The 123198-nt window shown below is 45.7% G+C and overlaps 1 protein-coding gene across 1 annotated transcript; it reads left to right on the forward strand.

The window, feature by feature from the left end:
• The first annotated feature begins 26980 nt into the window (after window positions 1-26980).
• On the forward strand, window positions 26981-102703 carry LYL1 (LYL1 basic helix-loop-helix family member). The gene is made up of 4 exons (XM_073587472.1): window positions 26981-27145; window positions 72063-72412; window positions 88332-88423; window positions 99958-102703. The coding sequence occupies exons 2-4, from the start codon at window positions 72078-72080 to the stop codon at window positions 100440-100442; spliced, it is 912 nt and encodes a 303-aa protein (XP_073443573.1). The 5' UTR covers window positions 26981-27145; window positions 72063-72077; the 3' UTR covers window positions 100443-102703.
• Window positions 102704-123198: the final 20495 nt, after the last annotated feature.

The raw sequence follows: 123198 nt of genomic DNA on the forward strand, positions 1-123198 counted from the left end.
GTACTGGTGAGGTTGCTGGTACTGGGCAGGTTGCTGGTATGTAGTAGGAGGGGGAGGATGAAAAGTGGCTGGAGGGGGTGCAGATGTAATAGGAGGGGGAGGATGGAAAGTGGCTGGAGGGGGTGCAGGTGGAGGAACTACAGTGGTGGGAGGTGGAGGTTGGGAGGTAACCTGCTGTAGAGCACCGTGGCACGAATGCATTACATGCATCTGCTGGGCAGGAGAGAGCGTTTCCATGCGCTCCACAACAGACCTGAAAAAGGTGTGGTTTGGCGAAGATCTTGCTTCTGAATGCATGGTTTGCAGAAGTGTCTTCACCTCCAGAATGCTGGAGTTGATCTGCTGAAAGCCTGCGGAGATTTGCTCTGACAAGACTTTGAGACAGTTCTGGAAAGATGCATTCAGATGCAATAACTCTTGCGCATAACTCTTTTCCTGACCCCTCTGCCGCTGCCGCCCAGTACCCGCAGGTGTACTAGAGGCGGCAGGGGCAGAAGGGTGGGGTAAAGGGAAAGCGATCTCCTCACCAGCAGCTTCATGTAATGTAGGCGGCCACGATGCTCCTGTGCTGGTGGATGGGACAGATGGGTCGAATGTGTGGGAAGGCAGGGAAGGTGCAGATGTACCGGGGCGGTCGAAGTGTCCCTCGGTGCCGGTCTCCTCAGGGATCGCCTCAGAAGGGTCCAATCGTGCAGGCTCCCGAGTGCTGCTCACCGTGCTGTGGAATAAAGAGAAAAAAAAACAATTAAAATACTGACATGGTATGGCCCTGGCTGAAAAAAAAAAGTTACATCTTTTTCACATGTGGTGTGTAATATTTACCTTCTAGTGACCATTGTTTCCCGGAGGAACGACAGGGCTTCTGCGTACTTGTACTTGCTCCTGCGTCCTCCAGATCCACTCGGGGCCCGCATCTCTTTATTGAACTCCTTCTTGAAACGATCCCTCACAGACCGCCACCGATTCACAATTCTGTTCCCTGAAACGAGAAAGGAGTGGTTAGTATACAACATCAGTGTTTCACAAACTCCAGTCCTCATGGTCCCCAGGGGTCATGTTTTCAGGATTTCAATAGTAAATAGAAATCCTGAACACATGATCCGTGGGGACCACGAGGACTGGAGTTCGGGAAACACTGGTTTACATCAAGCAACCGTTACTGTATATACTTACGCTCTTTAATCTGGGCCCGAGCTTCGAGGTCCTCCCAGCGGCCCACAAGGAGAGAACAGATTTCCTCCCAGAGTCGTCGGGTAATGATCAGGTCAGCGTGGCGGCGGTCAGCCATATTCCAGAGCGGCTCCCTTTCTCTGACGAGATCGATGAGGCGGTCCACATCAATCCCTCCATCCTCACCGTCAGAGTCGGGAGCACGCTGTGAAGGCTGTTAAAGAAAAAGACAAAAATAACATAATTAGCCTCCACAAAAGAAATGAAATAAAAAGTGCAAAAAAACAAAGCAAAAATATTTATACTTACACGCTGGTGACCGCCGCGTTGCTGTCGCCGACGACCCTGGGAGGCACTGCGAGGACCTCTTGGCCGAGCACCAGATTGGGAAGACTAGAGAAGAAAACAAAAAATGTTATGAGTTTGGATGTAGGCATTTGTTTGCTGTGTGTGGTCTGCAGAACATTGTTTTCTATGTGTTGTGTGTAGTGTGATGTTGTGTTTCTGCGTTTGATGCAAAAAACTTACGAATTGTGAGCCCACTCCAAGTGTCTGTCCACCCCTTCCTTCTTCTTCTGGGAGCTCCTCTTCATCTTGTGATTCCTGTTTTGAAATAAAAGGCAATGAATAGACATATATTACAGAGATGATGGATTTTGGAAATAAAAACTTACCGTCAAACGCTGACGATGCGAGGGAGGGCTCCCAGAAGAAGATGTGCTGTCCTGTTGATGGCCAGACTCCATGGCTGTGGGTATTGCTGCTGCCAGTGATGCCATTTCTGCTGCTGCTGCTGCTGCTGCTGCATCTCTTTGGCGGCTGTTGAATAAAGAGAAACAAAGGGCCAATGAATATCTTGATATTCCATGGCCCTAGTTTGGAGGAATGGGGGATTTGATAATTACCGTCTCTCATCTGCTTCTGGACTCCCCTCCCGTTCAGCATGCTGCTCCATTTGAGGTGGTGCTGATGGTGCTGCTGCTGCATCTCTTTGGCGGCTGTTGAATAAAGAGAAACAAAGGGCCAATGAATATCTTGATATTCCATGGCCCTAGTTTGGAGGAATGGGGGATTTGATAATTACCGTCTCTCATCTGCTTCTGGACTCCCCTCCCGTTCAGCATGCTGCTCCATTTGGGGTGTTGCTGATGGTGCTGCTGCTGCAGATGTCTGCTGCCTTCTCCTGCGCCTGGTTGCTGTCTTGGGTGGCATGTTGGGTGTGGCTGAGGGTCCCATTGTCTTGCTTTTATATATCTCCTGTGGGCAGAGCTACTGAGCATGCTCAGACCAAAAAAACCGGATCCGGCCACCGGATCCGGCTTTCGCCGGATCCGGCGCATTGCGGCGCTCATAGGCTTTCATTGTGTGAAAAAGCCGGACGCGCCGGATCCGGCGTGTCCGGCTTTTTCGCCGGAGACAAAAAACGTTACAGTAGACGTTTTTTCCAGACGCCGGATCGCGACACATTGCGACACATTGCCGGATCCGGCGAAAACCGGATGAAACGCATGGCCATCCGGCGCGATCCGGCGCAAATGCAAGTCAATGGGGGGGAAAACGGATCCGGCATTGCATTTCGCCGGATCCGGTTTCTGTCAAAAGCGACGGATCGCGCCTGACGGCGAAAACCTGATGTGTGAAAGAGGCCTAAGTCATTATCTGTCAGGTCTTGGAGGAAATATGATCAAGCCTGGGCGGCGTGGCAGGCTTGGAGGGCGTCATTAGGCGCTGACATGGAGGATGAGAGTCTACTATTGTTGCTTGTAGGTCATTATTGGGAGGCGGGTTGGTCAGTGTCTAAGATCAGTAAGTTTCTAGCGGGTTTATCCTTCGGTTTTAAGGTTAGCGGGATTCCGGATGCGACAAAATCATTTTTGGTACTTCAAACGGTTAAGGGTTGGAAAAATGGGTAGAGGTCAATGGATGGTAGGAGGCCGGTATCTTATGAAGTTTTATTGGTCATAGGAGAGCAATTATCTAGTTTTTGTTCTTCCGCTTGGGAGGTGGACTTATTTCGCTCAGCTTTTGCTTTGGCGTTCTTCGGGGCATTTTGTTTAGGAGAATTGGTCAGCCCTTCCAGGGTAAAAAAGGGGGGATTATTACTGGAAGATGTAGATGTTTCTGATGATAGGGTGGTAGTGTTCACCCGTTCTTCCAAGACGGATGTGACTGGTAAAGGTTGTAAAGTGGTGTTATTTCAGGTTCAAGGTTCCCCCTTATGTCCAGTGGTTTCTGTAGATAATTTCATGAAACGTGGGGGCAGTTTGGGTGACCCGTTGTTAGTTTATGCGGATGGGTCTTTTCTGTCACGTTTCCAGTTTATTGCTGTTAACAGGCACTGTTTGGATTTGGGGGGCATTTCGTTGTCTGATTACAGTGGACATTCTTTTCGGATCGGGGCTGCTACGGAAGCTGCCAGGATGGGTTTATGTGAAGAAGTGGTGAAGAGGATTGGGCGTTGGGAATCAGAGAGATTCCGGTCGTATGTTCGCCCGTCTTTGATTTGAGTTGGGTCCTTATATGCTTGTAAGTTCTTAACGGTGTTGTTGTTTTTTCTTTTCCATTGCAGAAAACGATCGTCGGCTGGTGTGGATTATGGGACACTCATTCGTTTTCTGGGCCGCATTGAGGGCAGCAGTTCATCCGGATGGGCGACAGTTAGGTTTTCCGAGGAACTCGGTAACCCTGCACTGGATTGGTAAAAGGGGGATGGTTTGGAGCAATTGTTGCCTGAATTTCATCGCTTTGTGCTCCTGGATCGGGTCCCTGATATAGTTGTAATACATTTGGGAGGTAACGATTTGGGGAAGAGGCCTTGTAGGGAGTTAATAAAGGACATAAAATTTAACATGTTGCGTTTATGGGCAATGTTCCCAAAGGTTCTGATTGTTTGGTCGGACATTGTTTTCCGAAAAGTGTGGAGGGGAGCACGGTCGGTAGATGGGGTGAACAAGGCACGGATCAAACTGAACAAGGCTGTTTCTCGCTTCATGGCAAGGAATGGGGCGGTTGTTGTGAGACACATGGATTTGGAGTCTGGTGTAGGTGCTTTGTGGAGGACCGACGGTGTGCATTTGAATGCAGTTGGTATAGACATGTGGTGCTTGGCTATACAAGAGGGTATCGAAACAGCTTTGAGAGTTTGGGGGGACATAAATGTTTGAGGGGGTCAGAACATTTATGTTCTTGGCATTTGGGGAGGTCCTCGAAGTTGGTGGAATTGGAAAATTGTGGATTTGTGGGTTGGATCTTACAAGGTCCTGGTCTCCCCTCGGTGAATTCAAGTGGACTGGGTATTTACAATCCTGTGGAAGGGATAATTAGTGGGCCCATCAATGGGTTTTGGTTTTGGCCAGGTTGGTTGCTATCTATCCTTGAGCTGGTGCCTAGCGGCTGGGGGTGAGACTTAACCTGGGGCCAAGGTAAAAGTTGTGGTTACTTACGGTATTCAGGGGTTCGGGCTTTGAGGACCATCCACTCCTTTTGGGAAAACTGTTTGTAAATTATTGTACTTTAAATGTTAATAAATGGCTGCTGTGGCTAATTAATCCAACTTTGGCTTTGTCCTTTATTGGGATCTGGGGTTCGGTTACGGGAGGGAATTATGGGGTGTGGGATGGTACTGGATCATTTATGTGAAGCTCACATGGGTCACGGATACCCATTGTCATGAAAGTGACTCGGCGGCCAAATGTCTCCTGATCTGACACAAGTTGTCATCACTCTCAGTTGAGCTTGTCCTTGAAGAATGGAAAAAGATAGATGTAATATGTCGCCACCTTGCTCATTCCAAATCTAGAAGACTCGGTGCTGACCTTAATAATCATGGAGGTCATACACAATACTAGATGTAGTAGTGTTTGATGTGGGGTGTACTCATTTGTGCATCAACTAATTTGAGTAAGACTGGTGATTTTGTAATTAAATTATATTATTAACCTTATCTTCAAGTTATGGGTTAAAAAAATGTTGTATGAAACTCAGAATTGTCAGAATGTTGGAAATTGTTCTTGTGTTCAGTGAGATAATGATTAAAATCTTACTTTTCAAAGGGGGTGTACTCATTTATGCTGAGCACTGTATATTATGTAGTGTATAACCCTAGATTTGGCCCTTCAGGGTAGTTTTCTTGGTGCCTATAGTCCTTGGACTTTTTCTCGTGGACATGTCACAAGTAAAATTTGCACAAAACATTGAATAATTTAGCACCAACATCGCACGATGTTTTCTTCTCCATTCCAGTATATCGGAATGACAGAGACAATCCTATGCATGAAATATACTGTCAGAATATTGTGAGATAAAAGCTAAACGTTTTTCCTTCGGGGTCCTGAAGGAGTTAAAGGAAAATTCTACCAAGCCATAAAATTAAAAAAAAAAAATTGATTTGTCCTGGTAAAATCTGATCATGAAGAAGCCATGTTTGGAGAGGTTGCCTGTTGGTCCCTCAGCACGGCTGACCTGCTCTCCTCCAGTCCTGTCTGTGACAACCCAGTACTCCATGACCACACCACAGATGATCCCAGTGGTTTTTTTTATGGGAAATTGTACTTTGCGGTATCTATCGCCCTCTTCTGGAAACACAGGGAATTATGGAGAATAGTAACGTAGTTATTGAAGATTTGTTCAACTTTCCATGGTTTTATTTTTTTTTTTTTAATTTCACAGTCTTCTTTGCAGGTAAATAATTCTAGAACATTTCTGTATAAATCCAATAAAATTACCAGTTTAGAATAAATTAATATTCACTGTAATAAATCCATTGATTAAAGATAACTCTGCTTTTATCAATTAACAATTTTGCATAAAAAGTTGATATATTTTTCACGATTTGCCTATGTTTCACTGATTTCACAACTTTTTAAGTCTTCTCCATCAGTTTGTCCTCAACCCCTTTATGACTGAGCCAATTTTTACCTTATTGACCGGGCCAGACTTCACAATTCTGACCACAGTCACTCTATGAGGTAATAACTCTGAAACGCTTCAATGGATCCCGCTGATTCTGAATGTGTTTTCGTGACATATTGTACTTCATGATAACGGTAAAATTTCTTCGATATAACTTGCGTTTATTTGTGAAAAAAAAGGAAATTTGGCAAAAATTTGGTAAAATTTTGCAATTTTCAAAATTTTAATTTTTGTGCCCTTAAATCAGAGATTGGTGTCACCCAAAATAGATAATAAATAACATTTCCCACATGTCTACTTTACATCCGTACAATTTTGGAAGCATAATTTTTTTTTTGTTAGGACGTTATAAGCATTGAAAGTTGACCAGTGATTTCTCATTTTTCCAACAATATTTACAAAACCATTTTTTTTAGGGACCACCTCACAATTGAAGTGAGTTTGAGGGGTCAGTATAACAGAAAATACCAAAAAGTGACACCGTTCTAAATACTGAACCCCTCAAGGTGCTCAAAACCACATTCAAGAAGTTTATTAACCCTTCAGGTGCTTCACAAGAACTGAAGGAAAAAATGAACATTTAACTTTTTCACAAAAAAATTATTTTAGACCCAAACTTTTTTATTTTCACAAGGGTATCAGGAGAAAATGGATCACAAAATTTGTTGTGCAAGTTCTCCTGAGTACACCCATACACCATATGTGGGGGATATCTACGGTTTGGGCACATGGCAGGGCTCAGAAGGGATGGAGCACCGTTTGACTTTTTGAACACAAAATTTGCTGGAATCGACGTCGGGCACCATGTTATGTTTGGAGGACCCCTTATGTTCCTAAACAGTGGAATCTCTCCACAAGTGACCCCATTTTGGAAACTGCACCCTTCAAGGATTTTATCCAGGGGTATAGTGAGCATTTTGAACCCACAGGTACATCACAGAATTTTGTCATAGTGGATATGCCGTCATTAGTGTTGAGTCAAATGCTCTCTACTCCTGTTTTCATCATGCGCTCGGATAAATTTTGCGGGTATTTGAGTGTGATATGCTCGAGTCCCCACCATGTATGTTTCGTGGCTGTTACAAACACAAAAAAACATGCGGAGAGCTACGATACTCCGTGCAAACCAGAGCACCCAATGCAAGTTTGAGTAGAGAGCATTTGCGCACAACACTAGCCGTCATATTGTCATTTCTTTTACTTTTGAAACCCCCCAATTCTAACCCCAACCCTAACCAAACCCTAACCCTAACCAAAACTGCAGAGAATGGAAAAAAATATTGTTTTCATTTTATTATTTTTATAAGGGGGTGATAAAGGGGGGGTTTGATTTACTATTTTTTTTTATTTTGATCACTGTGATAGGGTCTATCACAGTGACCAAAAGGAACCAATATGAAAAATGTACTATTGTTGCTGGGCACCAGCCGGCAGATCTCTACCATTTTTTTTTCCAGGAAGTTGACACCGGGCCAGGGGACGGATCAGGAGGGCCCGGGGATGGTGGAAGTACTGGGGGTTCTCAGGGGACATGATCTCTCCTCTGAGAAGAGAGAGAAATCATTGAAACAGCGGGCACACTTTTTTTTTCTGATCACCGTTATTCACTGAATAACGGCGATCAAGTGATCAGGCACTGGAAAATCTGGTCCTGATCATGTTCTCCGAGGTCTCAGCTACCCCTGGTAACCGAGAGCCTGGAGAGTTTCTGAGTCTGGGGGGCACTTCAGGCTTATTCCCGATTGCCGTTTTAAAACGTCAATGAGGAAATAAGTACCTTAGCGGCCGCCGTTTTAATGTGTATGGGCGTTCGCTAAGGGATTAATGGGGATCTGGCACCAAGGTTTTGCCACCTAATCTGAGAGCAGCATAATGTAGTGGACAATGGAATAACTAGAGTCCAATGGGCCCCGATGCAAAATTTGGACCTGCTCCCCGCACCCCCTGCATGTTGGTCAGATGTAATGGCCCTTGTATCATTTTAAATCCTATAAGGACATACCCTCCCCTCTTCCATGTACTAGTGTATACTAATGCCTCCCATCCTGAGTCCCTTCCTGCTATATCTATTTCTCACATTTTGGGCCCCTTCTTGATATATGTCCCCCATCCTGGGCCCCTTCCTGATATACATATCCCCTATCATGGTATACATATCCCCCATCCTTTTTGACAAATCACAGCTATCTTCAACCCAAACTACCATTACCCCGATTGGCACCGCACCAGGGTAATCAGAAAGAGCCGGCCAAAGCACCAAAATTGGCACTTTATAATAAAAACATGCCTAAAAAGAGTATTGGATATTTTAATACAAGTTAAATGGGTTAGAGTAGAGTAGGGCTCGGCCAAAAGTGTCTACCTTGTCATGGTGGTGGCGGCTTAAAAAATCTTTTGGCCAAAGCAAAAGCTGCTGGCTATGTATGTGATCTGGTATTCAATGGGATCTGTTAATGTGTGATTGTGAGGACGTGATGCAGAAGTGAAGTTTTTCTGAAAGTGGGCTGTGGGACATTGGATGGTTCGAGGGGTGGAGCCTGGTCTCAAGGGGGCCCAAAAATTTGCCAGTATGGGGCCCCATAAATTCCCTGAATATCACTGCTGAGCATTGTATAACGGTTTTAGAACAACATCTGCCCAATGCAGACAATTTTTCAGGGTAGGCCTTGCATATTTCAGCATGACAGTGCTAAACTACATACTTCATCCATCGCAACAGCATGGCTTCTCAGAAGAAGAGTTCAAGTGAAGAGTTCAAGTGATGAAGTGAAAACATTTGGTCCATTATGAAACTAAAAATCATACAAAGACCCTGGACTGAGGAGCAGCGAGAATCCTAAATCAGACAAGAAGGGGAAAACATTCCTCTCCCAAATCCCCAACAATTGTCTCTTCACTTCCCAGACGTTTACAGACTGTTGTAAGAAAGAGAGGGGACGCTCCGCAATGGTGGACACGACCCGGCCACAACTTACATCTAAATGAGTAAATTCTTTTCAAATGGAATGGAAAAATGTCCAACGTTCAACTTCTGATCTGTGATCTATGTTCTGCTGTGAATTAAGTATGGAGATAAGAGATTTTCACATCATTGCATTTTACTTTCTTTAAATTATAGACAACGTCACAACTTTTTTGAAAATGGGGTTGTAGATCTAGTATACATTTTGGAGGTGTAGTAAGTCATAGTTAGGTCTGGTAAAGGCTGGGTGCATGGGTCTGGTGACATGTAATTTCCTAGACGGTGGTGAAGTTTGGGTACTTTGGTGTGGTAAAGGCTGGATACTTAGGTCTATATAAGTACGGGTGCTGTGTTCTGGTGCAGTCTAGTTTACAAGGACTTTCTGACATCTTGTGAATGCTGCTTACTGATGAGAGATCGGAGTTTTGGTGTCTGTTGAAGTCTAGATTTAGAAGATCTTGTAAAATATGGATGTTGGTGTCTGGTGCCAGGTCAGCATTAGTGAACACTAAACACTAAGGGGCCTTCACAAGAAAGTGAAATCAATGGTGTCATTCAAAAGTACAACTTGTCCCACCATAAAAAAGCCCTTATTTAGCCAAATTGGCAGAATAATGAAAAAGTTATTGCTCTTAGAAGAAGGGGAGCAAAAAACAAAGGAGCAAAAAATGGAAAATCGCTTGGTCATGAAGTGGTTAAAGATATTTCTCAAAGTAGATAAGCTTAGTTTACCTTCAAAGGGCTAGTCCAAGGCTTTGATATTGATGGCCTATTCTTGAGCCATTCCTCAACGTTAACCCCAACCAGGAGCGGACACAGGCAGAAGAGGGCTCCTGTGCAATAACAGTATATGGGCCCTTTGCAGTCCAGTAGCTCCTCATAACGCACAATCTCATCTGCTTTGGAGGCAGCAGAGGCCCCTTTATCCCTTGTGCCCCTGTTACACCAATGGTTTGTCCACCCCTGAACCATAACCCATAGTAGTAGTAAACATACACTACATATGTAAATTCAACTAAATTCAACTAAAATAGCAAAAAATTAAAATACATTGATGCTTCCTGCAATATAGCGCTAACACCTGAATAAAGGAAGTAGTAAAGGAACGGGAAGTGGGAATTAAAGAGGACCTCTCGGGATTGATAATTTTCCTGCTGCTTCATTGCATTATTTATGTGATACAAGAAGGAAATCTAAGTCACTTTTGTCATGATACTTCAAATGATTAGCTGACCACGTAATATTATATAGACGGTGTCAGTTCTCTAGATTGACAGTTGTCCACTCTTTCTAACATTACATAGGATAAAAGGTCGCTTTCATGTTGTCAGCTGGAAGTTGCAGTAAGCATCTGGTATAGCTGGGGTGGGGAATCTTTTTCCTTCCAAGTGCCAATTGGTTATTTTGAACCATCCTTCGGAGGCCGTCAAATTGTGCATTAACTCTGCGCACAAAGTATGTCCTGACCCTGACACGGGTGTTAGGACGTAATTTTTCTTTGCTCAGTGGTGAACATTGTGTGCACGTGCTGACAGAGCAAGGAGAAATTCATGGGCTGGTGGCTGGCAAAATACAGCGGTAGGCCTAAGCACTGTGGTCCCCGGGAATCTGCCCAGGGGGCCGGATAAAAGGTCACTAAGAGCCATAAAAAGCTTGCAGGCCTGAGGTTCTCCCTCCACCTGTCTACTAGAGAACCAACAGTACTGTAGAAAATCCTCCTCAGCTAAACAAGGCAGCAAAACAAGACTCTCTTCCTTACTGAACTGAATCCTAATGTTAAGAGATGGCGTAACTAAATGTAGGCCCGGGTTTGGAGGAGGGTAGACAATTTAGTTGTTAGTTAGTGTATTAAGGATAGATGGGGGGAGTGTAGAATCAGTCTCTTTGGTAGCCGCAGCAGATACGCAGGTAATCAGGTCGGGTCCAACAGGTGAAGTTTACTGTATTCATAAACCTCTAAAGAGCTCCAAACAGAAACACAACCTTGACTCGGCATAAAGGAGCAACAGAAAATAAACACTTCAAACGATAGTAAGGACTCACCCGCTTAGATACAAGTCCATATAACTGGTTGATACACAGCAAAAATCAAAAGTTATTCAGGCCTCTGACAGAGGTTGACCAGTCCACAAACAAGTCTTTTCACCTTCATACACACAGACCCTTAAGGAGCAGCTCTGCTACCCTTTTATATCAGTTGCATCTCATGGATTGGAAGATGGAATGGCCAGTCCCACCCAGCTCTACCAGTCGTTCCCAAATCCCGGACCCAAAAATCCAAACACATTAGCAAACCTCTCAGTGTCTATCTGTGCTGTAGCCTTCTTCTCTGGCTTTCACATCACCAAGTCTAGGCACCTCAGTGACACATACACTAAATTCCAGTACCTGCCGAGCTGCAAGCATGCAGGGAATATAAGGGAAGCTAGCTTTATCACATGGGTTATATGAGTGGTTTTGACTGGCCAGAATGGCCTTTTAGAAAGATGTTGGGGTTTATCACTTTTTTTTAAGGAAAAGGAGGAGCCGAAGAAATCTACATTCAAGCTGTTTCCCAGGAGCTGTGAACAGCCTGCCATTATATTTCTCAGAACTCGTTCAGTGGAGTTACGGTTTTAGAGTAGTTAGTTTAGGTCACAGCAGTAGGTGGTGAGGAGGTCCAGGATGGCCTTAACTAAGGTGGTTGGGGCCCCATTGGAGATATAGTTACCACTATTTATGAGTGATGGTTTTTGTTCCTGCTGAGACAGCTATCTGGGAACAGGATAAAATGAAATAGAAGTCAGAGCCCGAATTGGTACTGTGTGACTGAGGACTTAGAAGTTGATTGATGTTGGTTTGGGCCATTCAGGACCTCCTGAGTTGACAGTGTTGAATCACTGAATTAATGACCAGAGTCCGCTACAATATCCTAGTCTTGCATTTTGCTCTTAGGCCCTATACCAGGCAAACCACTGTTTCTCAATTTTACCCAGATTTCACCATCTGATATAATATGGCACATCCATTTATTGTAGCCCTTGCGGCCCCCTTGTCTATCTGTTAACAGATTTCACAATACACATTGGGTAGAAGATAGACTGATGGCCGCCATACACATTAGATGGTTCGTCCAGCAGACTTTTCGGCTGACTCTCCCATATACAGAAGTGCTCATTCTGTGAGCGCTCCTGTGCTGTCTATGAGAGAGTCATCACCAGACATGTCTTGTAGCGTCTTATCTCAGGGAGACGATATGGCTGGCAGTCTAAAGTCAGAGACAATGCCTCTATATTTCTCCGACAATTCATTGTCCATGGTTCCAATACACGTTAGACTCTCAGCCAAAACCACTGATGCGGGCAGGTGCAGAAGACATTAGCTGAATGTGTATGGGGTTCTGTTTTGGCGCTTTTATGCCATGAAAACAATTTTATATAAAAAAATAATTATTTTTGCATCGCTTTATTCTGTGAGCTATAACTTTTTTAATTTTTCGCCAATGATGCTGTATGGCGGCTCATTTTTTGCGGGACAAGATGATGTTTTCAGCGGTACCATGGTTATTTATATCCGTCTTTTTGATTGCGCGTTATTCCACTTTTTATTCGGCGGTATGATGACAAACCATTGTTTTATGCTTCGTTTTTTATTTTTATTTTTAAAGGGGTTCACTAAAGGGGTTAGCTAGTGGGACAGCTTTATAGGGCGGGTCGTTACGGACGCGGCGATACTAAATGTGTTCTTTTATTGTTTTTTTTATTTCCAAAAAATGAATTTATTAGGGAATTTTTTTTTTAAATTATAAGCGATTTTTTTTTTATAAATTATTTTTACACTTTTTTTTTAACTTTATTACATTGTCCCGGGGGGGGAATCACTGTCTAGTGTCAGATTGCTGATCTGACAATTTGGACAGCACTCTGTCAGATCAGCGATCTGACAGGAGCTGCAGAGGCTTCTTCACTGCCTGCTCTCAGCAGCACTGAGGAAGCCGCCTACCTGCAGGCCCCCGAAGGCCCCCGTGGCCATATTGGATCCGGAGGCCTGCAGGGAAGGAGGCCCCCAGAGCAGCGCAGCACATAGGGCTGCTGTGGGGGTCTCAGGGAAGCACGGAGGGAGCCCCCTCCCTGCCGATGCTTCGCTAATCCCCTGGTACACTGTGATCTTGTTTGATCTCAGTGTGCCAAGGGTAAATGTGCCGGGGGCGGTCCATGACCGCCCCTGACACATAGTGCCGGGTGTCAGCTATGATAATCAACTGACACCCGGCTGCGATCAGCGGCGCCCCCCGCCGGAAGCGCCTCTGATCGCTGAGACGTACTATCCCGTCCCCGATCTGAGGGGCCCGGGTACCATGGACAGGATAGTATGTCTGATGTCAGAAAGGGGTTAATAATGTATACGTAAGGCGACCAGAGTGGTAGTCGTGGCAATGAGCTGTAGTGTTCCCACACCCTGGCGCCCTACAGATGAAATACACAGTCCCATCTGTTGTGTGTGTGATGTGTGCAGCAGAGTACTCACTTCAGTTGCTGGAGTCCCCTCGGTCTCTGTCACTCCAGCTTCAGGTCTCCAGGTTCCATAAAACACTGCAGAGTCACAGTCCTTTTCAAACAGTTCAACTTTACTGATAACATGGGTACTCATCACTTTAGCAGCACAATTCACACAGAGCCAAATATCCTGCACTTTCCCTGCCTTCCGGGCAGACTCCATTCCTTCTATATCCTCTCCTTCTGTTCTCTCAGCAATTCCTGCCGTCTTCATGGACAACCAATGTCCCATCTGTACATCCTTCATCACCATCTCCCTGTCAGCCCCTCGTCTGGTTCCAATCAGGAAAGGTGCCAGGAGTGCCATCCTAACAACTCCCACCCTGGTCTCAGACCCTGGATCCTTCCTGAGGATGGTCCTGCTGAGCTGGTGCCCATCTGCACTATTCTCCAGCCTGGGGCCCCTTACTGCCTTCCGCTGCCTTATCCCCATGGCCTGCAACTGTCTCCACCACTGCATGTGTCCTACCCTTGGGCAGGCTGCCCGGGCTTTTCCCTCTAATCAGGAAGAATCCTGACTATAATTCCTTGCTCTGTGCAGTTCCTCCCATTTAGTTAACCCCTGTGCTGCCTGTCCTCTTTTATCACTCTATGCTATTCTATGATCCTATCTTAACCCTAATTCTGTGCAGTACACATTACATACAGAATACAGCAACACATAGTACATTGCATTACAATACATGACATCACAGAATATAAACATTAATAAACCAGGAGGTGCCGCATGCGATCTTGCGAATAGCGACCAAAAGAGAGAAGGCACGTGAGGTTCCCCGCCACCTCCTTACATATACAGTCATCAATATGAAATATGGAGACAGATCAGCTTTAGGGTAGTAAAACACGCTGTGATCTAGTTTATTTTGCACCAGAAATCTTTTCTTGAAATCCATGACCTGGATGGGCAGTGACAGCTGATGTACGGCCGCCCATATTTGTGAGTTTGTTTAGGTGGCTCTTTGGTGGTCAGGATAAAGTATTATGGTACAATGGAAAAATTTAGAAAAATTTAACCTAGATAGATCCACTTTAAACCCCTTTGTACAAAATAAATAGGGGAGAACAATTGTTCGGCCCACAGTCATCTCTCCCAGGTCCCCATACACAGAAATGCTTGGCTCTGACAACCTTTGTGTGTCTATGGCAGAACCACTACAAGACTCCTCTGGATCATCCAGAGTCCTCTGGCGGCAGCTTATTTAGTGGAGAACAAAAGGATCTATAGTTGGAAATGGGACATGCCGGATCCTTGTTGGGATATCTACCATGGAAGAGTTGGGAGGCCCCCATACACAATGGATTACCACCAGATCGGTTATTTCTGACAACAGAGCCTAATTTTTACACATCAGTCCTGGGTATACTGGGCTCCGCTCCCTTCTCCTGGGCCCATTGCCTTATGTTGTGCTCTACATCGTGTTGCAGGTTGTCCAGTGTGGATGAGTGATATTATCTTCCTAGACCTATTTAAGGCCCACTGACGCACATGTAAAGGGTTGGTGGTTTTACCCCTTTAAACCCTCATGTTATTATACATGTATATTACAGGGACAGTGCATTCTGGGTCGTGACCACTAGATGGGGGCATAAAGGTCACTACTGTAGAGTTAGTAATATAAGAGTTAACTATAGGAGGAGTTAGTTGGGGAATAGTTGGGGAATAGCCGGGAAGGTATTCGTGTATCTAGTCAGTCCTGGGCCTGACCCATGTGTGCTCAGGTGGGCTATATGCCCAAGCTGCCTAACTACCCCGTAACGTTAAAGGGTATTCCCAGCCATCCACGGGGGGAGCTTCGAGAAGAACAAGGTACAGCAGAGCCAGCAGTAGAGAGGAAACAGAATGCGGCGGATAGCCTCATGGGCTGGATCTCTGATGTCCAGGGCGAAACAGACAAGAGAACGCTTCAACGTGGTAGCGCTTGACAGGGAGAGCACTGAGGGGTCGCCTGAGACGCTCCGTCTCACGGAAACACTTAGTGACGCAAGGAACAGTGAAGGGAAAGATGAAGTAATGTGCCGTCTTTACTGTGATGGAAATGCTGGATACTTCGTGGCTGTGTTGTGTCCTGAAGTAAATAAATATGTTCAGTTAAGAGTTGCGCTGGACTGTGTCTCTACTCTTTGGAAGCCAATACCAGCTTCAAGTCAGCGCAGCAAAGAAGACGCTGACAACACCGTGAGTACCGATTGTAACATGAAAGAGAAAAGGTACCGTTTTCCTGTAGAGGGAGGCCAGGGTGTACAATGCCTGACAACCTCAGCCACGACTACCGCCCTGGCCGACCTTTACACACACACCTGTGACTTGAGATTGAGACTCTAGTGTTCCTTGTTCTGCAGTCTCCAGTATCTGCACTACTGTGTTTTCAACTGTTCAGTTCCTCTACATCTATCTGTCTGCTCCTGGGTTTCCAGTTAGTCCTAGTCCCCATGTTCCCATGCGTCCTCTGGAAGCTGCACCAATGCCATGTGTCCACCTGGATGATTGATTTAGTGGATTCATCTCACCTATTAAACCCTTACGCTAACCATATGTACAAATTATAAAAAGTGTATAATAATAATAATAATAATAAATTTTATTTTTATAGCGCCGACATATTCCGCAGCACTCTACATTTCAGAGGGGATTTGTACAGACAATAGACATTACAGCATAACAATAATCACATAGATTATAACAAATACCAAGAGGAATGAGGGCCCTGCTCGCAAGCTTACAGTCTATGAGGAAAGAGGTAGACACGAAAGGTGGGTGGTAACAGTTGCCCTGATTGTTCGGACCAGCCATAATGTTAAGTGTGTAACAGTACAGACACAGAGGGCTAATGGAGGCATAAAGCATGTGGGAACATGATGCTGGGAACCTGGTTATGGTAAAACTTTTGGCTCTGCCACACAGGGATAGATTAGGTTAATGTGTTGAGGCGATAGGCCAGTCTGAATAAATGCGTTTTCAGGGCACGCTTAAAATTGTGGGGTCTATGTATAGGTCTATGTATATATTTACCAAAATGGTTCATACGCCAATGTGCAAAATTTACACCGATTTTCTAAAAACAAAAATTTGTTTGGTGTACAATGGAAGCCTTTTTTTTTTTTAAACGAGCTGCAGGTCTGCGCCATTTCTGGATTCACCAACCGGATATTAATGTGCCGTTAAAGAGTGATTGACCCAGTAAATGAATAAATTCACGTACCCAAAGGGGCGTAAAATGCCACAAACCCCAATTTGATCAGGGCCATTTAGTGGAAATTATGTTTTTTTCTGAAGTTTTTTCTGAAGGCCAATTCCTTAGCCTCATCCCAGAGATATGACATGGAGAAGATGTAAGCACTGCAGGGTGCTAAGGCACTACAATGGGGTACACTGGGGTACACGGCGGTGTGTGTGTCTTCCTTTTACTCGTAGGATGCACCTGGCCCCAGTAATAGTAGTGAAAGCTGCTACATCTGTTTCCTCCATGTCTTCCTGCATACTGCAAACAGGAAGCGTAGACCCGGGCAGGTGGTGTGGAGAGATCGGTCCGTGACATTTCAGGATCCGTGCAGGAATAGCAGTTACATAGAGTGGAAAGGAGAATTGGAGAGGGTCTACCAGACGAGTGGTGTAGATGAGAGGGTCAGTGTACGGGCGGGCTCACACAACGCCATCCACTCAGGTTCTGCACTTGTTTTCACAGAGAAGCCGGAATAAATCTGAAAAGAGGAGGATGAAGTTTTCCTCTAACGTTTTTCCTCTTGGTGAGATCTATGGCCCATTTATCCTTAAAAATAAAAACAAGTGAACCCAGCCTAAGGACAGAGAAGAAGTCAGGGAAAGAATGTATGATATCCATGTAGGAAAAACGGTGACGTCGAAGGTCTAGTAACGTAAGATCACATAGTAGTTTCGTAGATTGAGCCAAATCAGTTCTGGAACAGCAGAGATCGGAAGGTTGGTGTGAATGTTCAGCCATGAACACCGAGTAATCTAAACAAGTTCAACAATTTGATTATTAGACCATGGTGGTCTTAAAATAAAAAAACAAACAAGACAGATAACTACCAGACCCGTTCCTCCGCACTGGTCACCCTGTCCTCTGCCAGCATCATCTGGAGATGTTCCATCTCAACCTGAAGAACCACCTCCTAGCTCTCATTCCATGGTTAGATGTAAAATCAAGGGTGCAGTCAATTGGTGGCCATGTGACAGCCCTCACTGGAAGACCGGTGGGGAACACCGGCTGCAAAAGAATAGTCAAGGTCCTATGGGTATTATTTCTTTCTTCTATTTTTCTTACGAACACCCTGGACTCATTTGTAAAAAACAAAATATTGTGGTGGACAACTCCTTTAACAAATCTTCGCAGTCAGAGCTTAGTTTTTGTCACATAGAACTCCAAAGTCACCTAGAACTAGTGATTAGTGATGAGCGAACATGCTGGGATAAGGTGTTATCTGCTTGGGGTTAACCGACTGTCTTCCGCGTACTCGTAAAAATATGTTCAAGTCCCCGCAGCTGAATGTCCCGTGGCTTTTCAACAGCCGCAACGCATGTAGGGATTGCCTAACAAACAGGAAATCCTGCAAGTGTTGCAGCTGTCTAACAGCGAGACATGCAGCCATGGGGACCCGAACATATTTTTCGACCACGCCGAAGACACTCGGTTAGCACATGAGCATTCTGATATAACACCTTATCGGAGCACTCTCGCTCATCACTGCTACTGATACAAATCTGCCTACCTGCAGTCACCACTAGAGGGAGCCTACTGCATACCATATATACATTTACCTATCCTATGGAAATCTACTACTACTAGCAAACGACCCGGTCTTCATAGGTTATAGGAATAAATAAAAAGTAAATGTGTTTAGAATAAAGGTTACAAATAAAAAGGGATAGCTAAAGATAAGAGGTAAAAGAAGAAAAAAGAAATACGTGCACGGAGACACAATACCATGTTAAAGGGAAGCTTTTAGTATCAATTGACTTGTATTAAATGTATTCTTTAAAACATTTTGGCCACTTCACTTTTTTTTTTAATTAATAAAAAGATAGAAATCATGCAGTTTTCACCCTCACCACTGGGGCTCTTTTAGACTCTAACTTCCTGCAGCTTCAGGAGACCACTCTACAATGGTCAGACCCCGACCCTATCATTTGTATTGAAGAGTCTAATGTGTGAGAGCAGAAGTTGTTGTGAAGAGCTTCCTTTTAAGGTCTAGTCTATTTTTCTGCAGATCTTCCGAAAGATCTGCAAGTTACTCAGATATTTGTAGACAGCTATTAAGTCTCCTCTTTGCCTTCTTTTTCGCAAGCTAAACATTCCCAGATTCTTTAACCGTTCCTCATAGGACATACTTTGCATTCCGTTCACCATCCTGGTCACTCTCTTTGACCTTGCTCCAGTTTTTCAATGTCTTTTTTAAGATGCGGTGCCCAGAACTGAAGTCAGTTTTCCCGATAAGGTCTGACCAAGGAGGAGTAGAGGGAATAATTACTGCACGTGATCTAAACTCTATACTTCTCTTAATACATCCTAGAACTGTGTTCGCCTTTTTTGCTGCTGCATCACACTGTTGACTCATGTGCAGTTTGTGATCTATTTGTATACCCAAGTCTTTTTCACACGTGCTGTTGCTTATTGTAGTGATAATCTCTGCGACTATTTGAAGGAATGAATTGACATGCTGGTTTTGATTTTTCAGGATGATTAATAGCAAAGGGAAAACCATTCTCATTGCTGCAAATATCATTCATATGTTACATAGGTTGAAAAAAGACCTAGATGTCACGAGTGTGTCAGAGGCTGCAGACTGTCACTCTGCATCTGACTGCAGAAGGTCTCAGCAGTTTACTTTACAGACTTCTTCCCGGGACTTCTGACTCTAGGACCCAGTGATATCCTTCCCCAGGCTCTAGTTGGCACACCTGGACCGGGGTGTATATAACCCCCAACTTGCTGCTGCCTTTCCTACACGTTGCGTGACACTAGGTCCATCAAAGGTGCGGGTGATATTTCTAATTCCAGTTCACTTTTGCGGCTTGGAGATATAGCAGTCGGCTATCTTCCTCTTTGGTGTTTGGAGGACGTTTGTGTTTCTCTCTGAGTCTACTCAAGCTAAGTGTTTTCCTTGATTGTTTATCCCATCTGTCTTTAGTGGGAGTGGGAATTGACTACCTTCATCCTGTCCTTCCCTGTGTAGGGTTTTATCGCCAAGGCCAGGTAAGGATTAGGTATCCAGCTCGGCGATAGGTGCGGAACCTATATAGGGATGATAGGGCAGATAAGGTGATGTTAGATCCGTCTAGGTGTCTCCACTCCCCCCTTCTCTAGTGTTTGGTTCCCTTTCCTTATCCCTTTGTGTTGCACTTAGCCTTTCCTACACATTGCATGACACTAGGTCCATCAAGTTCTCACTTTATGCACCAATTATACATTCTTTGTCACTAAATTATCTATAACCCACAATGTTATGTGTATTGAGGAAATCATCCGGCCCTTGTATAAAAGCTGTTATTGTGTTGGCCATTACTACCTCTTGTGGTCGGCTTTCCACAGTCTAACTGCTCTAACTGTAAAGAACCCTTTCTTGTTTAGCTGCCCAAATCTTTCTTCTTCTACTTGTAATGAGTGCCCCCTGGTCTTTAGTATGGTCTTTGGAAGGTATATGTCATGTGTCAGTCCTTTGTACTGACCGCACATGTATTTATACAGATAAATGAGACACCTCCTCTGAGGTGTCTTATTCTAAGATAAACAAGCCAAACTGTATCAACTTCCCATCATAAGAAACTTAAGCGAAAAAAATGTACTGGAGGAAAAGTTGGTATGCATGCAAAATATAGGAGAATGTTATATAGACAGGAAGCTGTTAATCAGTGGTGTGGGTGGGGTTATACAGAACAATTGACTAGAAGGCACGAGACACCTAGTCCTGTAGTGATAATCTCCTGCTGATAAAACACTGATTGTATCAGGGTCTCTACCATTAAAAATCTGCTGACTGATTCCCTTTTATCTTTGAAATTTACTAGAAACCAGAGTAACAAAATTGTGGCGTGTAGGTTTTCTAAGAACAGCTGAAGTCAGTGCAGGAAAATTAAGAGATTGCACACTGGAATCTAGGTTTTATAAGGGTTAAATAAAGGGCAACAAAAGGTTTCAGGCGAAGATTGGACGGACTTCTGTCTGAGATGGTTTGGTGACTCCTGCATTGAGCAGGGGGTTGGACACGATGACCCTGGAGGTCCCTTCCAACTCTAACATTCTACGATTCTATGGTTCCATGGTTCTATGGTTATAACATTCTATGAGTCCAGAGCTAGTCAGTAATAAAACACTGTTTTATAGTAGAGCAGGATGATCTACTTCAGTCAGGGCCACAGTCATAGATTGCTCAAGCGCGCCCTGGTCTCCCGCCACATGCATCAGATGTCCCCTTTGTGGCATACCTTTTATTATACCTTCTGCACCATCAGGGTCCCATCTGGTGTGCTGAAGTTCTGCTGCTGGTGTTGTTATACAAAAAAAGACGGATTCCATTTCCAACTCAACAATAAAGAATTTATTTGCATTAGTATGCAGTATGTCCATTTCAGTTACTGCCATATCATAAGGTTCCACACAGTATGCATCCTTCACTTTCCTTGTGTCTTCCCTCTGTCCTCCCAGTGTGTCCCTGGGATGTACCAACCTGTTCGGTACCGCAGCATCTCTCTTGTGCAGCTTTAGGAGTTCCCCTGTCCGTTTTGCCCCAGACATAAGGGCATCTTCCATGTAGTTAGCTACCATATCCCGATGCTGCCCTGCATTGTTTTCCTGCTGCAATCTTTGGCCACTGTCAGGCCCTGGACAAACTGGGCTCCTAACTTGTGAATGTTGTGGGGTCACTGTGCTGTCCCGGGCTCTAAAGCCCTACAGGACTGTCTGGGCTCCTTAGCCCTACTGACTATAATCAGGAAATGCTCCTGGCTTACCCACAGTTGACTCCTCCTAAGTTAACTATGTACACTAACGTACCCCCATCTAGTGTCCACATTGAGGTACTGCACTTACCCTAAGCAACAGCATAATATCACAGCAATAAGTACAAAACACTGCAACGAAAAACTGCAACAGATCTTCACTGAACTGACCTTAAAAGAGAAGCAGAGGGAATATATATGTGAGGGAATTGAGTGGACGGATATTGAATACTTCAACAATGCCATTATATGTGATCTGACTGAGAATAACCAGAATGGGATCCTGGCCATGTTGGATGAAGAATGCTTACGGCCAGGCACAGTTACTGACGAGACATTCTTGGAGAAGCTGAATCAGATTTGTGCCGCTCATCAGCATTTTGAGAGCCGAATGAGGATACAATTCAGATACCAGAACTGAACTTTGGAATACAGTTTGGGTCGGATACCAGAACCGGAACTTCTACGGGTCCGCTCATCCCTAATCAGCAGCAATTTGTGGAAAGAGGGGACCCAGTAACAATGGTTTAGTTCCCCTGCCGTGCTGTGTAGTTGCGGTCAGTTGATGGAGATTACAAATGTGGGACCTTTTATAACTGAGCGCATCCATAATAGAAACAGACAATTTATATACATTGAGCACAACTATTGTAATGTCAGGGCGTCAGGTCTGGATCACATACTGGTGGAGGCCATAAATAATAACTGCATCCTCAGATTATATTATAATAGCTCATGGTGTAATATAACTTTCAATGGCTAATTTCCTCTTTGTGTCTCTGTTGTCACGTTGCTTCCCGTATCAGCGCAGTAACAGTCCTCCCCCCTCCGGCTGCAAACAAGACATCAAGGAATCACCAGTGGCTGAGAATTTGGCTTATTTCCAACACTCTCTTAGACCATTTTCCAAAAAGGTGTCTTCACGATTCTGCACAAAGGCTAGAAATATGGATGATTGTATGAAAGCGTAAAACATGTAGTACACATCAACTTTGGAAGATACATCATTAACATGGGAAAGCGTGATCCTGACATTAATATAGGAAAGGATTCTTTTCGGTGAAAGTATTATTAATCACAAGATTTAGCAATAACGAAGAAAACATAAATATATTTCCATTGAATGTTTTTTTTATTATTATGTATTTCAAGGCATTGAGACAAGTTTTAAAACAAACAAAACAACCCTCCCAACAAGAAGGGCTTAAAGGAAATCTGTCACCCCATTTTTTCCCCTATCAGCTGCCGGCACCGCCATCAGGGGCTTATCTACAGCATTCTGTATTGCTGTAGGTAAGCCCCGATGTAACCTGAAAGATAAGAAAAAAGTTAGATTAGACTCACCCGGGGATCCGGTCCGGTCCGATGGGTGTTGCCATCCGGTCTGGCGCCTCCCATCTTCATACAATGATGTCCTCCTCCTTGCTTCTCCCTCGGCTCCTGCGCAGGCGTACTTTATCAGCCCTGTTGAGTACAGAGCAGAACACTGCAGTGCGCAGGCGCCGGACCTCTCTGACCTTTCCCGATGCCTGCGCACTGCAGTACTTTACTCTGCCCTCAACAGGGCTGATAAAGTACGCCTGCGCAGGAGCTGAGGAAGAAGCAAGGAGGACATCATCGTATGAAGATGGGAGGACCCGGACCGGACCGTGACACCCACCACACCTGCTCTTGCCCCCCGGGTGAGTATAGTCTATCGTGTTTTTCTTATCTTTCAAGTTTCATCGGGGGCTTATCTACAGCATTACAGAATACTGTAGATAAGCCCGTAGATAAGCCTGTAGATAAGCCAGCAGCTTATGGGGAGACAGATGGGGAGACAGATTCCCTTTAAGGGTTCATAGTTATACTGCTTTTACAGCAAAGAACCCTATCCTCAATCTCCTTTTAGGGTATGTGCACACGCTGCGGATTCTGCTGCGGATCCGCAGCGGTTTTGGCTCTGTGGGTCCGCAGCAGATTCTGATGCATTGTACAGTACCTTTATTTCCTATGAAAAAAAAAACGCAGTGCACATGCTACGGATTTTTCCGCGCGGTTTTCAATCTGCAGCATGTCAATTCTTTGTGCGGTTTCACACCTTATCATTATGAGGTGATAAACCGCAACCAAAAAACTACGTGTGCACTTACCCTTAAGCCTAAATATTTGACTTGAGCTTTCATAGTTCCATGTTTGCAAATTTTATAGGCTGAAAAAAGCGCAAAAATGCTTTATTACTGGCACACTTGGGAAAAAAATTACAACTTATAAGTCAAGGTTCTTTTCTCCCCAAAAATGTCCTCTTGGCCTTAGGAAAGGGTAGCAGAGTGAGTATTCGGATATAGTGGACAACTGTAAAAAAACATCTAAAAAACTGCTTCTAGGCGTCAGTTGTTTGTTCCCGCACCCGGCTCCATGAGTCCATGATACAAATGTGATTTATGTGTCTGAATGGCACCAGTGCGGCGTCTAAAGGGTTACTGAGCTTCAATATATTCAACCTATTTATTTCACGCACTCGGCAGTATTGGTCTTGCCTCGGTGGCATCACGTCCTACCAGCGGGGGATCAGTGAGAGGTTCAAGGAGAGGGGTCGTTACGTGCCAAAGTCTAATGACCCCATTTGGCTATTCTTGCTTCAGTGACAAAAGAGAGAGAAGGGCAGAGGCAGATGATCACACTGATCGCACGAGATTATAATTATGTGGGTTTTGGTTTTTTTAGCAGAATTTTGATTAATCTATACAGAAATTATACTACACATAGGCAACGCCAAAAAAGAGTTGTGCAGAGCAGTGTAGGCAGTGGAGGACCCTGCAAACAACTGGTGGGTGGGGGTTCCAGAATCCGACACTGATATATATGTATATATTCTGTATATAGGCATAAAAAATATACAATAAAATAAAAATATAAACATCGAGTCAACTCACAAAATTTAATCCCCATCGATTGAAAAATAAAAATGTTACGGTTTTGGAACATAGCAACTCGAGCAAATTTTTTTTTCACAAAATGTTTGAATTTTTAGCTCTTCAATAAGAAAAAAAAATACGAACGTTCGGTATGGTTGGAATCATACCGACCTGGAGAATCATATTTCCAGGTAATTGTTTTAGTGCAAGAATGAAAGGTGAAAAAGCGAAACCCGAAAAAAACAATTATGGAACTGTGTTTTGATGGGTTTTTTTTCCACAATTTCAAACTTTTCCTCCTTTTTTTCCAGTAAACTGTACGATAATGTGAATGGCGTCATTCAAAAGTAACACTAGTCACATAAACAGAAACAAGCCCACGTATGGCTTTGTCAGCTGGAAAATAGAAAAAAAAAGTTATGGTTATTGGAGGAAGGGGAGGGAAATAAGAAAACACAAAAATGAAAAATCACTCGGTTCTTAAAGGGAACCTGTCACCCCCACAGGGCGTTTTTAAGTAAAAGAGCCACCTTCAGCAGCACTAAGGCTGGTTTCACATTTGCGCTTTAGAGCGCAGCGACGGCCTGCGCACGGCCGCCGCTAAGCCCCGCGCCCTGCCGCACCTCTGCCGGTAGCTCCGCCTACCGGCGCATGACGCTGCATGCGTCCTGCGTCCCATATCTTTATCACTGGGGGAGCAGGCCATGCGCAGTATGCGTTTGGCGACGCATGCGTACTTTTGACGGTGCGCCGAGCGCAACCAAACTGCAGCAGGTTGCGTTTGGCGCTGGTCGGCGCACCGTCAAAAGGACGCATACTGCGCACGGCCTGCGCCCCCAGTAATAAAGATAGAGGACGCAGGACGCATGCAGCGTCATGCGCCGCTACCGGAGGAGGCGCGGCAGGGGGCAGGGCTTAGCGGCGGCCGTCGCTGCGCTCAAAAGCGCAAATGTGAAACCGGCCTAAGGCTGCATTCTGTGAAGGTGGCTCTTCCGTTTCTGACCCTGAGTAATGCCGAAATATTAACTTTTATAAATAAGTCCTCATACCTGTAATGCGTCCCATAGGTATGGTGGGTCCCCCTGAAGCAGCCGCCTTCCCGCCGTCAATCATGACTCTGCAGCGTCTGTGCCCCGCCTCCCATAGATGTCCATCATGCCCCTGTGCTGCCATCTGTGCCCCGCCTCCTTCTGTCTCCTATACCGGCGCCTGCTCTGTGAAAACATGTCTCGGGCATGCGCAGTGTGCGCAGTGTGAACTGACATCTGCATGTTGTGGAGGCCCCAGATCCTGCCCCGCAGTGTGAATACATCATAACACACACCCTGTTATTTGGCCATTCCAGGGCCAGGTTTTACGAGCAGTCATAAGAGATGGGTGGGAATGACTGCCCACATATCCCGACCCCAGGGGCGTGGTTTGGCAGATAAAATGGAGGCCGAGTGTCTCATTCAGGGTCTGGAGCTGGAGACGTGTGGATCTCCTGTGTGTTGGTCTATGCTAACGCCTAAAGATCCGGATACTATCCTGAGCGGGTGTGTGTTGTATGGACTTTTTTCTTTATGTTTTCACTTTGTGCCAGAAAAAGTGATTGATGGATATCAAGGGAGTTGTCGAAATTGAACATGATGATGGTGGGAATGTCAGCAGAGGGAAATTGTAATAGCCAGGTGGAGAAGTGGTCAATAAAGACAGTGGCCGGACGCGGTGAGAGGTTGGGGGTAAATGTCAGCCACTTGGAGGTTAGAGGGAGACGTCAAACAGACAAGAGAACGGGGGGTAGAGGTGGGATGCCGTTAAAGGTACAGTGTAAAAACAGGAGAAGACTTACTCCTCCACCATGTCTATTGCCTGGGTGAAGTGAAGGCCACAGCTCAGCTAGCTTCTGCCACAGGGTGTCAGCCACGTTTCGATGAAGCCCAGGAAGGATAGATTACGAGAAGTAAAGAGGTCATTACAGGTGGAATACATTGGTTTGAATAGGAAGAGTCTAATACTTCATTTCCCTGCCGTAGAGGACTTGAACACTTACTATCTGATTTCCCTTCCGATTACTGTTGATCACTGGAGGTCTCCTCCTGGTGACACATTGCGATTTGTTTATCATCATGGATTGTACAATACGGAGAACTCCTTCATGACACAATGGTTTCCAATGCACAGGGCTGATGTAACCGGGTCTTGTCCTTTCCATGGAATCTTCAGTCAGTGATACAGAGATATTGAATATGAATATAACATGATATTTATGAGCTTGGCATAGAATCCAATACGGTGACAGCGCAATAACAACCTTTCTAAAGAAAAAAGTGAAAACACAAATACGACACATATATATAAAATTTTCCTGAGTTGTTATGGAATGGAGGGAGGGATTTGAAGGATCATTCTTATCAGTCTGGACAGACCGGACCCCTGTCTCTTATCTATAGACCCAGACTTCCTCTGACCAAGGAGATCAGGAAACCCCCCTGCCCATGTACTGGTCGCCCTGGTCTTCCCTCCCCTTACTGTAGAGTAACTCCACCTTTCCAGTTGCAAAGTGGATTGTACACTTACATAGACCAAGAGCAAATATTCAGCTGGACCCCCATAACCTCGCTATCGAAGACACCCAACCCACCCAATTACCTGGACATGACTTCTCACTCCCACCTCTAAGAGAAAGGAGGTTGATGTCATTTCTGCCTGGTTTGTGTGCGCCGTGACACGGGTAAGTCCGACTATCTGTCCGCGTGTTATAGTGTCTGGATATGTTCTGCAGCTTTATCTGCCAGCAAAATTATCTAATCTATAAATCTGTCTATCTATTATCTATCTATCTATCTATCTATCTATCTATCTATCAATCATCTATTGAAGACAAGAAATAGAGCAGCACAAAAATACAAAAGAGGGTCCAGGTGCAAAGCTCCCAAAGTCATGTACCAAACCTTTATGATGCAAAACATCCAAAAAGCAGGAACAGCACACCGGTTTTTCAGGGTTAAATGAGAGCTGTTTATTTAGCCCATAAGTGCAACGTTTCGGTTCAAGTGGCGAATAGATATCTATTATCTATTATCTATCTGTTATCTATCTGTCTATTATCTATCTATCTATTATCTATCTATTTTCTATCATCTATCTATCTATTATCTGTCTATTATCTATCTATCTATTATCTATATATAATCTATCTATGTATTATCTATATATTATCTATATATCATCTATCTCTCTATCTATATATTATCTATCTGTTATCTATCTGTCTATCTATCTGTCTATTATCTATGTATCTATTATCTATCTATCTATCTATCTATCTATCTTCTATCTGAATATTATCTATCTGCCTATCTATCTATCTATCTATCATCTATATATCTATCTACCTATTATCTATCTATATATCTATATATCTATTATTTATCTATTATCTATCATCTATCATCTATCATCTACAGTATCTATCTATGTAGATAGTGAATCCTGCTTTGAGCAGGGGGTTGGACCAGATGGCCCAGGAGGTCCCTTCCAACTCTACGATTCTATGTTCTATCTATCTATCTATCTATCTATCTATCTATCTATCTATCTATCTATCTATCTATCTATCTCTCATTATATTTGTGCCTGTAATCTCTGAGCCTGTCACCGCTTCTCTGTATATCACTGTCTATTCTCGGGGTGCAGTTTCTCCTCTTTGCTGTGTGCCCCTCCGCACATGGCTGCCGCCTACATGCTACATGTATGTGCGTGTGTGACGGATATACTTAGAGTTTAGTGAAATCAAAATATCAGTAAGATTGCCGCATCCGTCACCGTCCCCAAATCTATTCATGGTGGAAAGGAGAACCGTAAGAGAGGAAGTTAGATGTGCCGAGAATTAACCCCTTCACAGCCGTCCGCTGGCCAGCAGCGCTGTACGTACATGTATACCTCTCCGGCACTGACACGTCACATCTGTACACCGGGCTGCAGCCTATATAACAGCTACAGAATGCACAAAGCAGTATAATAAAGAGGGAAGAAGTGCCGGCACGTTAGCCGTCCAATAGTCCAGAACCCAGGAATCTGTTAATCTGGGATTTCTAGCATATTAACTCTGACCGATGTTATATAGGACGGTAATACACATACAGGGCACAGGCTCTGGCTTATTGGAGGAGATGAAGGAAGGAGACAATAGGGGGAAGTGGTGGTCACCAGCCCACGTGGCCACTAATGCGAAGGGCTGAGCCATGAGGACAAGCGCTGCCCATGTGCTTCTGTAATACATAGATAAATAGTCGCCTGGTTAATTAAGATACAATGCTGTGTCTTCACACCTGTGATTTTTGGAGAACCACTTGGTTTTTCAAAAATTACACGGACCCATGAACAGTCATATAGACTAGAATGCTCTATCGGCAAAAAGACATAGACAGAATATGTAAGTGACTCACGGATGTCTGAATGAGGCCTCAACATCAATAATGGTTAAAAATCACAATACTTGTGAAAACAAGCAATTTAGCAATTTTAATCTTACTAAAAATCCTCTCTGTTTTCAAGACTTGAAGGATTTTTAAACTTATTTCATAATGCTCATCATCAGGGTTACCGACCACCTCTGCAGTCTTGAAGCATGGACAAACAAGGGTATTGTCTACAGGCTCCTTTCTTTAGAGTCCTGTAAGCTTTGATTTACAGTGGGGTGGACTGGACCAGCTTTAGTTTACCTATGCTCCTGTGATGCCGCTGCAGCATCAGAGGGAGCATGTTATGATTAGGTAACCGAGGAGGATAGCAGGGGAATAGACTAGGCAACCAGATAGCCAGAGAGGTCGTGTGGCCTCAGTATTTTTGCATATCAGACGTGTTGGATTTTTCTTAGGGTTTTTTGCGTGATTGCAGAAAGTATCCTTTCCTGTCCTGTTCTATCTAGACAGTTTGAGCCCCATCAATTGCTTACTCTATTTTCTGCCTGTGTTTTGTGCTTCATCTTGTCTCACCGGCAATATATGTTCGGGGGGTTATCTTTTCCTTTGGGGTTCTACTCTGGGGCAGTTTAGCTTTCCCATTTCTCTCTTTAGGCTTAGTTAATTCTGTGGCTGTGCCGAGGTGTCTAGGGCATCGTAGGTACGTCCCACGGCTAATTCTAGATGTGTCAGTTTCGGGGTCTGCAATCCGCTAAGCTACCAACCTCTCTGGCTATCTGGTTGCCTAGTCTATTCCCCTATCCTCCTCGGTTACCTAATCATAACAGGAGCACAGGTTTAGCCTGTGGTCCGAACTGTCAATCTTAGGGAGAGCATACGGAAGCTTGAAGACAAAGGAGCAGCATGCTCCCAAAATTAAACAGGATGCCTGGAGGCAGAGGAATGGAAAACTCCTGAAGATTAAATAGGAAGCCTGGAGGCGGAAGAGCGGCATGCTGCCCAAGATTAAACAGGAACCCTGGAGGCAGAGGAATGGCAAACTCCTGATGATTAAATAGGAAGCCTGGAGGTGGAGGAGCGGCATTCTGCCCAAGATTAAACAGGAACCCTGGAGGCAGAGGAATGGCATAATCCTGAAGATTAAACAGGCAGCCTGGAGGCAGAGGAGCGGCGTACTTCTGAAGTTTAAAAAGGTAGTCTGGAGGCAGAGGAGCTGCGTACTCCTGAAGATTAAACAGGAAGCCTGGAGATGTAGGAGCTTCATACTCCTGAAGATTATGCAGGAAGCCTGAAGGCGGAGGAGCGGCGTACTCCTGAAGATTAAACAGGAAGCCTGGAGGCAGAGGAGTGGTGTACTCCTGAAGATTAAACAGGAAGCCTGGAGGCAGAGGAGCGGTGTACTCCTGAAGATTAAACAAGAAGCCTGAAGGCGGAGGAATGGTGTACTCCTGAAGATTAAACAAGATGCCTGGAGGCAGAGGAGTGGCGTACTCCTGAAGATTACACAGGAAGCCTGGAGGCAGAGGAACTGCGTACTCCTGAAGATTAAACAGGAAGCCTGGAGGCAGAGGAGTGGCGTACTCCTGAAGATTAAACAGGAAGCCTGGAGGCAGAGGAACTGCGTACTCCTGAAGATTAAACAAGAAGCCTGGAGGCAGAGGAGCGGTGTACTCCCAAAGATTAAATAGGAAGCCTGGAGGCAGAGGAGCGGCGTACTCCTGAAGATTAAACAAGAAGCCTGGAGGCAGAGGAGCGGTGTACTCCCAAAGATTAAACAAGAAGCCTGGAGGCAGAGGAGCGGCGTACTCCTGAAGATTAAACAGGAAGCCTGGAGATGTAGGAGCTTCATACTCCTGAAGATTATGCAGGAAGCCTGGAGATGTAGGAGCTTCATACTCCTGAAGATTATGCAGGAAGCCTGAAGGCGGAGGAATGGTGTACTCCTGAAGATTAAACAAGATGCCTGGAGGCAGAGGAGTGGCGTACTCCTGAAGATTAAACAGGAAGCCTGGAGGCAGAGGAACTGCGTACTCCTGAAGATTAAATAGGAAGCCTGGAGGCAGAGGAGCGGTGTACTCCTGAAGATTAAACAGGAAGCCTGGAGATGGAGGAACTGCGTACTCCTGAAGATTAAACAAGAAGCCTGGAGATGGAGGAACTGCGTACTCCTGAAGATTAAACAAGAAGCCTGGAGGCAGAGGAGTGGCGTACTTCTGAAGTTTAAAAAGGTAGTCTGGAGGCAGAGGAGCTGCGTACTCCTGAAGATTAAACAGGAAGCCTGGAGATGTAGGAGCTTCATACTCCTGAAGATTAAACAGGCAGCCTGGAGGCAGAGGAGCGGCGTACTTCTGAAGTTTAAAAAGGTAGTCTGGAGGCAGAGGAGCTGCGTACTCCTGAAGATTAAACAGGAAGCCTGGAGATGTAGGAGCTTCATACTCCTGAAGATTATGCAGGAAGCCTGAAGGCGGAGGAGCGGCGTACTCCTGAAGATTAAACAGGAAGCCTGGAGGCAGAGGAGTGGTGTACTCCTGAAGATTAAACAGGAAGCCTGGAGGCAGAAGAGCGGTGTACTCCTTAAGATTAAACAAGAAGCCTGAAGGCGGAGGAATGGTGTACTCCTGAAGATTAAACAAGATGCCTGGAGGCAGAGGAGTGGCGTACTCCTGAAGATTACACAGGAAGCCTGGAGGCAGAGGAACTGCGTACTCCTGAAGATTAAACAGGAAGCCTGGAGGCAGAGGAGTGGCGTACTCCTGAAGATTAAACAGGAAGCCTGGAGGCAGAGGAACTGCGTACTCCTGAAGATTAAACAAGAAGCCTGGAGGCAGAGGAGCGGTGTACTCCCAAAGATTAAATAGGAAGCCTGGAGGCAGAGGAGCGGCGTACTCCTGAAGATTAAACAAGAAGCCTGGAGGCAGAGGAGCGGTGTACTCCCAAAGATTAAACAAGAAGCCTGGAGGCAGAGGAGCGGCGTACTCCTGAAGATTAAACAGGAAGCCTGGAGATGTAGGAGCTTCATACTCCTGAAGATTATGCAGGAAGCCTGGAGATGTAGGAGCTTCATACTCCTGAAGATTATGCAGGAAGCCTGAAGGCGGAGGAATGGTGTACTCCTGAAGATTAAACAAGATGCCTGGAGGCAGAGGAGTGGCGTACTCCTGAAGATTAAACAGGAAGCCTGGAGGCAGAGGAACTGCGTACTCCTGAAGATTAAATAGGAAGCCTGGAGGCAGAGGAGCGGTGTACTCCTGAAGATTAAACAGGAAGCCTGGAGATGGAGGAACTGCGTACTCCTGAAGATTAAACAAGAAGCCTGGAGATGGAGGAACTGCGTACTCCTGAAGATTAAACAAGAAGCCTGGAGGCAGAGGAACTGCGTACTCCTGAAGATTAAACAGGAAGCCTGGAGGCAGAGGAGCGGTGTACTCCCAAAGATTTAATAGGAAGCCTGGAGGCAGAGGAGCGGCGTACTCCTGAAGATTAAACAAGAAGCCTGGAGGCAGAGGAGCGGCGTACTCCTGAAATTAAACAAGAAGCCTGGAGGCAGAGGAGCAGCGCACTCCTGAAGATTAAACCGTAAGTCTGGAGGCAGAGGAGCGGTGTACTCCCAAAGATTAAATAGGAAGCCTGGAGGCTTGCAAATGCAAAATGTGCGTGTGACAGATGCAAATCTTACAGTGGATTTGCAGCAAAATCATCAGCGGAAAATATCCGCCACATTGGGCTTTATATGAAAGGGTTAATAGCATTAATGGGGGAGTTGAGTAGGTCACCACTATTCCAAAAATTGTAAAAGAAACAGAAGTAAAAAAATGCAAATCTTTTTTGCTATTCCTTTTTGTTTCCCCTCTTTTTTTTTATTCCAATCAAAATCAATAGGGGAAAAAATAAGCATGGAGAGTCGGCTACGATTTCATCAGAGCTGACCTCCTCTAGAATGAAATCACATTTTCCGATTCTATCACAAGTAACATCTGGACGATGAGCGTCTTCTCATTAAAAATTCAGAAAAATAGCACCCAATTGTGGAGAAACGGGGTCAGTGGGTGCTCTCGTCCGCTGGCCTGGCTGCCTTTAGAAAGAGTGCATGGACCAGGGCTCATACCACTGCACGCCTGCTCTATCTCCTTGTGGGCAGAACACTACACAGACAACACAGGGTTAGGGTAAAACAGTGTGGCCAAGCTTTATTGAACCACAACACCCATTAGCAAACAGAACAATTTCAGCAATAACCCAAAATGGTGCACAGCACAGGCTCTCACCCCTCCACTGACTCACCGAGATGCTAGTGGATGTTATGTCAGAGCTCCCAGGGTCGTTATTCCACCTGTGATAACACACAGAGAGGAGGTCACGACAAGCGTAGGGAGACGACCGAGAGCAGTCCAGTGTTCTTTCAGCCGGGTCTGACGTACCCTCCGCTGGGATCCTGAAGAGTTTCTTGTCCGTTGGGTGCTTAGCAGGAGGTCCGGCTAGTAGCTCCATGTGGTGAGATGAGACACCGTCTCTCTGTCTCAGGGTCTTTTATACCCAAGGCAGGTAAGCTATTGTTAGAATTACCCAGTGTCCTTCAGTCCACCCTCACCCTTTCCCTATCTACAATCAAGTCAACCAACTGATTCCAGAATATAAACATCAGATAAGCGCACACTATGTTACATGGTATATCAGTGTGCAAGTCAGCCTTCTTGACCCACCGGAATCCACACTTAATTCCACAAGCCAAATATACAGACAAAAAGTCAATTCCTCCAGGCCTGGTAAAACATAGCCGTCTGGGCAATTAAGATATACTCTGGTTTCTTCACACCAATATCTACCAAATTCCCAATGAGATTCTGTCCTTAAAGGGCCAGTGCAGAATCATCGAATGCAGCTCATTTGTTGGAGCAGTGAAGATGATCACATTTCCCAGCAGACTTGCCTTATTGGGCTCATTTTTCCTCATTTTCCTTTGACGTAATTGATATTTATTATTTACGTAGATAAATATATAAAAAATTTTTCCCGCAAAAAAACGCATGGAAAAAACGCATACAAACGCATACAAATGCTGCGTTTTTTTCAAGCCTTTTTATGAGCATGCATGAAAAAAACGCAGCGTTTTTATGCGTTTGTATGCGTTTTTAGTGCGTTTTTACCGCGTTTGTGTTTTTTCCAACATTAGTTGGCCCCTCACACTAACCCAAACCATGACTTTACTAACCCTAACCCTTAACCAAACCATACCCTAACCCTAACCCTAACCCTGACCCTAACCCTTAACCAAACCATACTAACCCTAACCCTAACCCTGACCCTAACCCTTAACCAAACCATACTAACCCTAACCCTAACCCTTAACCAAACCCTACTAACCCTAACCCAAACCCTAACCCTAAACCCTAACTAACCCTAAACCCTAACCCTTAACCAAACCATACTAACCCTAACCCTAACCCTAACCGTAACCCTAAACCCCCTTATCTAACTCTAACCCAAACCCCTAATTTCCATTGTCTAACCAATGGTCAACAAAAAAACGCATGCGCAAAAAAACGCATACATGAGCATGCCAATGCACACATATGCACACCCATAGACTTATAATGGGTGTCTTGCTGTAAAAAAACGCATTGTGCGCGCCTGCGTTTTTTTGAGGCAAGTCGGACGCCCCAAAAATGCAACAGGATGCATTTTGTGCGCCCGAGCGCACACCACAAAAAAAACGCATGCGCGTAAAAACGCATACAAACGCATGTGTATGTGCACATAAGCGCATCCCATGCAAAATGTAGGGAAAAAAAGCGCATGCGTTTTTTAGCGCTAAAATACAGCGCAAAAAAACGCAAGTGTGAAACCAGCCTTACAACATACAGTCATGAGAAAAGTTCATCCTCTCTGAATTCTATGGTGTTACATATCAAGACTAGTGATGAGTGAGCGAACTTGGATAAGGTGTTATCCGAGCACGTAGCCGAGTGTCTTCAGCGTGCTCAAAAAATATGCTCGAGTCCCCGCAGCTGCTTATCAGCCGTAACGCATGTAGGGATTGCTTAACAAACAGGAAATCCCTGCTTGCGTTGCGGCTGTTGAAGAGCCCCGAGACAAGCAGCCGCGGGCACTTGAGCATATTTTTCGAGCACACTGAAGACACTCGGTTAAGACACGAGCATGCTCAGTTAACACCTTATCCCAGCTTGCTCGCTCATCACTAATCAGGACATAATGAAAAAAAAATCTGCTCCGTAGAAAGTCTTACAATTTGGTAAAATACAACCTCAGACGAACAACAGAACATAACAGAATACCACGGTGTCATTATTTATTTCTTAAAAATTAGGCCAAAATGCAGGAGCAGGGTGTGAAAAATTGTGCACACCCTATGAATAAAGGACTTGTCTTGCCACATTTTGCAGAAATCATTTGCAGCAATGGATTTCTTTCCCACGTTATCAGTGTCTGGCGTCGTTCCGGAGGAATTATGGCCGCTCTTCTTTACAACGTTGCTTACATTCGCTGAGTGTTCTGGACATTCATTTCCGCCCGGCCCTGATAGTCACGTCACTGCACTTCAAGCGGGTTGTGGAATGGACTTTGCGCCATTGAAGAAACGCAGTTATTTTCTTTTCAGCCTTTCTGATGTAGATTTGCTGTGGTGCTTGGGATCACTGTCTTGTCGTATGATGCAGGTTCAGCCACGCTTTACGTTTTTTTATAAATGGCCTCACGTTTGATTCTAGAATATTTTGGCATACATAGGTACCCAGGACGTATGGCTGCGAAACATGCCCAAATCATCACCTCTCCACACCGGCGTGAGGTGTTTGTGCTGATGGGCTGTTTTCATGAAGCACAATGCAGGACAGGGGTGGACATACCATTGGTGCAAGCTGCACAGCCGCACATGGGCCCAAGACGTACGGGGGTCACATCTACCTCCAAAGCAGCGTATGTCACAGGCATCTTATTAGACTGAAAAGGGCCTATATGTTGTTCTTGCACAGGGGCCTTCTTCTCTCTGCAGGACCTTATGGACAAAGGTCTCCATTTTGGTCTTGTTTGTCCAAATGACATTGTTACAGAAGTCTTATTATTTGTTCAGATGCAACTTTGCAAAGAAGAGGCTTTTTTCCTGATAACCTTCCTAAATAAACCATACTTGTTCATTCTTTCCCCAATTGTACTGTCATGAACTTCAACATTTCACATGCTAACTAAAGCCTTTAGAGTCTGAGCTATAACTCTTGGGGTATTTTTTGCAATATTTTTGAGCATTGCACGATCTGACCTCAGGATGAATTTATTGGGACATCCACTCCAGAGAAGACTAACTGTCTTGAATATTTGCCTCTTCTGTAGTGACCTTGCCCTTTGTCTCCTCTGTTGTTCGCAATTGCAATAGAGCCTTTGGCGGTGGCAATATGGAGGGATAAGGGGATATAAATATGGAAGCCATGAGGAGAAGGTAGCCCTTTATGCGGATGATGTGCTGTTGTTCCTTGGAGATGCACAGGAGTATTTGAGGGTTGTTATCCATAGCATTACTAGAGTTGGGTCTATTTATGGACTGTCCTTTAACTGGGACAAGTCCGTGTTGCTCCCCTTGGACTTGGTGGCTCCCCTGACACTGGATTCTGCGATTCTCTTAAGGGTGGTTGCTGAGTTTAAATATTTGGGCACTGTGATTTCGGCTAGGATAGAGGACTATGAGCAGCTCAATATAAATCCTTGCTTGGGAAATTTCAGCAGAAGATTGGGGCTTGGAAGAAGTTATTTCTGTTGTTCGCAGGTAGAGTTAACCTGATTAAAATGATACTTATGCCTCAGCTCCTCTACATACTCCATAATGCTCCGGTGTGGTTGGCACAAAATAAATTCCATAGGATCAACTCTTTATTTAGGGATCTTATTTGAAGGGGTGGACCGGCACACATTAAACTGGAACATTTACAAAGACCGAAAGATGAGGGAGGTTTGGCGGTCCCTAATCCATGGATCTACTACATAGCATCCCAATGTCAACATATGGTGGGTGGGGGAGAGTCTAGTCAAGGCACATCAGCTGGGTTAATTACTGAATATATGGTAGGGAAAGGCCCATTATTAGCTAATTTAGAAGTGGGAAGATTTAGACTAAACCCAAGAAAATTCCCAACCATAGTTATGATGGGGAAAGTCTGGCAGAAAATCAAGCAGTGGAGAGGCATAACGGGTTTCACGCACGACGCGCCGATTTGGTTTGATCCTAGAATGGAGGAGCTGATGCGATTGAGAGGGTTTGGTCAGTGCAGGCGCGTTGGCCTTTGGTTCGTGTCTCAGTTGATTGATGGTGGCATTCTTAAGATGTTTGAGATGCTTAAGAAGGAGTTCCCCTTGAGCCTGAACTTATTCTTCCAGTATTTACAGTTGAGGCACACTCTAAATAAACTAATTGAAAAGTCGTGGGTGGTTGTACAAGTAAGATAGTCTGCTGAATCTCGTGGTCCTCAGAGAAGCACGAGGGGATTCATCACTTTAACGTACAGGGGTCTGTTGAACACTTTTCTACTAAGACATCCGTTAAGGTTGAGAGAAAGGTGGATGGCAGACCTGGGTTCGTTCTCGGAATCTCAGTGGGAGTCTGTATTACAATATATCCCTAAAGTGTCTATGAGTGAGGCTAGAAGGGTGTCGCAGGTATACCTAGTGTACAGAGTGTACAGGACTCCAGCGCAGACGATAAAGACGGGACTGAGAAGTGATTCCAGATGCCCAAGATGCTCTGAGGAGGGAGCCGACCTTCTACATATAACGTGGTCGTGTTCTCGTCTTTAGCCCTTCTGGGTGAGGGTTCTTAATTTGATTCAAGGGGTGATGGGGGTGAATGTCTCACGTACTCCGCTGGCTTGCCTGCTGGGATGTGTGGATGATATTGCTGCCGATGAATGGGGGAGATTGGCTATTGCCAGGTTGCTGTATATTGGCTGGATGAGAGACCGCCAGATAAACGAGAATTTGTCAATAAAGTAAACTTTATTGCTCTAATGGAAAAAAATATAAACATGAAGAGAGGTCAATAGACACAATTTGAAAATGTGTGGGGAGGTTGGATGGATCATCCAGGTGTGGCATCTGCTGAACTACTGCAAAATAGGTTGGGGGGTGACCTAATTGTTTTTGGCAGAATTTTTGTTTTGAACAGAGAAGCAATGTAAAGTTATATGTAACCATGCCGAATTGTGATGAATTTGGGAGATAATAAGGGATATGGGCATATTGTTTGGGTGTGGGTAGGGCGGGGTTGATGAGTAGAGTTTAATGGTTGTTACTTAAAGGAAAAAGCAAAATCACTCTGAATATCCTGTGTATGTTTGGAGTTTGAATCAAACTGTGTTACAATTTGTATGTATGTTTAATAAAAAGTACCTGATTAAAAAAACAAAACACAAAGCAAAAGCTACGACTGCCAATGATTTAACCTTTGTCAGCTAACTAAATATCCAGGCAGAGCTTCAGAACGGGAGACACGTGGACAAAACCCAGCATGCCTGGGAGGTGCCTGAGCAACCCCTAAAGTTTAGTGTTAGGCATCAGATTTCTGTCGCTGCACAGCAAGAATCCCGAGCCTTACTTCCAGAGGTCTCTCATTCCTCTCCAGCTGCAGAGGAGGTTGCTCAGCAAACTCATCGGTCCCGGCGCTCTGCCCAGACCAGCTCCACGGGTTCGCTTGCTGCTGCTACCACTGGCGCAGCTATGACAATACATGCTGCTCAGCAGCGAGATTCTCCAGGGACTAAGTCCCCATGTCAGGCCACTGAGCATGCCCGTGGAGTGATCTCCCATTGGAGATCGAAGGTCACGTGCTCAGGTCCTGCTCCTGTTCGGATTGGCCCATCCGAGAAGCCAGGAAGGTCCCGGACGCTCGCGGCTATAAAAGGTTCGCATGGCCGCTTGGCCATGCGCTAGGATAAGACTGTATTTACAGACTATGTGGAGTGAGTGATGTATGCACGCATGAATGTCTCTGGTGACTGACTCATTAAGAAACCCCTACCCTTGGTGCACATGTGTTGTGCAGCCTAGCCTGCTAGCGCCCAGGCTTAGGCATAGGTAGGACAGAGGTTGAGTCAGGCATCTGGCCTCACCAGGGACTTGGCACGCCTCAGTGCACGTGCTCCATAGCCAGCGTCTATAGCGGTGTTCGCGGCTGCAACGCCGCGCGTTCAGTGGGCCTAGAAGGACTCTAACCCTGTGTCCTTGGGGTAGAGTTCTGTGGCCGTACACTGTGCGCTCTTTTGGCCAGGCTCTGTGAGCTTAACAGGCTCCGGCATCTACGTTCAGCGGTTGTGCGACTCTGTGCATTAACAGAGTTCGCCCCTGTTCACATTGGGTGACGTAACCCACGTGTGACTGGTTTCACACCGCTTAATTCTTCCGCCATTACTTAATAATAGCGGACGAACAACGACTGCATAGATACATCCAGCAGCTGGAGGGTAGGTTGGCAGCGCTAGAGCGTTCCACCTCAGCTGTGGATGTTACTTCGGTCGCTGCTCAAGCAGCTACAGAGGCTGTCGCCCGTGTCTCCACGGCTAGTCCTGCCCCGACCTTGTCTCGCCTCCCGCTGCCCGAAAAGTTTGCGGGTGATAGTTCTTCATGCAGGGGTTTCGTGAGTCAGTGCTCCATTCACCTGGAGTTGCTGGCCACACGATTTCCCTCTGAGCGGGCCAAGGTGGGATTTATCATCTCCCTTCTGTCGGGCAGGGCCTTGGAGTAGGCCACCCCACTGTGGGAGCGTGGGGATCCCCTGGTACAGAGTGCCACCCACTTTGAAGCAGGTGTTCCTGGGGCCTCGGGCCATGCACGACACCACACTGCAGTTGCTGGCCCTAACCCAGGGTTCGTCTCTGCTTAGTCAGTATGCCATCCTCTTCAGAACTCTGGCCTCAGAGCTTGAGTGGCCGGATAAGGTTCTCATACCCATTTTCTGGAGAGGCCTGGTTGGTCATGTCAAAGATGCCCTGGCCACCAGGGAGGTGCCCACAACCTTGGAGGAGCTCATTATGGTCTCCATCCAGATTAATATTCGCTTCACTGAACGAGGACTGGAGCGCTCCAAGTCCCGCCAACAATATAGATTGGCTCCAAACTTTGTTAGGCCGCTGAAAGGGGCATTAGAATTTAATTCTTCCACTCTGGTGGTGGAGGTTTGTGTGGACTCTGGAGCGGAGGGCAATTTCATGTCATCTGCCTTCGCCATACAACACGCAATCCCCCTGGTCCTGCTACCTCAGCCAGTCACTATCAGAGATGTGAATGGTGCGACACTTCCGTCCCAAATCACCCACCAGACGGCTCCACTGAGACTCTCACTGTCTCCTTCCCATCAGGAGATGCTGTCTCTTCTGTTCATGCCCGAAGGTATCGACCAGGTCCTCCTAGGAGTTCCCTGGTTACGAGCTCAATCTCCTCACATAGAGTGGTCCTCGGGAAAAATCCTCGGTTGGAGCAAGTCCTGCGAGGGTAGGTGTTTGAGGGATTGCGTACAGGTTGCTACCTCTGAGGTTCCCGCAGATCTATGCTCGCTTCCCAAGCCTTACCAGCAGTATGCAGACGTTTTCTCCAAGAAGGCGGCAGAGACCCTTCCGCCGCACTGCCCTTACGACTGTCCTATTAACCTCTTGCCCGGTGCTGAGCCTCCCAAGGGCCGAGTCTACCCTCTATCTCTCCCAGAGACAGAAGCCATGTCTCAGTATATCAGGGAGAATCTGGCAAGAGGATTCATTAGGAAGTCGGTGTCTCCGGCGGGAGCGGGATTCTTCTTTGTCCAAAAAAAGAATGGAGAATTACGTCCATGTATCGATTACAGGGGTCTTAACGCCATAACTCTTAAGAACAAGTATCCTCTACCCCTGATGTCAGAACTGTTCGATAGGCTACGGGGAGCGAGAGTGTTTACTAAGCTTGATCTGCGAGGAGCCTATAACCTGATTCGCATTCCGTGAGGGGGATGAATGGAAGACGGCATTTAACACCAGAGATGGGCACTATGAATACCTGGTGATGCCCTTCGGGCTATGTAATGCGCCAGCAGTCTTCCAAGACTTTGTGAACGATATCTTCCGGGATATGCTTACCACCTCGGTACTAGTCTATCTGGACGATATTCTCATTTACTCTCCAGATATTGACTCCCACCGGAGAGATGCTCGCAAAGTTTTCGATCTCCTGCGGGCAAACTCCCTTTACGCCAAATTGGAGAAATGTGTGTTTGAGCAGGAGTCCTTGCCTTTCCTGGGCTATATTATCTCGGCCCAGGGGTTGGCCATGGATCCTGCCAAACTACAAGCGGCGATGGATTGGCAGGAGCCCCATTCTCTCAAAGCAGTGCAACGCTTTATGGGGTTCATAAATTACTATCGCCAATTCATCCCCCATTTCTCAACTTTGGTAGCTCCCTTGGTAGCCCTCACCAAGAAGGGTGCAAACCCCAAACTGTGGATGGAAACTGTCTCCAAGGCATTCGCCACTATTAAATCCCACTTCACTAGCTCTCCCATTCTATATCGCCCCGATGTAGATATGCCTTTCATTCTGGAGGTGGATGCCTCTTCCGTCGGTGCTGGAGTGGTCCTGTTCCAGAAGGACTCACATGGTCGGAAGCACCCATGCTTCTTCTTCTCTAAGACCTTCACACCGGCACAGAGGAATTATTCCATTGGGGACAGGGAGTTGCTAGCAATGAAGCTGGCCTTCTCAGAGTGGAGACACCTCCTGGAGGGGGCTCGCCATCCTTTCCAGGTGTTCACTGACCACAAAAATTTGGTCTATCTACAGACTGCCCAGCGGCTGAATTCTCGCCAGGCCAGATGGTCCTTGTTCTTCTCCCGATTCCATTTCACCCAGTATTTTCTCTCCGGGGAGAAGGTCCGGGCCGACGCTCTTTCTCGCTCCGTGGTGTCATCAGAGGAGGAGGAGCCTCGGCTGATAGTTCCATAGGAGAGTCTAAGGACCTTGGCTCCGGTTGCTCTCGAGTCGGTACCTCCGGGCAAGACTTTTGTCCCTGCCCATCTGCGACCGGAGGTCCTCTCTTGGGTTCATTTGTCCAGGGTGGGGGACATTTTGGGACCAAACGAACCTCTGATCTCCGGCGAGGACGTACTGGTGGCGGCATATGGCTCGTGGTGTCAGGGACTATATTCAGGCGTGCGTCTCTTGCGCCCAGAATCGGTCCTCTTGGCAGCGGCCCGCTGGGTTACTATATCCCCTGCCGGATGCGGACAGGCCCTGGGAGATCGTCGGTATGGACTTTGTGGTGGGTCTGCCCAAGTCCAGTGGCAGCACCGTCATTTGGGTAGTCATCGATCATTTCTCCAAGATGGTACATCTGGTACCGCTCTCTCGGCTACCTTCGGCACGGGGCCTGGCAGCGTTGTTTATTAAACATGTTTTCCGCCTACACGGCATGCCGGATAAAATTGTCAGCAACCGGGGTCCTCAGTTTGCGTCTCGGTTCTGGAGAGAGCTCTTTTCTATGCTCAGCATTGAGCTAAATCTCTCCTCGGCCTATCATTCCGAGACGAATGGGTTGGTTGAGAGAGCCAACCAGACCCTGGTGACATACCTGCGACATTTTGTCTCGGCCAGGCAGGATGATTGGGCATCTTTGCTGCCGTGGGCGGAGTTCACCTTGAACAACGCTGTGGCCGACTCCACCGGTCAGACCCCATTCCTCCTAAATTACGGTCAGCATCCGCGCGTCCCCGTGCCCATGCCCGTGTCGTCCACTGACTCTAGGGTGGCAGACTGGGCGGTGGAGGCACGTGACATTTGGGATCACACGCAGGATGCTATCCGGGCCTCCAAGGAGAGAATGAGGTCCTCCGCTGATACTCGCCGGTACCCTGCTCTGACCTTCGACCCTGGCGACTTAGTGTGGCTCTCCGCTCGAAACATCAGGCTGCGGGCGGAATCCGCTAAGTCCGCACAGCGCTATATTGGCCCTTTCAAGGTCCTTGAGCAGATTAACCCCGTGGTCTACCTTCTGGCCCTTCCACCACACTTGGCTATCTCAGACACGTTTCATGTGTCTCTCCTTAAGCTGGTTCACATGTCCCGGTTTTCTGAGCCATCTGCCGGGACATCAGACCTGTCGTCTGACGAGTTTGAGGTCAATGCCATCGTGGGATGCAAGGTGATGCGGGGCAAAAAGTTTTACTTGGTGGATTGGAAGGGACATGGTCCTGAGGCTCACACTTGGGAGCCGGTGGTGAACATTCACGCTCCTCTTCTCATTGCGGAGTTTGAACGCAGCGAGGCTCAGAGGCCTAATGTTAGGCGTCAGATTTCTGTCGCTGCACAGCGAGAATCCCGAGCCTTACTTCCAGCAGTCTCTCATTCCTCTCCAGCCGCAGAGGAGGTTGCTCAGCAAACTCTTCGGTCCAGGCGCTCTGCCCAGACCAGCTCCGTGGGTTTGCTTGCTGCTGCCACCTCTGGCGCAGCTATGACAATACATGCTGCTCAGCAACGAGATTCTCCAGGGTCTAAGTCCCCATGTCGGGCCACTGAGCATGCCCGTGGAGTGATCTCCCATTGGAGATCGAAGGTCACGTGCTCAGGTCCTGCTCCTGTTCAGATTGGCCCATCCAAGAAGCCAGGAGGGTCCCGGATGCTCGCGGCTATAAAAGGTTTGCATGGCCACTCGACACCGCGCGCTCAGTGGGCCTAGAAGGACTCTAAAACCGTGTCCTTGGGGTAGAGTTCTGTGGCCGTACACTGTGCGCTCTTTTGGCCGGGCTCTGTGAGCTTAACAGGCTGCGGCATCCACGTTCAGCGGTGGTGCGGCTCTGTGCATTAACAGAGTTCGCCCCTGTTCACATTGGGTGATGTAACCCACGTGTGACTGGTTTCACACCGCTTAATACTTCCGCCATTACTTAGCAGCAGTGTACCACCTCTGCATGGTGGACCCCAGGCTGCGAACGCACCTACTATTATTTTATAATTTGGTGCATTCCGCAGCCCTAACAGTTGGTGTGTGTAACTGTGACCACTTCAGCGGGATTCTGCTCCTGAAAGTGCACTGGCGGTACCTATTCCTGAATCTCTGGTCTCTGTGCAGCCAGTCCTGAGTCCGTGCTCCCTGGTCCTAGTGCTACCAGCTCCAGTACCGCTTCCTGATATCTGCGTGTGCGAACAAGAACCTACTGTATATTAAAGATCCACGTTGTTCATACAGTACCTCTATCTCTGTATCTCTGCTCACGCCTCTCCGTATTAGCGAACCCTGGGATCGGCAGCTGCAGTGCTGGTTACTGCCTAGGAGTGGTAGCTGGCTGCACCCCAGGCTTCTCCACCATCAGGAGCTCCAGTGAACACCTGGTAGCCGCCTAGCTGCGCCTCTTCCTAGGTAGGCCCAGCCCTGTGGAACAGTGGGTCCACAAACCTCGTGCACCATCTCCGAACGTAACAACACCCCAACCACTGATTGGGCGGCTGGATTGTCATTCACAAAATTGAAAGCCCAGCACCCCCCTGCATTTTATAGAGCTGCTGAGCTATAATTTACTGCGTCCCTAGGGCCTCTTGAATGGCAGGAACGTGACAGTCGTATCTACATGATTTTAAAACTTTTTAAGGACCTGTTTTTTATTATTATATCCTGATATTTAAAACCATATTAGTTTTTATCATGACTTTAAATACAGTATATTATCGCTCCAGTGGATCTCAGCTGAAAAATGAAGCAACCTATGGTTTTACCATCTCCTATCTCCACCCTCCAAGCACAATTCACAGCAGGATAGCCATACTCGTTTCATAGCCATAGGCCAAATGTGCCTATGTGGGTCCGCAAACAAGATAGGACAGATAGCACCCCGCCGCACATCCTCACTGCTGTCAGTGTCCCCCCCACCATTGGTCTCCTCTCTTCCTCTACCCTCACATAATTACTTCAGCCAATCAGAAGGGACTGATTGGCTGCAGCCTTCATGTTCCATCTGAGCCAGAAATGACAAAGTCGTAGCACTCTCTACAGGTCAGACATTTCTGTAGCCGACCAATGGCTACTGATTCGCCTCCTCTCTCGGCAGAGGCTGACATATCCATAGTATTAACCATAAGGGTATAGCGGATCAAGAACCCAGCAATGGCTTGGCACCGGGTAATTATTGCAGTACTGTTTATGCTATATGTAGTTTATGATAGGTATAATATTAAAAGATATTAAAGAGCAGCATGATGTAGGGGGTTGAGACCCTGATTCCAGTGATATGTCACTTACTAGGCTGTGTGCTGCTATTTCAATACAGTGTTTTATCAACAGGAGATTATCACTACAGGACTAGGCATCTCGTACCTCCTAGTCCCGCTACTCTATGTAACCCCGCCCCCACAGATGATTGGCAGCTTTATGTCTGTGTATAGTCTATACAGGGAGCTTGTTGGGAATACATTACATACTGAAGAATTTATTGTATGTTCTTACTCCACAGCACTAGGGCCCTGGGTCTCTACACCATGCTGATGGAGTTTCTCCTTTCTCCCCGTGTTTGTGTGCGTTGTACAAACTGTGGAAAATCCTTTTTCAATATAAATAAAACACAAAGAATGTAAAATTTGTGCTACCTTTTGAAAACAAAAGTGATGTTTATAGGAAAAATGGTGGATCTGATTTTCAATACTTTACATTTGTGCTGAGATGTGATTACTTAAACGGAATCTGTCACCAGATTTTTGCCACCTAATCTGAGAGCAGCATGATGTAGGAGCAGAAACCCTGATTGCAGCGATGTGTCACTTACTGGGCTGCTTGCTGTAGTTTTGATAAAATCACAGGTTCATCAGCAGAAGATTATCTCTAGAAGACTAGTAAGTCTGTTGCTATTTAGTCCTCCATATTCATGAGCTCTGTATAGCCCTGCCTCCACTACTGATTGGCAGCTTTCTGCCTATGCACAGTATACAAAGGTATCTGACAATCAGTGGTGTGAATGGGGTTTTACAGAGCTCAGCATTCAGGGAACTGCGAGATTTGCAGCAAAGACAACAGGGATTTAATCACAACTGCAGCCAGATGCCCAGTAAGTGACACATTGCTGGAATCGGGGTCTCTGCCCCTACATTATGCTGCTCTCAGATGGGATAGCTAAATCCTAGTGACAGATTCCCTTTAAAGTTACAGGAAGGAGGCTGCACCAATGAGAAATTATGATCACTACGTCACCTTGTAAGTTTGGTCATGCAAATTGTTCTAAAGGAAAACTTTTGTGGATTAAAAGGGGATGTCCACAGAATATGCCGTAGATATCTGGGACCAACATCTATCTAGAGAGAAAGAGGCCAAGAAGGCGTTCTCTACTATTACAAATCTTCTACACAGACAATAGGGAAGAGCCATGAATGCAGGCCTGCTTCTAGTACAGTGGCATGATACAGAGCCACCTTCTTGAAATAGATGGGGTCCTTTTAACACTTTACTAACACATGAGAACAAGCGCACCATGCTGATTGTGTAGGCTTGCAATCAGAAGTGGGGTCATGGCTGTAATACTCGACAGCAAACATCAGAAAAACCTCTTGTTACACACCTTCCCTGAGTATTCTGTCCTCCATTCCCTTCTCCTGGTTCCTCTGCCCTCTGTTGTGCTCCACGTCGGGTTTTGCAGGTTGTCCAGCGTGGATCACTGGCATCATCTGCCTAGATCTATTCAATTCTCATTCACACACACCTGTGTCTTGGGATTGAGACTCGTGTGTTCCATGTTTGGTATGCTCCTCCTGTGTTTCAACTCACATCTATCCCTGCTCGGTTCCACTCCATCTATGCATCTGCTCCTAAGTTTCCAGTTAGTCCTAGTCCACACGATCCCTCTGGAAGCTGCACCAATGCAAGGGGTCCATGTGCCCACCTGGTGCAGAGGCTCACTTGGTGAGCCCTCACACCTCTGATCTTGACTTTTTAGCCCTTTCAATTATACAACTTTTGCTCATCATGGCACTCAAGAGACTAAAAGGGGCATCCTTGTGACATGATCGGGGGCTACACTGATATAGGCAGAAGTTCATTGAAGGACCCAACCATGTTACATATTCTTAGGGCCTACTTAGATAAGCCCTAACAACTGCCTGTGTACCTGTGTACTATTTATATATACACTGCTCAAAAAAATATAAGGAACACAAACAACAGAATATAAGTCCAAGTAAATCAAATTTCTGTGAAATCAAACTGTCCACTTAGGAAGCAACACTGATTGACAATCAATTTCACATGCTGTTGTGCAAATGGAATAGACAACACATGGAAATTATTGGCAATTATCAAGACACCCTCAATAAAGGAGTGGTTCTGCAGGTGGGGACCACAGACCACATCGCAGTACCAATGCTTTCTGGCTGATGTTTTGGTCACTTTTGAATGTTGGTTGAGCTTTCACACTTGTGGTAGCATGAGACGGACTCTACAACCCACACAAGTGGCTCAGGTAGTGCAGCTCATCCAGGATGGCATATCAATGCGAGCTGTGGCAAGAAGGTTTGCTGTGTCTGTCAGCGTAGTGTCCAGAGGCTGGAGGCGCTACCAGGAGACAAGCCAGTACACCAGGAGACGTGGAGATGGCTGTAGGAGGGCAACAACCCAGCAGCAGGACCGCCACCTCTGCCTTTGTGCAAGGAGGAACAGGAGGAGCACTGCCAGAGCCCTGCAAAATGACCTCCAGCAGGCCACAAATGTGCATGTGTCTGCACAAACGGTTAGAAACCGACTCCATGTGGGTGGTATGAGGGCATGATGTCCACAGACGGGGGTTGTGCTCACAGCCCAACACCGTGCAGGATGCTTGGCATTTGCCACAGAACACCAAGACTGGCAAATTCGCCACTGGCGCCCTGTGCTCTTCACAGATGAAAGCAGGTTCACACTGAGTACATGTGACAGACGTGACAGAGTCTGGAGACGCCATGGAGAACAATATGCTGCCTGCAACATCCTTCAGCATGACCTATTTGGCAGTGGGTCAGTAATGGTGGGGAGTGACTGTTATGATTGGGTCACCGAGGAGGAAAGCAAGACCAAGCTAAGCCACAGAAAACCAGAGAGGTTGGTAACTAAGCGGATTGCAGACCCCTGATCCTATCCACAAAACTAGCAGTAGCCGTGGAGCGCACCTACGATGATTCTAGACGCCTCAACACAGCCGGAGAACTAAATAAGCCTAAAGCAAGAAAGGGGAAATCTAAACTGCCCCAGAGCAGACCCCAAAGGAATAGATAGCCCCCAAACATATATTGTCAGTGAGACAAGATGAAAACACAAATGCAGGTAGGAAAATAGGCTGAGCATACGATGGGGCCCACACTAACTAGACAGGACAGGAAAGGAAAGACACTGTCTGCAATCACGCAAAAAAACCTGCAAAAAATGTCCAACACATCTGATAGAAAAATACTGAAGTCACTCGACTTCGCCCATTATATCAGCACTCTGGCATATTCTGAAAGCAGAGCAAAAAGAGGACAATCTAATAAGGGACAAAAACAAACTGGCACAAGCAGTAACATAAAAATGGAAATTCACCGCAGCCCCAGGCGGGGCTGGCTGACCACACAAAACTGAATAGACAAAACCAAATCAAATGTGAACAATAGCAAAAGAACACTTAGCTTGAGCATGCAGGGACTGAGCTGGAAACTAAGACCTCAGGAGGCAGGAAAAAATCACCAGCAGGGATAGAGGGAGTCGGCTGTCTTAAATCCAGTCAAAAACTGCTGATGCCCAATCGTCCTCCTCATTATCATTATCAGGTGGCAGGCCTCTGTTAAATAGATCAGCTCCATTGCCTCCTGTAACCACCAGAGGGAGCCCGGAAAGAGAACTCACGACCCCTCTGTCAATACAACCAGCTCCACTACCTTCACTAGCAACCAGAGGTAGGCCAGAAAGTGAATTCACAACAGATGGCATTTCTTTGGGAGGGCCGCACAGCCCTCCATGTGCTCGCCAAAGGTAGTTTGACTGCCATTAGGTACCGAGGTGAGATCCTCAGACCCCTTCTGAGACCATATGCTGGTGCAGTTGGCCCTGGGTTCCTCCTTATGCAGGACAATGCCAGACCTCATGTGGCTGGAGTGTGTCAGCAGTTCCTGCAAGATGAAGGCATTGAAGCTATGGACTGGCCCGCCCGTTCCCCAGACCTGAATCCGATTGAGCACATCTGGGACATCATGTCTCACTCCATCCACCAACGTCACATTGCACCACAGACTGTCCAGGAGTTGGCGGATGCTTTACTTCTGGTCTGGGAGGAGATCCCTCAGGAGACCATCCTCCGCCTCATCAGGAAAATGCCCAGGCGTTTTACAGTAGAGAGGTCATACAGGCACGTGGAGGCCACACACAATACTGAGCTTCTTTTCCTTGTCATGAGGCATTTCCACTGAAGTTGGATCAGCCTGTAATTTGATTTTCCACTTTGATTTTGAGTATCATTCCAAATACAGACCTTCATGGGATATTCATTTTGATTTACATTGATAATTGTTATGTTTTATTGTTCTGAACACATTCCACTATGCAATGAATAAAAACTTGAAACTGGAATAATTCATTCAGAGATATCTAGGATGTTGCATTTTAGTTTTCCCTTTATTTTTTTGAGCAGTGTGTGTGTGTATATATATATATATATATATATATATATATATATATACTAGCTGAAGAGCCCCGTGTTGCCTGGGCATAGTAACTAACTACAGTTAGTTATAACAAATTATAATGATTATATCTATATATATAGAGCCCCGCCCACTCCGCATTGCCACATTCACTATAATATCCCACATCATCCCATCAGCCAGAGCTACCGGACTACTACTCCTAATATCCCACATCATCCCGTCAGCCAGAGCCACCGGACTACTACCTCTAATATCCCACATCATCCCGTCAGCCAGAACTACCGGACTACTACCCCTAATATCCCACATCATCCCGTCAGCCAGAGCCACCGGACTACTACCCCTAATATCCCACATCATCCCGTCAGAGCCACCAGACTACTACCCCTAATATCCCACATCATCCCGTCAGCCAGAGCCCCCAGACTACTACCCCTAATATCCCACTTCATCCCATCAGCCAGAGCCACCGGACTACTACCCATCCCGTCAGCCAGAGCCACCGGACTACTCCCCCTAATATCCCACATCATCCCGTCAGCCAGAGCCACCGGACAACTACCCCTAATATCCCACATCATCCCGTCAGCCTGGGGTCATAACCAGAGTGCTGAGTGGAACGGTCCTAACTTCCATACCGGGGATCCCTTCAAGAGAAGCCTGGCGTCAGAACCAAAGAGCGGGATGGATTTGCCCTAACTTCCATATCGGAGATCCCTTTAAGAGGGAAGATGTGCCTATGGGATGGAGGATGTGTGATGGGTATATGGGCAGGGAGGGGGGATTCATTTCTGTCCTGTGCTCTCTGCTCCTTTCTGGGGGGCAGACAATGGCTGGGAGCTTATGTTTCCGGGGATACTAGATTTCTCCCACCTGGTCAGTGTCTGCTGAGGTGTTGTCGTGGAGTGGGAAAACTGTTGCTCATAGCAACCAATCACAGCTCAGCTTCTTTTAAACAGCTCTGGTGAAATGAAAGATGCTTTGTGATTGGTTGGTGATACACACATACACTCATACATTCAAATATACACTCACTGGCCACTTTATTAGGTACACCATGCTAGTAAGGGGTTGGACCCCCTTTTGCCTTCAGAACTGCCTCAATTCTTCGTGGCAGAGATTCAACAAGGTGCTGGAAGCATTCCTCAGAGATTTTGGACCATATTGACATGATGGCATCACACAGTTGGCGCAGATTTGTCGGCTGCACATCCCTGATGCGAATCTCCCGTTCCACCACATCCCAAAGATGCTCTATTGGATTGAGATCTGGTGACTGAGGAGGCCATTTGAGTACAGTGAACTCATTGTCATGTTCAAGAAACCAATCTGAGATGATTCGAGCTTTATGACATGGCGCATTATCCTGCTGAAAGTAGCCATCAGATGTTGGGTACATTGTGGTCATAAAGGGATGGACATGGTCAGCAACAATACTCAGGTAGGCTGTGGCGTTGCAACGATGCTCAATTGGTACCAAGGGGCCCAAAGAGTGCCAAGAAAAAATTCCCCACACCATGACACCACCACCACCAGCCTGAACCGTTGATACAAGGCAGGATGGATCCATGCTTTCATGTTGTTTACGCCAAATTCTGACCCTACCATCCGAATGTCGCAGCAGAAATCGAGACTCATCAGACCAGGCAACGTTTTTCCAATCTTCTACTGTCCAATTTCGATGAGCTTGTGCAAATTGTAGCCTCAGTTTCCTGTTCTTAGCTGAGAGGAGTGGTACCCAGTGTGGTCTTCTGCTGCTGTAGCCCATCTGCCTCAAAGTTCGACGCACTGTGCGTTCAGAGATGCTCTTCTGCCTACCTTGGTTGTAACGGGTGGCAATTTGAGTCACTGTTGCCTTTCTATCAGCTCGAACCAGTCTGCCCATTCTCCTCTGACCTCTGGCATCAACATGGCATTTCCGGCCACAGAACTGCCGCTCACTGGATTTTTTTTCTTTTTCGGACCATTCTCTGTAAACCCTAGAGATGGTTGTGCGTGAAAATCCCAGTAGATCAGCAGTTTCTGAAATTCTCAGACCAGCCCTTCTGGCACCAACAATCATGCCACGTTCAAAGGCACTCAAATCACCTTTCTTCCCCATACTGATGCTCGGTTTGAACTGCAGGAGATTGTCTTGACCATGTCTACATGCCTAAATGCACTGAGTTGCCGCCATGTGATTGGCTGATTAGAAATTAAGTCTTAACACACAGTTGGACAGGTGTACCTAATAAAGTGGCCAGTGAGTGTATATATATATATATATATATATATATATAGTAAGGTAGCGCTGTCATTCAAGTAGGGGACACTCGCTTAGCAGCCACAAAACTAGATCCGGCACGGGTTTTCCATAAAGCAATCATAGTCCATGCGGTTTATTTAGCATCATAAACACACAGCAGCAACATAAGCTTCATATAAGCTTCATAGCGTCCATGATAGAGTTCAGCTCTGTAATCCCTGTGGTCACACAGGTTATGCATACACAGGCTCTTCCGCCTCAGTTATCTCACCCACGTCAGGGTTTCCTCATGGTTCCTTTATCACGCTGGAAACGTCCATTCCCTCCAGGGAAACATCAGGCACGTGCAGCCATTCAACCCAGCATTCACGTGCTGTCAGCAAAGGAGACACATCTCCCAGCGGGACCTTCCACAATCCACAACTGACCAACCGAGTCCCAGCATTCACCTCATGTGACCTACCCTGGCCACCTTATATGGTCCGTAGCCACACCCACCGTGTCAAATGGCTATGACCTCATCACAGGTCCTTGAACCATTCTCACACACTTTACAATATCGTTCTCAACCACACCCCTGTGTGGATTTGTAGGTAACTAGTCCCGCATGATTACCAGCTACCTGGAGACTTCTCCTGGACACGTGGAAAGAGCACCTCAGCAGTATCACTGCTGATCAACACACACACAAGTCTCCATCTCAAGGCCACCCACCTTGAGATACACAACGGTCATTCAGTATTCTGCCATTCATCCTCTCTCCTAGGACATCCACACAGCGCCCCCTAGCGGACACAGTGGTCACTACACCACTATATATATATATATGTATACACTGTATATATATATATATATATATATATACATACATTGTGTGAGGGTCACAGTTAAAATACTGGAGGGGAGATATGTGTCACTCCAGATGTTAGACTCACTGATATGAACCTGGAAAAATTCTCCAGCATACTAAGTGCCAAGAGGGGTTAGTCGGCCATATTAGGGGCTGGGTTTTAGTGAACAGCTGGAGAGTGGATGGGAGGCTGTTCACCATATCTCCACCCTAGGGTGTGGTCCATAAGCTGAATGTGGAGCCTCTGGGCTCAATCAGTGTTCAGTGTACTCTGGAGGAGTTGACATCCACAGCTGGGATCCTGGTAAACAGACCTGAAACCTGTCTTTCTATGCGGGTCGATCCCCGCAGATACAAGGACTATAGTGAATGCTATTCTTATTGTTTACGTCAATTGTCTATTTATTTTGCTTGCAACGGTTTATGAAGCCTGTTTTAATAAAACTGTTGAAAATTTAAATGGAAAGCATTCCTGGGACTACCTCGTTAAGCAGCCGAGTGAGTCAAGTTACAAATATATATATATATATATATATATATATATATATATATATATATATACAGTACAGACCAAAAGTTTGGACACACCTTCTCATTCAAAGAGTTTTCTTTATTTTCATGACTATGAAAATTGTAGATTCACTCTGAAGGCATCAAAACTATGAATTATCACATGTGGAATTATATAATTAGCAAAAAAGTGTGAAACAATTGGAAATATGTCTTATATTCTAGGTTCTTCAAAATAGCCACCTTTTGCTTTGATTACTGCTTTGCACACTCTTGGCATTCTCTTGATGAGCTTCAAGAGGTAGTCACCGTAAAAGGTTTTCACTTCACCGGTGTGCCCTGTCAGGTTTAATAAGTGGGATTTCTTGCCTTATAAATGGGGTTGGGACCATCAGTTGTGTTGTACAGAAGTCTGGTGGATACACAGCTGATAGTCCTACTGAATAGACTGTTAGAATTTGTATTATGAAAAATGAGGATGAATGAACTCATGGAGATCAACATCCAACACTGCGGAGACACCATCACATGTTTCTCAACGCAGTGATTCTAGAGCAGTGCCCCCATCCCTTATGGGAAATATGCAAAAACATGCAAAGCACAAGCCGCGGAGACACCATCACATGTTTCTCAATGCAAGCAATGACTAGCCAGGTCTTTTCCCGGGAAGGAACAACCACGGAAAGGGCAGTCTCCAATGAAGAAAACCACCTATGCCAAAACATGGTATCCGATCCACAGACAGCCAGTTTCCTACTCCACACTGATGAGGGGCAATACCCCGAAACAGCTGTCTGTGGATGGATACCATGTTTTGGCATAGGTGGTTTCCTTCATTGGAGACTGCCCTTCCCGTGGTTGTTCCTTCTCGGGGAAAGATCTGGCTAGTCATTGCTTGCGTTGAGAAACATGTGATGGTGTCTCCGCGGCTTGTGCTTTGCAAGAATTTGTATTATGGCAAGAAAAAAGCAGCTAAGTAAATAAAAACGAGTAGCCATTATTACTTTAAGAAATGAAGGTCAGTCAGTCCGAAAAAATGGGAAAACTTTGAAAGTGTCCCCAAGTGCATTGGCAAAAACCATCAAGAGCTACAAAAGGATCTGGCTCACATGAGGACCGCCCCAGGAAAGGAAGACCAAGAGTCACCTCTGCTGCGGAGGATAAGTTCATACGAGTCACCAGCCTCAGAAATTGCAGGTTAACAGCAGCTCAGATTAGAGACCAGGTCAATGCCACACAGAGTTCTAGCAGCAGACTCATCTCTACAACAACTGTTAAGAGGAGACTTTGTGCAGCAGGCCTTCATGGTAAAATAGCTGCTAGGAAACCACTGCTAAGGACAGGCAACAAGCAGAAGAGATTTGTTTGGGCTAAAGAACACAAGGAATGGACATTAGACCAGTGGAAATCTGTGCTTTGGTCTGATGAGTCCAAATGTGAGATTTTTGGTTCCAACGACCGTGTCTTTGCGCGACACAGAAAAGGTGAACGGATGGACTCTACATGCCTGGTTCCCACCGTGAAGCATGGAGGGGGAAGTGTGATGGTGTGGGGGTGCTGGTGACACTGTTGGGGATTTATTCAAAATTGAAGGCATACTGAACCAGCATGGCTACCACAGCATCTTGCAGCTGCATGCTATTCTATCCGGTTTGTGTTTAGTTGGACCATCATTTATTTTTCAACAGGACAATGACCTCAAACACGCCTCCAGGCTGTGTAAGGGCTTTTTGACCAAGAAGAAGAGTGATGGGGTGCTACGCCAGATGACCTAGCCTCCACAGTCACCAGACCTGAACCCAATTGAGATGGTTTGGGGTGAGCTGGACCACAGAGTGAAGGCAAAAGGGCCAACAAGTGCTAAGCATCTCTGGGAACTCCTTCAAGACTGTTGGAAGACCATTTCCGGTGACTACCTCTTGAAGCTCATCAAGAGAATGCCAAGAGTGTGCAAAGCAGTAATCAAAGCAAAAGGAGGCTACTTTGAAGAACCTAGAATAGAAGACATATTTTCAATTGTTTCACACTTTTTTGTTAATTATATAATTCCACATGTGTTAATTCATAGTTTTGATGCCTTCAGAGTGAATCTATAATTTTCATAGCCATGAAAATAAAGAAAACTCTTTGAATGAGAAGGTGTGTCCAAAATTTTGGTCTGTACTGTATATATATACAGTTGTGCTCAAAAGTTTAAGTTTACATACCCCGACAGAATTTTTGCTTTCTTGGCCTTTTATCAGAGAACAGGAATGATAACACCAAAACTTTTTCCCCACTCATGATTAGTGGTTGGGTGAAGCCATTTATTGTCAAACTACTGTGTTTTCTCTTTTTAAATCATAATGACAACCCAAAACATCCAAATAATCCTGATCAAAAGTTTACATACCCCATTTCTTAATACCGTGTATTGCCCCCTCTAACATCAATGACAGCTTGAAGTCTTTTGTGGTAGTTGTGGATGAGGTTCTTTGTTTTCTCATATGGTAAAGCTGCCCACTCTTCTTGGCAAAAAGCCTCCAGATCTTGTAAATTCCTGGGCTGTCTAGCATGATCTGAGCACTTGAGATCTCCCCAGAGTGGCTCAATGATATTGAGGTCAGGAGACTGAGATGGCCACTCCAGAACCTTCACTTTGTTCTGCTGTAACCAATGACAGGTCGATTTGGTCTGGTGTTTTGGATCGTTGTCATGTTGGAACGTCCAAGTACGTCCGATGCGCAGCTTCCAGGCTGATGACCAAAAATTCAGTCGGGGTATGTAAACTTTTGAGCACAACTATAATATATATATATACAGTATATATATATATATATAGCTCTGGCAAAAATTAAGAGACCACTGCACAGTATTATAAAAATCAGCTTCTCTACATGTCTGACAGCCATTCTATTCCAGTGTCAGTTGAATTCCAACCAGAATACACCCCATTGTACCTAATGTGCTTCTGATTAGGTGATCACCTGCTGAACCAAATATTATTTAATGAAGGAAAGTATAAAAAACCCTGCTATGGTGTTCACAATCCTCTTGCACTAGGACAAGCTGGATGGCAAAACAAGTGCTACTAATATCCCAAAAGTAATAGGAATGAAAAAAATAGCTTTTAACCATGCCAAAGGAGTTTAAAAGAAAAGTCTTGAGTGAGGAAAAGAAGGGCTAAATTCTGGCTTTACTAGCAGAGGGATATAGAGAGAGTCATGTTGCCTCCATCTTTAAAATTTCTAAGACGGCATTCCATTACAACAAGGTCAAGCAGCAGACATTGGGGACAACAAAGCTACAGACCGGCAGAGGGCGAAAATGACTCTCCACTGACCGGGATGACCGTCATCTTATTCGAATGTCACTCAGCAACTACATTATGACATCAAGTGACCTACAAAAGGAATGGCAAATGGCAGCTGGGGTGAAGTGTATGGAAAGAACAGTTCGTAACAGGCTCCTAGAGGCAGGGCTCAAGTCATGTAAAGGTAGAAAAAAGCCTTTCATCAATGAGAAGCAAAGGAGAGCCAGGTTGAAATTTATCAAAGACCATAAGGATTGGACCTTAGAGGACTGAAGTAAGGTAATCTTCTCTGATGAGTCTAATTTTCAGCTTTGCCCAACACCTGGTCATCTAATGGTTAGACGGAGACCTGGAGAGGCGTACAAGCCACAGTGTCTTGCACTCACTGTGAAATTTGGTGGAGGATCGGTGATGATCTGGGGATGCTTCAGCAAGGCTGGAATTGGGCAGGTTAATCTTTGCGAAGGACGTACAGTATGAATCAAGCCGCATACAAGGTTATCCTAGAAAAACAGCTGATTCCTTCTGCTCAGGAAATGTTCTCCAACTCTGAGGACGGGTTTTTTCCAGCAGGACAATGCTCCATGCCACACAGCTAGGTCAATCAATGTGTGGATGAAGGACCACCACATCAAATCCCTGTCATGGCCAGCCCAATCTCCAGACCTGAACCCCATTGAAAACCTCTGGAATGTAATCAAGAGGAAGATGGATAGTCACAAGCCATCAAACAAAGAAGAACTGCATACATTTTTGTACCAGGAGTGGCATAAGGTCACCCAAAAGCAGTGTGACAGACTGTTGGAAAGCATGCCAAGACGCATGAAAGCTGTGATTAAAAATCATCGTTATTCCCCAAAATATATATATATTTTGTAAGGTGGCTACAGGACTCGTAGTTGATGGGAGGTATGTATCACAGAGGTGGTTGTCATCTGTGATGTAAACCTGGCGTATCTCTCTAGTGTACATAGTACTAAGAGGCTTGTTTGGTGCATCTTGGCCAGGTTTTATGGGCAGCCTGAGAGGGGCAAGTCTGGCTGCCCACATACCCCACCTCTGGATGTGGTACACATGTTATAATGGAGTCTTTTGTGTTTGACACATGGTATGTGTCTGTGTAGGATGACGACCTCCTGTGTGTTATCTCCAGATTGAGCAAGTATACTGGATGCTATCCAGAGGACTGACTCTAAAGAGACTTTGTCAAGATCTGTTTACTTCGTTTTGCCTGCACTGAAAGACCTTTTATTTTTCCTTTGCTTGTGGCTGGTTTATGAAGCACCCATAAACCAGCATGGACATTTAAAAGGAAATGCTTCCTGTGTTGCCTCCCGACACATCCATGTGAGCAGCAATCCAACAATATATGTACAGTCATGGCCGAAAGTGTTGGCACCCTTGAAATCGTTCAATGTTCTGTCCCCACATGAGGCGAATGGAGGTGTAGTTGAGTGGGGCTGGGAGAGATTCCTACCTTCCATTTCCTCGATGCAGAGCAGACAGGACCATTGTTGCTGTTTTGCTGTTCATGCGTACGGAGAGATGATACACACCAGATATTGTGAAGTCCGGACTTGTTTATTGGAAATCTGGACATACAGCATATGATTGGTAATGCAGTACTTCTCCAGAAATGCAGGTGTAACAACCCAGGTGGTACAGCAATGTGTGTGCAGCAAGGTATGCAGCAAGATGATTCAGCAAATTTAGCAAATTGTGTGTGGTCAAAAAACTGATGCCTGCCACAGCCTGGTAAGAGTGTCTCTCCCGGGTGAAAAGAAACTGGTAATGGCCACCGGCAGGAAGAGAAGGAGTCACCTGACCTGGAAGTGGGAGGCATGTACTAGAATTAATTAGCTGCCGTCTGCTATACAGAAAAGGACAGCAGGTGGCAGCAGACCAAATGCAAAACTGAATACAAAGAAAGGTAACATAGCACAATTATATAAGCATACAATCATAACCTTAGATGGAACAGCACATTCAATAAAATGAAGTATTTTTCCCAGAAAATTATTGCAATTCCACATGTTTTGTTAAACACATGTTTATTTCCTTTGTGGGTATTGGAACAGAGAAAAACAGAGGAAAAAAGGCAATTTGGACATCATTTCACACTAAACCCCAAAAATGGACAGGACAAAAATGTTAGCATCCTCAGCTTGATATTTGGTTGCACACCCTTTGGAATAAATAACTGCAATCAGTCGCTTCCTATAACCATCACCGAGCTTCTTCCACCTCTCACCTGGAATTTTGGAGCACTCTTCCTACAAACTGCTCCAGGTCTCTCGTATGTGAAGGCGCCTTCTCCCAACAGCGATTGTAAGGTCTCTCCACAGGTGATCAATGGGGTTTAGATCCGGACTCATTGCAGCCTCTTCAGAACTCTCCAGTCTTTTGTCTCTGTTTCTGGGGGCTTCTTGACGTATATTTGGGGTCATTGTCCTGCTGGAAGACCCATGACCTACAGTGGGGAAAATAAGTATTTGTTACACTGCCGATTTTGCAGGTTTTCCCACCTACAAAGAATGGAGAGGTCTGTAAGTTTTATCGTAGGTACACTTCACCTGTGAGAGACAGAATCTAAAAATAAAAAAACAGAAAATCACATTGTAGGATTATTACATAACTAATTTGCATTTTATTGCATGAAATAAGTATTTGATACAATAGAAAAACAGAACTTAATATTTGGTACAGAAACCTTTGCAATTACAGAGGTCGGATGTTTCCTGTAGCTCTTGACCAAGTTTGCACGCACTACAGCAGGGATTTTGGCCCCCTCCTCCATACAGATCTTCTCCAGGTTCAGGGTCTGTCGCTGAGCAACACTGAATTTCCAAAAATGTTCTACTCGGTTCCGGTCTGGAGACTGGCTAGGCCACTCCGGGACCTTAACATGCTTCTTGGTTAAGTCAACTTTTCCCCTTTTTGACTGGTTTCGGGTGTGATTTTGATATCGCCTACCCCTGTTACTTACCACAGGTGAGTTTGAACGAGCATAACACATTTCAAGCAAAGCTGTTTATCCACATTTTTGGAAAGATGCCAAAAATTTTGTCTGGCCCATTTTTGGGTTTTTGTATGAAATTATGTCCAATTTTCCTTTTTTTTCATGACTGTATATTTATACAGTATATAATTTTCTTAGATTTTTTTTCTTTATTACTTTCTTAATTTCTTTCGTAAAAATCTTCTTATAGGATTAAAAAATAAGAGAAAAAAATTATTTACACAAATGAATATATTTTTTTTCCACAAGAAATGAACGTAAATTCCCTAAACATAGAATAAATATACTTGTTTTGTCACATCCATAACCCTCTGTAGAAAGACTCAATTCCAGCATCATGTCTTCTGAGCGACAAATCCCGCTAGCTCAACATTTCTACAAACTAAATTCAAAAGTAAAAGCTAACTCATATTCCTATCTCAAAATGTGGAGACATCGATGTATTTGGAAGGGACATGTCTTCATCAGAACACTTGAGCATTGCGGCCTCAGGCTCAGGGCCTGTAACCTCACAGCGGATCTGTTGACAGTTCTCACACTACAAACTGTAAACATTATTAAATAGATGCCTTGGTCCTGATCAGTGTGTCTCTCCCGCTGCTGAGCTCTCACACTGCTCAGTACAAGCTGCAGCTGACAGTCAGACGGGATGGGCGGACACCGAACACACTTGGACTCATCGGCTCTCTCACTTTTTAGCTGGACTCAATGCATGTACACTTTAATATTGAGATTCTGATATGGATTTCCAAAGTAAGTACACCATTTTCATTAGTTTAACACAATCCAACATATCAATGAACATAATACTTTTTCTGTCTAGAAAAAAGAACGTTCAAAATGGCTAAATAAGGAGGCAACTCCCATGGAAGTATATGAACCTATATAGAAATGGAGTATAACGCCAAAAAATTCAACAAGGTAGTTATATTATAGTATCAAAAATATTTACTCTTTATTGGTACAATAGCAAAACAAGTACATTAAAAAGTACAATCAAAAATGATCAGGGAACAGGGATGACACAGAGGAATGGAATCGCCGCACATATATGGTGAGTACAATGGTACAAAAAATTGTCCAAAATCTGCATGAAGACCCATGCCCATGCTACAAAGTCTCACACATGGCCTATCTATTAAAGCAAGGTTACTGCCAAAAGGCATAGGGAGTTCATACAGAGACTTCCATCAACATGCTATGTGCAAAAAAATGGACAAGGAAATAGTTAGTCACCAAGCTTACCCATAGGGGAAATATGTGTGCGGAGTGTCCAGTCCCCAGAGCCCCTACGCACGTTTCGCGCTGGGCTTCATCGGGGGGCGTATGTCATTTTCATTAGGTCTAATATATTTATTTACAAATGTAAAGAGTTTGTATTGTGAAATCTGGAGACAGAACACAACATAATCAGCTGATCAGCTGACTTCCACCTAAAGATGCATGCTCGTATTGACTGAGCGTGCATGTTTGTTAAAAGAGGATAAGTAGCTGCCACACATCTTTGGCAGCTCATTTTTTTTTTTTTAGAGAGGACCATGAAAACCCAACATTTGACCCAGCAGCAAACAATGGAGGAGAATCAAGCTGCACATTAGTGGTGTATTCCAGTTTCAACAATAGCTTACAGATTGATAGGATAGAAGGGTGTGAGCTTCAAATAAAAACTATATAAAATGTTTATCTTTATTATTAATCTATTAACAATATATGTTAAAAGCCCAATATACATAAGCAGATGAGACAAAAATTACCAAAAAGGAGAATAATACTGCCAATGTACTCGACTTTTCCAAAAAGAGGAAACCAATAGGACAAGGGGAATTATAGGGTCACTTAGGGGAAAGCAGGTAGATCAAAACCTATGAGACCTATTTTCCCTCCTCCAAAATCTTTTCCCCGTGTTACCACGGAGGTTGGCACCCTAAAATGCGATGTGGCGCGCGCACCCACTCAACGACGACTGTCCTAAACAAGAATCCCTAAGTATTGCCCTATATAAAGGTGAAAAAAAAAATGCACATGAAAAATCGGCACTTATTGGTGCTTCCGAAATTGTATACAATGGAGACTGATCTCCCCATCACCAAAACCTCCACTTATTCAATCACTGAGATTGCAGTCTCAGTCTTGACGCGTTTCCACCCAAGGATGTTCATCCAGAGACACTGATCTTCATTGAGGCACAATCGCTCGTAACAGCAAGAAAAGTGGTGTACAAAAAACTTTGTGTTATGGGCGACTGTGCCTGACTGAAGATCTCTGACTCCTGATTAGTGTTGAGCATTCCGATACCGCAAGTATCGGGTATCGGCCGATACTTGCTGTATCGGAATTCCGATACCGACTTCCGATATTTTTTCAATATCGGAATTCGGCATCGGAATCGGAAGTTCAAAGTTGATTGACAGCCTGACGTCATCATGATGCGCGGTGTGTGCGCATCATGATGCGCCGTCATTTCGGGCCTTCCGGGGGTCTCTGCCGGCCTGCCGGGGGGCTGTGTGGACTGCCCGGGGTCTGTACCGGCCTGCCGGGGGGCTGTGCCGGCCTGCCGGGGGGCTGTGTGGACTGCCCGGGGTCTGTACCGGCCTGCCGGGGGGCTGTGCCGGCCTGCCGGTGGTCTGTGCACCCTGTGGGGGTCTGTACCGGCCTGCCGGGGGGCTGTGCCGGCCTGCCGGTGGTCTGTGCACCCTGTGGGGGTCTGTACCGGCCTGCCGGGGGGCTGTGCCGGCCTGCCGGGGGGCTGTGCTGATGTCCGGGGGTCTGTGCAAGCATCGTCCGATGGGACTACAAGTCCCATCGGGCGATGCCTGCTACCATGACAGTGATTGACACATTAGCCAATGATGGGACAGTAGTAGTCCCATCATCCGGCTAATGTGTTAAATGTTAAAAAAAAAAAAAAAAATACTACATACATACTACATGCATGCTACATACATACTACATGCTACATACATACTACATATATACTACATACATACTACATACATGCTACATACATACTACATGCATGCTACATACATACTACATGCTACATACATACTGCATGCTACATACATACTACATACATACTACATACATACTACATGCATGCTACATACATACTACATGCATGCTACATACATACTACATACATACTACATGCATGCTACATGCATGCTACATGCATGCTACATACATACCACATACATACTACATACTACATATATACTACATGCATGCTACATACATACTACATGCTACATACATACCACATACATACTACATACATGCTACATACTACATACATACTACATACATACTACATGCATGCTACATACATACTACATGCATGCTACATACATACTACATGCCACATACATACCACATACATACTACATACATGCTACATACTACATACATACTACATACATACTACATGCATGCTACATACATACTACATGCATGCTACATACATACTACATGCCACATACATACTACATATATACTACATGCATGCTACATACATACTACATGCTACATACATACCACATACATACTACATACTACATACATACTACATGCATGCTACATACATACTACATACATACTACATGCCACATACATACCACATACATACTACATACATACTACATACATACTACATGCTACATACATACTACATATATACTACATGCATGCTACATACATACTACATGCTACATACATACCACATACATACTACATACATGCTACATACATACTACATATATACTACATGCTACATACATACTACATGCTACATACATACCACATACATACTACATACATACTACATACATACTACATGCTACATACATACTACATATATACTACATGCATGCTACATACATACTACATGCTACATACATACCACATACATACTACATACATGCTACATACATACTACATATATACTACATGCTACATACATACTACATGCTACATACATACCACATACATACTACATACATGCTACATACATACTACATATATACTACATGCTACATACATACTACATGCTACATACATACCACATACATACTACATACATACTACATACATACTACATGCTACATACATACTACATATATACTACATGCATGCTACATACATACTACATGCTACATACATACCACATACATACTACATACATGCTACATACATACTACATATATACTACATGCTACATACATACTACATGCTACATACATACCACATACATACTACATACATACTACATACATACTACATGCTACATACATACTACATATATACTACATGCATGCTACATACATACTACATGCTACATACATACCACATACATACTACATACATGCTACATACATACTACATATATACTACATGCATGCTACATACATACTACATATATACTACATGCATGCTACATACATACTACATGCTACATGCATGCTACATACATACTACATACATACTACATGCTACATACATACCACATATATACTACATACATACAATACATTCATACAATACATACATAGACATACAGTACATATAACATAGAGTAACATACTTACCAATACTTGTCACATTGTTCCCCGAAGCCATTGTCTTTTCCGGAATAAATATTAACATAACAAACCACAAAAATACTCACCCACGATCCGAAGCAGTCCACGAGTGTGTCCCACGACGATCTTGGGTAGAGAACTGCAGCATCAGCTGTTGCTGCTGTTCTCTACGGGCTGCAGGAATCCAATGACGGAAGGTAGGTATCCTTCCGCACTGTATTCCTCCGCCACTTAAAAAAAAAAAAGTCCCTAGTCTCACTTTATGCCATTGCTGCGTGGGAAATTCCCACACAGCAATGGCATAAAGTGAGACTAGGGACTTTTTTTTTTTTTAAGTGGCGGAGGAATACAGTGCGGAAGGATACCTACCTTCCGTCATTGGATTCCTGCAGCCCGTAGAGAACGGCAGCAACAGCTGATGCTGCAGTTCTCTACCCAAGATCGTCGTGGGACACACTCGTGGACTGCTTCGGATCGTGGGTGAGTATTTTTGTGGTTTGTTATGTTAATATTTATTCCGGAAAAGACAATGGCTTCGGGGAACAATGTGACAAGTATTGGTAAGTATGTTACTCTATGTTATATGTACTGTATGTCTATGTATGTATTGTATGAATGTATTGTATGTATGTAGTATATATGTGGTATGTATGTAGCATGTAGTATGTATGTAGCATGCATGTAGCATGCAGTATGTATGTAGCATGCATGTAGTATATATGTAGTATGTATGTGGTATGTATGTAGCATGTAGTATGTATGTAGCATGCATGTAGTATGTATGTAGCATGCATGTAGTATGTATGTAGTATGTATGTAGCATGTAGTATGTAGCATGCATGTAGTATATATGTAGTATGTATGTAGCATGTAGTATGTATGTAGCATGCATGTAGTATATATGTAGTATGCATGTAGTATATATGTAGTATGTATGTAGCATGTAGTATGTATGTAGCATGCATGTAGTATGTGTGTAGCATACATGTAGTATGTATATGGTATGTATGTAGCATGTAGTATGTATGTAGCATGCATGTAGTATATATGTGTTATGTATGTGGTATGTATGTAGCATGCATGTAGTATGTATGTAGTATGTATGTAGTATATATGTAGTATGTATGTAGCATGTAGTATGTATGTAGCATGCATGTAGTATATATGTAGTATGTATGTAGCATGCATGTAGTATATATGTAGTATGTAGCATGTAGTATGTATGTAGCATGCATGTAGTATATATGTAGTATGTAGCATGTAGTATGTATGTAGCATGCATGTAGTATATATGTGTTATGTATGTAGCATGTAGCATGCATGTAGCATGCATGTAGTATGTATGTAGTATATATGTGGTATGTATGTAGCATGCATGTAGTATATATGTAGTATGTATGTTGCATGTAGTATTTATGTAGTATGAATGTAGCATGTATGTAGTATGAATGTAGCATGTATGTAGTATGCATGTTGTATGTATGTAGCATGTAATTTTTTTTTTTTTTTTTTTTTTACATTTAACACATTAGCCGGATGATGGGACTACTACTGTCCCATCATTGGCTAATGTGTCAATCACTGTCATGGTAGCAGGCATCGCCCGATGGGACTTGTAGTCCCATTGGACGATGCCTGCACAGACCCCCGGAGCCTGCACAGACCACCGGCAGGCCGGCACAGCCCCCCGAAAGGCCCGTACAGACCCCAGAGAGGCTGTACAAGGGCAGGAAAGGGTTTTTCTTATTCCGATACCGGAAGTCCCATAGACTTGAATGGGACTTCCGGTATCGGAATCGGCGATACCGATACTTTTTTTAAAGATCGGCCGATACCATCCGATACGATACTTTGAAGTATTGGACGGTATCGCTCAACTCTACTCCTGATGGATTATTTTCCAGCACAGAATTTTATTTTTTATTTTTTTCAAAGCGAATATAAAAAAAAAAAACAGAACAATATTGCTTTTGTTTTTTTCTTTTTTTGGTTTTTGCTTTTTATTTTTTTTACACTAAATAACATTTTGGATTAATTCTCAGGTTGTTGCAGACTTAAGGATACCTATTATTACCTATTATTACATCTGTAATAAAATACATTTTTTACTAAATAATCCTTTATTTTGTAATTTTAGGGGGAAAATTTTTTTTTTAATTTTTTTTTAATTTTTTGCACCTACACATTACACTCATACTAACAGCTATGCCTGGCCCAGTTTTTTTGTTATATTTTTTTTCATGTAGTTTTATTAAAAGCAGGTAAAACGCTTCTGCCATGGCACAGCTTGCTGGTCGGAGTCAGCGACGCCTGACAGCAGGTGATTGTGTGACCACCGGGACCAACGGAAGCATCATAATGGATGACGCTTCTACTCTGTCTTGTACCAGAAAATGGGAAAACGGGAAAAAAAAATTCCAAGTGCGGTGAAATTGCAAAAAAAAAGTACAATCCCATGGTTGTTTTATTTTTTTCTCCAGGTCATTACAAGTTCATAGACACCAAACATGTCTGGATTTTTTTTTGACCATTTAAATAAAAAAGAACGTAAACTTTTGCAAAAAAAAAAAAATGGTGCCATTTTCCGAGACCCGTAGCGTCTCCATTTTTCGTGATCTCTGGTTGGGTGAGGGCTTATTTTTTGCATGCCGAGCTGACGATTTTAATGATACCATTTTGTTGCAGATATGATCTTATGATCGCCCTTTATTGCATTTTATTGCAATGTAGCGGCAACCAAAAAAAACGTAATTTTGGTGTTTTGACTTTTTTTTCCCTCTACGCCTTTTAGTGATCGGGTTAATTCTTTATTTATATTGATGGATCAGACGATTCTGAACGTGGCGATAACAAATATATTTGTTTGAATTTTTTTATTGTTTGATTTTCGATGGGGAGAAATGGGGGGTGATTTGAACTGTTTTTTTTTATTTTTAATTTTTTAAAAACTTTTTTTTTACTTTTTGCATGCTTCAATAGTCTCCTGGGAGACTAGAAGCTGCAGTTGTCTGATCGCCTCTATTACACACAGGCGATCAGATCGCCTGAGTGTAGCAGAAATGATCACTTGCTATGAGTGCTGACCACCAGGCGGCGCTCATAGCAATCCGGCAATGACAACCATAGAGGTCTGCTGGAGACTCCTGATTGTCATGCCGACCCATCGGTGACCTGCTGCAATCACGTAAGCGCAAGTTAAATGCCGCTGTCAGAGATTGACAGTGGCATTTAACAGGTTAACAGCCGTGGGTGGATTGCGATTAGAGGCACATGTCAGCTGTTCAAAACAGCTGGCATATGTCGGGAAAGATGTGGGCTCAACGCCGGAGCCCACATCAAAGGGAGGGATTCTGATGTGGGCGTATTACCACGCCCAACGTCGGAAAGGGGTTAATAACATGGAAGAAGAATGGAGAGGTCACTTTTTTAGCTTCTTCACGGCATTTGAAGCAGTTAACAGAACTTGCAAAAGATGAACAAGTCGTTTTGACATTGCTGTGCATATGTTCATTTTTGGTGTTTTTTATTGCTTTTTTTTTGTTTTGTTTTTTACCACTTTTCTGGCAGATTCCAGGCAGCATCTGCCTAATATAGGCCTTGTGTGAACATATCCATAAGCTGCTTCTGTCTTCATTTCAGGGTCATTGGCTCCAACAGCTTGATTGTAGGAGCAAGAGCATTAAAACGCAACGACTGCCAAAACGCAACGACTGCTCAAACCAAGCACAGACCCTTGGTGTACCTTTGACGTGGCTAACGGTGCGCCTTCTCACCTACTTATTCTCCATCTATCTCCACCCTTCTCTGCCACTATGGAGCCAGAGCTGTCAATCAAAGAGAGGGGGTGGAGACAGTAGGTGGGAAATGATTGGCCCCGCCCTGAAGCACCGAGCGCCTGTGCTCGGTTTGAACAGACATTCTGTGTCGACAGACTTCCTTTAATGGAGTGACATAAAAAGTCATTGTTGAAGACTCGAGCCCTGCCGGGACCGCCATCTGAGGACGGTGGGTGGTGATAGATCGGCAAAACAGCGATACAAAACTGCGAAATATGGAAGAATTATACTTAAACATCCACCATTATATCAAAATGGCTGACACATGTAAAGTTGTTGTTCGTTCCCTATTTATTACTGGATTTCTTTGTGTCACTTGATTCATGTTCAATAAAGTGAGAAAAATGAGTGCGTGAGTTCTCACATCTCCTCCTCTGTCCAAGCAGAATTTGGTAGGCGGCCAAAACTAGATCATCTTTCCAAGTTCGCTACGTGACGCCGTCCGTCCATTCCTCCATTTCCCCTCAATCAACATTCGAAACTTTAAAAATAAATAAATAAACTCCGTACTGACTCACAAAGCTGTGATGGAAGGGAGACAGCGCCGCAGGATGGCGGGATTTACTGTCAAAACTGGCACAGATTAAAAATGCAGACGTTTCCTTCAGGAGAAATCCAGTTCTCTGCTCTCATTTTTTCAATAATTCACTTCAAAATAAAAAATGTAACTGGGCGGGCTGCGGAGGTTGATGCATCTCTGTCACTTTGCTTCCTGGGACACATTTAGTTCCTGTACCGGGGTCCGATGTGCACCACCACATGCCGGGCCCAATGTGCGCCACCACATGCCGGGCCCAATGTGCGCCACCACATGCCGGGTCCAATGTGCACCACCACATGCCGGGCCCAAAGTGCTCCACCACATGCGAGGTCCGATGTGCACCACCACATGCGAGGCCCGATGTGCACCACCACATACGAGGCCGATGTGCACCACCACATGCAGGGCCCAATGTGCTCCACCACATGCAAGGTCCGATGTGCACCACCACATGCCGGGCCCAATGTGCGCCACCACATGCCGGGCCCAATGTGCGCCACCACATGCCGGGCCCAATGTGCACCACCACATGCCGGGCCCAAAGTGCTCCACCACATGCCGGGTCCAATGTGCGCCACCACATGCCGGGCCCAATGTGCGCCACCACATGCCGGGCCCAATGTGCACCACCACATGCCGGGTCCAATGTGCACCACCACATGCCGGGCCCAAAGTGCTCCACCACATGCCGGGTCCAATGTGCGCCACCACATGCCGGGCCCAATGTGCGCCACCACATGCCGGGCCCAATGTGCGCCACCACATGCCGGGTCCAATGTGCACCACCACATGCCGGGCCCAAAGTGCTCCACCACATGCGAGGTCCGATGTGCACCACCACATGCGAGGCCCGATGTGCACCACCACATGCGAGGCCCGATGTGCACCACCACATGCGAGGCCGATGTGCACCACCACATGCAGGGCCCAATGTGCTCCACCACATGCAAGGTCCGATGTGCACCACCACATGCGAGGCCCTATGTGCACCACCACATGCAGGGCCCAATGTGCACCACCACATGCGAGGCCCAATGTGCACCACCACATGCGAGGCCCGATGTGCACCACCACATGCAGGGCCCAATGTGCACCACCACATGCCAGGCCCAATGTGCACCACCACATGCCGAGCCCAATGTGCACCACCACATGCCGAGCCCAATGTGCACCACCACATGCAGGACCAAATGTGCACCACCACATGCAGGACCCAATATGCACCACCACATGTGGGGCCCAATGTGCATCACCACATGTGGGGCCCAATGTGCAACACCACATGTGAGGTCCAATGTGCACCACCACATGCTAGGCCCAATGTGCACCACCACATGCAGGACCCAATGTGCACCACCACATGTGGGGCCCAATGTGCACCACCACATGCAGGACCCAATGTGCACCACCACATGTGGTGCCCAATCTGCATCACCACATGTGGGGCCCAATGTGCATCATCACATGCAGGGACCGATGTGCACCACCACATGCAGGACCCAATGTGCACCACCACATGTGGTGCCCAATCTGCATCACCACATGTGGGGCCCAATGTGCATCATCACATGCAGGGCCCGATGTGCACCACCACATGCGAGGCCAAATGTGCGCCACCACATGCGAGGCCCGATGTGCACCGCCACATGCAGGGCCCAATGTGCTCCACCACATGCGAGGTCCGATGTGCACCACCACATGCGAGGCCCGATGTGCACCACCACATGCAGGGCCCAATGTGCACCACCACCTGTGAGGCCCAATGTACACCACCACATGCAGGACCCAATGTGCACCACCACATGTGGGGCCCAATGTGCACCACCCCATGCAGGACCCAATGTGCACCACCACATGTGGTGCCCAATCTGCATCACCACATGTGGGGCCCAATGTGCATCACCACATGCAGGGCCTGATGTGCACCACCACATGCAGGGCCAAATGTGCTCCACCACATGCGAGGTCCGATGTGCACCACCACATGCGAGGCCCGATGTGCACCACCACATGCAGGGCCCAATGTGCACCACCACATGCAGGGCCCAATGTGCACCACCACATGCCGGGCCCAATGTGCACAACCAGATGCCGGGCCCAATGTGCACCACCACATGCCGGGCCCACTGTGCACAACCACATGCCGGGCCCAATGTGCACCACCACATGCCGAGCCCAATGTGCACCACCACATCCGAGGCCCAATGTGCACCACCACATGCGAGGCCAAATGTGCACCACCACATGCAAGGCCCAATGTGCACCACCACATGCAGTGCCCAATGTGCTCCACCACATGCCGGGCCAAATGTGCACCACCACATGCAGGACCCAATGTGCACCACGACATGTGGGGCGCAATGTGCATCACCACATGTGAGGCCCAATGTGCACCACCAAATGCCGGCCTGATATGCACCACCACATGCAAGGCCCAATGTGCACCACCACATGTGAGACCCGATTTTCACCACCACATGCGAGGCCCGATATGCACCACCACATGCAGGGCCCGATGGGCACCACCACATGCGAGGCCCAGTGTGCACCACCATGTGCGGGGCTTGATATGCACCGCCACATGCGAGGCCCGATGTGCACTATCAAATCCCGGCCCAATGTGCACCACCACGTGCAAGGCCCGATGTGCACCACCACATGCGGTGCCCGATGTGCACTAACACACGCCGGGCCCAATGTGCTCCACCACATGCGAGGCCCAATGTGCTCCACCACATGCGAGGCCCGATGTGCACCACCACATGTATGCTTGTATTACAAACTCAATGTTCTCCATAAGTCAATGTTACCCGTCTTCACAAGTTCCACATTTTGTAAGGATTTTAGTTTAGAAGTTCAGTTTCGAAATCAAAATCTGCATCTGACGTGCTTAAAATCTACCTCTAAAGGCAGGTGCAGATGACCGTAGACTCTGATCCAAGAAAATCGGTCGATTATACAAATAACACTCTGGTCAAACTGTGATCATAGTACAAGCATTGTGTGATCTGATGCTTTTTAGATGAGGAGCAGATGGATAAAAAAAATTTTCTCCATCATCGCTGTTCTGTCAGTCCGTGGAAATCAGACTGCACTCGGATGTCATCTGAGTGCAGTCCGATGATTTCCATGAACTCATTAACTTGCATGGCCGAGTGCGATCCAAATCAGATATGTGCATGGTCCCAAAGACGACCATTGGTCCGTGGGCAATTTTTTCAGATCGCTCTCTGACCAAAAATACGCTCACCTGCACCTGCCCTAATGAAAAATCAATAAGATTTACTCAGTCCACTTGCATCAAACAAAATTTCTGAGTGGATTTCAATCCACGCAATGAGTACCATGATATATATTGTTGGAGATTCATCAGATTGGGGTCAATCCTTCTTCCTGTGGACCTGCTGCACACCCCCACCTGTTCTGGTGAGCCGTGGGAGTTTTAGCTGAGGAACCAACACCAATTTAACAATGATCAACTCTCCGGCTCATAGCCAAGAAATCTGTCCTATGTAGGGAAGTCAGTGAGAAAACAGCCAAATATCGGTCGCGAGTACAGACCACAATCCCTTCTCCTGAAAATGTTTTATATGTCTTCCTCTTTCAGAGCGTCCAGTTTTCTATCCCACCCTTGTCCCCATTCCCCTTCTTCCTCCACCTCCCGATGCTCTTGGATTATCCACTCTCTCACACCTGCTTTTTTTCCTTTAGGTATTCTATGATCTCATGTGTCCTGATGACAAAGGGAGACCAAGTGACGGCACATATGCAACAATGGAGGACGATAAAAGCTCTGTGGTCAGGCAGCCAAACACAGTTGATGCTCCACCAGCCAGTTCTCCAAAGTCACCTTCTGAACCCCTCACAGATGAAAAGCGGCCACCTGTGGGGACAGACGAGCTGCCCGCTCATGTACCAGTTATCAGCTTGGGGCACAGTAGAGTGGCGCTACGACCAGAGCTCACTACGTTACGCCCGGTACCCTCCCTGATGCTGGCTCTACCGGGGATACATGGACCATTGTTTCCGCATCAGTTCCATCCTCACCCTTATCTTCCTAGGTAAGACTCAAAGCACCATTTTGGTAATATTTGCCTCTTTTCTGTTGTTAGATGCTTCAAGTTTGGCGGTCTAGTTGTTAAGCTGACCATACACATAAGGTTTGCGTCGGGCAAAACCGCCGATATCGACGGGTACAGCTGAGGGACTAATGTGTATGGGGGTACCAGACGACTGATACTCGGGAGTGATGTTGATCAGGCATGTCCAATGTCGGACTGCCGATCACATCTTTCTGCCTGAGATGAGCCACCGGCCGACGTGTCAGTTGACGGCTTACTCACAGAGAACACAAGAGCGATTGGTCGAACAAGCTCCCGTCTGCGGGAGAATCAGCTGAGACGCCCAAATAATCTTTTGGCCGACAGCCATGTAATGTGTATAGCCGGCATAAGGCGCCGTGCTTTTACAAAGTGTATTTCACTTCCCGCGTGTGTCACATTTTACCCTAATCTTTAACTAAATTTGCCACTGAATTTCCAGACCAGATGGAGAAAGAAGACTTGTCAGAACTTCAAAGGGCATCTGTCAAAGAAATAGAACCTTTGGAGGAACAATGATCCTACAAAAAGAGATCATAAAAGTAAAAAAAAAGATGTAAACTTTTCTCTATTGTCTCACAGGCCACAATCCTGCAGATAACACAGAAGTTAATCTTCCTGATAATCTGTTCTATTTCTGATTTCTGAGTGGTTGAGGGGTGCAAATTACCCAAACGCCTAACACATTTTGACTTCTACTGCAGAAACTAAGTTTTGGAGGCACTTTTTTTTCCTAATGCTACATTACTTATGCAGCACCCCCTAGGGCTGGGGTTACTTGGTATAGGGCCAGTCAGTTCTTAAAGGGGATGTCACGGCAGCAGTGACCCGGTCCGTAACCCAGGGCGTGCAATGAAAATAAAGAAGATGATGATTTTAGGGAATAAAGATGGGGATGATTCGTGATGCCACCCATGATGTTCGGCAAGGAAGGTGAAACCCGACGCTGCAAAAGAGACCGCTGGGGCTGTTGGTGATGCAGCAGAGTTGTTACAGCTCTCCACGGGTAGACCTAAGCCCCAGGGCAGTTATAGGTGTTGGAGTTAATGATGGTGGTTGTAGTCGTGTTGCAAGGCAGGTGATGCTGAAAATAAGTCAGAGGACACAGTGAAGTGCAGTCTTCACACTTTAACTCACAGTTCTTCCAGTTACAATCCCCAGCCAGGGTGTTGTGTCCTCCGGGTCGGTGGTCCAGCCAGCTCTCAGGTAGTTTGGGGTACACCGTGTCAGAACCCCCTTCAGATGTTCCTTTCCTGGCCGTCTCACTGCGCTGGATTCCTCCTCTCCTGCCCTGCACCTTCACACACGGTGTCCCAAGCCAGCAGCCCCGGACCCTGTCGGCGACGTGCTCTAGGTCCCCTTGTTCCTATCTGGCTGCCTTTTCAGTGAATGTGTATGGATGTGACTGCAGCACATGCAGATACTGCAACCTCTGGTTATCTAGCTGAGTCCTTAGTTTCTCTAGTATTCTGGGGCCGGTCCCCTACAGCGACCTAGTCCTTCCACCCAACTACGGTCGGCGTGGATACGGGCCCCACGGGTGGATTCCTCACTACCCGTGCCCCTAGGACCCCTTCTTCCTCTCTTCCACTGAAGCGTAACTTTCTGTTTCTTGTCTTTCCTTTCTCTCTTTCTACTGTCTTCTGGTCTAGGGACAAGCTCCACACTGCTCAAGTCCCCAGCTCCAACTCACTACACTTTCTCACTGTCACTTCATTCAGTTCTCCCCCTGCTGTTTTCTTCGCCCACCCCCTCTACCTAGCTCCTAACGGGCCCTGAGATGTATAGTGTTGGATGGAAGTGTCTGGGTTCTGGGTAGTGGCCCCTCCTTACCTGAGAGCGGAGTACCACACCTCTGGTTGAGGCGCAGTACCTCTGTGGCGACTGAACTCTCAGGGGTGCCACACTTATCTCTCTGTTATTAACTTTATGATGTCTTATAGAAAAAAGCGATAAAAATAGCATAGACATAGGCACGATTCATCAAGAATGGCATTTTTAACATCAGTCTTCATGAGGAGGCGGGGTGGAGTGGCATGCTCCGCCGTGTGTCCATCACCACAAATCTTACTCTAGTCTTGACCTGAACTAAAATTTGTGGAGTAAAGGAACGCCACCTATTGTCATGAATTTGATGACTGATGGATAGCCACGCCTCAGCTCCGTCTACTTTGTCAAGGCTGTGCAGAAAGGGCAATTTCTATTTTTTTTCAAACATAGTTTAATTAGATTATATTAGGCAACTTCTTATCCATTTCATTACTATGATGCTGGTTCACTTCTCACAGGCAAGCTGTGAGGCGGGGAAGTCAAGGAATCCATGGTCAAAAGCCAGGCAAAGGGATAAGACAAACGTATAGTCAGCATCATCCAATCCAGGTGAAAAGTCATGTCAAAGATTTATTCTGCCAGTGAAAGATGCAACCATATTGTGGCCTTCTTCAAGTATAATATGGCTGAAACGTTGTATCTTTCACTGGCAGAATAAATCTTTGACAAGATTTTTCACCTGGATTGGATGATGCTCTCTTTCTTTTTTATGGATATTTTCGTTCATTTGGGTTCATGAACTTGGAGCCTGCATCCACTTTGTCCCTGCTGTGCTGTCGGCTGTCTTTTGCTGTAAAACGTATAGTCAGCAGTCCGGAGTCAGGTAACTAATTTCAGAGTGTATCAAAGGCAAAAGACCCAATACAAATGAGTAGTCAGAAGGCAAATTCAAGGTTCGGCAACAAAGATCAGAAAATCCGAATACAAAGCAAAACACCACCCAGCAAGGCTGCAACTGGCAATGTTCTGATCATTGCCAGCCAGCTAAATAGCCAGGTAATCACCCTGAACGAGTGACACCTAAAGGAAACCCCATAGGCCAGGCCAGATTGGAAAGCTGTCGCTCACAGTACTGACAACCCAGCATGCCCTTGATCTTATAGGGCAGCTGAGCTGTCAGTCACAGCATCCTTAGGACACCATGATTGTCAGGAACACCGCACTGCACTTGCTCACTGAGCCAGTGCGCGTGTCCTGAGTACAAAAACTGTGCTCAAAGATACCTGTGGAGCGGGGCAGCAGCGGTGAAGATGTGTACTTCAGACTAACAGGACCTGAAGCATGTGACTGCTGGGGGCATGTCCTAAGCTCCACAGAGCTAGAAGCTGAGGAAAACTCCTAAAAATGGGACAAGTTACCAAGGGTCATAGACAGAGACATAAACCAGATCAAGCCGGGGTCAAAACACAAGATAGCAGGACAGTACCAAAGGGTTAGACAGAGCGGATAGTCAGGACGTAGCAATAGATCAGAAAACCAGAACGGGCAATAGACGGTACAATAGGGGCAAATGGTAATGGAGTAACGATAGCCAAGCCAGGAGGTCAGAACTGGAGAAGACAATAGTGCCAAAATGTGAGACAGAACGGAGTGAGGGGACAGACCAGGTCATACACGGGAATCAAACAAGCAAAGCAGTATACACGCACACCAGGGGTCAGACACACAGCCAGAATAACAGTATAGCTGACAGAAAATCTTAGTCCGGAGTGAGTATAAATACCCCTCCCAGATCCAAAGGGAGGCCAGCAAAATTAACACTGAGAAAACAGAACATTAACCATGTCCTAACCATGACAATGAGTGATGCAATCGTAACAGTATCCCCTCTTCTAAGGGGGACCACCGGACCCCTTGATTTCCCAGGATACATAGAATGGAAGGCTCTGAACAAACGATCGGCCTTCATGGATCGAGCTGGAACCCAGGATCTTTCCTTTGGTGTGTATCCCTTCTAATGGTGAGGTGGTGTAGGGCATTTCTGAGCTTCCAAAAATTCTTTGTCCTTCATACTCTAAACTACCATCGACAGAAACCAGAGAAGGTGAGGATGAGGGAGATAAAATCAAGGGGACAAACTCCTTTAACAGGGATTTTTAGAAGTCGTTAGAGATGGAAGGAGCTTCAACCTAAAGCTACTGGATTGACCATTTCCAGAATCTCATAAGGACCAGTGAACTTCCTATCCAACTTCACCGATGGTAGTGTAAGTTTAATATTTTTTTAAGACAATCAACCTTAACATTTACTTTAAAGACAGGACTCAAACATTTTTTATCAGCCTTCCATATTTCGCGAATCTGAGCGACCCCAATATTTTTTGAACCTGCCTCCAGAAATGCCCAAGTTTCTGTATGGTAACCTCCACCCCAGGATATTCAAAGCTTATCCTAGAAAATTCACCAAAATGGGGATGAAAACCATAATTACAAAAAAACGGCGAGGTTCCAGTGGACTGATTGACTTAACTGTTGGAGGAGAACTCAGTAGAGATAAAAATAAAGATCAGTCCTTAGGTACACATATTCAAATAACTTGGACCTTGAAGTGGCAGGAGGAGCCAACAGCTGGAATTTACGGATCTCTGCTTCCAACTCTGAGGAGACAACAAAGACCAAAATGTCTTTAGGGAGGATAGAGGTTCTGAATTAGAAGCAGAATTAAGACGGCGTGACAATGCATCAGCTTTCACATTCTTGGACCCCGGCCTGATCGTGATGGAGAAATTGAATCTAGAAAAATGTTAAAACCATATGGCCTGTTAGCCGTTTAGCTGATTCAATATAAGCTAAATTTTTATGGTTGGAGACTACAATAACTTGATGAGCTGCCCCCTCCCAAAAAATTCCTCCATTTGTTAAAGGCTAATTTAACAGCTAGTAAATCACGATTCCTCCGATCATGATTTATTTCAGCAAATGAAAATTTTCTCAAGAAAAATGCACATGACCTCCGTAGCATTCACCTCCAAACTGAATGGTTCTTGAGGACCATGTTGGATTAGAACAGGAGCAGGAAATGGTTATGTATTCTTAACCGTAATTTTGTTCAGTTCTCAGAAATCGAGGAGAGTAAAGAGGCCAACAGATTTCTTTTTTACACAAAAAAATCCAGCACCTGCAGGGTAGGAGAAAGGACGGATATGACCCTTGTGTACACTTTTGTTCACATAATTTTTCATGGCGGTACGTACAGGTCCAAAGTGGTCCATTCAGGACCAAGCAACTGGAAAAGGTGAGCTTTCGGTTACATAGTTACATAGGTTGAAAAAAGACCTAGATCCATCAAGTTCAACCTTTCTCCACCAATTATACATTTTGCCACTAATTTAACTATAACCCACAATGTGATGTGCATCCAGATAATTAAGGATTAGGGACAAGATTAATGGCACAATCACAAGGACGATGGCAAGGTATTACCGTCACCTCTTTTTCCGAAAACACATCTCCAAAGTCTTTCAGGCAGCCTGGCAGTCCCTCCTGACTGGCAAAATATATTTGTACAGAACTGAGACATTTCGTATCACAATTGAGGCTCCACTTAACAATCTCCTTTGGACACCAATCGATAACCGGATTATGAATTAGCAGCTTTGGAAGCCCCAGTATTACCCTAACAAGTAAATTATCCAGGACAAAACAAGAAATGGACTCCCAGTAGAAGCGTGAACTCCACCGTTTCTCGTTTGACAAAGTGCTGAAGTAGCAGTGTTTTTCAATAGCAAAAATTTGAATGGGTTTTTCCAGACTAACTATCCCTAATCCTAATTTCAGAACCCGTCCCAAATCAATAAAATTAGCTGCAGATTCTCAGACAATGAAAGCCAATTCTGGCAATACCTTGTTCATGAAGTACGAATCTGTATTAAGCAGTACTTCTTCTGAGGAGAAAAAAGGTACCTAGAAGTCTGGGTGTCCTCCTCGACAGTCACCCAGACTTAGGTGTTTTCTCGACGGCTTGTTTGCTCGATAGAGTTGGACAGTCCTTTAAATAATGTCCTATTAGACCAGAGTATAGACAGAATACAAGATCTCGTCTACATTTTATCTCCGCAGCATGAAAACTGGCAACTCCAACCTCCAATGGCCCCATCGCAGGTAAATGGACATCCTCCGGGGAAGCATACAAGGCACTCTACTGTTCACCATGCCTCTTGCTAATTCTGTGGTCCATCCATATTGCCTGGGTTATGGCCTCGCCAAAGAACGAGGGGGATCATGAAGAGTCAATGCATCCTTAAGAGATTCGGAGAGACCTCCATGGTATTGACACCCGAGGGCTGCATCGTTCCACTGAACTTCGGTGGACCATTGTTGGAATTTGGTACAATAGTCCTCAGCGGTGCGGCTCCTAGGTGTCAGGTTCATAATCTTAGCTTCAGAGACAAGGCTTCTGTCAAGTTAATCAAATTAACTTTGTGGCATCAAAGAAGGCATCAAGAGAAACTTGTTCTGGGACTTGTGGCGACAGTGAAAACGCCCAAGTCTGAAGACCTCCTCTCAGAAGGGACATAAATATTCCTACATGCTGGAGCTCATCCCCTGGACACCGAGATCGCAGGGTAAAAAATAACCTACAGCTCTCCTTGAATACCCTAAACTGATTCTTCTCTCCCAACCCAAAAATGTATCAAGAAGGGCCACCACAGGTTCTGAAGAGGTCAACTGCACATCTGAGGGTACAGACATCGCAGTTACTACCAGCAGCAGAGAGCTATAAGGGGCTTTCTTAAAGCTAGATTCCAGGCCCTGCGACTGGAACTGCAATGATTCAAGGATCTGCTGCTCTTTAGCTGGATCTTGAATCATTGCATCCGGTGTGCCAGTGATCACCAATCGTGTGAATAACATCCACAAACATTGTATACGTCCAGTTGTAATATGACACTGAGCCACTTCTCATGGACAAGCCATGAGGTGGGGAAGTCAAAGAGTCCTGTTATCTCCTGGGTTCGAACAGCAGATATACCTTTTCTTTGGGTGTTTAGGTTCTGTTATTCTGGCTGAAGTCTGTTTTGCATAACACAGGTGTTTTCATTTATTCATTTGTCTGCTCTATCACCTTTTGGGTGCGGCTTTATGTTCTGTCCCCCTACTGGCATTTCCTGCTGGTGATAATTTCTTGTGGATGCTCAGCCATTCTTCTGTAGCTTAATGCCAGTCATTGAAATTCCAGCTAGAGTTTTTCTCCTTGCTATTTCTGTTATTTTCTCTGCATCTACCTTCTGTTTCTTTTGAGGAAGTAGGCGGCATATACCAAATTTTTCGGATTATAAGACGCACTATTTTTACCCCAAATTTGGGAGGAAAATGGTATTGTGTCTTATAATCCGAATGAAGCTTACCGGAGAATGGGGTCGGCTGCAGTAGAGTAGGGTCACAGGAGGCAGGATCACAGCTTATGGAGGCCAGCAGTGGAGACAGGAGCGGGACGATGCTGTTGGCCCCGGGCTGGGAGGAGGGGGTGTCCAAGCAGTGTGAGACTGTGGATCATGGGCTCACATAAAATGTCAGAAGTGAGAGGAATCCCCGCACTTCTCATTGATTTCCCTGCGGTGGACTTTGGGAAAATGGCCGCCGGAAGCAGTGCATACACAGATTGAGATCTCAGATCCTGAAATCTCAGCTCTTCAGATCTCATTCTGCATATGTGCCACCTCTCATGTCCATTTTAATAAAGCCCATAACAGGGAAATGGATGGACAATGCGGGGACTCACCACCGGTATTTTGTGAGAGACCGAGGCCTGCAACCTTGCACCACCAGGACGCCCCCTCTCCCCAGCCCAGGACCCACAGCAACGCCCCACTCCTGCTGCCGCTGCCAGCTTCCTGCAGCAGCCATCCTGCCAACTGTGACCTCGCAACAGGAAGCTACTTAAAATTGCACTTCAAGACGCACCACCATTTTATTACAAAAAATGCTTTTCTTATTTTTCCTCCCCAAAATTTGGGGTGCGTCTTATGGACTGTTGCGTCTTATAGATAGCAAACGGTAATCTAACAGTATGTACTATAATATTTTATTTTGTGCTTTCCTTTTTTAATTATTTTACACTTTGTACTGCCCTCTGGATGTTTAGGAGGAATGTGAAACGCTCAATGACCTTTTAGGCAGTTTAGGTCTAAGCTGCCGTATTCTAGTCTGTGGTTAGGGTTTTCTCTGCTCACACAGAAACCATTAGGGACCACAGGTCAGAATCTCTTGTCTGTACAGGAACCAGCAGGGTCAGTTGCAGTTTTTAGTTTGTTACCTATTTTCCTGAGTTGCTACTCTAGCATAACAAGTACGAGGTCAAAAACTAGGAGTGTACATGAAAGACAATGGGATAAAACAAGTGGATAGTCAGAAGCTTACTGCTGAGAGTTGCCAGATATAAGATACCGACCCTGATTCTCTGTTACCTGATCCTGCTTGCTTTGTACTTGTTGCTAACCCTGGACTGACTTCACCTTTCATCCACCTGAGCCTATCCTCCTAGTTCTGACTTAACCTTTGACTACTGATTTTCTCCTGCATCTGCCCTCTTTGGTTTTGACCTTTTGACCCAGCTAGTCGATGTTTCATAGACTCAAAGTATAAGATAACATTTTTTTTAAGGTTGTCTTAAAGTTGACTTTTTAGGGACCACCACTCCCCAGGATCCTGAGGATCCTGGATTCCTGCTTGCGGGGGGGGCGGGGGTCAGCGAGATCCTGCAAGAAGAAGCAGCTTTGTCTCGACAGCATCAAAGGAGCTCAGGGAGACTGATGCAGTGGCCGGATGCAGCAATTACGACAGCTTTAGGGCAGAGACAGAAAGCTCTATGGCAGGGGTGCATGACCTGCGGCCGAGGGCCACATGCGGTCTGTGATGCTATTCTGTATGGCCCCTGACTATCTGGTCATAAACACAATTGTCTGTATCCATTGACTTCTCACATGTATTTTCTTTGCGAGAGAGAAGAGGCGTGGTGTAGTGCAGATAGAGGACAGATAAGTACATATGGTTCACTATGTGCCACTATCAGGAACCCCAAATATTAGCAGAATGGGGGTCTTGTGACCCTTCCTTAGCACTTCTGAATGAATAGATGATGTGGCGAGGTATCCATACATGAATGAGGCTCTCTTCAATGTAAATTTTATGGGAGGAATGAAACAGATTTTAGTACAGTTAGGGAGCAAACAGGCGAGAAGGCGACTCTTCATTTTCATGATAGGTGGGAGTCCTGGAACGTGCACATGTCTGACATACAGTAAATGGCATTTATTTATAACATTTTATAAATGTCTCAGACCATAGTACCACTTTAGGTTTAATTTTTCATACAGGACTTAATATTTATGATTTAACTGATGAAAAAGTAACCAAAAAATTTGAACCTTTTGTCTTTTTATTTTCTCCAGACGACAGGATGTGGTGGTCTTTAGTGTACTGTACACCATCTGCTAATTTCAGAGCCGTATCACATCTTTCGTCAGACAAACATGTCTTTCTGGAACAAGTCTTCTACTTTATGCAACCAAATCTCGCCTAGATCCTGCAAATTATTTTAAAGTTTCTTGACGTTCTTAATTTTACCCCTACTATTTTGATAAACTTTCATTTGTCTTCACCTAGTGGGAAACTAATAACGTGTAAACTAAAAAAAGTAGACATTTAGTAATAAAAGCTCTGACCCTTGAAGAGATGGAGGCTGTCCACTGTCTCTCTATTTTGACAGCTGTGTGAGACTTTCTGCCTCGGAGCTTGGAGATACCACCTCTGAGTAGTAATATGTGTAGACAAGCTGTGTTCATGCTGGTTGTATTAATGGATGAAGTAGTGGAAAAAATGATTAATGTATATTGTGTAACAGCAGCGGAAGAGGCTACAAAAAACAGGTAAGACCTGTCAGGGGAATTTCAACTTTTATCAAGTGAAAGACGAGGACATCTGAATCCGATGAATACGTTTCCTTTATTACTTGCTAGCAAGGAGACAGGCGCAAAGTCAGCAGGTTGTCTGAAGGTAATACAATGTGATCAGGCTTATATAGGCAATAAAAGGTGTGGCTAACGTCATTAATATTTATATACCAGCGGCATTTTGATTTGGATTCACAGGTGCTTTTTACAGTTTCGGCATACAGTACTTCTTGAAATTTTGCCTTGCGTGTGTCTGTAGGCTACAGAGATAACACCTGCTATTTTAGGTGTTTTCCAGTCACGTTATACGATCTTTTGATGAAACTATATTTCTATATCTAAGGTTATACAGTATTAATCTCTATATGAATATATTGATAAATGAAATACGATAAGTCAGGGATGGGGCAAAGTATTTTGGTGCCTTAGGTAGATTAAATGGTGCCACCCCCCCTCCACTCCGAAGCAAAGGAATGGGTCAGAGACTAAGGCAAAAGGACCCCTAATGCACTTCTCCCCTTGACTCCGATGGGTTAGGTGGCAAACTCTGATGACAACTTCCACTAGAATTGTTACCTTTTTCACAATTTTTTTTTTATCGAAAGTAAGAAAAAAGAAAGTGGTGTACTTTAGGGATGTGATTCGACAGGGAGTGCAATTTCAATGTTAGATACAGAATCAATCTTTTTTTGCGTACCATTTAAACAATACAGGGGAAAAAATTGCGATATTCATCCCTGACATCCTATATTTAAAAATGTAGAACCCAAGGATGGTTATGGAAACTATCAAAGCGTATCTATAATTGGGGCAGTTTTGTTTCAGTTAAGATGTCCAGCATTTGGAAAATATCTTAATGGAAAATAAACATACCCCCATTATAAATCAAGGGATACATCGGATGGTTTTTGCGTCTGCCATGTAACAAATACAACTTGCACAAAACTGATGGTGGTTCTGGTAATGTCTTCTGGTTCTGGTGACATATTTATATATTTATGTAGTGATGATTGTTCTGGTGCTGTATTCATCTAGTGATGATGATTCTGGTGATGTACTCATCATCAGAACCATCATCAGTACATGAATACGAAGCAAAAATCATCATCAGTACATAATTAGAGCACCAGAGCCATCAATAGTACATGAAAATGGCAACAGAAACATCATCAGTAAATAAATACATCACCAGAATCACCATTAGTACATGAATGTCGCCAGAACCACCATGAATGCATGAATATATCACCAGAAAAACCATTAGTACAAGAACGCATCACTAGATCCACCATCAGCACATGAATACAACATCAAATCCACCATCAGTACATGACTACGTCACCAGAACCACCATCAGTAAATTAATACATCACCAGAACCACCATAAGTTCATGAATACATGAGAAGAACCAAGAGTACTTGAATACAATAGCCAAACTTAGTACAACAATCAATTGTAATATCAAGTCAGCACCATAAACAATTGTATCGCATGAACCTACAACCCTACAACTTTAAAAGAAAAAGTCAGTGTTATGCCGCACTCACCAGGAGGCGGGGCTTCGGTCCCGACGTCTCTCCCTCCGGTACGGCGGTCTCTCAGGAGCTCCCGTCGGGTGCGCACGTGCAGCTCTCGTCCCCGGGGCTCCTCCTCCATGTCAAGTTTGCGCTTGTGCGCTCCTGTCAGTGCTGTCCCCGGGTCGGTCCTCTCTATGGTAATGGAGGGTCTGACCCGGAAGCTGTAGTGGTCATGTCCTTTCTGGCTAGGATCTGACCCGGAACCTGTCATGGTCATGTACTATATCAGGCTACCTTCCCCTATGGGAGGTGCCTGATTATTGTTGTGCTTCCTGGCTGGGTCAGCTTTGTCCCAGCCTGGCTGTGCGCTGTTCTCAGGTCCTCTGCTCTGTCCGGTATTCTATTGTGTTTCCTAGCACTCTGGCCTCTCTTCACCGTGTGCTCTCTGCTCCTGCAGTTCCGTTCTCGGCTGCTCCCCGCAGCAGCCTCTAAGTTCTGCTACCTGTGTTCCTTGTTCTCGTCCGCAGTCCAGCCTCCAGTGTTCCTGCCGTCCTACTCCACTCCTGCCTCCAGTGTTCCTGCCGTCCTACTCCAGTCCTGTCTCCAGTGTTCCTGCCGTCCTACTCCACTCCTGTCTCCAGTGTTCCTGCCGTCCTTCTCCAGTCCTGTCTCCAGTGTTCCTGCCATCCTGCTCCAGTCCTGTCTCCAGTGTTCCTGCCATCCTGCTCCAATCCTGTCTCCAGTGTTCCTGCCGTCCTACTCCACTCCTGTCTCCAGTGTTCCTGTCGTCCTTCTCCAGTCCTGTCTCCAGTGTTCCTGCCATCCTGCTCCAGTCCAGCTTCCTGTGTTCCTGCTGTCCTACTCCAGTCCTGCCTTCAGTGTCCTTGCCGTCCTACTCCAGTCCAGTTTCCAGTGTTCCTACTCCTGTCATTCCTCCTCGTTCCAGTCTTCTGTCTCTCTTCATTCCAGCCTCCTGGTTCCAGTCTTGTTCTGTTATTCTTTACTCCAGTCTCAGTCTTACTCCGGTCCATCCTGGGCTGCCCCTCTCGGTACCGGCTACCGTGGTACTCGAACCCCTGGGCCTGCTCCTAACGGTCCCTGTATAGGGGTCGGTTCCATCTGGCAGCTCGCCCGGGGCCCCTCGGTGCCACGGTCCAGAGGGTCCACTCCCAGAGGTTCCTTCTCCAGACCACCCATGCTAACAGTCAGTTTCACAAATAAACATTTGCTTCCAGGTACCTTACAGAATACATCTTCTCTGGAGTTGTCTCTTTCTTTTCATCTTCATCTTGTCTAGATGACTTTTCACATCCACAGCTGTTCTCTGCACATCTCCCTCTTCTCCGGTCTTTTGCAGCACATCCCGACACACTGCCATTAAAAATTAGAGTGTTATTAAAATGCTTTCTGCATAAAAATATCTGTCCATATTCTAACCCTAAATAAGCCTCCTATAGTATATTGCCTCCAAATTGTCTACCATTATCAGATATAACTGCTTCATCATCCTCACTTTTGAACCACAGATGTTCCCTCTCTAATTTTCAATTACACTTTCTATATCTCCATATGGTCCCCCCACCATTAACCCCTTACCATATTAGGCCTCCATTTCACTCTGGCCCCTCTCAATATCCGTTCTGTGCCCCTTTTCACTCTCTGCCCTCATACTGCCCTCCACGCTGCCCTCTTCAAACTATAACCACTCCTCACAGTCCCCCTGTACAGTGTGATTGCCGCCACAGCTGCCCATACAGCATGATATCCCCAACAACCACCCAATATATAGTATGGTCACCACCATAGCCCACCAGACATACGGTAGTATCTTGTCAAGCACATCCCCCATAAATAGTATGATGACCAAAACAGCCCCCATGTATACTGTGATGGTCCCCACAACACTCCATACAGTAATATTGCCCACAAACACCCTAAGCACTATGATATTTACCTCAGCCTCCTATCCAGTATAGTCACGACATCCCCCAGTATAATGACCTCCACATTCCCATATACAGCATGGTCTCCACCTCTCCTTATATACTTTGCTGTCCCCCATTCACAGCCCTCATTTCATGGTCTAAATGCACAGCCCCTCATTTCATGACTCACCCGCTATGCATCTCATTTCATACCTCCCTTCCCAATCCCCTCACTTTATGCCCCCTTGCACAGCCCCTCATGTTATTCCCCCTATCTGTACAGATTTTCAGCTTATTCCCCCATCTGCACAGTCCATCAGTTCATTTCCCCATCTGCTCAGCCCCTCATTTTATCCCTTCTGCACAGTCCCTCAGCTTATTCCTCACATTTGCAGAGCGCATCAGTTAATTCCTCCCTAGCTGTACTGCCCCTGTTTATTCCACTTATCTAAACAGCCCCTCATTTTATTCTCCCCCCCTGCACAGCCCCTCATTTCATTCATCCTCCTCTGCACAGCCCCTCATTTCATTCATCCTCCTCTGCAGAGCCCCTCATTTCATTCATCCTCCTCTGCACAGCCCCTCATTTCATTCATCCTCCTCTGCAGAGCCCCTCATTTCATTCATCCTCCTCTGCACAGCCCCTCATTTCATTCATCCTCCTCTGCAGAGACCCTCATTTTATTTATCCTCCTCTGCACAGCCCCTCATTTCATTCATCCTCCTCTGCAGAGACCCTCATTTTATTTATCCTCCTCTGCGCAGCCCCTCAGTTTATTCCCCCATCAGCACAGCCGTTCAGTTTATTCCCCCATTAGCACAGCCCCTCCCCCAGGGCTGGCCCGAGAGATTACGGCCCCCTAGGCAAAACTATTTTGTTGCGCCCCTACTATTCTTGGCAGTAGATGAAAACTTGGGATATAAATTTAGGAGGAAAATAAACCACAACAACAATGATTAATTAACTCTCTCCTAACTCTTTAATCTTCTGAGAAGTTGTATAGGACAAATATATACAAAGTAATCAATAACACAAAACAAAAACGACCATAGGTAATTAAAATTTTTGTTTCCTTGCCTTTTTTTTTTAAAAGGATGACACTAGTCACTGAGATTAATTTGTTTAGCAACTTCAGATTCTATCGAAATTGTTGCCAACCCAACCAACCTCTCTTGCGTCATATTTGCCCTTAAATATGTACACTTTTCTTTCCATCCTTAAAACTTTTTGCCTTTTGAAAAGATTTTTTATAATTTTTTCTATTTTTTCTCTGGCTCCCCCTTTGGGTTGGCGCCCTAGGCGGCCGCCTAGTTCGCCTATATGTTCGGGCCGGCCCTGCCCTCCCCTCATTTTATCTCCCCCATCTGCACAGCCAGTCATTTTATGCCACCTCACACAGTAATATAAGAATTATAAGACAAAAGCTCATACTCACATAATCCAAGATCCCGTCCGACATCTCCTCTTCTGTGAAGTGCAGCAGTAAACACTGGATGGCGCCATCCAAGATCTCCTGCGTTGGCCTTCTCCAACAAGGCGTAGGTTGAAAGTGGCCTGCACCTTGCTGGCGATCCCAGCGGAGCAGGAGAGGTGACAGCTCCTCTGCTCCTGTCCCAGGCAGAGCATCCAGCAATTGTATTTGAGTTTGACAGACAAGAATAGAATTGAGTGCAGCCGGGGCGCAGGCAGAGGGAGGTGTGAGCAGTATCAGTGACTGACCCTGCTCCCCTTTGCCCGTGTCCCGGCCTTCACTGTGCTGAATGTCTGCGGCCGCAGGAAGATGCCAGGCGACCGCAGACATTCCACAATTTTTTTTCAAAACGTGCCCCCCTTGGGTATACAAGAGGTGTGACACCAGGCACGTGCCTACCCCTTATCCCAGCCCTACGATACATGATAAATGATACACTTATTACAAAAATTTTCATAACAAAACCTGTCAGAGCTTCTCTTCAGTGTTTCTGCTGTGTATGTAGTAAGTCATTTTGGAAGCAAGAATGCCACCTATAGTAGATAAATGCTTTACTATCAGCTATTACCCTTTCTATAAGACTAGGCTTAAGGAAACAACCATGTCCTTATTTGTCGGATTATCCTTTTAGAAGCAGCTGCATCTTCCTACTTTATCCGGACTGTGTAATACACCGAGCAGGACATATTATTACATGTCTGATGAATAACAAAATTCTGTATGTAGCATATACCGTTATCTGACATGACAGGTTAACTTTAACCGTTTATTAAAATGTTCCGCTGTTCTCGAGTTATTAACACTTTTCTTTTCTTTACAGCTCATTGCCTTGGAGACTGATCACCTCTGTGAGCCAGTAGAACATGTGCAGTGCTTACAAGCTCTTTCCTCTTGAGCTTGTAAGCGGTGCTCTGAAGCTGGCCAGTATCACACGAGCGCACTGTTATCTGCTACTCCTGGCCAGCTTCCGCACCGAAGTGCTTATCAGCTAGACATCAGAGGTGGTCGGTCTCCTCGGCAATGAGCTATAAACAAAAGAAAAGTGTTAATATCTCGAGAACGGCTGCAAATTTTAATAAACAGTAAATTGCAGAATTGCTTGTTTTTGCAAGCACTTATCGGAATTATCCATCTATCCACCTGCAAACATAACTAATATGTCTGTGATGTGTGAAGCTTTCTTGATTGATAAAACACTCTATTAAATGTTAATCTCATGTTTGTTACTTTTGATTCTTTTCCAGTCCCTACCTTCGTGCTTCTAACCTGATCCCAATCTTTGCAGGGAGATTTAAGAGGAGAAGCCATTCTGACATCTTGGAGGCCCCCTTCATAGGTACAGAATGATGTCTAGTGATTTCTATGTGTATCGCAAAGTTGTACTTACAGTCTATTGTAAGAGTTACAGAGTGGAACCAAGTACAATATTGTCTTGTTGCTTGACCGATAGATTGTAGGTTTATTTCCTTCCAGTGTCAGGGCTCATGCACATAGGTGTATTATGGCTTTGTGCAACCTCCAATTAGTATACAGCCGTAATATGGCACCCACCGCAGTTTATGGAGCCCTACTGCATCGTTGCATGTCTCTGATTTCACGTATAGTTATGTATGTTTATTTGACCCCCCCAAAATTGTGGCATTCTCAAATAGGTGGCATGCTAACCACTGAGCCATCTTGCACCATGAATATATGGTGGGATCCCATGGGATGTATGGAGCGGGCTCTGGAATGGATGTACAGAGCAGGCTCAGGAGTGGATGAATGGAGCAGGCTCAGGAGTGGATGTATAGAGCAGGCTCAGGAGTGGATGTATAGAGCAGGCTCAGGAGTGGATGTACGGAGCAGGCTCAGGAGCGGATGAATGGAGCGGGCTCAGGAGTGGATGAATGGAGCGGGCTCAGGAGTGGATGTATAGAGCAGACTCTGGAATGGATGTACGGAGCAGGCTCAGTAGCGGATGAATGGAGCGGGCTCAGGAGTGGATGTATAGAGCAGGCTCAGGAGTGGATGAATGGAGCAGGCTCAGGAGTGGAGGTATAGAGCAAGCTCAGGAGTGGATGAATGGAGCAGGCTCAGGAGTGGATGTATAGAGCAGGCTCAGGAGTGGATGTATAGAGCAGGCTCAGGAGTGGATGTATAGAGCAGGCTCAGGAGCGGATGAATGGAGCAGGCTCAGGAGTGGAGGTATAGAGCAAGCTCAGGAGTGGATGAATGGAGCAGGCTCAGGAGTGGATGTATAGAGCAGGCTCAGGAGTGGATGTATAAGGCAGGCTCAGGAGCGGATGAATGGAGCAGGCTCAGAAGTGGATGTATAGAGAAGGCTCAGGAGCGGATGTATAGAGCAGGCTCAGGAGCGGATGAATGGAGCGGGCTCAGGAGCGGATGTATAGAGCAGGCTCAGGAGTGGATGTATAGAGCAGGCTCAGGAGTGGATGAATGGAGCAGGCTCAGGAGTGGATGTATAGAGCAGGCTCAGGAGTGGATGTATAGAGCAGGCTCAGGAGCGGATGAATGGAGCGGGCTCAGGAGTGGAGGTATAGAGCAAGCTCAGGAGTGGATGAATGGAGCAGGCTCAGGAGTGGATGTATAGAGCAGGCTCAGGAGTGGATGAATGGAGCAGGCTCAGGAGCGGATGAATGGAGCGGGCTCAGGAGCGGATGTATAGAGCAGGCTCAGGAGCAGATGAATGGAGCGGGCTCAGGAGTGGATGTATAGAGTAGGCTCAGGAGTCAGTGGATGTACGGAGCAGCCTCAGGAGTGGATGTACAGAGCAGGCTCAGGAGCGGATGAATGGAGCAGGCTCAGGAGTGGATGTACAGAGCAGGCTCAGGAGCGGATGAATAGCGGGCTCAGGAGTGGATGTATAGAGTAGGCTCAGGAGCGGATGAATGGAGTGGGCTCAGGAGTGGATGTACAGAGCAGGTTCAGGAATGGATGTACGGTGCGGGCTCAGGAGTGGATATATGGAGCGGGTTTAAGAATGGATGTATGGAGCAGGCTCAGGAGTGGAGGTATAGAGCAGGCTCAGGAGTGGATGTATGGAGCAGGCTCAGGAGTGGATGTATAGAGTGGGCTCAGGAGTGGATGTATGGAGCAGGCTCAGGAATGGATGTATGGAGCAGGCTCAGGAGTGGATGTATAGAGTGGGCTCAGGAGTGGATGTATGGAGCAGGCTCAGGAATGGATGTATGGAGCAGGCTCAGGAGTGGATGTATGGAGTGGGCTCAAAAGTGGATGTATAGATCATGCTCAGGAGTGAATGTCTGAAGCGGGCTCAGGAGTGGATGTATAAAGCAGGTTCAGGAGCGGATATATGGAGTGGGCTCAGGAGTGTCTCAGGAGTGGAAGTATAGAGCAGGCTCAGAAGCTTATATAAGGAGTGGGTTCAGGAATGGATTTATAGAGCGGGCTCATAAGTGGATGTAAAGAGCAGGTTCAGGAGAGGATATCTGAAGCAGGCTCAGGAGCGGATGAATAGAGCAGGCTCAGGAGCGGATGAATGGAGCGGGCTCAGGAGCGGATGTATAGAGCAGGCTCAGGAGTGGATGTATAGAGCAGGCTCAGGAGTGGATGAATGGAGCAGGCTCAGGAGTGGATGTATAGAGCAGGCTCAGGAGTGGATGTATAGAGCAGGCTCAGGAGCGGATGAATGGAGCGGGCTCAGGAGTGGAGGTATAGAGCAAGCTCAGGAGTGGATGAATGGAGCAGGCTCAGGAGTGGATGTATAGAGCAGGCTCAGGAGTGGATGAATGGAGCAGGCTCAGAAGTGGATGTATAGAGCAGGCTCAGAAGTGGATGTATAGAGCAGGCTCAGTAGCGGATGTATAGAGCAGGCTCAGGAGCGGATGAATGGAGCGGGCTCAGGAGCGGATGTATAGAGCAGGCTCAGGAGCAGATGAATGGAGCGGGCTCAGGAGTGGATGTATAGAGTAGGCTCAGGAGTCAGTGGATGTACGGAGCAGCCTCAGGAGTGGATGTACAGAGCAGGCTCAGGAGCGGATGAATGGAGCAGGCTCAGGAGTGGATGTATAAAGCAGGTTCAGGAGCGGATATATGGAGTGGGCTCAGGAGTGACTCAGGAGTGGAAGTATAGAGCAGGCTCAGAAGCTTATATAAGGAGTGGGTTCAGGAATGGATTTATAGAGCGGGCTCATAAGTGGATGTAAAGAGCAGGTTCAGGAGAGGATATCTGAAGCAGGCTCAGGAGCGGATGAATAGAGCAGGCTCAGGAGCGAATGTCTGGAGCAGGATCAGGAGAGGATGTCTGAAGCAGGCTCAGGAGTGGATGTATAGCGCAGGCTCAGGAGTGGATGAATAGAGCAGGCTCAGGAGTGGATATCTGGAGCAGTTTCAGGAGAGGATATCTGAAGCAGGTTCAGGAGAGGATGTCTGAAGCAGGCTCAGGAGCGGATGTCTGGAGCAGGCTCAGGAGTGAATAGAGCAGGCTCAGGAGTGGATATCTGGAGCAGTTTCAGGAGAGGATGTCTGAAGCAGGCTCAGGAGTGGATGTATAGAGCAGGCTCAAGAGTGGATGTATAGAGCAGGCTCAGGAGTGGATGTATAGAGCAGGCTCAGGAGCGGATGTCTGAAGCAGGCTCAGGAGTGGATGTATAGAGCAGGCTCAGGAGCGGATGTCTGAAGCAGGCTCAGGAGTGGATGTATAGAGCAAGCTCAGGAGTGGATGTATAGAGCAGGCTCAGGAGCGGATGTATAGAGCAGGCTCAGGAGCGGATGTATAGTGCAGGCTCAGGAGCGGATGTATAGAGCAGGCTCAGGAGCGGATGTATGAAGCAGGCTCAGGAGTGGATGTATAGAGCAGGCTCAGGAGCGGATGTATAGAGCAGGCTCAGGAGCGGATATATAGAGCAGGCTCAGGAGCGGATATATAGAGCAGGATCAGGAGCGGATGTATAGAGCAGGCTCAGGAGCGGATGTATGAAGCAGGCTCAGGAGAGGATGTATGAAGCAGGCTCAAGAGCGGATATATAGAGCAGGATCAGGAGCGGATGTATGAAGCAGGCTCAGGAGTGGATGTATAGCGCAAGCTCAGGGGCGGATATATGGAGCGGGCTCAGGAGAGCATGATTACAGTGGGCTTTTTTAAACACAGGTGTGAGACATAGTTCCATTTCTAAAGTATGTGAGACCCTCATCTATCAGATATGTATACATGAATGTGCCCTGAATGTCTGAGATAGTAATAACCTGTCCTGACTTATCTATTTTCGTAAATGTTTGAAACAAATGCGAAATAACAATTCTGAAACCTATTCTGAAACCTTTTCTTTCTACATAATCACTGTCCTCTGTTATTCTTCCTGGAAATATGTGAAAAAATTAACAATAGGGTGTAACCATTTCTCATAATTAAAGTGATTTGTCCTGAGAAGCTGACAACTGATTGGATAGGGACAATGTAGAGACACCCCCCCAACTGCTAATTTATTTATTAACTGTCGGATTAGCAGAGAAATGAACATTCCAGAATTGTTACTTTATGGGGGTACACGATCTGCAAACACAGAAATGCCTTAGGGTCGGACCCCCACTTTTACATTGTTTATTGTGTAGCCTGAGGAACGTCATGTATGTCCTACAATACAGTAGAAGATTTCACAACATTTTATAGCATACTGCTCATACTCCCCTCCAAAGCCACGGATGTCAGAGTCACAGCTTATAGGAACTATGTGTGCGCTGGCGGTTGGTTCGAGGAAGATGTGGTCTGGTGGGTTTACAGATTCTGTTATCTATCAATCTTGTCTTCCGCTATAAACCCTCTAAAGTGAAACACATGAAAGAGAAGAGGTTGATGAGAGAAGAACGATAGGGAACGACACAGGTGATTATGTGTTAAAGCACGAGAACTTAGAAAGATCGGGGAAGACGGGGTAATCTGCGGATCTGTCACACAATTTCTGTTTAAAGGTAATAATATGCAAATAGGTCCTAATCCACTCAATCGCTCTACGTATTGCGGTGAACCGTCTCTCTGATCGCGGAGGACCGTCTCTCTGATCGCGGCGGACCGTCTCTCTGATCGCGGCGGACCGTCTCTCTGATCGCGGCGGACCGTCTCTCTGATCGCGGCGGACCGTCTCTCCGATCGCGGCGGACTGTCTCTCTGATCGCGGCGGACCGTCTCTCTGATTGCGGCGGACCGTCTCTCTGATCGCGGCGGTCCGTCTCTCTGATCTGCTCACAGAGGCAGTCACAGGAACGCTTTCCATTTAAGTATCAACTGATTTATTGGTAAAAAAAAATGTGCTGCATAAACCAGTGCAAAATTAGATAACAAACATGGCCCTTCTGGCATAACGGGATACCAAAATGGCTGTGGGGATCCAGCCGCTCAGGGATAAAAAAAAGAAACGAGGTTCAGCTCACTTTAACATGAGCACATCTCTAGAGATCTCATCTTCAGAAACACCGAACACTGAATGAGTCCAAAGGCTCCACATTTAGCTTCTGGCCCACACCCTGGGGTGGAGAGGCGGTGAACAGCCTCACACCCACTTTTCAGCTGTTCACTAAAGCCCAGCCCTTAAAACAACCGATTAACCCCTCACAACACTTAGTATGCTGGAGCACTTTTCCAGGTTCATATCACTGAGGCTAACATCGTGAGTGGCACATATCTCTCCTCCAGTATTTTACCAGTGACCTTCTCACAATATATACTATGTGGACAAATATCCATCTAGTATACAGTATGTGGATCAAATGGGGCTCCTCCACCTTACACATCCAGGAGCTTTCATGACTTCTCATTCTACATCCACAGGCATTACTATGGAGTTGCAGCTATAACAGCTTCCACTTTTTTGGGAAGGCTTTCTACAAGGTGTTGTGGTGTCCATTGGAATTTTTGTCCATTCATCCAGTAGAGCAATTGATGTTAGAGAGTGGCCAGGCTGACAATCTCTGTTAGAGTTTATCCTAAAGGAGGGGGCTGAGGTCCAGACACTGTGCGGTCGGTCATGTTCTTCCACCAAACTCACTCAACCATGTCTATGCGGACTTTGTCCACCGTGCACAATCATGGGGACAAAAATGGGCCTTCCCCAAACTATTCCACCAAAGCTGGGAGCTGTAATTGTCCACAATGTCTTGTGTTTAAGATAAAGATTTCTCATCACTGGAACTAAGGAGATTGAGGCCGAGCCTGAAAAACAAGCTCTGTAGTTATGGAGTCAGGAAAGTGTTGGTGACTTTTCTGCCCTCTGCTCCTCAGTACTGAGCCCCCCGCTCTGTAACAATATGGGGTCTCCACTCTTTGGCTGAGTGGTTCCTTCCACTTCTCGAAAATATCACTCACGGATGATAATAATAATAATAAATTTTATTTTTATAGCGCCGACATATTCCGCAGCACTTTACATTTCAGAGGGGATTTGTACAGACAATAGACATTACAGCATAACAATAATCACATAGATTATAACAAATACCAAGAGGAATGAGGGCCCTGCTCGCAAGCTTACAGTCTATGAGGTAGACACGAAAGGTGGGTGGTAACAGTTGCCCTGATTGTATGGACCAGCCATAATGTTAAGTGTGTAACAGTACAGACACAGAGGGCTAATGGATGCATAAAGCATGTGGGAACATGATGCGGGGAACCTGGTTATGGTAAAACTTTTGGCTGTGCCACACAGGGATAGATTAGGTTAATGTGTTGAGGTGATAGGCCAGTCTGAATAAATGCATTTTCAGGGCACGCTTAAAATTTTGGGGATTGGGGACTAATCGTATTGACCTGGGAAGTGCATTCCAAAGAATTGGCGCAGCACGTGTAAAGTCTTGGAGACGGGAGTGGGAGGTTCTGACTATTGAGGATGCTAACCTCAGGTCATCAGCAGAATGGAGGGCGCGGGTAGGGTGGTATACTGAAACAAGGGAGGAGATGTAAGGTGGTGCTGAGCTATGGAGGGCTTTGTGGGTGAGGGTAATAAGTTTGTACTGGATTCTGGAGTGGATGGGTAGCCAGTGTAATGACTGGCACAAGGTAGAGGCATCGGTGTAACGATTGGTGAGGAATATGATCCTGGCTGCAGCATTCAAGACAGATTGGAGAGGGGAGAGTTTGGTAAGAGGGAGACCGATTAGAAGAGAGTTACAATAGTCCAGATGAGAATGAATAAGAGAAACAGTAAGAGTTTTTGCAGAGACAAAAGTAAGAAAAGGTCGAATTCTAGAAATGTTTTTGAGGTGCAGATGACAAGAGCGAGCCACTGATCGAATGTGGGGGGCAAAGGAAAGCTCGGAATCAAGTATGACCCCAAGACAGCGGGCCTGTTGCTGGGGAGTAATAGTGAAACCACACACAGAAATGGCAATGTCGGGTATAGGTACATTAGAAGAGGGAGGAAACACCAGGAGTTCAGTCTTTGACAGGTTCAGTTTCAGATATAGTGAGGACATGATATTAGACACAGCGTTTAGACAATCGCCGGTGTTTTCTAGAAAGGCTGGCGTGATGTCAGGAGAAGAAGCGTATAATTGGGTGTCATCAGCATAGAGATGGTACTGGAAACCAAATCTACTGATTGTTTGACCAATAGGGGCAGTGTACAAGGAGAAGAGGAGGGGGCCTAGAACCGATCCTTGGGGGACCCCAACAGTAAGGGGAAGGTGAGAGGAGGAGGAACCGGCAACAGATACAGTAAAGGAGTGGTCGGAGAGATAGGAGGAGAACCAGGAGAGAACGGTGTCCTTGAGGCCAATGGAACGGAGCATAGTGAGGAGGAGCTGATGATCCACAGTGTCGAATGCTGCAGAGAGATCCAAGAGAATTAGCATGGAGTAATGACCATTTGCTTTAGCTATTATCAGATCATTAGAGACTTTAGTGAGGGCAGTTTCAGTGGAGTGTAAAGAGCGGAAACCAGATTGGAGAGGGTCGAGAACAGAGTTTTCTGAGAGATAGCGGATAAGACGGGAGTGGACCAGGCGTTCCAGGAGTTTAGAGATGAAGGGAAGATTAGAGACAGGTCTATAGTTAGCGGCACAGTTTTGGTCGAGGGATGGTTTTTTAAGTAGTGGATGTATGATGGCATGCTTAAATGAGGAGGGAAAAATACCAGAAGAGAGAGAGAGGTTAAATATTTTAGTTAGGTGAGGGGTGACAGCAGGGGAAAGGGACTGGAGGAGCTGTGACGGAAATGGGTCACTGGTGCAAGTGGTTGGGCGAGAAGATGCAAGGAGCCTGCTTACTTCTTCTTCTGTGACTGGTTCAAAATCAGAGAGTGAGTTAGATGCAGTGGGGGAGGGAGGACAGTGCATGGTATGAGGTGATTGGGAGATAATTTCCTGTCGGATCTGGTCAATATTTTCTTTGAAGTAATTGGCCAGATCGTCAGCTCGGAGCTCCGTGGTTGGGGCCTGTACTCTTGGATTGAATAGAGAATGAAAAGTGTCAAAGAGACGTTTCGGGTTATTGGACAGTGAGGTGATGAGGGTGTTGAAATAGGTTTGTTTGGAGAGGTGAAGGGCAGTGTTGTATGTTCTAAGCATAAACTTAAAATGGATGAAATCTTCGTGTAGATTGGATTTTCTCCACAGACGTTTGGCGCACCTGGAGCACCGCTGCAGGAAACGTGTTTGCACCGTGTGCCAGGGTTGTCGCCGTCTGTGTTGTGGTGTTCTATTTATAGGGGGTGCAAATTCATCCAGGGCACTTTGAAGTGTTTCATTGTAATGCTTCAATGCAGAATCAGGACAGGAGAGGGAGGAGATAGGGGCCAATGAAGACTGCAAGTTCTTCAGAAGTTTCTGGGTGTTAATGGCCTGTATGTTTCTATAAGTCTGGACAGTGGGGGTGACCTGAGCAGCCTGGCAGTTCTTGATAGAGAATGAAAGAAGATTGTGTTCAGAGAGCGGGACAGGGGAGTTTGCAAAATCATCCACTGCACAAAGCCGAGAGAAGACCAAGTCGAGGGAGTTTCCGTCTTCATGCGTTGGAGAATTAGTAAGCTGCGAAAGGCCAAACGAGGAGGTTAGAGATAAAAGGTGAGTAGCAGATGGGGAGAGGGGAAGAGCAATGGGGATGTTGAAATCTCCCATGATGAGGGTATGGATGTCACAGGAGAGAAAATGTGGAAGCCAAGTGGCAAAATGATCCAGGAACTGATGGGAGGGGCCGGGAGGACGATACACCACCACCACTCGCATGGAGAAGGGGGTGTAGAGTCTGACGGCATGGACCTCAAAAGAAGGGAAGACTAGTTAGGGTACTTGAGGGATAACCTGAAAGGTACATTTTGATGATAGGAGCAGACCAACGCCTCCACCTGCTCTACTGTCTGATCTTGGGGTATGAGAGAAGTGTAGTCCCCGTATGAAAGAGCAGCAGCAGCGGTGGTGTCTGACTGCTGGATCCAGGTTTCAGTAAGAGCCAGGAGGTTAAGAGAATTAGAAAGGAAGAAGTCATGGATGAAGGAGAGTTTGTTACACACTGAGCGAGAATTCCAAAGTGCACAATTAAGAGAGACAGATGGCATGCAGGGAATATTAATAAGATTAGAGGGGTTTCTAAGTGTAGCAGTCGGGAGGTTTGACTTTCTATAACATGGGGGACCAGGGTTGGGAGCAATGTCTCCTGCGACTAGGAGAAGGAGGCTAGAAAGAGTGAGCAGATGGTTAAGTGATTTGTGAGAGCGTCTCTGATGTTGAATGGTTGGACTGACTGGATCTGTGCAATTTAACAATGTGAAAAGAGCATGAGTGCTATACATAGGAGAGGAAAGGAGTGAGGGGCCGATATGGTTGGAGTGTAGAGAGTTAATGCCAGGGCGGTGGATGTGTGTGAATGCAGCGGCCAGGATATAAATTACACAAATGCATATGGTATATATTTGTTGTACTCCAAATGTACAGGGAGTAGATGTATATAAATGTCTTACCTGTCTCCTGCCCTGTCTAACTGCCATGTTATAACTTCCAGTAGTACTTTGATACATGTACTTCAATTACATGTGCATAAATGCCACCCCTGCATAAATGCTCCCCCTAGCTAGGTCTGAATATATAGGAGGTTAAGGCTAAGATTTTTTTTTTTTTGCTCTCTCTCGTCTCGTTAATCAATCACACTAAATTGAGACACCAGGACCCAATAAAGTGTTGTGGTCAAATAAACACATGTCCAGCACTACATGGATCATAAAGCACTTTGAAAAGTTTCTTGACCTCACAACATAAGGGGACAAGCAGAGTAAGTTAAAAAAAAAAACTATATACCAGATATAAGCTTGCAGAGTTGAAAACACATAGATAGCATTCAGGATTAACTGCTTGCTGACATTGAATGGAGACACAGGAGTGGATTCAGAGCAGAGATTGGAAAAGCTGGTTACCTGTATGAAGAGAATAGAGATGCGTGTCACATTCATCCATGTTATAACTGCCAGTAGTACTTTGATACATGTACTTCGATTACATGTGCATAAATGCCACCCCTGCATTGGGAGAAGATTTAAGAGGAAGAAATGTCATGGACGGACGTGTTACCCCGGTGTCTCCTATTACAGAACCTTGTATCAGTGAGCTCTGCACCACCGACCATTCTGTCATGTCATACGTTAGCATGAGTGGCCGGAGGTTATACTCTAGGAGGCAATGGGGCTGAATGGGAAACCTGAATTCAAAGGTTAAAGGGGTTTTCCCACGGACAAAGATAATTTTAAAGTTGATGTCAATCAATAGATCTTGGAATAATAATAATTTTCACAATTGGATGTTTTTAACAAAAATGTTCCTGTGCTGAGATAATCTTATAGATGTGTCTCTGATGTGTACTGTGTAATGGCTGTGTCTGACCGTACAGGAACCTGGTCTGATCATACCACATTTTCTCAACAGGTGAGGACGCCAAAGAGAGTATACAGACAGGACAGCATGGGCTCACAACTGATTCTTTTTGTGAGGTAAAACATTTCCCTGCCTGTTTTTAAAATATGTTTTACCTCAAACAAATAATTATTTGAGATCCCGCTCTGTAATGTCTGTATACATTTTTTCTTCCTCCCCTGCCCAGGAGCTGTGGTATGATCAGACCATGTCCCTGTACGGTCAGACACAGCCATTACACAGTACACAGCAGGGGCACATTTATAAGATTATCTCGGCACAGGAACATTTTTTTTAAGACACATCCAATTGTGAAAATTATTATTCTTACAAGATCTATTGATTAAAATGAACTTTGTGTGTCCTAATATTTTGAACTTGCAAGACTTTTAGGCAGGTGTGGAAAGCATTCTGCAAAGTAGTTATTCTTTTTAGAAAATAGAAGTGCTAATAGTCAATCAATATTTGGTGTGATGGCTCTTGCCAAGATTGAGAATTAGAGTTTGATAATATTGGCGCATTTTCAGACTGTTTAGTCAAAAGTGGCTAATGAAGTTTATTATATTTGGAGCATCTTTAGACTTGTCTTGTCCAAGTACACTATTATCAGTGTGAGCTTCTCAGTCTGTGCACGGTATGTGTGTCACGGACGTCTGGATTCGCCCTAAGGCGATGTTCCCATTGCATTATCTTCCCCATTCAGGTCTCCATCTGTATGCCTGAAGGACAAAATTCAGACATTTCCGCAACAGAGCAATCTGACCCAGTGAAGACAGAAGTTCACATTACCAAGATAGGAGATGACAGTTGGTGCTTTTAAAATTCTATGGAGGACGGAGGAGCTAGAGGCAGACATAGACATTCCGCTGCAAGTTCTCCTGAAGCCATGGTTACAGTTCTCCATAGAACTTTATGAGCACCAACTGTCATCTCCTGTCTCAGTAGTGGGAACATCTGTAGTCACAGAAGACAATGAAGAATTTGATTTCATTTTGCTAACCCTATGTTTTCATCCCATAGTACGACAACCACAAAAAGTCGCCCGTCGGGTCTTCACTAACAGCCGTGAACGTTGGAGACAGCAGAACGTAAATGGCGCCTTTGCTGAACTACGGAAACTGATCCCCACCCATCCACCCGACAAAAAGCTGAGCAAGAATGAAATTCTCCGCCTGGCTATGCGATACATTACCTTTCTGGTTGGTCTGCTGGGCGACCAACACAACTCACCTCCTAAAACTTCTCCTTCAAAGAGAAGATACACACAGACTGTCCATGATTTGGTCCCAAAGATCAAAGAAAGTCGAAGCCCTACTGCTAACCTGCCTCTTCTGGAAGACAGGGAGAAAAACAGACAATTTGAGGGATCAGTGTCTCCAATGTGTGGGAGCTGCGGGGATAGCATAGAAACTGATGAGGAGGAGGAGGGCGACAGAGAAAGTGTCTCCTCCTCAACGAGTACAAAAATCGCTATGATCACATCAGAAGTGAGGGAAAGCCGGTGAGGATCGTGGAGGGAAGGAGGCCTGATCTTCCTTCAGAACTTCACTCTCTTGAATGGACACACTGGACCACGTCACGTTACAAAACTGTCTTTCATTTTTATATTTAGTGCTCATAGGTTGGTTTACTTTCATTTATGCGAAACTTAGTCCAATGTCTCCAGATGACGTTACCTCCAGAACCAGAATGGTCACTGCATCACTGAAAGGAGCATTTCACCCACTGTCCAAGTAAAGGAAGAAAATATCGATGTTTCTTTGTAGTTTAAAGTGGTTTAGACATGATAGTTGATAACTTGCTGGTCGTGGTCGACCACTGCTACATCCATTCCCTATGGAGCTGTGGGGCCATGTGATTGGCTTTTTCCCGCAGCCCCAATATCGAATATCAAAGAGTGGCTCTGAAACATTGAAAAGGTGCAAATTTTTCCATTATCCTTTTTTTCTGCTCCCATTCCACATTTTTTTTTTCTGGCTTATAAGGAGAGATCAAGCTGCAGCTCTTAACTGCGACAGCTCTGTATCTCACTGTACAATGACTAAAGGGTTTTTTCCAAAAAACAAAATTAATTTTAAAGTACATTTTAATCAATACATCTGGGAATAATAATTAGTTCCAAAACTGGATGTGTTTAAAAAAAAATTTCCTGTGCTGAGATAATCTTATAAATGTGCCCCTGCTGTGTACTGTGTAATGGCTGTGTCTTACCATACAGGAACCTGGTCTGATCATACCACATCTCCTGGGCGGGGGGGAGCAAAAGAAAGTATACAGACAGGACAGCACGGGATCAGCTGTGAACATTTCCTCGCTTGTTTTTTAAAAAATGTTTTAGCTCAAAGTAAAAATGATTTGTGATCCCGCGCTGTAATATCTGCACACTTTTTTGCTTCCTCCCCTGCCCAGGAGATGTGGTATGATCGGTCAGACACAGCCATTACTCAGTACACAGCAGGGGCACATTTATAAGATTATCTCAGCACAGGAACATTTTTTTTAAACACATCCAATTGTGGAAATTATTATTTCTCCAAGATTTATTGATTAAAATCAATTTTGTTCACGGGAAAATCCCTTTAATCTTACATGGAATGAGCTGTTTCACTCAAAAGATCACCAATGGTAAAAGATGTTTCACTGAAAGATTAAAGGAATTCTGTTACCAGTTTTTTTCTGTTACCCCATCTGAAAGGGACGTGATATAAAGGCAGATACCCTGATTCCAGTGAAATTTCAATTCCTGAGCTGCTTCATACAGTTTTGATAAAACTGCTGTAGATCTAGTAGCTCTCTAAATGCTGAGCCCTGTATAACCCCGCCCATAACACAAATTGTCAGTTTTCTGTGTACGCTGTGCATAGGCAGAAAGCTGATGGTGATGGGGTTTTACAGAGCTCTTGAATGTCAAGCTCTACTTGGCAGCAGGTTTACTGGTCCGCTAATGATAATCTCCTCCTGATAAAACTGTGATTTTATAAAAAATATTACCGCAAGAAGCCCTGTAAGTGACACATCGCTGGAATCAGGGTCTCTGACCCTACGTCAATTAGCTGGTAAAAACCTGGTGATGGATTCTCTTTAAGCAAAAAGATTCACGGGCCTCAAGTGATTGCGAAGTGAGGCTGTAAAAAGGCCGCGGTTGCTGCGGTTAAGAGCAGCAGCATGACCGCTAGGTGTGAATGCAGTCGAATACTGACGTAAAAAACGAACAGAATATACAAGTACCCTCGGGGGCCAAACGAAATATTGCAGCAGGACAATGTGTAAGAAGGAAGCAGCCTACAATTAGCAGGATCTATGTGCTACAGGCCGCCTCTGCTTTCCATACACCACTGGTGTCACTACGTTATTATTACAGATCCCTGTACAATATGAGCTAAATGGAATATCTGATTCCCCCGCCTGCAGTAATATTTTGCACAGCCCTGTGTAACATATTCATGGAGCCGCGGCCGCACTACAAATCCCAGGATTGCCGCTCTTGCCGTGCTGCTCGCAAGAGTTCTGCGGTTTTGTTTTTCTAGAAACACAAATTCAGCAGCTGACGGCGCAGCCTGGGACCCGAGCTATTTAATGGCCGGAACAAAAGAATGGTCCACCAAGCGACCTTGTGCGAAACAATGACTGGAATGCCGCGCTCCAGAGAGAACAATGTGGACGCTTTCATGCAATGATGTTATATGTATAGTGCAGCCAACAGTCACTGTTTCCCCGTGATGCTGCGGGACAAAACAAGAAATAGAAAGTTCAAAATTATTCCCCATCGAATTTCCAATCTTAATTTCTTTACACACATCAGATTACAGATTATATATGTCAGTAATGGAGAAATAGGATACATAAGTATGTACGCGAACCCAGCAATGAATAAACCATACACACACATATACACCCCTCATCATTGAAACTGCAACATCGAGGAGGAAAAGTCATGAAGATGTGTTACTTATATGGAAATGATGGAAATTCAGTGTGAGCTCCGCGCGCAGAAATACACACACTTAGCTGCTATCAATGACATTATTAATTACTGTTTGAGGAATGTTATGCACTTGGGCAAATCATCAAGATCCGCTGCTGGCAGCTCCCCTTGCAATTGCTGATCTACAATGTCCTAGTCGTGTTCAAAGTGACCCCACAGGCTGCTCACATTAGCTCCATCAACATGACACCTGGCCCCAATACAGTAATAGTGTCTACTATTCTTACCCTCATATAGTAATATCCCCCATTCTGCTCCCCCATACAGTAATATCTGCCATTGTAAAATAGTTATAATATCCTCAATATAGTAATAGTGTCCCACATAAAATATACTGTCCCTAATACAGAAATAATGTCACCCATTCTGCCTCTAATATAGTAATAAGGTTCCCCATTTAGTATCATGTTCCCCATACACTATAATGTGTCCCATTCTGGCCCCAATATGGTAATAATGGCCTGTATTCTCACCCAAACACAGGAATCTTGTCCCCATTCTGGCCCTATGTAATTATGTCCTCCATCCTGACGCCCATATACTAATATTATCCCTCAACTGGATCATATATAGTAATAGTGTCCTCCATCATGGACAATATAACTTTCCTGTCTGTGGCCCCCATACAGTATAATATCCCCATTGTGGCCCCTATACAGTATAATGCTCCTCATTTTGAGCCCATACAGTATAATGTCCCCCTCTGTCGTCCCCATACAGTATATCCTCCTCTGTGGCTCCCTTAAAGTATATACTTCCCCTCATTTTTCACCCTATACAGTATAATGTCCCCCTCTGTGACTCCTACGCATTATAATTTTGACTTCTGTGGCCCCCAAAATGTATTATGTCCTGCTCAATGGCTTACACACAGCATAATGTCCCCATTGTGGCCCCTATACAGTGTAATGTTCCTCATTTTGATCCCATACAGTATAATGTCCCCGATACATACTAATTCTACTCTTTGTGGCATCCATATAGTATAACAAATAAATACACAAAACATATTATTTTGGTTGTCAAAATGGCCACAGCTTTATTTAAATCACAGGATTAAAACAATCACAGTAGGAGTCAGGTGAAGTGCTAGCACATTGGGATTCACAAGTACTGTGATATCCCCAGCTGTCTGACATACAGAACCAGGACAGACAGTCATAAAGGGGCGGCACCAGGACAGACAGCCATAAAGGGGCGGCACCAGGACAGACCGCCATAAAGGGGCGGCACCAGGACAGACAGCCATAAAGGGGCGGCACCAGGACAGACAGCCATAAAGGGGCGGCACCAGGCCAGACAGCCATAAAGGGGCGGCACCAGGACAGACAGCCATAAAGGGGCGGCACCAGGACAGACCGCCATAAAGGGGCGGCACCAGGACAGACAGCCATAAAGGGGCGGCACCAGGACAGACAGCCATAAAGGGGCACCACGCACTGGGGGGGCCATTCAATCAGAGCCAGTAAATTTTCAGGGCACCAATGACCCTATTATCCTCACTCCTGTGTTTAACCACTGTGTCCGCTCCTGACTGATGTTACCATTACAACGTCCTTGAGGCTGGCCACCAAAGCCGAGCCTGTTCACCACCATAAGATTTTACCTCCTCTATTAGTTACAATGAGTTCAAATTGTAATTGATAATAAAGTAACTAAAGCGAAATAACAATCGCTAAACATCCCGCAGTGAGGATCCCATAATGGGGAATGTGGAAAGTAAACCATAATAAAGGGGGAGCCGCAGTCTGAATACCTGTATAATGACATCTGTCATGCCTCAAAAAACGATTATGCTGCATGTGGAGCGCCCCGGCCAGGGCTATCGGGGGTGTACTCGGCACCGGGCCCGTTGATCTCAATGGGAGTTGTCACGGAAGCTGTGGCCCGGTCTGTGGCCCTGGGGCTCCATTGCAAAAAGGGGGTGAAAGAACAATGAAATAGAATTGATGAATAGTTCGTGACGCCACCTGTGGTGTTCGGCAAGTGAGATGTTAAGCCGACGCTGCGTGCAGATCCACTGGGACTGATGGTATAGTGCAGCAAAGATGTAAAAGCTCCCCACAGGGGAAGCTCTAGTCCCAGGGCAGTGTAGATGTAGGGGTAGAAGAGAGGCACAAGCGGGGTAGTAGCTGGTACCAAGGTGTAGCAGTGCTGGGTGTGTTGGCGCGAGAATCAGTGGAGGACACCAGGGCTTGTAGTTCCAACGCTTTACTCACAGTCTGTAGTACACACAGGTGCCTGCATCCGTACTGTGTCCTCTGGGTCAGGGACTCAGTCAACCTCCAGGCAAGATGGAATGCTCCCTTCCAACGCTCCGCCAACATGTACCTTTCTGAACGTCTCCTTTTATAGCGCCTTTGGTGTGAAGTACTCCCAGTACTGAGTTACACTGGAGTGCCTCCTGACAGATGTTCCCAAGAACTCTACTTTTACGGCAGACAGCTGTAGCCTGCTTCGGGGACTCCTTACTCCTGAGTCCCGGCTCACTATCCAAGTTGCTGTTGTGCCCCCAAGTCTTAGATGGGAGTAGTGCATTTACAGCCCACTACTCCACCGGTGTCTGCTGCAGAACCATTAGTGTCCATACAACCTCGGGGACCGGGCCCCGGCCTTTCGCTTAGAACTTCTAGGCAGGGTTCTCTCCTAACCCACGTCCTCTGTTCCCTTTTACTCCTTCGTTCCGTACTAATCTCTCCTTCTCTTGGAAGATCAGGTTTCAGTTCAATGTCTTTCTCCTTCTTTCCTTTCCTGTGCCAGCAGACCCAGGTCACTGAGATCTGCTGCAGCACCTCCTTCCTCCATCCCTCTCCCAGGGATCTTCTTTCCTCACTCTCTCCTACTGACTGACCGACTGACCTCTAATCCTAAACCTCCCCGCTCTTTTATGTATTCTCAACTCCACCCGCCTCCCAGCACGTTTCGTGTTCCAAGCAGGGAGCCACCAAAGGTGCTCTGCTACACTCCAAGCAGGGAGCCGCAATGTGGCTTTGCTGAACTACCGTGTTTTGTGGGATGCGAGTGTTGGAGCGTGGTCAGGAGCCTCCAACTCACCTGGATGGTGGGGTACCACACCTCAGGAGGAGGTACAGTACCTCTGTGGCAACTGAACCCTCAGGGGCCCCACACATGTATCATAGCCAGCTCTAATAATTCACCAATTCACAGTTTTTGGTTCTAGAAACCACCATTATGTACAGTAGCTGTGCTGACTCAAGAGCACTGGTGATAGTCATATTGCCCTTCGTGTTGATGAACTTGATTACTTTACCCTTAGTTGCTCCCACTTGCTCAAGGTAACCAGGGATAGTCATATCGCCCTTGGTGTTAATGCACTTGATTACTTTACCCTTAGTTACTCCCAGAGACTCAAGAGAAACCAAATTAGGTACACTGCTCTTTAATTTCATGCACTAGATCACAGCATTGTCCCGACGACAACCTTGAAAGAAACAGGAGTTGTTCAATATAAACAGTCAAAATCTGTACCTCAGAATTCTCAAGTCACATGATAAAAAGGGTCCTTGAAGCTACAGATTGTATTGAAAAGCATGCCTACCTCTACTCCCCTCCAGCCGCTGTTCCTAGCTCGGAGGAGCCAAATTATTCTGTAGGCATGCAAAATATGATTGCCATGACCCCAGGGACTTTTTCCTAACAAAGTCTTATAAGATACAAATGCTTCTGGTGACCAGGGAGCCATACCTTGATGGTCACCCCTCCACACGAGGGGGTCATACCCAAAATGGTTACCCCTCCACACCAGGGGGCCATACCCAAGATGGTAACCCCCTTCACACCAGAGAGCTATACCCGAGATGGTTACCCCTCCACACCAGGGGGCCATACCCAAGATGGTTACCCCTCCACACTAGGGGGCCATACCCAAGATGGTTACCCCTCCACACCAGGGGGCCATACCTGAGATGGTTACCCCTCCACACCAGGGAGCCATACCTGAAATGGTTACCCCTCCACACCAGGGGTCCTTACCCGAGATGGCTACCCCTCCACACCAGGGGGCTATACCCAAGATGGTTACCCCTCTACACCAGGGGTCCATACCCAAGATGGTTACCCCTCCACACCAGGGGGCCATACCTGAGATGGTTACCCCTCCACATCAGGGAGTCATACCTGAAATGGTTACCCCTCCACACCAGGGGGCCATACCGGAGATGGTTAGCCCTTCACACAGGGAGCCATACCTGAGATTGTTAGCCCTTTACAACAGGAGTGTCATACCCGAGATGGTTACCCCTCCACACCAGGGTGTCACCATACCTAAGATTGTTACCCCCTCCACAACAGGGGGCCATACGTGAGATGGTTACCCCTCCACACCAGGGTGTCGGGGACCCCTTTCTCCGGAGTCCTGGCTCTCTACTCAGTTGCTGTTGTGCCCCGAGTCTAAGTTGGGAGTAGTGCATTTACAGCCAACTACTCCACCGGTGTCTGCTGCAGAACCATAAGTGTCCATACAACCTCGGGGACAGGGCCCCGGCCTTGCACTGAGAACCTATAGGCAGGGTTCCTCTTCCAACCCACAACTCCTCTCTGTTCTCTCTACTCCTTCGTTCCGTACTTATCTCTCTTTCCTATGGAAGCTTAGGTTGCAGTTCTACGTCTTTCTCTCTCTTGTTCCTTTCCTGTGCCAGCTGGCTCAGATCACTGAGGCAGCTGCAGCACTCCTTCTTCTCTCCCTCTTCTAGGGATCTCATTCCTCTCAGACCCGTCCTCAGACTCTCCTGACTGACTGTCCAGACTCCCCTCAGACTGACTTCAGACTGATCTCCGACTGATCTCCTCTCGCCTGACCTCCCGTCAGACTGACCTGTAATTCTAAACCTTCCCAATCTTTTATATGGATCTCAACTCCACCCACCTCCCAGCACATCCAGTGTTCCATGCAGGGAACCACCAGAGGTGCTCTGCTACTCTCTAAGCACTGAGCCGCAATGTGGCTGTGCAGAACTACCCTGTTGTGTGGAATGCGAGTGTTGGAGTGTGGAAAGGAGTTCCCACCTTACCTGGATGGTGGGACACTACACCTTAGGAGAAGGTGCAGTACCTCTGTGGCGACTGAGCCTCAGGGGCGCCACACAAACTCCCTGCATGGAGTATTGACTGCACACTACTTTGCATAAAGTGCCCGTTAACTCTTGCTCTGCCTCCTGCTCGTCACTGCATCCCGCGTTCCTTTTAGCATCTAACACTTGTTCCACAGCAGAACCACTGGTTCACCAGAGGAAAGGATTAGCATCTCTCACAAAAACGCTGGCAGAGAACAATCATTTCAGAGTCCAGTGTCCTCACCTCTCACCAGCTGCTCCTCCCTGCGTCTCTTACCCAGCAGTCTCTCTTCTGCCCCTCACTTCACCTTCCTTCACCTTATCCAACCACAGAGTTTCCTGGGCTTCTGCTCTCTGCTCAGACTTGCAAAAGCAGCAGGATCCTAATGCTCTCCTGAAACTATGAGGCTATGTGCACACGTACTTTTTAGAGCTGCGGATTTGTCCCCTCGGATTTGTAAAAAACCACAGGTAAATCCTCAGGTCAAAAGTCCTGCGGTTTAGCCCTGCGGTTTCATACCTCATAATGGATAAGTTGTGAAACCGCAGCGGATTCCACACAAAGAATTGACATGCTGCGGATTGTAACCCGCAGCAAATCCGCGTGGAAAAATCCACAGCATGTGCACTGCGTTTTTTGTTTTACCATTGAAAACAATGGTACTGTACAACGCAGCAGAAACTGCTGCAGACCCTCAGGGCCAGAAACGCTGCGGATCCGCAGCAGAGTCCACACCGTGTGCAAATAGCCTTACAGTTCACACTCTTACAGATATACCATCCCCCGGGCCGACACGGCATGTGTCCATGCTCTGTCCTATCATAAATATACCACCCACGACACTGTATGTGTCCATGCTCTGTCCTATCATACATACAGTTGTGGCCAAAAGTATTGACACCCCTGCAATTCTGTCAGATAATACTCAGTTTCTTCCTGAAAATGATTGCAATCACAAACTCTTTGTTATTATTATCTTCATTTAATTTGTCTTAAATGAAAAAACACAAAAAGAATTGTCCTAAAGCCAAATTGGATATAATTCCACACCAAACATAAAAAAGAGGGTGGACAAAAGTATTGGCACTGTTCGAAAAATCATGTGATGCTTCTCTAATTTGTGTAATTAACAGCACCTGTAACTTACCTGTGGCACCTAACAGGTGTTGGCAATAACTAAATCACACTTGCAGCCAGTTGACATGGATTAAAGTTGACTCAACCGCTGTCCTGTGTCCTTGTGTGTACCACATTGAGCATGGAGAAAAGAAAGACCAAAGAACTGTCTGAGGACTTGAGAAACCAAATTGTGAGGAAGCATGAGCAATCTCAAGGCTACAAGTCCATCTCCAAAGACCTGAATGTTCCTGTGTCTACCGTGCACAGTGTCATCAAGAAGTTTAAAGCCCATGGCACTGTGGCTAACCTCCCTAGATGTGGACGGAAAAGAAAAATTGACAAGAGATTTCAACGCAAGATTGTGCGGATGTTGGATAAAGAACCTCAACTAACATCCAAACAAGTTCAAGCTGCCCTGCAGTCCGAGGTTACAACAGTGTCAACCCATACTATCCGTCGGCGTCTGAATGAAAAGGGAATGTATGGTAGGAGACCCAGGAAGACCCCACTTCTTACCCCGAGACATAAAAAAGCCAGGCTGGAGTTTGCCAAAACTTACCTGAAAAAGCCTAAAACGTTTTGGAAGAATGTTCTCTGGTCAGATGAGACAAAAGTAGAGCTTTTTGGGCAAGGCATCAACATAGAGTTTACAGGAGAAAAAAAGAGGCATTCAAAGAAAAGAACACGGTCCCTACAGTCAAACATGGCGGAGGTTCCCTGATGTTTTGGGGTTGCTTTGCTGCCTCTGGCACTGGACTGCTTGACCGTGTGCATGGCGTATGAAGTCTGAAGACTACCAACAAATTTTGCAGCATAATGTAGGGCCCAGTGTGAGAAAGATGGGTCTCCCTCAGAGGTCATGGGTCTTCCAACAGGACAATGACCCAAAACACACTTCAAAAAGCACTAGAAAATGGTTTGAGAGAAAGCACTGGAGGCTTCTAAGGTGGCCAGCAATGAGTCCAGACCTGAATCCCATAGAACACCTGTGGAGAGATCTAAAAATGGCAGTTTGGAGAAGGCACCCTTCAAATATCTGGGACCTGGAGCAGTTTGCCAAAGAAGAATGGTGTAAAATTCCAGCAGAGCATTGTAAGAAACTCATTGATGGTTACTGGAAGCGGTTGGTCGCAGTTATTTTGGCTAAAGGTTGTGCAACCAAGTATTAGGCTGAGGGTGCCAATACTTTTGTCTGGCCCATTTTTGGAGTTTTGTGTGAAATGATCAATGTTTTGCTTTTCGCTTCATTCTCTTTTGTGTTTTTAATTTAAGGCAAATTAAATGAAGATAATAATACCAAAGAATTTGTGTTTATTATCTGACAGAATTGCAGGGGTGTCAATACTTTTGGCCACAACTGTATACCATTCCCTGACACTGTATGTGTCCACGCTCTGTCCTATCATACATATACCATCCCCCGGCTGCTCCCCTCTCACCAGTGTCTAGCACTGCCCAGCTTCCCGATAGAGAGCATAGTAATGGCAGACCCTATGTGATATTTGCTCACAGCCCTTGTTCCCCATATAATACAGTCAGCAGCACCCAGAACTCATGAAGACTCTGTGTAACACAGGAGTAATGTGTGATATCTCAGCAATATCTGCAGGGAGGTCACACAGGAGCGGCCTCTGCAGTGTGTGAGGTAAGTTGAAGCAGACACATGAGGAAACATGGTGGCCACTAGAGTTGAGCGATACCGTCCGATACTTCAAAGTATCGGATCGGAATGGATCGGCCGATCTTAAAAAAAAGTATCGGTATCGCCGATTCCGATACCGGAAGTCCCATTCAAGTCTATGGGACTTCCGGTATCGGAATAAGAAAAATCCTGTTTTTCCCTTGTACAGCCTCTCTGGGGTCTGTACGGGCCTTTCGGGGGGCTGTGCCGGCCTGCCAGGGGGTCTGTGCAGGCTCCGGTGGTCTGTGCCGGCCTGCCGGGGGGCTGTGCAGGCTCCGGTGGGCTGTGCCGGCCTGCCGGGGGGCTGTGCCGGCCTGCCGGGGGGCTGTGCAGGCTCCGGGGGGCTGTGCCGGCCTGCCGGGGGGCTGTGCCGGCCTGCCGGGGGGCTGTGCAGGCTTCGGGGGTCTGTGCAGGCATCGTCCGATGGGACTACAAGTCCCATCGGGCGATGCCTGCTACCATGACAGTGATTGACACATTAGCCAATGATGGGACAGTAGTAGTCCCATCATCCGGCTAATGTGTTGAATGTAAAAAAAAAAAAAAAAATTACATGCTACATACTGTACATACAACATGCATACTACATACATGCTACATTCATACTACATACTACATACATGCTACATTCATACTACATACTACATACATGCTACATTCATACTACATATATACTACATGCAACATACATACTACATATATACTACATGCATGCAACATGCATACTACATATATACTACATGCAACATACATACTACATATATACTACATGCATGCAACATGCATACTACATATATACTACATGCAACATACATACTACATATATACTACATGCATGCAACATGCATACTACATATATACTACATGCTACATACATACTACATATATACTACATACATACTGCATGCTACATACATACTACATGCTACATACATACCACATACATACTACATACATACTACATGCTACATATATACTACATATATACTACATGCTACATACATACTACATATATGCTACATACATACTACATACATACTACATGCTACATACATACTACATATATACTACATACATACTACATACATGCTACATACATACTACATGCTACATACATACCACATACATACTACATACATACTACATGCTACATACATACTACATATATACTACATGCATGCTACATACATACTGCATGCTACATGCATGCTACATACATACTACATACATACTACATGCTACATACATACCACATATATACTACATACATACTACATACCACATATATACTACATACATACTACATACAATACATTCATACAATACATACATAGACATACAGTACATATAACATAGAGTAACATACTTACCAATACTTGTCACATTGTTCCCCGAAGCCATTGTCTTTTACGGAATAAATATTAACATAACAAACCACAAAAATACTCACCCACGAGCCGAAGCAGTCCACGAGTGTGTCCCACGACGATCTTGGGTAGAGAACTGCAGCATCAGCTGTTGCTGCCGTTCTCTACGGGCTGCAGGAATCCAATGACGGAAGGTAGGTATCCTTCCGCACTGTATTCCTCCGCCACTTAAAAAAAAAAAAGTCCCTAGTCTCACTTTATGCCATTGCTGTGTGGGAATTTCCCACGCAGCAATGGCATAAAGTGAGACTAGGGACTTTTTTTTTTTTAAGTGGCGGAGGAATACAGTGCGGAAGGATACCTACCTTCCGTCATTGGATTCCTGCAGCCCGTAGAGAACGGCAGCAACAGCTGATGCTGCAGTTCTCTACCCAAGATCGTCGTGGGACACACTCGTGGACTGCTTCGGATCGTGGGTGAGTATTTTTGTGGTTTGTTATGTTAATATTTATTCCGTAAAAGACAATGGCTTCGGGGAACAATGTGACAAGTATTGGTAAGTATGTTACTCTATGTTATATGTACTGTATGTCTATGTATGTATTGTATGAATGTATTGTATGTAGTATGTATGTAGTATATATGTGGTATGTATGTAGCATGTAGTATGTATGTAGTATGTATGTAGCATGCATGTAGCATGCAGTATGTATGTAGCATGCATGTAGTATATATGTAGTATGTATGTAGCATGTAGTATGTATGTGGTATGTATGTAGCATGTAGTATGTATGTAGCATGCATGTAGTATGTATGTAGCATGCATGTAGTATGTATGTAGTATGTATGTAGTATATATGTAGTATGTATGTAGCATGTAGTATGTATGTAGCATGCATGTAGTATATATGTAGTATGTATGTAGCATGTAGTATGTATGTAGCATGCATGTAGTATATATGTAGTATGTATGTAGCATGTAGTATGTATGTAGCATGCATGTAGTATGTATGTAGTATGTATGTAGTATGTATGTGGTATGTATGTAGCATGTAGTATGTATGTAGCATGCATGTAGTATGTATGTAGTATGCATGTAGTATATATGTAGTATGTATGTAGCATGTAGTATGTATGTAGCATGCATGTAGTATATATGTAGTATGTATGTAGTATGCATGTAGTATATATGTAGTATGTATGTAGCATGTAGTATGTATGTAGCATGCATGTAGTATATATGTAGTATGTATGTATGTAGTATGTATGTAGTATATATGTAGCATGTAGTATGTATGTAGCATGCATGTAGTATATATGTATTATGTATGTAGTATGTATGTATATATGTGGTATGTATGTAGTATGTATGTAGTATGTAGTATGTATGTAGTATTTTTTTTTTTTTTTTTTAACATTTAACACATTAGCTGGATGATGGGACTACTACTGTCCCATCATTGGCTAATGTGTCAATCACTGTCATGGTAGCAGGCATCGCCAGATGGGACTTGTAGTCCCATCGGACGATGCTTGCACAGACCCCCGGACATCAGCACAGCCCCCCGGCAGGCCGGCACAGCCCCCCGGCAGGCCGGTACAGACCCCCACAGGGTGCACAGACCACCGGCAGGCCGGCACAGCCCCCCGGCAGGCCGGTACAGACCCCGGGCAGTCCACACAGCTCCCCGGCAGGCCGGCAGAGACCCCCGGAAGGCCCGAAATGACGGCGCATCATGATGCGCACACACCGCGCATCATGATGACGTCAGGCTGTCAATCAACTTTGAACTTCCGATTCCGATGCCGACTTCCGATATTGAAAAAATATCGGAAGTCGGTATCGGAATTCCGATACAGCAAGTATCGGCCGATACCCGATACTTGCGGTATCGGAATGCTCAACACTAGTGGCCACATGAATTTCTGAGGTAATATTGATTCAATATACATACAGTAGAAGCTGATACTACACTAGTACATGATGCCTGAGATGAATGTGCTCCTATCATTTGTATTGTGAGGTGATAACCCCAGTATTAGGCTATGTTCACACGTCGCGATTTTTTCGCATTTTTGCGGCGGTTTTAAACGCGTGATTTTGCAGCGAAAACGCATTCCTATGGGATTCCGCAATGCTGTGCTAATGCTGCGTTTTTTTCTGCGGCGGAATCGCTTTGTGGTAAAAAACGCAGCATGCTCATTAATTTAGCGGAATCGCGGCGATCCCGCACCCATAGGAATGCATTGTTCCGCTTATTTCCCACATGTGGCTGTGCCCACCATGCGAAAAGTAAGCAGAACATTGGCGGATGGTACCCACGGTCCGGAGGAGAGGAGACTGTCCTCCGGGCTTTGGGTACCATATCCCTGTAAAAAATAGAATTACAATGAAAAATATTGTTATTCTCACCTTCCGGCGTCCCGCGCAGCCTTCCCGCCTCTCTCCACGCTCCCGGTGCCAGTAATCCTTTGCGAGAATGACCGCGATGACGTCCGTTCTCGCGGGAGCACAACGTCTCGCGGTCATTCGCGATGACGTCGCGGGAGTGCGAAGTCTCACGGGCATTCACGCAAAGGATTACTGGGACCGAGAGCGTGGAGAGAAGCGGGAAGGCTGCGCGGGATGCCGGAAGCTAAGAATAACAATATTTTTTATTTTTTTAATTATTTTTTACATCCTATCTTTTACTACTGAAGCCGCATAGGCAGCCTCAGTAGTAAAACGTTGGTCACGTTCGTCAAACACTGTGTTTGACGAGTGTGACCAACCTGTCAATCAGTTCTCCAAGCAATGCTCCAGATCGCTTGCAAAATGCTAGTTTTTCTGCGGGAAAATCGCGGGAATTTAAATGCGATTTTCCCGCGGAATGGAATCCAGAATTCTCGCGGTAATTTCCGCAAGAGTTCCGCTACGTGTGCACATAGCCTTATACTCCCTGAGACTGCAGACATGTTTCCTCCAGTTCATCCAGTGAGAGAAAGAGGGATGGAGACAGAGTTACTTCCTCTATAGTAACACTCCAGGCACAGATATGCTGTGCTACTTCCTTTAACCCCTTAACGACTGCCAAAACGCTTTTTAACGTCGGCAGTTAAGAGTACTTATTCCTCAGCTCCACTTTTTTAACTGCGCTGAGGAATAAAGGTATAGCACCCTCCAGCCTCAGAAAATCTCTGGGGTCTCGTCTAGCAAGGGTAGCTGAGGAAGACATGATCAGGGCCAGCTATCATGTGATCACCATTATTCACTGAATAACAGCGATAAAAAAAAGTCTGATTTACAATTCATTCTCTCTCCTCTGATATGATCTAGCACTTCAAAGGAGAGAGAAATAGTGTTCCCCCGAGCCTCCCCGGTACCCCGCCATCCCCGGACCCTCCTGCTCTGTCCCCTGGCCCTCTGCATCATCTTCTTGGAAGAAAATGGTGGCCCGAGATCTGTACCCGGCAACAATAGGAAATTTTTCCTATTGCTTCATTTTGATCACTGTGATTGACCCTATGACAGTGATCAGAATTAAACAAAAATAGTAAATCAAACCCCCCCTTTGTCACCTCCTTAGTTACATAAAAATGTTAAAATAAAAAAAATTGCAATTACGGTTGGGGTTAGGGCTGTGGTTAGGGTTGGGCTTGCTTTAGGGTTGTGTTGGGGATTTGGGTTGTGTTAGGGTTACGATTGTGTTAGAGTTGGAGTTAGAATTGAGGTTTATTCAAAAGTAAAAAAAAGATGATGATATGGTGGCTAGTGTTGAGCGCAAGTGCTCGCTATTTGAGTTTGCATCCGGTGCTATGGTATGCACCGAGTATCGCTGATCCCTGCATTTCTTTGGGGGTGTCTAACAGCCACGAAACGTGGGGCAGGGACTTGAGCATGTCACTCAAGCACCCGCGATTTTTGGAGTGTACCAGAGTGCCCGATGCAAACTGGAGTAGCAAGCACTTGCACTCAACACTAATGTCATGATCAAGGTTGGATTATGACAGATAAATGCCCTAGTAACCTTTTTTTTCCCTTGAGCTGTGTGCTTAAAGGTAGTTTTGCCTCCGGTGGCCATTAGGGTCATTGCACTGTGGTGATTTCAGTTCTAGTTTTGCCCCCGGTGGCCGTTAGGGTCATTGCACTCTGGTTACTTTGGTTTAGTGCACGTGATTATAAAGCAGGTGTGATTGCTCTGGCTCTGCTATAAAAGAGTGTCAGGTGTTTCAATCACTGTTGGTGATATTGCTCATTTCCAACCAAGTCTGGTGGAGGAAGGAACTACAGAGAGGAGTTCCTTGCAGCTTAGGAGAGCTCTGGTGTAAAGTCTGGTGAAGGAAGGAATTACAGAGAGGCGTTCCTTGCAGCTCTGACAAAGCTTGGAGAAGTAGCAGCGATTCTGGAGGAAAGCTGCATTCTGGTGGTGGACTCTGTTGCTGGGAGCAAGAGCAACAGAGCAAAGCTAAGTGGTGTTATCCCTGTTTGTGACTTCCCTTATGTGTGTTTCAGTGCAGTGGTGGGATTAGTTTCTGCACCGTCCATTTTATTAGAAAGGGCTAGGTGCAGGTTGAGCTAGGGTTCTTAGGCTCCAGCTCGGCGACAGGTGTGGAGCCTGTATAGAGACTGTTAGGAGTGTAGTGACTGGCTCAGGGGAGTGCAGGAGGTCTCCACGTCCCCGTTCCCTATCGTAGGGCCCTCCATTGTATCGGTTTCCCTGGTGTTTCCCCTTATTATTTAAATTCGCCCTGCTGGAGGCGGTGTATCCAGTTTCACGTATAATTCTGAAATTCGCCTGCTGGAGGCGGTGTATCCGGCTGCACGTTATATTATTTAAATTCGCCCTACTGGAGGCGGTGTATCCAGGGTCACGTGTGTGATAGAAATTTGTCCTGCTGGAGGCGGTGTGTCCAGTCACACGTTGACCATCACATTATAACCATCCGCAACATTTTTTTTCCACTGGTGAGCCATGGGCCAAGTGCAGACCGGTGAGCAGTTGCTGCTGGCTCTCACTGAGATTAGTGAGGAGCTGAATGATGTGTTTCAGCAGCACCTGCAATGGAATTATGGGTCTGAGACTTATCCTCTGCCTCAACTAGAGGGTCCATATACGGCTTTGGCGAGGATGTGCTGTGGAGTCCCTGCTGGGGAGCAGGACTTGCTTATACAGGCGGACGTACCCAGGCAGGTGGGTGGAGTCGGTGTCCCCATGGTGCTGCCTGGTGTTCCCCAAGGTGAAGGGGTAAGTCCCTGTAGTGAGCAGACTAATGAGTTAGTCCTTGGCACTCACGCCGAAACTTCAGTTATATCAGAGAAGCCGTGTCCCCCGGGTCGTGTGGAGGAAGACGACCTGGGAGTGTATATTTCCTCCTCGCCCTCAGAAAGTACTATGTCAGCAAAGGTGATGGTTGACGAGGTACCTGAGGGCACACCGATGCTTGTTAACAGTGGAGCAGAAGTCAGTCTGGTGGATGCTCAGTTTGTCCAGACTCATGGTCTGAGTGTTGAGACGCGAGACAAACCCATAAGCGTCCAGGCCATTAACTCTGTCCCACTGAGCCAGGGGTGGTTAAACCAAGTCGTAGAAGACATTGTGCTGTATAGTGAATATCATGATGAGTCCCAGTCATACTACGTCTTGGAGGGAAATCCAGCACCTATCGTTGTGGGCCCCCCTTGGTCTAAAAAACACAACCCGGTTTCAGATTGGCGGACTAGGGAAGTAGTCAGCTGGGAGCAGTCGTGTGAGGGCTGCTGCCTAGGGGCTACTGTCCCTGCCGTCTCGCTACAAGCGTCCCCTTCCTCTCCAGTGGGAGCAGCGGAGGTGCTGCAGGAGAGTAGGGGCAAGTCTCAACCCTCGCCATTAGACAACCCTAGGAGGCGGAGATCTCGTGGTGGAAGGGGTTGGAGGGTGGTGTTTCCCTTGGTGAATTGCGGGGGTGTGAGTGTGGTGACACAGGGGGACGCCTCTGTTGTCAGTGCCAGAAAGAGATCACCCTATTTTGACAAACGAATGTGTGGCAATAAACGTTCAGGTCCGGACCTGTGTGTGAATGAGCATGTATGGGTGGCCACCAAAAGCATCCAGTGGAAGTGTGTTGCGGGGGTCTGGAATTCTCAGGTGATCGGGCCGTATCTGGTGTCGGCTATCCAGGGCCCGAAGACTTACCAGCTGGAGTTACCCACAAACATGCACATACACAACTCGTTCCCCAGGTCGGTGTTTTGGAGATGTGTGGTCCCTCCAGAACATACATTGCCAATACCAGCGGTGCTCGTTTGTCATAAAACTGAAGTTCAGGTAGTGACTGGAGTGAACTCTGGACCTGGGCGTCCCTGCTGTAGGTGGTTCCCTGATGAGTGGTCTTGAGGGTCCAGAGGCCCCTCATTAAGGGAGGGTACTGTCATGATCCAGGTTGGATTATGACAGATAAATGCACTAGTAACCTTTTTTTTTCCTTGAGCTGTGTGCTTAAAGGTAGTTTTGCCCCCGGTGGCCATTAGGGTCATTGCACTGTGGTAATTTCAGTTCTAGTTTTGCCCCCGGTGGCCGTTAGGGTCATTGCACTCTGGTTACTTTGGTTTAGTGCACGTGATTATAAAGCAGGTGTGATTGCTCTGGCTCTGCTATAAAAGAGTGTCAGGTGTTGCAATCACTGTTGGTGATATTGCTCATTTCCAACCAAGTCTGGTGGAGGAAGGAACTACAGAGAGGAGTTCCTTGCAGCTCTGGAGAGCTCTGGTGTAAAGTCTGGTGAAGGAAGGAATTACAGAGATGTGTTCGTTGCAGCTCTGACAAAGCTTGGAGAAGTAGCAGCGATTCTGGAGGAAAGCTGCATTCTGGTGGTGGACTCTGTTGCTGGGAGCAAGAGCAACAGAGCAAAGCTAGGTGGTGTTATCCCTGTTTGTGACTTCCCTTATGTGTGTTTCAGTGGTGGGATTAGTTTCTGCACTGTCCATTTTATTAGAAAGGGCTAGGTGCAGGTTGAGCTAGGGTTCTTAGGTTCCAGCTCGGCGACAGGTGCAGAGCCTGTATAGGGACTGTTAGGAGTGTAGAGACTGGCTCAGGGAAGTGCAGGAGGTCTCCATGTCCCCGTTCCCTATCGCAGGGCCCTCCATTGTATCGGTTTCCCTGGTGTTTCCGCTTATTATTTAAATTCGCCCTGCTGGAGGCGGTGTATCCAGTTTCACATATAATTCTGAAATTCGCCTGCTGGAGGAGGTGTATGCGGCTGCACGTTATATTATTTAAATTCGCTCTACTGGAGGCGGTGTATCCAGGGTCACGTGTGTGATAGAAATTCGTCCTACTGGAGGCGGTGTGTCCAGTCACACGTTGACCATCACAACTAATGACAACATATTCAATATGACGACCTAATGTTATCAAATTCTGTGTAGTACCTGTGGGTTCAAAATGCTCACTATACCCCTGGATAAAATATTTGTGGGATATGGTTTCCAAAATGGGGTCACTTGTGAAGGGTTTCCACTATCTAGGAACATCAGTGGTCCTCCAAACGCGACATGGTGCCCGGCATCAATTCCAGCAAATTTTGCGTTCAAAAAGTCAAACGGTGCTCAAGCCATGCCGTGTGCCCAAAGAGTAGTATTCTCCCACATATGGGTTATCAGCGTGCTCAGGAGAAATTGCACAACAAATTTTGTGGTTCATTTTCTCTTGGTACCCTTGTGAAACTAAAAAAAAAGTTTGGGTCTAAAGTAAATTTTTTGTGAAAATAGTTAAATGTTAAATATTTCCTTCTACATTGCTTCAGTTCTCTTGAAGCACCTGATGGGTTAATAAACCTTTTGAATGTGGTTTTGAGCACCATGAGGGGTTCAGTTTTTTGAATGGTGTCACTTTTGGGTATTTTCTGTCATATAGACCCCTCAAAGTGGCTTCAAAATGTGAGGTGGTCCTTACAAAAATGGTTTTGTAAATTTTGCTTGAAAATTGAGAAATCGACGGTCAAATTTTATCCCTTGTAACGTCCTAACAAAAAAAAAAATTATGGTTTCAAAATTGTGCTGATGTAAAGTAGACATGTAGAAATTTTTATTTATTAACTATCTTGTGCGGTAAGACTCTCTGATTTAAAGGCATAAGAATTCAAAGTTTGAAAATTCCAAAATGTTTCAATTTTTTTTGCCAAATTTCCATTTTTTTTCACTAAGAAACGCAAGTCAGATCAAATAAATTTTTCCACTCTCGTGAAGTACAATATGTCACGAAAAACAATCTCAGAATCAGTGGGATTTGTTGAAGTATTCCACAGTTATTACCTTATAAAATGACAGTGGTCCGAATTGTAAAAATTGGCCCGGTCACTAACGCGCAAACCACCTTGCAATATGCAATTTCGTTTGCCAAAATGTTTTGGACTGTCTCTTCAATTTGAATAGGGCTTGCAAGACTCCATCCAACCCTGGTGAGAAGAATTTCTGCAGCGTACCTGCCTTCTGTGAATATACCCAAAGACTGCTTGTCCTGCCCCTTATGTGGCGATAATGCTAATCTGAGGATGGGATGGTGTTAACATCTAGTAAGATGACATAATATAGGAAGTTTATCCAAGTCAGCAGCTAATTGCCAATATCGTGCAATCGGAAATGTTTCAGTCTGGGAGCGTAGTTGTGTCCAGCTCTTGTCTGCCTGTCAGAGAAGTAGAAGGATGACCGGTTAGTTGCTCTACAGCCTGTGGAAGACCTGCCAAGAAGTTCAGTCTATCAATGTTCAGATCAGTCCTACTTGCATCATAAGTAATTACGCGGTGCTGGAGAATTTTCCATAATCAAAATCCTCAATAGTGAGTTCTCCTTCAATGGACGTCTTCAAACAGAGGCTGGATAGACATCTGTCTGGGATGGTTTAGTGAATCCTGCATCGAGCAGGGGGATTGAACACGATGACCCTGGAGGTCCCTTCCAACTCTAACATTTTATGATTCTAATAATGTAACTAATCTAACATCTAAATTTAATATCTATAATATAAATTAATCATAAGCTACAGAAACCCCTCAGAGTGGACACAATACACACTGTACTCAGTGTCCGGGAGAATGAGTCATTACAGAAAACGTGCATCTGTTGTTAGTCTTTGCATGTTCTCTCTGTAGTAAATTGCAGAAGTTTGTGGTTAAGACGTTTGCATTTCACAAGAGAGGAAGAAAAGTGATGTAACTGGAACAACACAAAGGGACGGCGACTGTACAGAGGGCAGATCAGTGTTATCATACAGTCATTTGGTGGACTGATCGATATAAAGCAGCAGGGACAGACCGTGACCCTGTCCAGGACCCCAGATCCCATCATGTCCCACCCGCATGTACAAAACCATGCAGATATTAATATATTACACAGGACGCAGATATTGTAGTAAACACATGCACATACTGTATATATAACACACACATACACTTAACGCCTGCATATCGGAAAGTTTTGTGAGGCACAAGTAGGGGGAGCAACCTAATGCCCTATACCACGTGGCCTCCAAATCTGAGCTCCTAAGGTTGTAGGGGAGTGAATTGAAACATCCCCTTTAATGCCACCTCCCCTTTAAGGAGTTCTAATATAAATATATTGTGACGGTTGTACAGATATAATTATGCTCCGGTACTGCTACACTTTTGTGTATTACCCCCCGTTCTCATCGGTAATGCCACATTTTATGTGTTACCATGCTGTACATATTGTAATATATTGTGTTGTATTATGTTCTACATATAAATGCATAGGTTAGGGTAAGCTGGTGCATGCTTCGGGTTCAATAGAGGAGGGCACTATTAGCATAGAGTTTCTAGATATAGGTAAGTGTAGTTCTGTAGTGGGCCACTAGATGGGGGTATACGAGTGGGTCTTGTTAGGTATAGCTATGGGAAGTTCACATAGGGGTTAACTGTAAGAGGAGCTGCTATGGGTTAAGCAAGTGTAGGAGATAGGAACAGTTCAGAAGGGAGAGCATGCCCGAAGTGTCCACAAGGGCTCTAAGCCCAGGACACCATAGCAGCTACGTAATGTTATGAAGAAGGGCACGGGCACAGTCAGACGGGTGCTGGATAAGACCTGAGCACCTGGGAAATTGCAGTTTATCACAGCAGCAGGAACAGGAAGGAGTACATGGTCCAAAAGTCATGCAGGGTGCAGAATATTCACCAAGTGGCAGATCTTAAATAGGGCTGAAGCTTGCAAATCCGGGGCAAAATGGATGAACGGGATCGCCTATGTCCTGAGGTCCAACCGTAGTGAAGCTGCGGTCTCGCCAAGGGCGCTACTACCCCGTAATGTGTGTGAGGACAAGGAAAGCAGGAAAGGGAAAGTGCAGGAGGAATGCTGTGTGGACTGTAATGTAACTGATGTGTCCGAGACCGTTGAAGAGAAAAGTAAAATCGTTTGGTTGGCATCTGAACCGGTATCTGTGTCCGTTCTTTCTACCCTGTGCACAGAAGCTGAGTGTGCAGGAGCTGTGTCGCATCGCAGTGAAATTCCTGACGGTGAACCAGAACTCCTAACAGGTACTCCGGTAGAAGCTCACAGTTCTTCTGTAGGAAGAGGCCGGGACACCAAGGCCCTGGTGTCCTCGGTCACGACTACCATCCTGGCCCCTTCTTACAAGGTCACACTACCCCACAAGAGCAGCTCTACAGCACCAATGGGCACATAGCGCAAACACCAAGTGAAAGGAGCTGAAAATTCTCACCATCTACATGACAATTGGCCATTGTTGTTATGTTTGTGGGGTAGTGTGGCCTGGAGGCATGCCTTGCAGCATGGAAGCTATGGGGCACTAGGTCTCTCCTCCTACTGGTGCAGTATTGCAGCGGTGCTGGTCAGCACATGACTCCGTATCCTTAAAGGACCCACAGACGTTTGCCGTGAAGTCGCAGTGGGCTCCACATCAGAACGTTAAAGCGAACCTTTCACCAGGTTTGGCTGATATGAGATAAGGCCACCACCTTTCAGGCCTGGTATACAGCATTCTATAATGCTGTATATCTGCCCCCAAACTTACCTGGAAGACAAGAAAAAGACCTTTTATTATACTCAC

The sequence above is a fragment of the Dendrobates tinctorius genome, unplaced genomic scaffold (genome assembly GCF_039654945.1).
Source record: "Dendrobates tinctorius isolate UK_male_01 unplaced genomic scaffold, ASM3965494v1 ptg000099l, whole genome shotgun sequence".
Lineage (NCBI taxonomy): Eukaryota > Metazoa > Chordata > Amphibia > Anura > Dendrobatidae > Dendrobates > Dendrobates tinctorius.

Bases quoted from the DNA above. Each gene is read 5' to 3' on its own strand.
- LYL1 (XM_073587472.1), top strand. From the start codon at position 72,078: ATGTGTCCTGATGACAAAGGGAGACCAAGTGACGGCACATATGCAACA. The intron at 72,413-88,331 runs GTAAGACTCAAA...ATTCTTTTCCAG, and splicing joins CCTCACCCTTATCTTCCTAG to TCCCTACCTTCGTGCTTCTA. The intron at 88,424-99,957 runs GTACAGAATGAT...TTCATCCCATAG, and splicing joins CTTGGAGGCCCCCTTCATAG to TACGACAACCACAAAAAGTC.